General features: G+C 38.0%; 1 pseudogene; it reads right to left on the bottom strand.

The window, feature by feature from the left end:
• Nucleotides 1-47739: 47739 nt before the first annotated feature.
• LOC102906281 (large ribosomal subunit protein eL13 pseudogene) lies at nt 47740-137542 on the bottom strand (annotated as a pseudogene).
• Between the last annotated feature and the right edge of the window lie 6637 nt (nt 137543-144179).

Genomic DNA, 144179 nt, shown 5'->3' with positions numbered 1-144179 from the left:
ACTTTTTTTCTTTTAAGACCAATATGTTAAAGATAAAATTCATTCAAGTATATCACCTTATTATTCACTGGTTCAGTCATAGCTGGCACATTATTTATTGAAAAAAAACTAAAATATATATATATATATATATCCATTTAAAAAATCTTAGCAGGAGATTTTCTTTTCTAATCTACAGTGCTTTTGTACTAATCTGACAATCCAAAGAGTAGCTTCTGTCCGTTCAGAGGTCTCTAGGATATAGGTAAATCTCTGATCAGTGAATCAGAAATGGGGAGATAGCAACAGAGAATCTGTTTATCATGCATTTGCAAGATTCCTCCAGACCTTTTTTAAAGTAAGAGGCTAAGACAAATTGAACATGGTTCAGACGCTTAACACTTCTTAGTCCCCAACATCTGAAAGCACAATCGTGGGAGGAGATGTAGCAGGAAATAAGAGAATGACCAGTGGTCATCTCTTCCTTTTAGGACAATTATCATCCTGAGTTTTGGGTCACATAAACTGTTTTCTAAAACAGACTATACACCAGATTGGTTTTATTTTTGAATATGACTATATGATGTGAAAAGATCTACCCACTGTGGGTGGCACCATTGCCTAGGCAGGAGATCCAGCACTGTATAGGTGTATAAAAGGTATTGAAGATGAGTAAGCATGCATGTATTTGTTTGTTTGTTTATTTATTTATTTATTTATTTATTTATTTTTAATCTTTTTTATTTTATAATTTAATTTAATTTTATGTATCATCCACTGAGTCCCTTGTCCTCCCCCCTCCCGCCCCCTGTCTCTCCCCAGCCCCCTTCCCCGATTTCCATCTCCTCCAGGGCAAAGACTCCCCTGGGGATTGAGTCCAACCTGGTAGACTCAGTCTAGGCAGGTCCAGTCCCCTCCTCCCAGGCTGAGCAAAGTGTCCCTGTATAAGCCCCAGGCTTCAAACAGCCAGCTCATGCAATGAGGACAGGTCCCAGTCCCACTACCTGGATGCCTCCCAAATAGATCAAGCTAATCAACTGTCTCACTTATCCAGAGGGCCTGATCCAGTTGGGGGCTCCTCAGCTAATGGTTCATAGTTCATGTGTTTCCATTCCTTTGGCTATTTGTCCCTGTGCTTTTTCCAATCTTGGTCTCAACAATTCTGGCTCATTCAAACTCTCCTCTTTTTCACCAATTGGACTCCTGAAGCTCCACCTGGGGCCTGGCCATGAATCTCTGCATCCAACTCCCTATTTTTTTAATTAAGATTTTTCTTATTCATTTTACACACCAATTAAAGATCCCCCTCTTCCCTCTTCCCATTCCCCTAGTCTCCCCCTCCCAACCCACTCCCTTCCACAAGAAGGTAAGACCTCCCATGTGGAGGCACACCCAGTAGAGGCAAGTCCAAGCCCTTCCCCCTGCCTCAAGACTGCACAAGGTGTTCCATCATAGGTAGTGGGCTCCAAAAAGCCTGCTCATGCACCAGGGATGGATTGTGATCCTACCACCAGGGGGTCCCCCAAGCAGATTAAGCTACACAACTATCTCATCAGCATGCATGTATTTATTATCTCTCTGCTCTTGACTGTGGATGTGACTAGCTGCTTCATGTTCCAGCCTAGACTTGCCTGCACTGGTAGATAATAATCTGGAATTGGGAGTTGAATAAATGCTTTCTCCCTAAAGTTGCTTTTGTTAGGGTATTTTATCACAGCAATTAGAAATGAAAGTTGAATAGCGGCCCTGCTAAGTCTCATTAACATCAACTTTAACACTTGATCCAGCAGAAGTTTTAGAGTTAACCTTGTGGTCTTTAAATTGGGTATCAGACCATCAGGGATGCATTTGTATTTCTCTGTTTACATTTTTCATTTGCTATTTTTCAAGACTCATTTTCCTATTCTTGGAAAAAAATCATGACTCTTGTTAATTTTTCCTTACATTTAATTTGGAAAAGACAAGTTACAGATTAACATACATCAATATCTAGTAAGCTAGACAAGTAAGTACCAAGGCCAATGTCCACTGAAAGAATTTTTCCCCAAAGGTCCTAAGCATGTGCTGCTTCCTATTACAGTCCTCTGCACTAGAAGTCTTCATTGTATGTACTGGATGAACTGTGAACAGTTGCAGTTTTATAGACATAAAATATTTGAAGAACAGACATTTTCCATGATTCCACAGAAGCCCTTATAAAATACTCACTGGGAAACCTATAAAACTTGTCATATTTGTAATAGAGAATACCACAGTGTATTTAAATGATTTTAAAAATATTAATTCACCTTGGGGTTGGGGATTTAGCTCAGTGGTAGAGCACTTGCCTAGCAAGCACGAGGCCCTGGGTTCAGTCCTCAGCTCTGTTAAGAAAAAAAAAAAATTAATTCACCAATAAGTTTGAGTTTGTCCATTCAGATTTACTGAGTAGGAATTACATACAATTAAAACTTAATATCTGTTAGAGAAATCCAGTATGCCTTTTCAGTCTCCTGAGTTATATATATTTAGGGTCATGGTTTGAAGCATGTGAAATAAGCTCAGAATTTCTTTCGCAGAGTCAGGGTGAAGAAAGTGTAAGCACTTTCTTCAAATGCCAGTTTATATTTAGTTCAGTAAACCTATTTAAGGTGCTGTATTTTATAGTTTTAATGAAATACATAACTAAACACGATGTCATTACAGTTGCTCCTTGCAAATCTTCCTCAGGAAGAGCTAACTTCGTTCACACCATTGAACATCCGTTAGCCTCAATGTGATGAACAATAATGATTTTTTTTGTGTTCTTTTAATTTTACACATAATTGAAATCAACAGCAGCGTGACCTCCAACCTCTCTCTGTAGCTGCATTGATGTACCTTTGAGGTGGCTCTCCTACCCACTCTCCTCTATCTTCTGCAGTAGGAGGTTTGATGGCTTAAATGCAATGCCACATTCTGGATTTTAACATGAACATACTGAGTTCACATTCATCCTTTCTGTTTGGGTGGCATGATGCGTGGTCCTCAACATCTCGGGAGTGTACTAGGAAGAACATCCAATATGAACCAAGGGATTTCAATTGGAAATCTGGTCCAGGATTCTGAGGACAAGAATGAAAACAATGGCTTTGGTTTCCAAAGATCTTTCAAGTTCTAGGTTTTCAGGGTAAAAGACTTGAGTTAGGTTTCCAAGAAATGTTTCTAATCACTGGTAATGCAGTGATGTTGTCCTCTGGGACAAAGTAACGAAAAAGCCAGGTATAAAACAGGTCAAAGGAATGCCCTGTGCCTGAGAACAGAGTGTATTCCACTCTAAAGTCATTATGCAGGTACAACTGCCTTTGTTTGAGTCCTGCAAGTGTAGGAAGGAGAAAAAAAATGTGCACCCAGTGCTGGGTCATAGTGAATTGTGTATTTAAGGGTAGGCAATACTTTTCCCATGTAGTCATGATTATTGGGAAAAGTTTCCATGAGCTGGAAACTTCATGTTTGTGATTTCTGCACCTGTTGCACTTTCTTATTTTAAATTAGGCTAAACGGAATATATAGGATATGCAGCTAATTCTAAACACCAGAAAGGTGTAATGTGTTTTTTTGCTTGCATATCCTGAAATTTCTTCTGTAACTAATTAACATAAAAGTGTATAACATGGTTTAAGCACTTTAGGTCTTCCTTGGTTATGCTGATACATGTGTTACTCTTCATTGTGCTGATGGTAACTGATTGGCCATGCTGTTATAAGAGAATGATAATATTGTCATGTGCATGAAAGGCTGTGACTTGATTTGTGTATTATAAAGGGCAATACCTGGCATATAGTAAGAAGTGTGAGTTATATACATACATGCATATATCTATCTATCTATATCTATCTATATCTATCTATATCTATATCTATCTATATCTATATCTATATCTATATCTATATCTATATCTATATCTATATCTATATCTATATCTATATATATATATATATATATATATATTGTTGTGAGCATAGCACGAAGCTCCTTGTGCCCATAGATCTCCAGAGAAACAAGAATGTTAAGCACACAGGATTGTTTTTCCAGTGGGAAAGATGAAAATCTTGTTCTTCCATCCAGAGAGCTGAAAACTGAAGCAATAAACAGCCTGTTGATCAGTGTTATCTGTTGGACCAGGCCATATCAAGCTCTTACTACCAAGACTGGAAGTGGCTAGTAATCTAAATGATCCTTATAGCCAGAGGCTCCCCCAAGCTCCTACAAGGAGGATCAGAGGTGGCTAATAGTCCAAATGACCTCTACACTATTTGTATGACTGAGGGCAGGCCAGACCCTTAGGCCCTTAAGCTAGTACAGGTAACCTATCTCAAGCAGTCTTCTTCTTGAAAGAAATGACAAGTACCCTGAGCTGAGTTTTGATGTAATTACTCTCCCTTGTGCACCATGGATTGTATTACACCAAGAAACTTTTTTTCCCAAATGGTACTATGTTTTAAATATACTGACAATGAACTCTTGGCATCAGACTCCCAAAGTCTGATCCAGGTTGATGATGTCAATCTGCACTGGGTTTACATTCTTATCTTTTTGTGGGGTTTACTTCCCTGTATGCCATCTACAGGGACCCCATCAAGATTCATATACATGAATAGAATCTTTCTATGGTTAGAAAATAGTCAAAGACATGATCTTTTTGGTCAAAACCCAGATGTGCTATATTTTATTGTGATTGTAAATTATACACACACACACACACACACACACACACACACACACATATTTTTGGATACAATTCCTTCATTAGAAAAGTTTGTGTGAATCCCTGAGATTTACATTCACACAAGATTGTAGTTGTGAAATTTCAGTGTAAAGGTCATCACAGTTCTAGAAGTATAAAAATCTGGTGGTAAATGGACATTTCCTTGATGGTGTTGATAATGAAGCTATGGCAAAGTGACTATCTGTAGTAGGTAGATGAAATGCTGGTGTGGTCCTGGGACCATAGCTATGATCAGCAAGCAACTCATTTTTAGATGGTACTCTAAGACTGAAGCAGCATTCACAGGGCCTGTACAGGTCTGTATCAGATCCTCTGTGTATTTATCATGGCTTCCAGTTAAGTATTTTATGGGATTCCTGAGTATGTGAATGAGTGGGTCTCTGATTCTCGTGCCTTCTCTTGGGGTCTTTACTATCTGCTGATTTGTCCTGGCCAACTTCCATGTCATAGTTTTGGTTTATTGTATTATATTTTACTTTGTTATACTTTAACGTTACCTCTTAGAAGCTTGTTCTTTTCATAGATAGGCAGAAATGGAGTGGACCTGGATAGGAGGGGAGGTGCGGAGAAACTGGGAAGAAAGAGTAGAGAAAGAGGAAAATATAACCAGGATGTATTGTGTGAGAAAAGAATCTATTTTCAATAAATGGAAAAAAGAAAACTGTTTTAAGCCATTGATGTAGCTACACTACAGGCTTGTTGACTTAAAATAAAAAAAAAACAATAAATATAAATTATCTAGGAGCAAACAAAATTAGGAGAGGCAAGTATGTGTGCATCTAGCATGCAGTGTGTGGTGAGACACAATTACGGCTAAGAAAACTGTGTCTTGCAAACACTGGAAGAAGTCCAGATTTCTGCTCCACCAACCACTCACAGCTGGCTCACAGCAGGTTGTGCATTCAAGGATGTAGGGGGTAGCCATTCCAGCTTTGATCTAGAAGTTCCAACCCCCATTGAGGCTTCGGCAACTGTCAGGTCTACAAGGCGGGGCCAAGGGAGGCACCTAGAGACCCGAGAGCTGGATGGGCGAGTGCATGCTCTGTTCTTGGACCCTAGATGGTGGAGGTTGACGGAGCAGAGCTCCAGAGAACACCACTGGACTGCAATACACCTTCCCCAGACCCTGCGACCTACCTACCTATCCCTTCATTTATAAGTTACTCACTAAATAAATCTTCCTTTTAACTACATGGAGTAGCCTTAATAATTTCACCAATATAAGGGTAAATAGGTTTTGTGCCTGAGAGTGATGTTTGTTGACCACGTTTTTCACAGGTTTCAAACTTCATGCTTTTGATTTTGTACTATGTTTTGAATATACTGACAATGATCTCTTGGCATCAGACTCTCAAAGTCTGATCCAGATTGATGACATCAATCTGCACTTGATTTACAATCTTATCTTTTTGTGGGGTTGACACCCTTTGTTATTCAGCTGGACCAAATAGAAAATATAGCTTATGCAGCTAATTCTAAACATCAGAAGGATATAATATATTTTGGCATATGCATGTCCCAAATATAATATGACACAAAGAATAGAAATAAAATAAAATAAAATTACATGTTTTAAAGCTTTAGAGAAAAGTCAACTATGACAAGGCTTACTTTATTTTTATGTATGAAAACAACAAACACTTGTAGTACAGAGAAGGGTGGCCGAATCACAAGTAAAAAGACCACTGATGACCTCCATAACTTAGTTCTTCTTTTTTAATTTAAGGAAAAGTTTTTATTCATTTTACATAACACTCAAAGATCCTGCTCTTCCCTCCTCCCACCCTTCTAGCCTCCCCCTCCCAACCCACCCCCCATTCCCTCCTACAAGAAGGAGATGTCTTTAGAGCAAACACTTCCTTTATCTAATCACCAGTTTCTGCATCTAACAGTCAAAGGGACAGTTAAAAGATGACCCGTGGGCAATTCTGCAGCTCTTATGCCCTATGCTTGTAGCTTGAGTGTTACTATGCTTAACCTGCAAGCAATTATTTTATTCATCATGGCACATAGTGTTCACTATTTGCATTTTCTCACTTTCAAATGTGTAAACTGAGGTTCTGATTCTAAGTAGGTTTTTTTTTCAGAATTGTAAAGTTAATAAATGGGGAATTCAGGATTTAATTCATCCTCTTTCAAACCTCTCCCACCTTGAGTACTTTTAACACTCTTGGGTGTTCCTTGAGTATGCCTTTGGTATGTGAAATTAATTGTTAGTAGACAATGATAAAGTAGATACATGTAAAATGAGATAATATATAATACTTAAAGAACAATTGTTGAGGTGTAATTATAAATTTCAGTAGTTTAGGTACTAATGAAAGGCATTTTTATCCTTTTGCAAAATCATTGATGTTATTCTGCTTTTAAAATGGAGTTTCAAGGTCTTCTAGTTAGGGAGATTGATGGTCAGAATTTCCAATATCCACTTGATTATATGATGGATGACCTGTTCAAGCACTGATATGTACTTTCCAGTAAGTTTATAATCACATTTAGTCCTCATTCCACTGTACATATCACATAGATTTTAGCTGAGATTCTTGCAAAAGTGCTAACCTGTCATTCTTTGCACTTAAGTTGAAGGGGAAAGCTGTAAGTCTCACTAAAGCATGACATTTTCAAGCATATATTCATGATATGTATTTTTTCACACTTTTCCTTGAACACTTAACAGGTCAGTAGGTACGATATTGTGGAGACAGAGGACTTTGGTGTAATGTAAGTGATTTAGAAGGTGGATTGATAGCTGTCCTCATAAATTGAGAAACAGGCAATAACAAAAATGGCAAAGCAGCAGGATTGTGCTTCATATTTTAAAATATTCTTATTTTATTATTCTTATGTTTGTTAACATGCACTTTCCCAAATGAGCATTCCTTTTTTTAGATACACTATTTTTAATCTAAAGATGTTATATAATATATTTTGATAATGTTTTCCCTCCCCTAAACTTTTCCCATCTCCTCCTAACTTCCCTCCCCCCAACTTAATGTCTTCCCTCTCAAAACAAAACAAGAGTGAAAATCAAAACAAAGAAACCAAAAAGATAAGATTAAAAATGCCAACCGAGATGAGACTAAAAGCACCCTAACAAACAAACAAACAAAGAAACAAACACACAACCCCAGCCCCCAAAACACCCCCAGAATACCAAGACACACATGGAGATCATTTTGTGTGGGCCAACTCCTTCTGGGCATGAGATCTGCCCTGGAATGTGGTTGATATACCTCATAACTTTCCATTGGATGGAACTGATTTTCCCTTTCCAAGCAGTTATCGATTGAGTCTTGGTCAGGGATGAGACTTTGGGAACACGTTAGCATTTCAGTCTGAGGATCACATCTGGCTTGAACTTGTGCACATTGTGTGTGTACTGCCACAGTCTCTGTTAGTTCATAAATGCATGAGTCCTGGTGTGTCTGGAAGAACTGTTTCTTGGTGTCATCTACCATGTCTGGCTCTTACCTTCTCTTTTGCCTTTTCTTTCCCATATGTCCCTGAGCCTTGATTAGCAGGGGACAGGGTTTGTGCTGATGAAGACATTCCTTTTGGAACCGAGTGCTCCAAAGTCCCTCACTCTCTGTCCATTGTAGGGTTGTAGATCTTTGTGTATGGATTACCTTCTACTGCAAGATGGAGTTTCTCTGATGAAGGCTGAGGGATTCACTGATCTATGGGTACAGAAATTGCCATGAAGAATAATTTTATTGCTATGTTCCTTTAACAGAATAATAGTTTGCTTCTCTTAGGCCTGTGACATATCTAGTCACAGGTTCTTGGCCAGTTTATCAGTGTCAGGTATGGATTCCATCTCATGGAGTGGGTCTTAAATCCAGTAAAAAAACAGGTTGGTTATTCCCAAAAGATTTATGGTAGGGATGCACCAGTATATATTGCAGGTGGGTGGCTGTTATAGGTCCGAGAGCTTGTAGCTGGTTGACACTGATAATTACATTTTTCCTCATGAGCAGTGCCTTCCGGTACCATGGACACTCTTCTGTAGGGGTGAAGTTTCTTGTTCAACTTTTTCATATTGGATGACATAAGTAAAATTTTAGCCTGTGATGTCTAGCAGGAAATTGGGGCATGGGAACCCTTTGGCAAAAGACTCACGTAGACTGAACCTATTCCTGGCACTGGAGGTTTCACTTGGTGGTAAAAAGATATCTAGTTGGGGCTTTCTCTCTCCTGTTACTTGGCACCATCATTTAGATTTTTTTCATATATGTATATATTTTAGGAAGCTACTACAGTAGTAGGTTTCCATATTGTTTTTCCAGAGGTCTTTAGTGCTCATTGTTCCTCCCCATATTTCTCCCTTTCCCCTGCTCTTCCATCCCCCTCCACATTTAATTAAATGGTGTAGCTCTGTGTGTCACAGATCTGTGAAATACTTGGGTCTAGTTTCCTTTCCAGCTGAAACAGTCTATGCAGGAAAATATCTTGAAAGAGAAAAGAAAGAGCCTTAAAACCCAAGAGAAAGCATTTTCGATTTCCTAGTTAAGTCTTCTCCAACAGCACGAAACAGTCACAGCTCTGTCACCCATGACCTTTCCTGTGCTCCAAGGAGAAGAAGGACCAGAGGCATCCATCAAATGACAGAGGAGTACAGACAGCACCAAGAATCCTGATGATGGTGTTCAGTGAGGTGTATGAAGAAGACACTTGAGCAGGTAGAAGTTGTGTGTGTGTGTGCGGGGGGTACCTGTGTGACTTCTCTTGTGGAGAAATTAAGAAACCTTTATTCTTCCCAGGAGGGCATCAACAACAGATGAAATAAACCAGTCGGGCCATGTTCAGCTTAGTGAACCAGTGAGTTTATTGCGGTTACTAACAGGAGCATGAATGACTCAAAGGCAATGAAGACATGCCCAACATGAATGATGCCTCCCAAATGCTCTGTTCTGGAGCTTCTGGAACACTTGCAGTAGCTCAGTCACTCAGCGTGTCTCCTCTCTTCAGCAGTTACAGCCTCAGGCCACGATCTTCTGTTGCTTGCTCATTTAGGAATAACATTTATGTAATAATAACCAATACTGATTTTAGTGTCAATAATTTAATTGAAGCAGCTACTTACTCTCACTGTCTTGCACATGTCTGGCTGCTTTTAGAGTTTACTAATGGAACTGAGTAATCAGAAAGTTTAGAATGAAGGCTTTACAGAGCAGAAGTCTTGAGTGGATCTGATTGTTGACCTGTGCACAGTCACATCAAGAACCCAAGGCCTCAGATCCATGGAGATGACAAAGCCTTCCCCATAGAGAATAAATCAGGCTTGGAATTGGTAAAGCCTTCCTTGGTCCAAGTACAAATATTGACAGTGTGTGCAAATAGGGGTGTTTATAAAGGATTGATCAATGTGCAAAGAAACAAGCAATTGTAGCTTTCTTCTCCTAGATGTTTACAGTATAGACCTCATCTAAAGATATGTTCTACTTAGACTAGCTAACTCCTCTCCATGTTCTGAACCTGATAACCAAGCTGAGGTTCTGAGGTTATGGGTTGCTGTGTAGTTGGTGCCATTCCATCAGATTGTCCAGGACCAACTCAGCTGACCTCAGATTCTCTCTGCCTGTCTATCTTTTCTTTATTCCTTTCCTGCCTCAGTCATGTTTGCAGGACCAAGCTGGGCTGGATGCAGTATATGACCAAGAAAAATTCAGTCTTTAAAATCTTCAATATTTGCAAACACACACACACACACACACACACACACACACACACACACACACACACACACACAGGAGTACGCAGCAGCAGTTAATTTTTCTTCAAAGACCATGTTTTGAAAGAGAGCAAGGAAGGATGTATATGAAGGTTTGGAGAGGATAAAGGGAAAACGTCCTAATTATATTACAATTTCAAAAAATAAAATCTTCAATACTCTTTATCTGCCTTTTTGTAGAATTATTTTGCAGTTGTCACACTTAATGATTGTTTCAGTGCTTTTCTTGTGATAATTATACATATTGATATATCATGTGCATATCTATTTCTGGCATTGGTATTCTTGAGAGTGCTTGGATGGTGGATAAAGAAGAGATAAATGCCATGAAGTACATTTATATAATTAATTTGTTTGTAAAATGACTATAATTCAGTTGTACAATAGCCAAGAAGCAGAATCTTCCCATCTTAGAAAACTGGGGTAGCCAATAATCTGTCTTAGATGTTCCAAAAGACAACTGGCCCTAGTCATTATAGCCAGGACAAAATTTGGTGGTTTCTAATTAAATATCATCCATGTACTACTAGCAGCCAGGAAACAAACAGATGGCAGACAATTGGTTACCAGGAGTTCTGGTGTCATTTTAACCCCTAACCTCATTCTCGATAAACACTCTTCAAGGTTTGTATGAGAACAATTTTCTGTCACCAGTGTGGTCTGTGACCAAATGTTCCTGAAGCACCCATGCTAATTACATCAGGGATTTGTATTTTGCTCCAGCTAGTGAAAATGAAGGACTGGTATTTGTCCTCATATGTATGTCAGGGTCTGTTCAGTGGCAATATCTGAAATATAACCTTTACTATGCAACAGAATATAGTCTCAGATCTAGAAAGTATTTTTGCTTTCATGCTTTTCAAAATATTATTTATCTTGCTCTTTCTAATACCATCAAGAGATGAATATAAAACGTCATGTTTGTGATGGGGAAGTTAAATGCCTTTGGAAGATTATAGCACACTGAGATTAGTGGTCCTGTTTCTAACCTGAGATTTGTGACCAAAACTTCAGCTCTCTCTTGCCTTGAGTGTGTTTCTGAGTAATTCACACTAGAAGTTCACAGTCTGATATGGAAAAGCTAGTGAGCACACAGGAGTGCCTGGGAAGCACAGTTTAAATAACTGGTGTCACTGTGGGGGGTAGGGTCTGAGAAAAAAAGATAATGAGCTCCGGAACCTTGGTGACTTTGTCACACTTTCCACCTTCCCCCAACCACATTTCTATTTGAAATTGTGCACAACAGCGTGGCCTCTCATTTCCCAGGAGACATCAGCCTTGTCATGTAAGGAAACAAGACATCCTTGTTCAATTCCCACTAAGCTGAAGACATTTCCTTCTCGATCGGAAGGCATGCTTTGCCCAAACAGGAAAAGGGGAACCTTGCAATGCCTTGCAAACTGACATCTTGATATTCCCCTGTCCCCGCTCAGTGCAGAGCCCTACAAATCGTTTTGAATACTACAAATGCAATCTAAGTGAAAACCGCCACTTTCACTCCCCATGGAATTCAAGTGTCCCTGTCTTAATAGGCTAACACTCATTCTGCTACCCGGTGATGCCACATAAATATACAAATAATGAGTTCCTTTGACTCGAGGAGATGCTTGGGTTTTTACTGTTATGGATGTTGAGCACCGTGATTTCCCCGTGGGCGTTGGGCTGGGAACAAGTTGTTCCTTCTTCCTCTCTCCTACAGAGCTCCGCCTTTGTGCTCTCTTTATGCCCCTTTATTCTTGTGCTTTTGCTTTGACACGTTTTTTTGTTTGTTTATTTTTAGACAGGGTCTCATATGTCACAAACTGGCCCTAAACTCGCTGATGACCTTGAACGTCTAAGCCTCCTGCCTCTATCTCCTGAGAGCTGGGTTTGCAGGCATGCACCACCACACCTGGTTTATGCAGGGCTGGGGATAACTTCGTGACTTCTAGAAAGCACACTGCCAACCAGTTACATCCCTGCTCTGTACTCCACCTTTCTCGTGGGCAATTTTTTTTTCTTCATTTGATGTCTAAAATTTCCTTCCTTTATTAGGATATACACATATCAAATTTGATTTGATCAGTTTTGATGTATATCCTAAGACTTTTCTAAATTTTAATTTAAAATGCATACACTAAAGCCCTACCTTTTAAATATTTTTAAAGATTTATTTTGCTTTATGTTTGTAAGTGTTTTGCCTGCATATATGTATGTGTACCACATGTGTCTAGAGGTCAGAAGAGGCCATCCGATCCCCTAGACCTAGAGTTATGAATAGTTTGGAGCCACCATGTAGGTGAACTGAACTCAAGCCCTCTGCGAGAATAGCCAGAGTTCTCATCTGAGCCTAAAGCTTGTCGTTTTAAAATTTACATCTCTGAGTTTCAGGGAATTCTGTGACAGCAGCCTTGTCCTCACAAGCTAGTTTTACAAGGTCAGCATTCACAGATGTTCCTTCCTGCCTTTCTGGAAGCTTCAGTCTAGCCTGTGGGTTGAAAGGAACACTGAAAGGCACTGTAATACTCTGGATTTCCAAAGGTAAATGTGTAAATGACTTACACCAAGCAGGCTCTTGTTCCTGCCCACGTTCATCATCCTCCTGTTTGCAACTTCATGCTCCCCGTGGTGTGTGTTAGATCAGCAGTTTGCTTCTTATATTGTTCTTTTATTGCCGAGAGGTATCACATTGCACGTCTGTAAAGCATTTTTTAAGCCAATTTGTGTTTCACTATCATGGATACAGTTGTCATAGATTGTAGCATACAAGCATGGCGTGGACATATGTTTTCATTTGTCTTAGGTAAACATCTGCCAGTAGAATAGCTGTGATCCATCCGGAGGTACATTTTACATTTGAAGGAACTGTGAAGCTATTTTCCAAAGCTGCCATTTTAAGTTTAAAAGTGTTGCCAGGTGCTGGAGAGATAGCTCAGCAGTTCTTGCTTTGGCAGAGGATATGAACCAGTTCCTCAGCACCCATGTGGGGTGGCTCTAAACTGATTATAGCTGCTATACTAGGAGATTGGAAAACCTCTTCTAACCTCTTGTAGGCACTGTACTCATATGTATCCCTCCATACTTAGACTTAAAATTTGATAAATAAAAAATGTAAAAATGTTACCAGAAAGGTATGTAAATGCTCTAAATTTTTAGCATTTTAATGGGTATGTATTTATGTATTTCTATTGTGTACCCTAATAAACTTTGCTGAAGATAACAAGATTAAACATACAGGCCAGACAGTGGTGGCACACACCTTTAATCCTAGCACTCTTGAGGCAGAGATCCATCTGGATTGAGTTCAAATCCAACCAAAGATCAACTTTGGACTATAAACTGCTCAGGACAATATTGATATGGCTAGCTGAGATGATACAGCCTCACAGACTACTCCAGTCAGGACTTGACCATGATCCTAAATTTTCTTTGTGTCCCCAGTGCCCTCAATCAGCAGGAAGTAGCCTAGAAAACTACACCCACATTCACAAAAATTGGGTTATGGATGTTTGTCTTTGTTTAGGGATTGGTTAAAAATTGTTTTTGATCATAGTCAATCTGTTTTTAAAAGAAGAAATGGGGATATGATACAGAAATGTATTATATAGAAGTGATAGGATAAAAGGGTAAATTATTGAATCTACTCTGAAAATAAAAAAGTAGTGAATATGGATATGCTAAGATAAAAGGTAGATTATTGAATATACTCTGAAAAAAGATATATAAATGATAGGATAAAAGGGTAGATTATTGAATATACTTTTAAAAGGCAACTACTAGTTTTAAGTATTTTGCATTGGATTGTATTCTTGTATATTGTATACAAATTTTATATATTAAGACAAACTTGAGATTATTTTTGTTAGAACATACTATACATACACTTCTAGTCTTGTTCAAGGTATTGTACCTATATAGTTCATTTAATAATGCAAATTGCTAGTCCTTGAAAGTTAATATTACCAACTAATAAGGATATAAAGAAATGCAAGTTAGTAGTTAGTCATTACAATCAAAGTTATGTCATAATAGATATGTTTTCAAGGTCAAACAAATATATATTTAGATAGATGGGTCACCTTAAAATACTTCAGAGATCTACAAACATGGTATTTAAGATGTTTTAATAACATAGGTTCTTTTAGTTTTTTTTAATGACAATGAGACATGTCTGCTCCTGGCAGCACCAATCTACTTCAAAGAAGATGATGGGCATCAAAGAAACTCCATATGAAGTTTACTTTCTTTGTGGCAAGTTAGTCACTGGGCAAGAAAATGCCCTTGCCTCAACTGCTGACAGTATGACATCCAAATGGACAAGCGGGACACAAAAGAAAGGACTATCAAACTTCACCAAGACAAAGTAGGACAGCCCTTCAGAATATCCTGTTTCACAGAAAAGTCTATCAGACTTTTGCTAGGTCTGTAGGAACCTGCATAGGAACCTTGGGTGACTGTCCAGGAAGCCAGCTCTTTCTGTCATTTCTCACATTTTTTGGAAGTCACTTTTTTGTACTTCCTGCTTACTTGGTTAATATTTCCTTCTCAGGTCTCTGAGGGAGTTAAAGATTAGATAATAGTATTCCTTGTTAACAAATTCAGAAAAGAAACTCACTAAAGAGGTGTAAAGTGTATAAGTTTGAAAGACATCAAAAGATAATTTTTAGTTGGTAATACAAGTTAGGATAGAAAGTGAATTAGGTACACATTGGACTCATCAAAATAGGATAAATAATTGAGTATTTTCTCTGAATATGTCAAATGTTTATGAACTGGACATTGTTAATATAATTTTTGACTGTATATATATATATATATATATATATATATTGTACTTATTTTATATACTTTTTCTTATATTAGTTATAACCTTTTATTATTTTAGACAAAAAGAGGAAATATGGTGATATATTGTGTACCCCAATAAATTTGCCTGAAGACCAGAGTACAGAACAAGCCACTAGATTAAACATAGAAGCCAGGCAGTGGTGGCACACACATTTAATCCTAGCACTTGGGAGGCAGAGATCTGTCTGGATCTCTGAGTTCAAAACCACCCTGGACTACATGAGATTGACTCAGTCTAGGAAAGAGACAGAGCCAGGCAGTGGTGGCACACACCTTTAATTCCAGTACTTGGGAATCACGTGCCTTTAATCCCAGCATTAGGAAAGCTGAGACATGGATGGGTGGAGAAAGGTATATAAGGCTTGAGGAGACAGGAACTAAAGTCTTTCAGCTGAGCCTTTCAGGTGAGGAATCCTAGCGGTAAGAGGTGACTTGTTCATTTGTCTCTCTGATCTTTCAGTATTTACCCCAATTTCTGGCTCCAGGTTTTTTATTAAAAGACTTATTGGGATTTATGCTATGTATTTCTGCCTTTAAATATTATTAGTAAATATTAATGAGTGTTTTTATTTGTGCTCTTTTAACATTTGTGTGTTCTTTGGCAGAACATTATTCAAATAATTTGTGCATTTTAGATTATTTTTATTTTGTCTCTGTCTTGATTGCACTTTATTTTCTTATAATTTTTTTTAAATTTTATAATTTAATTTAATTTTACATATTGATAGCACTTTAAATGATCCAGGACACAGGTTGGTAGTCAATGCTTTTAGAAGTATTCTCCAAATCTATATCTTACATGTTAATTTTACAATAGTGCCTCTCCATTTGGTAAAATCAGAATCACCACCTCAAAAATAGCTCTTGGGGAGATGTTCACAATGAAGGACATGATGCAAACACGAGGATCCAGATCGCCAGCACCCACATGAATAAACTAGATTAGATTCGGCGGTACACATTTGTAATCCCAGGGCAAGGAAGGCAGAGAAGGCAGATCCCTAGAGCTCACCAGACAACCCAGCTTCCTTGATGAGCTCCAGGTAAATGAAGGATCATGTCTCAAAGAAGGTAGACAGTGTTTGAGAAAGAACGCCCTAGGATGACCTCTGGCCCCCACATGTGCACATATACATGTATACCTGCACACACACAAACATAAAGACATGCATACACATACATTAGAAAGAAGAATGTGTAGTTCAGCTCTTGCTGTTGTACAAAAACTAATTATGCATAGGTTATAAAGATTCCTTCCCATTTTTTGAGTGGTTGTAATTTGAATATTTTTTTAAAATTTTTTGGTTTGTTGTCAGACTTATAATCTATTTTTATTCATTGTTTGCTAAGGTTGTAAGTAAAGATCCATGTTATTTTCTACATGTGTTCATCTGTTTCACCTTTTGTTGTGAACAGCCATTTCTCCTTGTATCCCTTTCACACTTTCCTTGAACTACGGTTAGTCACATTCCTATGGGCTTATTTCTATTTTCATCTACTGAAACACATATCTGTGTCGATTTGATTTTAATACTATGCTGTAAGTATGATTTTATAATTCATACACTCGAAATTAGGTAAGGTATATTGTAAAATGTTTTCATTGTTCTTTTTCCTGAGTCATTTGCATTTCTTTATTAATTTTGAAATTAATTTGCTGATTTTATCCAAGGGGGGATAATTTGATAGAGTTTACTATCAATTCTGCAGACCTGACATCTCAACAGTCAGATGCCTTTTAATCTGCTTGTGTAGCAATGTCCAAGTTCTTCATTCTTAGCATTGTTTGTAGTTGCGAACTACATTGTCATATTTCACTTGCTGATATACTGTGAAGAGTCCCATGCTTCCACATTGTATTGCTCATTACTACTATATAAAGTAAATCTTGTTTTTTTTAGTAACTGTTTGCTTCATTTGCTTTAGGAAATTTACTTATTGTGATAATTTTTACAAATTATAGAGAATTGATTTCATTGTGTTGTCTTTAGTTTCAAGAGGAACTTACTATGTAGCTCTGTTATATCTCAAACTCACTACAAGCCTGGATCAAACCTATAGTTCTTCTGTCCTAGTGTTTCAAGTTCTGGGATTTAAATTTGACATCTGACTTGTATTATTCTTTTTTTATTTTAATAATTGTGTTTGAAATTAAAATAATTAGTTTTCCTTATGAATCTATGTTTTAATTTCTTTTCCTTGACTTACAGCATTGTCAAGTACCTCCGATACAGTGTTATATAGAAGTTTTCAAGGCAAATATTTCCACGACTAACATTTCTATTATTAAGATCTTGATAATCTTAGGTAGGTAGAAAATGCTCAGGTTATTATCAATTTGAATGAGGTTATTTCAGATTTTTTCAGGATGTCATTTACTCAGTTTGGAGTTATTGACTGCCATCATTTTGCCACATAGTTTTTTCTTCACCTTTCAACATGACATGGTTTTATTCTTTGCTTACATATTGGTGTGTTATGATTTTTAGTTTTCATTGATGGGACAAATCTTTGGTTGTGATATATTTCCCTTTTTATTGTACTTAAAAGCTTTTCTGATCAACACACAAAGTAAATGTATTTAAGGGGTACCACATGCTGTTTGGACACACAGTTAACTCAAATCTGGCTGAGTATGCCCAGTCCTAAAATATTCATCATTTATTTATGATGAAAACACTGAAAAGCATCTATTTATTTTGAAACAAACAACCTGTTAATGGTGGTTCTAGTCATACTATGTGTGACAGGACCTTGGGCATAACTCTTCTTCACCAGTGCTTCTGTGTCTGTTCCCAACAATCCCATCTCTCCAGTCAGTTTCTGCTGATCACTGTTGAACGCTTCAGTGAGATTATAAGTAATCTCAATTTTGACATACACACAAGTATATCATCATTCTATTTTTAAAATTTTTTTTCAACACAGTTTTTTTTTTTCTGTCCTGGAATTCCCTCTGTAGACCAGGCTGGCTTCAGTCTCACAGAGATCTGCCTGCCTCTGCCTCAAGAAGGCTGAGATTAAAGATGTGTGCCGCCACTACCCCGCTGAGTATGTCATGCTTATATAATCTCTTTTATCTTCTATATACTTGGTTATTTATTTAATTTTTTTTAGTCTTAGCTCCTACTGTTATGGCCATCTAGAACACCGAGACTGTATTTTGAAGTCATTGGAACTGTAGGTGTTATGAATGGTCCTGAGACAATTTTGAGCTTCATTCAGAAGACCTGTGCTTCTTCACTGAAGCTGTTTTCCCCCCTTTGCATCCCAGTGAATTATGGCTTCTTCATCAGCGATAGTGGGACCATCTAGAGTACAGAGGGCCATCAAGCTGCTGCTACTGAACTGATGCAGAATAGTTTATGGGAATAACTTTTTAACCAACTATTCATATCCTTTGCTCACTTCCCCACATCTAAAATGGTTTTGAAATATATTTTGTCAATTATTTTCATTGGTTTTCTGTGCATGGAGTCTGCCCAACTTCTTCATTACTCTTTTGCCCGAACTAGTTTCTCATAATCTCTTTCTCCTTTCTCTTGCTATGCCCCATTTGTTATACTTCATGATTTTAACTCTGAACGGGGTAAAATAAATACCCCATTTATTTTAGCTCAGAATTCAAGGTTAAAGCTTGTAACTGCAGAGTAGTCAGGGCAGGGAACTTAAAACAGCTCATTACATCACCTTCAGAGTCAAGGGCAGAGAGAAATGAATACATGGATGCTACTTCTACTCAGTGTCATCTCTACACGTTCATAGTCCAGCACCTCCAAATCCTGGGAATCGCACCACCCAACACAGGTCTTTCCACGTCAATTATAATAATCAAGACATTTCCTTACAGACATGTTCACAGGCCAACCTTATCTAGAGAATCATCTATTGAGATTCTATTCCCAGATGACTCTAGATTGGGCTAAATTAATAATTAAAACTAACCATTATACCTGTTCTTTGACTTTTAATTGTACCCGATAACAAACCTATTGTAAGTAGAAAATGATTAAGCCCATAGTGAGCTTAAGTACCTAACCTAGAGAATAACCCAGTTTAGCAATCCAGTGTACCCTAGCGTCCTGGGTTGAGCATTGCTTGTTCATCATCACAACAGACATGGCTCAATAAGCACTATGGTCCCCTGTAACTCTCCATCATCCCATTAGAGGTTTTTGTTGTTGTTTTGTTTTTACTGTTTATAATTAGTTGCCAACACATCAAAATACATATTCTACTGAAAGTACATCACTGTGGCTTCATGGTTAAATAAAAAAGAAAGAAAAAAAATTTCATTGTAATTGTATGTTTCAACTTTCTGAATCCTTAAACATCACACATTATTAAGTGCATATTAACATTGTCTTCAGCTTACTACACATTAGAAAGAGACCCAGAGGAAGGCAACTTAACTCTGAAGTGTTCTTTTGCAGGGGCAACTCTCAGAAAGGATAGGAAATGTGGTGCCTGAGGCATCGTTCCTAGGGAACTCTGTTCCTGGAAATACTGAGCAAGGTGGCAGGCATTGGTGATCCATGCAGCAAGCTTCAAAGGTTTTGACTCTGTCACCTTCTCCTTTTAGTCTGTTTTTCTTCCCAAGGCAGGGACATTGATTTTCTTTTTCTAAAATCTGTTCCCAATTTATTCATCTTAGCCTTAGGGCCCAAGATGCAGCTTGCTATCAAGTGCTCAGACAGACACAGGTCTTCTCAGCCTGGCTGGTCATTAAGTGGGACTCTGAGACTAATTTTGGAGCAAAGTTTTTTGTAAAGAAGTGAATTTCACTTTGTGGAGATCATGTCCTTCAAGCCAATGCATTTCCCTCTGAGCTCACTCTGTCTAGGTCTCCTACATCTGGTGGAAAGTGGAACAGCCTCCTTCTATTCAGAAGAGAGAGTTGTCCACTGAAACAGCATTTTCTTAGTTAGGCTGATCCTTTTGACCTTCTAGAACCGAGTCTTTATCCAGGATACATCAAAAATGAAAAATTACCTTGTGTTTTGTGATTTTTATCTGGAGGACCAAGTGAAACAGCAATATAGCTAATCAACTTAGAGCAAAATCACACCATCTGCACACCCAGACCAAATACTGCCCAAAACAACAGATATATTATGCTTTGTAATGGAAATTGTAATAGAAAGTGTAGACTTTCCTTTCTTCTCATCATTACTAAAGCATATGAAAGTTCCGATTTTTATACATGATAGTAACTTAACAATAGTAGCTTTTAGATGATTTAAGACCCCAAAGTCAACCACCCCAAAAAACTCTACATACATAGAATAGAATGTGAGTGCTGATTCTGGTACCATAAAATATATGAGAGCTGACTGAGGGTATCCTAGTCTGCAAAGAGAAAGCTGTGTTAGGGAAAGGGATTTTTCTATCATGCCTGGAAAGACAGCCCAGAATTCACCTTTACACCATACTTTCTCATAAACAGTCTAAAACTCAAATTGCAGAGGTATTTCTTTCCTACTGTTAGCCCTCCATGTTTAATGAGATTGCTGTTTTCTCCTGAATAATCACAAAGAGATTAAAAAACATAACAGTTAAACAATTTAAATTAAAACGTTATACAGTTTCAAAATCATATACTTTAAGAAATATTTTCATTGCATGAGCAATTAAAACATCAGAATGAACTTGGTTTTATCTTCATTATTTGACAGCTGAGATTGTTGTATTCAAAGGTAATTGTTTTATATTAGACTTCCTATTATCTGCTCAACAAAGACGCAGAAACTGAAAACTAAAAGGAAAACCATTTGAGTTTGTTCTGACACTATGAGATGAATTAAGGAGCTCTCATTATGAACTGGAGAAAGATAAATATAATAATTACTATATTGAGGTTCTAAATGTTAGTGTTAAAGAATGTAAAAAGAATCAAGGGAGGGAGAAAGCTATCGAAATTTGGCCTGAGTACACCTTTCCTGTCCCATAGAGAAGACACTATCTCTGAGAGCAGATTTCCTGGACCTTGTTCTTACAATCTTCCTACCCCCATTGTGGCATGTTTTCCTGAGACTGATAAGTAGGACTTGTACCGTAAATGTAATGATTGTAATGGGCACCACAGGTCAATTGTTGTTTAGATGTCGGCCAGTTGTAGTTTTCCGTAATGATCTCTATCTACTGCATAACAATGTCTCTCTGATAAGGGTCGAGAGCTGCACTTAGCCATGGGTGTAAGAGTAAGTGTGTTTAGCATGCAGTTAGTGATTATACTAGTTTAGGAAGTGGCAATGCCAATGCCAGTTGATGTACCAATGTGAATGGGGGGGGGTCACCTAACAAGAATCCACATCTAGATGAAGAGCTACAAACAATAGCTGCTAAGAGAGGGAGATTCAATCTTCTCCAGAGGTGAATTCCTGAAAGTGTATCAAATGCTATGCTGTAAACAATGTACATATGAGGAATACTAAATGGACTCAGCATGCTGCCTTTGTGTGTGTGTGTGTGTGTGTGTGTGTGTGTGTTTGTGTAACAATAATGATTAAGAAGTCAGGAACTTCAGAGAGCATGAGGGAGATGTAAGAGGCACTAAGGGAGTAGAGGGGTGGGTGGAAATGATGTGTATATTAGCATTCATGAATAAAATTCTAAGGAAAAGAATTAGTTAAATTTAAAAATCTTGTATTGATGACAGGAAATCTTGATTAGAGATGTAGTAGTAGAGATAGAGATGGGTGATTTACATGAGACAGTTTTCTAGAAAGGAGCATGAAGAGATGCTGTAGAGAGACAGCAGAACAATGGCAAGGGGAGGTCAGATAAAATTTCCAGGCCATATCCTGATGCAATCTTCAGTCGGACACTTCCTCTACCAGGATTCAACATAATCGATTGCGTTCACTTGTCGCCATAGTAATCTCATTCCATGCTTGGTTTGCTGGTTTCAGTTCATATGAGGAGTCTGTCTCTAGTTGACTTATTTACTCATTATATTTAAAGTATGCATGTTTATTGGGGGTTTGTGACAATTTATTATGTGTTAAACCATATCAAGTTTGGATACCTTGATACATCTATTCCTTAAATAATTTTCTAAATTTGGATCAATATCAATAGATATAAACATTTATTTTATATAATGTCATATTCTAACTGTTCTGTGAGTTCTCCTGGGTGAGATATTATATATATATGTATATATATGTATATATATTCTTAATATAGGGTATTGTCAACAGACCACTGAAACAAAAGTAGCAATGGCCATTGACAAATTAGTGAATTTATTTATTGGAGTAGTCTATAAGAATTAGGTGAGAGGTTACCTACTTACAGGATCTTGCATGGCTAACTTAGAGGCAGCTGCATCACTAAAAAAAATCTAGGCTAGTAAAGATGATGACCCACAAAACCTGAAATCCTGCAGCTTCTTCAGTGGTGCTCGGGAGGCAATTGGACAGCTTGGGACACCCGGCAAATGTCACTGCCGATATGACCTTGGGGCTGGGCCTTGTGACTCTTCTAAAATCAGGAATTTCCTGAGACTCATCCTTTGAGGACCTCCTTCTAAATTACGATTAGTTCCTGAGTTTCAAAGTCCCCATGGGCCTCCCTCCGGGATGGAATGTTTCAAATCGGAGGGAGTTGCCACAGAGCTCTTAGGCACGTATACATTGCACACTGACCACTTAGAACAATTAGCATTTTCATTTTTCTTCTTGTTATTTTGTGCTTTGTCTTCTGGAAACAATTGTCTCTTCACTGTTTTTTTTTTTTTTAGAAGACTGTAAATCATTTTTTTCCTGTTTTCTGAGACTCACCTGGTATTTCCACAGTTGAAGGAAAGTACTTTATCCTGATTTTTTTTTCCTGTTTCAACTTCTCCAGTTGACAATGGAATTGATGGAGTGGAGTGTCACAGGGTTTGTAAGGCCTGAATTAGTAAATGATATGTTCCCAGTGTACAGAGGAATGCCTGGCACCTCTTTTGGGAGCATTACCCCTTTGTCTAAGCAGTCAGAAGTCCACCAGTCGTCAGAATGGGACTGTTTGCTAATTGGTGAGGAGGGGAAGTGTAGGTAAGGAAGCTATTCAAGTAGTCAGAGGTCGTTGCACATTTACCTACCACATAGCAGAAACGTAGTGTTCCATCTTTCGATGTAAATTTGTAGCTCTGATTCTTTGAAAGTCCTTTCCTGTTGACTCCCTTCCAGCCACATCTGTAGCTAGAGTTTTCCTGCCTTGCCCACAGTCAGGACAAATCTTTGTCACCCGCCAGTCCCACAGCCGCTCAGACCCAACCAAGTAAACACAGAGACTTATATTGCATACAAACTGTATGGCCGTGGCAGGCTTCTTGCTAACTGTTCTTTTATCTTAAATTAACCATTTCCATAAATCTATACCTTGCCACGTGGCTGGTGGCTTACCAGCGTCTTCACATGCTGCTGGTCATGGCAGCGGCTGCAGTGTCTCTCCGCCTCAGCCTTCCGCTTCCCAGAATTCTCCTCTCTCCTTGTCCCACCTACTTCCTGCCTGGCCACTGGCCAATCAGTGTTTTATTTATTGACCAATCAGAGCAATTTGACATACAGACCGTCCCACAGCACTTCCCCTTTCTTTTTTTTAAAAGGAAGGTTTTAACTTTTACACATCTCCAAAGTCAGCTTGGTATATTTGGGAATTTGGGCGTAGCTTCTCTTACTACTTCCTGCTGGAGGGGGGCGCTGTATCTTATGGGGACACAAAGAAAATTTTAGGATCATGGAGTAGTCCGTGAGACCGTATCGTCTGAGCCAGTTGCCTTGAAACAATTCTGGATGTTGGATCATCTGGGCCATGGTGTCATCGGAGACCTTTCAGGTGGTCTTGGCTGGTCAAACCTGATGTATCTTAATCTGGAACAAATCCATAGCCTCTGGCTTTCTGTGGAAACAAAAGCAGAGCCTCCTTTCCAAAGCAACATATCCTTACATCCAAATTTTGAAGTTAAGGTACCTTTAAAACACACATTTTGGCATAACTCAACAGCTTTTGCAATCAAATATTTCTCTTCAGTTACGAATATCAAAGAGAACATAATCCAGATTCTCTGTGTGGTAGCCATCTTTATGTGGCTTATGTTTTATATTTCCTTGAGCCTATTGCTTTAAACTGCAGCCTTCTAAGCCTGAAACGGCGCTGTGGCTGCTGGCTCCGCCCACTTCAGCTTCCCAACATGGCAGTGGTACGTTTTCCACCAGCTTTGGGAGCCATCAATTCTCAGAAATAGTGGGTCTATGCTTCTTATCAAAGCAGCTTGTAGCCCAGAAACCTCTTTTTGTTTTGTACTAGCAAAGGCTAAATCCACCATGCAGCTTAATGTGCCACTTGCAGAGGCCTCATTCCCGCCATACTGCAGATCGAGCTCGCACGCCAGGAACCCGCCAGTAACTCAAACCGGCAGCTGCTGCTCATTTGAGAGAGACAATTAGGAAGCTGTTTTTAGTTCTGTTTTAGAATCTTTTTCTCAGGTTTTAGGTGGAAACTCTTGCCCCACGTTGGGCGCCATTTGTAGCTAGAGTTTTCCTGCCTTGCCCACAGTCAGGACAAATCTTTGTCACCCGCCAGTCCCACAGCCGCTCAGACCCAACCAAGTAAACACAGAGACTTATATTGCATACAAACTGTATGGCCGTGGCAGGCTTCTTGCTAACTGTTCTTTTATCTTAAATTAACCATTTCCATAAATCTATACCTTGCCACATGGCTGGTGGCTTACCGGCGTCTTCACATGCTGCTGGTCATGGCAGCGGCTGCAGTGTCTCTCCGCCTCAGCCTTCCGCTTCCCAGAATTCTCCTCTCTCCTTGTCCCACCTACTTCCTGCCTGGCCACTGGCCAATCAGTGTTTTATTTATTGACCAATCAGAGCAATTTGACATACAGACCGTCCCACAGAACACATCCTCATACACTATCACACTAACACATCTACTTCATTAACATAATGGTGATGAACACAACATCATATTTTTGCTGGGAATACAGTGACTTTGTAGTAAACTTTAGTTTCCACTAACACCAATAGGGGATTTGTATTTTTAAAGCTCATATTTCCAGTATGGAGGCTTACATGCACACACATCACCACCACCACCTCCATGACTACTACATTGGCAACATAACCTCCTGGGAGATGATACCGAAAGCTGCATCAGTTTGACAATGCAGTCTATTGCCACATTCCTTTCAAAGCCCCACTATGTAGAAGACTCAGTAGTAAGTATGGGACTTTCAGAAGTGATATAATTTTCACTTCAAACAGAAAGTTGATCGACTGCATCATATACTTACTGGGGAGGAAAATAAGGTCCAAATTATGCTATAGTGAATCACACTGTTAAACAGATGTAGAAATAAAGCATAATTAATACAAACTACAGGCACACAATGTCTTTTCACAGGTGGTATTCAACTCTTAAAGAATAATTAATAGAGTATATCAAGGAAGTTGGGGTAAGGGAATGCAAACTCCCTGGAAGCAGGCAGATGTTTATTGACAGCTTAAATCAGCCAGCATTAGTTATGTGACCTGGAGGAAGTTCCTTGACCATTTGTAGCTGGAGTCTTCCAGTATTCTAATTTAAGGGCTCTGCATGCCTTCTAAACACACTGTTTCCTTGGTCATCCTCTGTTTCTACAAATACCTTCCATCACGTCAAGTTCTTTGCTTCCTACTTCTGTTCCTAGCTGCTCATTAGGCCCTGGTGCCACACTTCATCCTCACATGTCAAAGACAAACCATGTAAAACCCTCCTAACAATTCCTTTCCAAGCAGGATTTCCCTGTAGTTTTTTTTTTTTTTTTTTTATCTTACTGTTTGAAACTACCTCCCAATCAGCCACACAAGTAAGAAGAGTGAGAAGAAACCTCTCTCTTCTGTCTTTTCAACTAATTACCAAGGGCAAAAATTTTCAGCTTTCAGTAATCGTTCAACTCCCTATTTCCTCCCCATATTGGCCATCGACTTCCACCCTAGGTTGACTCTTCATCTGTATTATTTGAACATTGTTTTCTAATTTTTTTTTCAAATTAGTTCATTGCATCAGTTTAGTGTCCTCGAAGCCATCCAGTTCTTTCCTAAAGCATCTGATTGTAATGCCAGAGCTTTGCTGAAACTTTTCTGTGGTTTCCCAGGGCCTGTAAACCACACTGCAAGCTCATTTGCATTACACAGACTAGTGGTCTTAGCTGGACCTGTCATTCATCACACCCCTCTTCACTGTCTGCATGAATCATATCTGCTCTACTGAAGTTCGTCCTGTCTCAAAATGTTACATTTTGTAGCTTTCCCTCTTTGCTGGTATTTATGGTCTTTGCATGGAATGAGCTCGTTCTCTCTCTCTCTCTCTCTCTCTCTCTCTCTCTCTCTCTCTCTCTCGTATTATACATTTTTATTCTTCAGATATGACCTTAACTATGTTCAGTTTGACAGTATTTTTTTTGCTGCAGATCTGGGAAGATTTTCAAGTTTTTGTGTTCCAGAAGCATCTTGCAGAAAGGTACTTGTTATCCAGCTATCATCTGTGAGATTCTATTCTGGATTACATAACAAGGTTCTGGAGGACACACTGAATACATCCTGCATCCGATGCTAAGTATGGCATGCAGTGGCTGACCCACAGGTGATCACCAGCAAATCTTCACCAACACCTGGAACATCAGGAAAATCTGCAATGCTTTTCTCCTCTTCATCCTCTGCCCCCTCTCTCTTTATGTGTCTTTCTTTCTTTTGCTCTTTTGAAAGTGTCCTGTTGTAACACAGGCTGGCCTCAAACTCATTGTGCAGCCAAAGCTGCCCTTGGGATTTGATATTCCTGCCTCTACTTCCCAAGTGCAGGTATAACAGGCCATTTCTGGTATGATGGGCCTTTGCCATTGTGCTAGGTTCTCCATCTCCCTGCCCCCTAAAACTCTTGGTACTGAAGGATAAAAGAGGATACATTGTGTTATAGCTTCCTAGGCAACATACAGTCTTATTAAGAAGATGAACCCCATTGATTATACATGCTTAGTGAATTATGAATACCTTTGGAAAAGACTAAATTTTTTTTTCTTTTAGCTCACATGTGATGCAACTGTGGTCGTCTAGTTTGATGAACAAATAACCCCTATTTTTTGAGATAAGGCTGTTGATCAAACCATCTTCAGATGTCTGGTGTTTGCTGAGCATTAGGGTTGTTTCATAAAGCATGCATACCCAGTACCAGCTAGGAATGGGGAGACCAGAGACTACTCCAGAAGTTTCAATGGCATCAGTTGGATTCCTTTGTATAAAGCTTCTTCAGACAGTAGTGAGCCTCTTGTCAGGTTTGGGAGGAACAGTAAGCTCTCAGAGATGCAGTCGGATTGCATCATAACGTTGGCCAGTAGATGATACTGACATTTTTTTTTAATGAATTGTAAAACAGGCAAAGATGAAGGGTCACCTTAAAAGACATCTAATGACTTTTCCAAAGCAGAACCATGTCACTGTAATGACATAATGTTAATGAGTTCACGGATGTAACCACCATTCATGAAGGTTCCCACTGGAGCAGAAAGGCACAGTTTTTAGGCACATAAATTTTACTGTATTTTCTGGATCAGTGCTATGTAGTCATTTTAAATGAGTTTCTGTCTTCTTCAGTGAGTTTTTTTTTAATCTAACAGTGTGAATATAATCCACACTTACAGAAATATTCATATAGCATTACAAAATATATATTAAATAATCATTGGATTTCAGTTACATACCAATCGCTGGTGTGTTTATAGCATATTTACTAAAATTGTAACTGTCATTTTGGCATCTGAAGTTTGTGCCATTGACCGTGGCCTTAAATATGGAATGTCCAGTGTCAGGCTGGCTAAAGATGAGCTGAGGCAGACTTTAGAAATCCTGATTCCCCATCACTTATTATGCTTCTTCTTCTGGTTGATGAAGCTGTTGCCGATTATCATATCAAGTCTGAGAAAATGGGTTGTTGTCAGGCTAGTCGCAGTCAGGCCTTTGACACAGCGTAAGCACAGTGAATTCTACCTTCACATGAGTATTCTTCCTCAGTGGGATATACTTTAATTATAAATCCAATTCTAATTTCACTTTTTTTGTTTAAACTTTATTTTCTACTTCCCATTTTCTCTCAAAATACATAAAACTCTTATATTGTGAGAACTCCAGACACAATACAACCTTTACAAAAAAATCAATACATATTATTTTAGGTAGTATTAAGATCATAGCGCACCCAAGTGTAGATGTAACCAATCGTCTTATTAAAATAAGAAACACAGAGCCAATGTAAAAAAGAAAGCTGAGAGGTCAGAGCTCAGAGCTAAAATCTTACCTACTGCAGTGCTCCTAGCTTCCCCGAGAGAGAGCTTCTTCCTGTTTGTCTGTCTTTCTGTTGTGCCTTCTCATTGGTTGTAAACCCAACCACATGACTGCCTCATCGCTGCCTGTAAGTACTGCCCTCCAGGTCTTAAAGGCATATGTCTCCAATACTGGCTGTATCCCTGAACACACAGAAATCTACCTAGCTCTTCTAACCACCATGCTCTTGCTATGGTTCTAATACCTCTGACCCCAGGACACCTTTATTTATTAACATACAATTAAAATCACATTTCAGTACAAATAAAATATCACCATACCCAAGCATGGAGTAGAGTGTGACCATAGACACCCTCTTCCTAGATGCATATATAAGGTCTCCCTACCCACAGCATGAAACAGAGATATACATCTTCCCATTCATACTGGCGTTGACATTATCACTCAACTCTCATCATTTATATTTGGATTTCCTTTTTGTATGTATACCCTATAGGTTTGGGGTAATATATAATAATATATATCCACCAGTCTGCTATCATCCATAATGATCCCACTCTCCTAACATATTTTATGAATTCTTTCTATTTATCTTTCCTTGTTCTGAGTCCATGAAATGGATTAATCTTTGGGCTCTTTCCATGCTAGCTTTTCCTAGAATGCTATAGTGTTAGAGTTCAGCAACCTCTACTTTTTATTATTATTATTATTATTATTATTATTATTATTATTATTATTATTATTTTACTTATTTATTTTACATCCTGACACAGTTTTCCTTTTCTCTTCCCACTCCCTCCCTCCACCTCCCCTCCACTCCTCCCCAATCCACTCCTCCTTTGTTTCTGTTCAGAAAAGGACAGGCCTCCCATGGGTATCAACAAAATATAGCATGTCAAGTTGCAGTAAGGCTAAGCACCTTCCCTTGTATTACGACTGGGCAAGGCAATCCAGTAAAGGAATAGAGCCAGCCAGGGCATTGGGGGCTACCCCTGCTCCCCTTGTTAGGAGTCCCACAAGCAGACCAAGCTACAGAATTGTCATGCACATATATGGGACCACCTAGGTCAGTCTCATTTCTTTCAGACTTAGTAAAATACTCTTAAGCTTATTGATAATGCATTTTCATATCATGATAGTTCACTCCATTTTAGTAATGAACAATACTTTATTATCTGGAGTTCTCCAGCTATTTTTTTCTGAAGGGGGTCTTGCTTTCTTTAAAGTTTGGGTGTTGATGAAGAATGAATCAATAATTATATCTTTGGTGATTTTTGTGTATATGATTTTCAGTTCTCTTGAGAAACTACTTTGAAGTGGTAATTTTCAATCATGTATTAAGTACACAGCATATATAGGTCATGTGAGACACTGGCAAATGGTTGGCTACAAGGACGCCAACAATTAACTTTCTCATTATCAACCAGGGAGGATGTCTACGCACAGCATCCTAGCAGGCATTGTATCATCAGAGTTGTGGATTCTGCAGATTCTAATAAGCAGGCAAGGTCTTCTTATTCTGTCTTACATTGCTTCCACACAATGGCCTCTGATATTTAATATTATTTAACATGCTTAGCTTGACACTTGTGCATTTTTCTCTGTCCATCTTCCTTGGGAAAATGTCTACTCAAGTCATTTTTCTAAATTTCACCCAGGTGGTTCAATGCTTCTGTGTAATCATGCTTTTGAGACAACTCCTTGAAACAGATCAACCATAGTCATGTCTAAACAATGTATAAATTGCAGAGCCTATGAAGCTGACTATTGAGAAATAGGTAAAGTTCTCTATATACAGAACACTAATTACCATGAAAATTATCCTCTCAGACAGAGTCCAAGACACTAACCAACTGACTGAGAACTGTACTTCCTATGAGGACAGAATCAAATAAAACAATCCTAAAATGTTACTAGCATACGAGCCAGCATCAGGCTGCCATGCTAAAAGGAAAACACCAAAGATTCCTTCTTGGAGTCTTTGTGAATTCGGGAGACTGAGCCTATAATAGAGGAAACTGAGGGAGTGAGATTTATAGTGTGGAATATTCAATAAAAGGAAGCCATGTGTGAGAGAGAGAGAGAGAGCTCCAAAAATATACAGAAGATCCCTGAACCATGGATTTGAACCCTATGGCTGTAATGGAAGTAATTCCAATGAAGAGTGGACCAAAATCTTCAACAAGCACAGATGCAGAGAGGAGCATAGAAATACATCACTGGAAGGTTTCATGATACACATCTGTTGGCATGCTATTATCTGAATATAGCAACATGAATTATCTGGACTTTGACATGTTGAAGATGTGAAGTATAATTCACATACCTTATAGTTATTTAATATAACATTTAAATAGTATATAAAATATATACTATTTTCTCCCCCCCTCCACCTTCCTAATTGTGTGTGCACTTCAGAGCTTTATGCAGATATAAACAATAATGTAGGCGTCAAGGTCATTTGCAGTGCTTATGCATCAAAGGAAATGGTGCAGTGAACTGCTCCCTCAGCACAAGTTTCTTCTTTTGACAGGGCAATCCTTTCCATTGAATGAAAATTCCTTAACAATAGCTAATTTACAGAGGTATCACCTCACCGAGAAGCTAAAAGCTGATTCTGTTTCCAAAGTCCGTTTTATTTTTGCAAGGGTATCTTGCAGTTTTCAGGGTAATGATTAACTGACTTAAGAGACTTCCCCTTTTCCTTTGTAAAAAAATACTGGCCTGTTTTTAAACTACTTATTCTTGTAATTCATTTGAGATTGGTCCATCCTCTTCCTTGTAAAAATTAGACCACTAGTTTTGTGAAACTTGGTTGAATACATTTTAATTAATATCCATATCATGATTAAGCTCATGTTTTATGGCATTGGGATTAATCTGTCATTTTTCAACAGCAGGACATTGAAGATTTTCAAGTGCTTTTTGGTTTTTCCCATGGGGCAAAAGTAATATATATATATACATTGTGTCCAAGGATATGAGGGCACAGACTCTAGAGCCATTATTCCATTGAAAGTCTTTGTTCTAACGACTTCTGCTTGTTTTTCCTTTATCACTCTGTGTCCATTCTTCCCCTAAATGAATAAAAATGCGATCTGATGTGAAGAACTGAGAATTGCATCATGTAATATGCATAAAGGGTATAGAATTCGCATGCACATTTTCAAACAGTAAATGTTTTATTATTGCAATATATGTATGCAAGTGTATACATATATATGTGCATCTACAAATATGTGTTTGTGTATATTTATACATATTTACCACAGATAGAGGAAAATAAGAAAAAAAGTTATTTTGTGTCTTAGAGGGGCACAGTTAATATTTTATTCCTTCAGAATGTTTCTCTGTTAATATTTATATGAATTCATGATGATATATTTATTCATTTTTAGAGGACTGTGGCTCTCACACTTTAACAGCTGTTTAAGCATCTTGAATTGTGGCATTACAGGTTGTACCTCCCACACAACTCTTATTTAAATATTAATGAATACTTTTAGATAGGTATTCTTTTAATCTAAAATCCTATAGGCAATTTTATGTGACCATAAATTCCTCATGGGAAGAAATGAGTTTTCTCCTATGTTAATGTTGGGGAGCTTTGAAACTCTGTGCTTATTCTTTGATTTCTTTTAATATTTTTCCCTTAAGGGTCTTTTCTATTTCTCTACTTTAAGATTTATTCATGTACTTACTGATGATTTGAGTATATATCTCAGGAGTCTCAACATGGATTTCTGCTGCATAATATCCAAATTACAGTCAACACTTTGTCTGTCGGCCCCCTTTGCATTATCCTGACCAAGAAGAACTATTGATTGTTTGATTAGACCAACATTCATGTGGATGTAAAATGCCAACACTTACAAGCCACCCTTCACCTCCCACTTCCCTAATCTTCACATCTAGGTAAAAAACAAACATCAAATCCTTTGACCTCAAAATGTATGCTCCTTCTTCAACATTTCTTTGAAAAAAATATTTATTTTGTGTGTGTGTGTGTGTGTGTGTGTGTGTGTGTGTGTGTGTGTGTGTGTGTGCTTGCGCGCGAGTGCGCGTGCGTGCACGCCTGGGTATATTTATGTGTATCACATGTGTGTAGAAGCCTGGGCAAGGCATTAGATCACCTGGAACTGTAGTGGCATTTGGTTATGAGCTACCATATAGATACTGGAAAATGAACCTGGGTAATCTGCAAGAACAGTAGTGCTCTTTACCACTGAGCCATGTTTCCAAGACCTCTTTTCCACCTTTTTTATTGTCTAAAAGTCAATCACGTGATGTTACTGTTTTCCTTAAATCCTCTTTTAAAATAAAATGGTTTAGTGTCCTGTTGCTGGGTCCATTACATCTTTTGTGACGATGTAATTCGGTTCCATCGTTGATAAAGATTAAGTTCCAGCTCCACTGTTTATCTTTTAACAGCTCCTGACTCAGGGACTTCACATTCTTTATCTACTCAAACTTATAAATTTGGGCATGATGGTATTCATGAAAAACACTCGTACAAGAAATGGCTTATATATAATCACTGTAGAGTTAGGAAGAAACCATATTTGCCATGTTAGGATGATTTTTATGCTTTTATCTTATGTTCCTTTATGTTCACTTTCTCATTTTTTTCAAACAGAATAATATCCCATGAACTTATTTAGTTTTAACCAATGCATTATCAGTATGTACAAGAGTCCGATGCATAAGCAGAAACTTAGTGGTTAATGAATATGCAATGACATGAATAGTCACACCTTATTTTGAACTTACTGGTGTTTAGAGAGAGCATGCTATAAAATGTTATAATAATGAAATCTGCATTTGGACAACATAAGGGTGTATTTTAAATTGTTTCATTGATAGAGTAGATATATTTATATAATACTGTTACATTGCCTTTTTAGTAAAACTAAACTGGAAAAAAATCTTGTTCAGCCCGATGAATGCAAGAGCATGGGACAGAAGCAGGATCCCTGATGTTGTCATGGAAAGAACATAGCAATTACAGGCATTATTTTAAGTTTTATAGTGTACTGTTGAGTACTAAAATATATTTTAAAAAATCTTTCTTGAGTTTTCCTACAGGAATACATTGCTGGCTTAGTTTACTCTGTAATTTTAACTTGTGACAATCAATAGATGAAGCACCTCTATAACATTAATATATTTGATGTTTACTAATGTGTGTGCCCTCTCCAATGCCTTCTTCTCATTTCCCACATACTGGAGACTGAGCCTGTCATGCATTTTGTTTGTATTAGTGTTTCTTATTGTTCATTGTTATCAATAAACGCCATTGGTTTCTGGTCAAATCATAGGGAATACAGCACGCTTCTAAATGAAGTGTGAAAATTCCATCTACGACGGTGGCATGACATTACTGTATCTGCTGAGCTTTATTATGGAAATACTGAAGTGCCAATTTTGTGTAAAGTGGATAAATGCTGTAAAATTAATCAAAACACGGTGGCTCTCAGACTTTCCAAACACAATTATGTTTCAAATACTGTGGAGAGAGTATAGCTTGGCCTCATGCTGATTTCAGAGATTTTATTTTTAATGTACAATTTCAACTATATTTTCCATTTATTCTGGAACGCAATGTTCTATGTAACCAAAGAAAGGACTTTGTCTGTAGGAAAGAAAATCAGAACAAGGAATGATATTTTCTACTATTAAATTTTGATCAATTTGTATAATTTCTTTGAGCTCCAATTACTGTTGTAGAATATAGTTCTTTTTGTTACTTGAAAATGAAGTGAACTAATAAAGAGCAATTAGAATAGAAATGCATGTATACATGTCTATATTTGTGTAATACAGATACATATCATGCATGTATATAATTATTACTGTCATTATTGGACATAATTGTTTTAAAGGACTACTTGGTAACCTTCTCAAGATAATAAAAGATAATTTCTATAAACACATAGAACAGAATAGTTTGAGTCAAATAGGAAATCTTAATCAGATATTTCTGTTTTTAATTATCTTATTAAAGTTAGAGTTTAATTTTTTTCTCCTTAAGTTTATTTTCTTTTGTTTTTTATGATAATGTCCTTTATATGCCATTTACTGCTAAAGACTTATTTTAGGGCATTCTAAAAGTATTTATTAAAAGTATCAACATTCTGTTAGAATCTTTACTTGACACAATAGTTTGTATAACCATTGTTTATTTATTTAATTGTTTTTCATCATATATTTACTTTAAGAATTTTATGAGAGGATAGTTATATGAGAAAAAAGCAAAACTAATGCTCCTATTTCTGTGATATTTATAGTTTATGCAAAGAGACCAAACAAAAACTCACTAGGAACATGTCTTAATCACAAAGTTAGAGAAGATTTTCATGGGACAGTGATGTACATGTGAAAATCTGAATCCAGTGAACAGGATGATTGAGACATATTCCCAACCCATGGTCCTATAGAGAAGTCTGAGTATAATGAGTATCTATTCCCTGGAATAACTATGGTGATAGTCGTTGAATGGGAAGTTTTGACTTGGGAACCAGGATACAATAGATTCTAGATTTCAAATGAATAGTGAGACAGAACAGAATATAATTCTCAAGGGTGATGCTTATTATATTCCCTAGGACCCCCAAACTCTCAAACATTGTAATGATGGACAAAGATGTTTAAAATATTAAAAGTATTACTCTAGGAAAAAGTAGTGTTACCAAAGACATCTTAGAAATTTTCCACAAGAACTTTTCAGAGAGTACTACAAGCTTACTTGTGAAGGAGAAGTATTTTTCTCAGAGTCTGCGTGGAGAGGATGTGTGGGTGTTAGAGGAAGGAGAGAAGAATAGTTCAAGCAATCTTAAGTATAGGAATCCAAGCTATAAATAAAAATGTTAACTTTGCATGTGGCATTAATTACTGTAAGTTTATGGTCATCATTAAGATGCATTCAACCTTATTTCCTTGTCTTTTTTTAAAATTTTGTCTTATTTTCTCTACACAACATCCCAGAATGTGACATCTTCATGTTCCAAGTGAGTATCTGAGAAAACAGGAGAGATATCACATGTAAGAAAGCACTCACCGGTGTTTGCACCAAGAGATGCTGTGTAAGAGCCAGTGAAGACTCTGCCCACCACAACTTGATGATGCCCCCACCAAAAAATTTCAAAATTAGAAAATAGTTTAGCAAATTATAATGAAAGCATGTGATCATACACAGCAACTCTTAGAAGCATTGAAAATTCTCATAATTTATGTAAAAAATGTAAGTGTATATCATGGCATAAATTGATTTCTCTATTAATTTCTTCAATTAATTGCATGCATGGACATGTCACAATATGGAGTTTGGTTAGTTGTTTTGGGGTTTATCCATATGTTCTGTAGTATTTTGCTGATTTTCAGCTATTATAAATTGTGTTTATTGTATGTGATCGCATGTCTATAATTTAGAAATTATAAGTTGTATAAATAAAACATCTCAATGCCTCTGTTATGAAACTCTTCTTCTTTCTCCTTTAATTTCAGGATGGCAGGAACATTGACTGAGAGGCTGATGCACAGGAATCAGCAAGCTTTGCACTTCTGTTTGTCAATGTCAAGAAGAGCAGAGCACTTAGAGGACACTCAGTATACCCTGACAGCTTGCTGCTACTATAGTCAAACCTCCGTGTTGCAGAGAGAAAACTATGAGAAAGACATCTGGTTTCCATAGCAATTAAGGCCATCGGGTACCAAGTGAAACATCTTCCTAAGAAAATCTGCAGGAAGGCTCAGGTAACTACTGACTCCGTGAAGGAAGTCATGTGATTGCTTCTGCCACCAATTTCTTTAATGGCTTCTCTATCTAGTCCACATGCTGAAGCCACACACACGTTGAGTTGGCATAAAGGAGTCCTTACTTTTAAAAGAGAGGAAAACAAATGCCATACAATAATTGCATGTACAAAATTAGGAAGTGGTAATGATTGTAAGAGATAAGAGTTTATTTGGGGGCTTGAGAGAAGGCTCAGTGATAAGAACAATGGCTACTCCAAGATGGCAATCTATTTTCTGATGCCAGCACTCATGCAAAAAATGAGTGAGGCTGCTTACCTGTTAATAAGCTCCATGATGCGAGGCAGGATATAAAGAAAATTGGCTTGCTGGAGCTTGCTGGCCACCAGCCTAGCCCCAGGTTCTGTGACAGACTCTGTACTGAAAGTAATATGGTAGAGACTTAGAGAGGGGGCACTATGTCTACCTCTAACTCTGCATATGCAGATGTGTGCATTCACACACACACATGTGCAGCCACTGCACACACACAAACTACCCTCACTCGCATACACACCCAACAGAAATCAACACAAGTTATTTCAGGGCCAGGAGAAATGGCTCAGTTGTTAAGAACACTTGCTGAACTTGTACAGGACCAGAGTTCAGTTCCCAGAATCCTTGTTTATCTGTTCACACTGCCTATAACTTCCACTCCCAGGCATCAAATGTAGATGAATTTCTAGTCTTATTAAATAAGAAACACAGAGCCAAATACAGGGATGAAAGCTGTAGAGATCAGAAAAAATAGTAATAGCCACCAACCTACCTTAGCTCACCATGCCACTATGGCTTCCCAAGAGAACCAGCTTCTTCCTGTCTAACCTGCATCTTCATTGTCTTGCTGTTCTGCCCTCTTATTGGCTCTTAGCCCAGTCACCTCACTTCCTAGTCACTGCCTGTCTGTATAGACCTCCAGGTCTCTATGGTTGGTACTGGGATTAAAGGCATATATCACCATGCTTGGCTGTGTCCTTGAACACACAGCGACTCTGCCTGCCATGTGATTGAATTATGGGCATGTGCTACCACTGCCTGACTTCTGTTTATGGCTGGATATGACCTCTGATCTCCAGGCAAACTTTATTTATTAACATAACAAATAAAATATCATCACATTTCAGCACAATGAAAATATCACCACAATCAAATGCCTCCTTTTGGATTCTAGGGGCATCTCTACACACACACACACACACACACACACACACACACACACACACACACACACACACACACACACACACACAGCACGCAAGCATGCAGCCTCATACCAGAGATCATTTTAACTATAATTTTAAAACTTGATGTACTAAGCACATGGCAAAGTAAGCTGGTTTTGTAATGGTGTCTAACTCTAATTTACTTAACATTCTAACCCAGTTTGCATGGACCTATAATTTCTAATGTTAAGTTACTTTATAAATAATAAGTCAGATATGCATAAAATATCATACACTGTGACATATAAATTTTAACCCTTGGGATTTAATAATTGGATATTTCCACCATGTTCTTTGAGATATTCTTGTACATAGAGTCACAAAGCACACCATGGCCCTTTAGTGAGATGAGACTGGATACACAGAGCATGGTGTTCCCATATTTATAATAGGGTTGAACAATGTAGAACACTTAGTGACATCATAGCCATATTTACACTGTAGTGAAACTCCCTGGTCACATGTAGATGATGAGAAGCTTATAATTCATTCTGTGGAACCAAATCACATGCAATCAATAATGCACCTATGTAATACTGATTATATATATATATATATATATATTATATATATATATTATATATATATGTATATATGTGTGTTTATGTAATATTGATAATAAATAGGTACATCTGGACTATGGATTTGCTACACTGTAATTTTTGTTGTTATTTCAGCGCATTCATTGTAGTTGTGAGAATCAATTCTCTCTCACACAGCCGGCTGTCCTGGACTGGCAGCAGCCCTGAGCATCTGCTATTTGCTCTGTCTCATGAGTGCATCGAGGGATCAGACTCAGTGATTGACCTTGCGATCTGTGTTTGTGTAAGTAGCCTCTGTGGCATTGACACAACCGGAAGACGCCATAATGATAGATTTCTCAGACATGGTGTAGTCATTAATCTGAGCATGATTCAAAATATTTTTTTATTAACTTACCACACAGAAATTTTAGAAACAGATGAGTGAAAGGGTGAAGGACAAAACCATGCTTTTCCCCAATCATGTGCATAATTTTCTATAAGGTATCAGTCTATCCCCCATCTAACTATGGTCTACCTGTCATCTGTCCACTTGTCATCTACCTATCTATGTACCTATCATCTATTTATAAAACTACTGAATTTGGCATTTGGAGGTAAAATCTCTCTCTCTCTCTTTTTCACTATCTCTTTTGCATACATTACACACACACACACACACACACACACACACACACACACACACACACACACACAAAGAGATACCTCTAAGATTATTGGCACTTAGTTTCATAGTTTAATTTATTCCCTTTTTTCCTCTTAAGGCCTTTCCTCAGATTGAAGAAGTCTTCTTCCCTTTTCCTTTCATGGTAACGAAGGTGGGGATATTGGAAAATAAAAGGTAGCAATATTCTCCTCTTCCATCTGTTCTTATGGGAGGGAAGAAACAACTAAGCTTTAAGTAGGCAGAGCTTGTAAAGAGGTTGTGAAGGCTCAGACTGGGGAACCCCCTTTTTATGAGCTGGACCCATGCTTGCCCTTTGCAGAGTTCAGCGGACTGAATTTGGGGGTGATAGTGTGCTTGGTGACTATTTGAGGTGACAAGAGTTTTACTCAGAGAAATTCTTTCACTACAGTTTGATGTCAAGAATTTATCGTTTTTCTTCTTTGAGATTCACATCAAAAATTAGTGTAAGGAAGTGTTGGTATGTGATTGATAAGAGGAATAATTTCTATTTGACTACCATGCAAAATATTAAAAAACATTCTCAGTAACAACACTGAATTAATCTCTTTGATAAGAGGTATTAGCATTCATGTGGATATTAGTATGTTATTTTCACTTGTACCTGTTATAAAGTATTTGTGACTTTAAATACTATTTAATGGTATAAAGAGTAGGTTTATGATTTCTTGCTTTTATTTTATTTTACTAATTTTGTTTAATTCTTTCTTCACACAATTATTGTGCCTAAAATTCTAATTAAAATGAGCGGATTTATTACTTGAAAAAATTGTTTTTATTATAATTGAGTAATGATTTTTAGTTGTAATATTGCAAAGGACATCATTGAGGAGAGAGATGCAGGAGTGTGTTAAAAATTTGCAAGTGCTTTTAGACTTGGACCCAGATCTGAGAAAAACAGGGTTATGTATTGAGCTGCATGTGACCATGAGGCAAGGTAGGGGATTACTGTGAAAATCTTCCTTTTCCTCAAATTTTTAAAAGGTATTGAAATTGAGTGCAATAGACACTGAAATTTAATAACTAATATTTGCTGAGTGCTTAGGCTGTTCTGAGTATGACTCATCACTACAGCAACCACAAGACTGTTTTATGTAACTGCTATCCAGAAGGAAATGAAAACATTGAGAAACCACATAATAGGAGTCAAATCAGGATCTAGAAAGTCAATGTGTCACTTCCAGACACAAGCTTGCAATTGTCATCTGTAAGACCATACCTAGCAGAAGGTCTTTGATTTTTTAAATGTAATTAGGGTGGAATGAAAGATTATCTGCATTGATGGGGTATGGTTTGTTAAGCCCCTGTATTGTGGTTTTTAGTTAGCCTTTGCCTGTCACTCATACGTGCTCACTGTGAAGCCAAGATATGCTAGAACTTCATAAAACACTGATAGAATTCTATAAATATTTGGAAAGGTTATTCATAAAATTAATTATATTAAAATCTTATATTAAGTATGTGTCTTACTGAATATGAAAAAGTGTATAGTCCTTTTATAGAGGCTTACCTGTCTGCTTCCTGCAAACATTATAAAAGGGAGCAAAAAAAACCCCTGATCAATGGATAGGACATTGCAATGAGGTGATAATGTCAAAATATGAAGAACAAGTCGCTACCAAACAGATAAAAAGTGTCCAATAATACTAGCCATTAAGGAAATGTGAATTAGAACAGTAATGAGAGTCTATCTCACCTCAGTCATAGTAACAGTCACAATGAAAACAACAATAAATGCCAATGATAGGTGGAGCAAAGGGAACCCTTACATATGATTATCAGGAGTGTAAACTAGTCTAGCCCAAAACTAAATATATACCTACAGTATGACCTAGTTATACCACTACTGGGTATTTACCCAGATGACACTAAGCTAAACTCCCAAGATAATTGTACAATTGCATGTATTGTGACATTATTCATGATAACTAGGCTATGGAATTAGCCCTGAAACACAGCAACAGAAAGTCTGAAGTACAATCAAATTTTATTCAGACACGAATAGTAAAATGATACAGTTTGCAAAATGATAGTTGCAACTGAAGACTATCATAATGAATAACATAAGTCAGCATCAGAAAGACAAATGTCATATGTCTCTTTCGATTTGTATCGTGTTTATGGGAATATCATGAAACTATGTGAAAAGATGCATAGTGTGCTGAGGGGACTGACTGTGGTGGGGAGGGGACAAAGAGGAAGACAAGACAGGATGGGGAACCATGGTCAACACATCATATACTTTTACAAAAATGCCCTTATGAACCTCAAGAGCATGTACAATGAATATAGAATGAAAAATGATGCGACAACAATTATTAGTCCTTTTAAACTGCTCACCATTTTTTTACAAGAGAGAGGAGAAGCCAGTCATCGTATTCAGCTGTAAAGCCTAAGTTGTTTAGCTGTATTCAAAAAAGTTATTGTTTGAGAATTTCATAGATGTATATAATATATTTTAATCAATGTTAACCACCCCTCTATCTTCTCCACTTTTCCCCATATCTACCACCACTCCACTTTCCTTTCTCAAGTTTATGTACTTTTTACAACATGCTGAGTCTATTAAATACTCCCAGTATGTGCATAGATGTACAGCCAACCACAGAAACATAACAGCCTATTAGTTTGTGCACAGATGTAGAGTCACCACTAGAACACAAGAGCCTATCAGGAGCTACCGATAAAGAAAACTGTCTCTCCCGCCAGCAGTCGCTGGTTGCCAATATCTCCTCAGCTACGGGTGAAGACACATTACCCTGTCTCCAACTCCTGCTAGAACTTTGGCTGTCTTGATATTGCACAGGTTTTTGTAAGTGAAGCCACAGCCACGTGTGAGTGCATGTAAACATTGCCTGTCACATCTCGAAAACCTGGATTCTGCCAATATTTCCATCTCTTCTTCCAAGGTGATCACTAGTCCTTGATGGAAAGGTGTAGGGGTGGTTGTCTGTGCCTTACCCTGAAGCACCACCCCTAGTGAGGTCGCAGGTAACTGCTAGGGACTTGCCCCCCTCTGACGCATGGCTTGGTGCTAGAGACCACACAGCAGCATGTCCCATTCAGAGAATTCCACACCAGTTCTTCTTTGCATTTGGAATTGTTGTGAATCTCTTCATTAATCTCCATCTATTGCAAAAGGAAACATCTCTGATGAGGTTTGAGAGCTGCTCTACTCTATAGATGCAAAGATGTGTATTTAGAAGGCAGTTTAATACTATGTCCTTTTAGAAGAACAGTGATCTTATAAAGGAAAAGAAGCAGTTACATTTATAGGAAGCCAAACTTAAAATAATCTTAGGTATAGTGGCACTCAAATTTCTCACTTGATTTCTTGTTGAATAAATGAAAGGATCAGCTAAACAGATGGAATTTTATGAAGAAATGCATATAAAGTAGAAACATAGCATATGCCACAGTGTAATTATTAGATTATTAATTTATCCTAGCTAAATGTCTTGTCCATGATCTTATCCACATGAACCTATGTTCTGATACTAATTATAGTAACTGGGTCAGGCTAATAAGGAAAGACATAAAAAACTCTCTGGTAGATTGCACTTTTTAAGAGGACCTTAAAAGTTGTGCAGGAGTGGAATTTGTACATGTATTACAGTGTTATCACATTGGGGAGCTTAGTTGATCTAGGGGACTGGAGAGCAATCACCATAATTTATTGGCTTCTATTCCATATGTCTTTAACTCCTCCATAATAGGGTAACAGAACCCACTGGATATGCTTCCTCTTATCTGGTAGGATATACTCTACCTGCAGAACAAAATGTCTAGATATGTAACTGATGTGATTGCACTCACAATCTCACAGAAGCTTTTGTTATCTGCACAACACGTGTATGAGATCAAACCAGCCAGGATTCTGGCATGGATTGGAGAGGAATTCATGACATCGTCTGAGCAGAACTAACTGGATTTGTGATTATTAAAAAGAGACGGCATGGCGTTTTCAAGAGGATGGGTTGGGGGAGGATCTGGAGAAATTGGAAGGGGAGTATGGGAATGGATATGAGCATATTCATTGTAAACATGTATGAAATACTCAAAAAGAAATAAAATCTAAAACTAAAAATAAAACAAGTGGGGTGAAACTGTCAATAATTACAGAGACTTGTCCATGCAGATGTACAAGTGTCTCAGAAGTTTGACTTAGAAACTTCTGGGTAAATAGCCAGCAGTGATATAGTAAGGACTGATGAATTTTAGTACATAACATGTACAATTAAACTATAATAATTAAGATACATAATTAGCTCCATAATTAAAATATTAAAATTAGAAGAAAATAATATATGTATTATTTCTGAATTTTTATTACATTATATAGTCAATATATAAATATTGAATAAATTAATTATTGAGTTAATTATTAATCACTAATTGCAGAAAACCATGCATCAAAACCATGAGACAGCTATCTAGGGCCCTGTTCTTCATAATTATAAAATATCACACTAAGTGAAGTTTCTATTGTTCCTCACTGAGAGATGAATGTATTTAATAAAAGTGTCTGATGATTAGATTCATGTATTAGATGAAACCCCAATTCACATTGCTTTACTTGACTTTTCCAATAAAAAAATACAGCTACAAATCCTATCCTAGTGATTAATTCTATAGTGTCATTTTGAGAAAAAAAATGAGATAATAATTGTAAAACAGTTTTTAGACATAAAGAAATGTATGTGTTCTTATGTGTGCTTGTGTCTGCTTATGTGCATGTATGTGTATGTGTAAATGTATGTGTATGTGTATTTTGTGTGTGTGTGTGTGTTTGTGTGTATGTGTGTGTGTTTAGGAATTATGTAATGATATACATTGATGTTTTCTTTTCATAGATTTCAAAGCTAAGTAAACATTTCCTTGGGAAGTAAAGATATTCATATTAATCATGATACCATATGAATGCAAAGATGGAAGAAATCATTACATTGGAAAACTTTTTAAATCAATTTAAAACTTTTGAAATTTGTTCCGAATACTTATGAACCCCTATAAAATATCCCTGCGCACTACTTTTAAAAATATACAGTATTCTAGCTTAGGAAAATAAAATCACCAATTAGATAAAACCATCTAAAATTTGACATTACATTGACCTCATTATTTTTTTTTTTTTTTTTTTTTTTTGGTTTTTCGAGACAGTGTTTCTCTGCGTAGCTTTGTGCCTTTCCTGGAGCTCACTTAGTAGCCCAGGCTGGCCTCGAACTCACAGAGATCCGCCTGGCTCTGCCTCCCGAGTGCTGGGATTAAAGGCGTGCGCCACCACTGCCCGGCAATTGACCTTATTATTAAGTGTCAGAAAAACCTGATTGTGGGTCTTTTCTCTTTCTGTATTGAAAAGATACATCCAGTACATGGATACAGGCATTGGTAAGAAAATGAAGCAGCATTATCCTTTGATGGATGAAGAGAAAAATATACAACTACAGATTATGAAATGTAGACCACTTCAGGAAGTCAAATTCTACACCGGGGCAATGACTGGTCTGTAAAACCCATGGGTTTTGTGCATTACAATCAGATGGGAAAATATCTGAGTCATGATTTTACTCCAATTGTAGACTTCGATGTGGATGTTATGCTCATCTGCTGTATGTAACAAACTGATTGAAACATTGACGAAGGGGGATGTCTTTCTGTTCTATTTCTAGAACAAAGCAATATTTTCCTTGGTTACATACTGTGAAAAAAATGTTAAAAATTTCTGATATTTGGCCTATACTCAAACAGATCAGAAAAAAAGGAGGCTATTTCACAAATTAGTATAATATGAACGTCAATTTAAATGAAGAGGTTTATCATATTATCATCATGATTATGTATGGAAACATGGTTAACTATCATGATTTATGTGGCTTTTTTCCCATAATGATTTAGTAATAATGTACCACAAATTTAAGCTGTTGTATGTAGGAAATTTAGGCATAAAGAAGGGTTTGCCATAGCTTGCTAGGTAAGCATGTTATTTATAAAATCAAAATCGAGGTTAAATCCTGTCTATCTATTAGTGTGGATTTAGAGAAATAATTTTACCTTTGTAAAATCATATTCCCGGCTATAAAATGTGAATTGAAATAAAGGTAATACACTTTTAGAGGTGGGCAGCTGTTTTTGTGCCCACCCAATGTTCTTCTTTCATTGCTCCTAACAGTTTATCTAGGATTCAAAATTAGCTCTGCATGATTAAAACAAACATGTATTTTTTTTTTTTTTTTACCATCCTGACTCCTTGTCATTAAGTCCTTTGTTATTCACCGAGAGTTACACTTGTGCAGCAGCCAAACAAGCAGTCTTTGACATGGAGGAACTATGGTGATATTTTAATTGTACTGAAATGTGATTTTACTTGTATGTTAATAAGTAAAGTTGCCTGGGGGTCAGAGCTAATTGCAAGCCATAGCAGAAACTGGGCGGTGGTGGTGCACGCCTTTAATCCCAGCACTTGGGAGGCAGAGCTAGGCGGATCTCTGTGTGTTCAATGATATAGCCAGCATGGAGACACACGCCTTTAATCTCAATACCAACCATAGAAGACCTGGAGGTCTGTATAGATGGGCAGTGACAAGGAGATCATGTGGTTGGGTTTACAACCAATTAGAAGGCAGAATAGAAAGTCAATAAAAAGCACAAACACACAGGAAGTAGGTCTCTTGCAGAGAGGTAGGACAGTAGCGGCAGTGAAGGGTAAGGTTTTTAGTCTCAGATCTTAGCTATTGCTCTGACCTCTTGGCTTTCATTTCTGAATCGGCTCTGTGTTTCTTATTTAAAAAGACGGTTACATCTACAGGGAACAGTCTAGAACACTCTTTCTTCAAGAGAGTCCCAAAGTTCATCACAAAAATATAACAATCATTCACGTGGACAGAAGATTCCTGGAAGTGTAAGATAGTCAAGTTGGTCCACATTTCAAATCATCATGGCAAACACTCTAGTTTGGAACACATTTAGCTATAGGCAGAAAACTATAAGTGGTAATCTTTATGTATGTTCTATAAATTGTGTTTTACCCAGATTTACTTTCACAGATATTTCTCAACTGTGAGACATTCCATAGATACATATTATATAGTTATAGAATGATATAGAGGAGTTTTATCATTCTTGCACTAACATCTATATATTTATCTCTCTCTCTATATATATACTATACATTAGTGTATGTATATGTGTGTGTATACATACAAATTCAATAGAAATTCTACTGAAATATATTGGATTGCATAAAACTGTCAATATACCAAACACAAAAAGCAAAATCATTTTATTCCAAGTAAAAATCTAACTAAAGGAAGTGTATATAATTGCTTATAAATCATTGATGTACTTATTTTCAACTGCAGGTGTGGTTTTGTGTTTTAAAACTATCATTTAACACTATTATAATGAGATTTCCATAGAATCTTAATTCTGTGATATGTGCCAAATTGAAAAAGTGTCTTATTTTCCAGGAAGACTTACACAATTATATACTCTTTAGAAAGGATAGGATCCACTGCAAATTACTCCAAATAAACAAAATCCTGGGGCGATAGAATCTCATCCATAGCATATGGATAATTCCATTTTTTAATGTAGTTAATTTATAAATTTGATTTTAAGGCTTTAGTTTATGAATTTGATTTTAAGGCTACTGTTTATAAGCATTAATTTCATTATGCATGATTATAAAATGCCCTTTGAAATAGAACTGTTTATCTTGGATCGTATTTACATTTATTTTTAATAACCTAATTTCATTTTGACATGTAAAAATATTTAACTGCATGGAGGCTGGACATTTTTGTATTCTTGGCTAAATAACAGCACAATGAAATCATATTTTATTAATGATCACATCCAGGAATATAGGAACCAGGGGACGCTTCTGGATCGATTGTGGTGATCAGATGGTGTAAATGAATGGACTTGCACATCGATATTGGCTGTTCTCCAAAAAGTACTGATTCTGAGAAGCAGTCAGTGGTTTGGGAAGGGAGAAATAAGAATCACATGGAGTGTCTGCCTTGATGACATGTTTATCTTTGAGGAGGTAACTGTGCCTCCCAGTTTGGCTTCTCTGGAGTTTAGCCTTGACAAATCCTGCCCTTGTCCTTGCTCACACCTGACCGTCTCTCCTTTCATCTATCGGCGCATACTGCCTGAGATTTCACCATCTCCACCTTCTGATCTCCCCTCCACAGAGCCCCCGTCACATCTGTATCATGGGCTGCTGTTAGCAAAGGCTGTCTAACAAATCAGCCCAAACACAGTGATGATTGCTGCAGGCATTCCCTTTCAGCTGTCTTTCTCCAAGAAGCTGCTTCTCCCATTCACCCTCTTTGACATCTATCACCTCTCCCAACTCTTCCTCCGTGGGCTGTGTGCATTTCTCTACAATGGATATTTATTGAAAAGTAATTGTTGCCTGTTATCTAGAATCGTATTTTGGATAAATTGATTAGCAGAATAAAGTATTCTAATGGCAATCCTACCAAATTGTCTGCTTTTCTCCTGCTATTGCATAAATGTTCCTTGAGATTAATTACTTACTTTTTTATCTTCAGGGTTCAGCAGAACACTCAGCATATATTTGGTGCTAAGTGATTAAAAGATGAGTGAATAGATGAATGAACAATCTAATACACTTAGAGTTGGGGAAACTTTTATGGCTGAGACTGTTTTGATGTTGGTTCAATGACTTGTCTATACCTGGAGGTACTGGTGCATTTGATAATACAAACAATAATTTTATAGCCTTTTACTTGTGAATGTAATTTTTAATGATAACCATATCAAAATAGTAATATAAATGACTAAATACATATTTTATAGTGTAAAAGTAAACTAATTTATATTTAGCAAAGACAGCATGTTGAGTCTGAATATGGTTGTTTTTCTTTACTGAAAATGCATTGCAATACTCCAATGGTGCATTGCTTTTCCCTTTTTCCTCAAATGCCAAAGAGTAGCATGTTGGCTTGGCATGTGAAAACAGGTAAAATTCTCAAAGTTCTTCTCTTCCTTTGTGATGACACTAGCTTTCTTCATTAGGTAGACATTCCAGATGGGTATCACAGGTCCTATTAGCCATGTGACCAATTTGAGTTCTTAGAGAACTGTCTCTCTTCTTGGGAGCCAAAGGCTTCCAGGGGAAAAGTAGAACCTTGGAGCAATATTCCTTCAGCTGAGTCTATAGTGACTCAGTGGATTTGTTTCTCCACTGTGAGTCCATAGAGATGCTGATGGTGTGGGCCACTTTTTTTTAATGGATATCAACCACAAGCAGTTCTTCTAGGCTGAAGCCTCTGCCAGCTTGGACCTAGGTTTGGTATCTCACTGTGTGGTGAATCACTATGGGCCTGATGGGGACAGATGTGCAGAGAGGGGCAATGCAGAGTGCTTTCACCTGTCTGGCCTTGTTTATTTGCGTCTTGCATGTCAGCTGGTTTAACCAAGTGTCTGCTTGCTGCTGGCACTCCTTGTGGAAGCAAGGCTTCAGGTCTTGTCATTCAGGCTGGGTGCCATGGCTGTTTGCTGGGCATGAGAATGGCCAAGCAGAAAGGGGGAGTGTCATAATATAAACAAGAAGTGCAGATTATGCATTGATTTCATCGTGTTTGGGTGTCTAAGTCTCTCTGACTAATGTACTCCGTTCATGCAGAGCATTCTCAGTACCTTGCAAGTTTACAATATCCCTGTGCTGAGGTAAATGCTAACTGTACAACACACATACACACAAACACACACACACACACACACACACACACACACACACACACACACACAGTGTGCATCCTGCTCCAGTCAGACTGTATAAGACATGATAAAGGATATATAGAATAATGAAAGAAAGTTTCCTCCTGAAAAGAATGCTGACCTGATCAGAGTCTACATAAGGAGAAGAGGAATCTATCAAAGGATAAACTGTTAGGCCCTTATGAGACCAAACATGTCCTGGTGTACTGAAACCAATGTCATCCCCTCCACTTCTTAGAGATGGAAATAGGCATACATGCCTCCTATGAACTTAGTTTTCAAACAATGAATTGACAAAGATTATATTTTAAGATTCACAACAGGATGATTTTTTTTATAGTGAGACATACATTGTGGGGTGATTGTTTAATCATTTAAATACCAAGTATTAGATCATAACTAAGTATCATTTATGCACTCTGTGCTGAACTGTGCAGAAGTCTTTCAGGATGAGTAGGAAAAGGTAGAGCTGAAAGATAAGAGCTGTTTTTCAGTTATAAAAACAAAATGTTTGCACTTGTGTCTGTGTACATGTTTATGTGTGGGTGTCTGTTTGTGTCTGTGTATGTGCTTATGTGTTCATGGAGACCAGAAGTTGCTGTCTTTATCTGTTTCTCTCCACCTTATTTTTGAGATAGCAGCTCTTGTTGAATCTAGGGCTCACCAACTTGGCTAACCCAGGTGTTCAGTGAGCCCCAGGGATCCACACATCTTTCCCCAGCACTGGCTTTACAAGCGTGTTCAGTAGGCTCAGCATTTAAGATGGTTTCTTGGAACCCAAAACACAGGTCCTCACATTTAGGCATCAAGCACTTTAATGATTGAGCCAATGGAATCTCCCTGACTCCAAAATATGTTGATAAGATTACCATGAGTCAGAATAGAGAATTTTTTCCAGCTTAATTGATTGAGATAATCTCTTTTAAGGCTTCTGATTGACTTTGGGACTTCTGGTTGGGCTTGAACACAGAAATGGAATGGGAGGATAAATGAACCAAATTGTTACCATTTGCTGACTCACTTACCTGTTTTCAGAAAATTGAGGCCAAATAGATGGAGTTGCTTTGATTATCTACTTACTCATAACCCAGGTCAATTTGTGATCCCATATGCACAAAGAATTCTTTCCATTAACAAAGGAACAATGACGTCTGTGCATCCTCAGATCCAACCCAAAGATGAAACTGTCTGTCCATGGAGGAAGTCGAGGCCCTGCAGCTGGAAAATTTCTCTCTGGGTCCCGCCAAGCCCCCACAGTCCTGTAGCCCACTTATAAAATAATCACTCAGAAGCTTATATTAATTAAAATTGCTTGGTCATTAGCTTAGGCTTATTATTGACTAGCTCTTACACTTAAATTAACCCATAATTCTTATTTATGTTTAGCCACGTGTCTTGGTACCTTTTCTCAGTTCTGTCTTTACATCTTGATTCCTCTGTGTCTGGTTGGTGACTCCTGACTCAGCCTTCCTCTTCCCAGAATTCTCCTTGTCTGCTTATCCCACCTATGCTTCCTGCCTGGCTACTGGCCAATCAGCATTTTATTTATCAACCAATGGGAACAAGACATTCACAGCATGCAGAGCACCATCACCCATCAAGGCCCCAGGCACAAACATGTCCCTGTTTCAAACATCAGTGCAAATCAGGGTCTCTGGAGCATTAATTCATGCGAATTAGGGACCCATTAGCCTGTTCTTGGATTTGCTTAGTTTGCTGGCACAGTTCATGGACGTTAATAAAATTCTATCTATTCTTGGGTTTACAATGCTATGTTTATCGTTATTTATTTACAAGTTCATTACAAAGTATACTTTAGAGAATGCAAATAACCAGCTATATGAATTTTATTAAATATAAAATATAATGTGTGCGATGACAACATATTTATGGAATATGCTCTCTTGAGTTGGGACCATCTTCTCAGCACAAAACTATGTTCTTAGTCACTTTATTGTATGTCCCCAGGATGCATTGGTTTTTGAAGCCTCCCAATCCCATCCTTATGTTCAAGTGTGGAGACATCGCTGGATGTGCATGAGTGTAGTATAGAAACTGCAAAGAAACATAACTGGACAAATGATAGGACTGGATGTTAGAGAGGGGGTGGAGAAACTCAGCAGGGCCTGTCTGCCTTTGTGGTCAGACTCTATCCATTCCTCTCAGAGCAGAGCAGGATACCTTCTGGAATGGGGGGCTTCTGGTCTACCATCTCTCAAGGAGGGTCAGAGGATTTCTCTGTTCTGCTTAAAGACAGGTGAAGGGAGAGGAGAGTGTATTTGGTTACTCTAAACTGCCACAGGAAAGACAATTTCTGCTTATGTGCCACCAGGTAAAAAGGGAGTCAGCAAAAGAAGGGTCATAGAGAGAGATTTTTCCTTTACTGAGGCCTGAAGCACTTGGCTTTGTAGCAGAAGAATGTCTTTATCCTTTAGCACTCTAAAACAATTCTTAAGCTGCTTTGGGAACTAAAAAACACCAAATAATTTCCCCTTAGTCATTCAGGAAATAAAGGCTATGGGAGTTCTGAATATTAGCCAGCAAGTATGAAAAGGACTCAAACTATATGTGTATATGTATATCTGTGTAGTGATAAATTGTGTACTCTAATAAAATTTGCCTGAATACCAGAGGACAGAACAAGACACTAGGTTAAACATAGAAGCCAGGCAGTGGTGGCCCACACTTTTAATCCTAGTACTCATGAGGCAGAGGTCTGTCTAGATCTCTGTGAGTTCAAAGCCACCCTGGACTACATGAGATTGACTCAGTCTAGGAGAGAAACAGTCAGGCAGTGGTGGCACACACCTTTAATCCTAGCACTAGGGAGGTTGAGACAGGAAGTGATATGGCTGGGTGGAGAAAGGTATATAAAGCGTGAGGAAACAGGAACTAAAGGCTCCTGTTGGCAGAAGTGCCCCTTTCATCTGGAAGCTCTTTAGGATGAAGCCCTTCTGGCTGGAGGTTTTTCAGGCAGAGGAGTTAGTGAAGTCAAAGGTGGTGGCTGTGGCTTGCTCTGATTTTCTGATCTTCAGGCATATTTTATTAGGCTACACAATATATCATCGCATACCTGAGTATGTATGTGTACATGTGTGTATGTTTGTGAGTATGCGTGTGCTTGTGTTTACATGCATATGTGTTTGTATGTATGTGTGTGTGCAAATGAACTCACGTGTAATAACATTAATCTATACATTTTTCTGCATGACTATTTTTGATACTTCAGGACATAAACATCAAAATGACATATTTGTGGTGGTATTGTGTTCCCCAAAATATTGTGTACCTTAATAAACTTATCTGGGGTCAGAGAACAGAAAAGCCACTAGTTAGGGAGTGATAGCACACACCTTTAATCCTAACATTCCAGAGACAGAAATCCCTCTGGATCTCTGTGAGTTCAAGGCCACATTGGAAACAGCCAGGCATGGTGACTCACGCCTTTAATCCCAGGAAGCCAGCCTTTAATCCCAGAGAGTGGTGGTAGAAAGCAGAAAGATATATAAGGCTTGAGGACCAGAAACTAGAAGCATTTGGCTGGTTAAGCATTTGGCTAGTTAAGCTTTCAGGCTTTGGAGCAACACAGTTCAGCTGAGATTCATTCTGGATGAGGACTCAGAGGCTTCCAGTCTGAGGAAACAGGACCAGCTGAGGAACTGGCGAGGTGAGATAGCTGTGACTTGTCCTGTCTCTCTGATCTACCAGCATTGACCCCAATAACTGGCCTCAGGTTTGACTTTATTAATAGGAACTTTTAAGATTTATGCTACACATATTACTACCAGTAAGAGCTTGGTGGCAGAGGAAGACTTCTTTCATATATCACCTTTCTGTATTTTCTATAAAATACCCTGTCTATCACCCAGTGAGAAGCTCTCTTTGACTATCTGAATGCAGCTTATGTGGTGGCAATCAGTGGGTGTATGAGAAGAGATATCTGGATCAAGAATAAGTCTAATCTACCAGAGCAAAACAGTTGCACGTGTGGGATCTTTACTAGAAGAAGGAATGAGGCAAAGATGTAGATTTGAGGGGAACGGGTACCATTTGAAAACCATGAAGAGGCAGATGAATTGGTGTTGCTCTTATGGTTGTTTTTCTGCTTACTTCAGAGATCAGTGTAATGGACCTGAAGTGATGGAGAGAAAGCTGGCTATACAGAAATGTATGAGACACTAAGACTTGTGGCCTTACCCTAAAGCTGCTGGAAACTACTGGCTATTTATGGGTACACACTTAGTATTTGTGGGTTCTGTAGTCAAACGTGACTCCCTAGGCAGAATAATGCTTGCTTGTCTGGTTTACAAGATGGAAAACTGATAATAGAAGGCAAAGGTCAACCACTGGGGTCCTGTTGATTTCTGTCTTTGCAGAGGAAAATGAAGTGTTTCTGATGGTCTTCTACAAAGAACTAAGGGCCTGTCTTTACTCTCTCAGTGGCTGTAAATTTTTATGATTCAACTCTTTAAATTTCAAATTTTCTGCATTGAAATGATTGAGATCTGGCATTTATTGAAATGATTAGTAAGAGGTTTCACATCTCATTTATCTGTGCAGAGCTTTGATAACTCTAAAGTTATCACATCAGTAGTTTGTGATGTCACCTGCGTCAACAAGATCACACAACATTCTCCATGTGGCAAAATTTAATAACTGTTAAATTGGCCACACTTACGGACAATTTACCTCAAGGTGGGTTAGCGGAAGTTCATATATATTGTAATTTTAACAAAAATCATCAGTAAAAATTCAGTTGTGAAGATTTACCTTTTCCATGTATTATAAATACATTTTAAAAAGTTCAAAAATAAGATCTTGAAAGTTTGGCCACAGAAAGAAGATAAATGTTGGAGGAAATAAATACATTTATTTTGAACTAAACATTATACAACATATAACTATATTAAACATTTCATGGGTTCCCTTTTATGTGTGCAATTTAATGTTTTTATGTCAATTAACATATATAAAATAATCAAATACATTTTGATTTCTTCACACTTGATCCTCAATTATATGGTAGTTAATCTTGTCAACTTGAATGGATCAAGAATCAAATAAAAGACATGTCGCTGGGCTTCTTGTTAATGGTATTTACAGAAAGGATAAACTGAGTCAGGAAGACAGTCCCTGAGGATGGGCACCTTCTAGGGATGACCCAGATATAAAGCAGTCTGAGGGCAAAGTAATATTGCCAGCTTGCTTGACTTCATGCTAATGATTGTCCATGCTAGTTGATTGTTGTAGCTGCTTCTGTACATCAGAGCCCAGATTCCTCAGCCGTTCAATATGGACTGAATAATAGTTGCTTTCCAGGAATGCTCCTGGCCTTCAGTACCAGGGGCACATGGCTTCATTCACAGAGAAGCCATCAGATACTCACTCTCTCAGCATGAGAATGACCAATGTTGGACTGTCAAGTCCATTTCATGTATGCCGACCAAATAAAACCCCTTTGTGTGTGTGTGTGTGTGTGTGTGTGTGTGTGTGTGTGTGTGTTTATCAGTTCTATTTCTTTAGGAAAGTCTAATAAAAATGAAAGACTCTTGCATCTGGCATCCTTAGTAGTTAGTCTTTTCTGGCCTTTCTCAATTTTCTGCATCCTATAACTAGTAGGTCAATGTCTTTCTTCCTTTGCCGTCTTAGCAATAAGCTGCTGTGAACTGGTTGTTTTCATTCATCAGGTGGCAAGAGACTATCACAATGCTACAACACTGGTTTCCATCCTTGAACTACTGCATCATTTTCACAGGAGCAGGTTGTTCCTCCTAGAAGGAGCATATGGACAGGTTTTGTTCCAGGCCAAGAGCATTGCATGGATCCCAGAGGTGTGGTTTTCTTTTTCATTAATCCATATGTCCTCATATGATGTCTGAGGTCTACCTCTTACTGACAAGGGCCTTGAACTTGGTGCTGTGCTATTGCTGTGACTCTACATCCAATATCCTGTGGGGCTCTCATCATGACAGAAGTAAGATAGGAACCTCAATCGCATCTATTCCTATTTCTGACATCAGCCAGGGATCTGCTTGTCTTCTGCTATGCTTTCACATGCTGCCTTCAGCTATGGGAGAAACATTTAGGCTTTAGGCTGGCCTTTGCTTCTTGAAGGGCATCAAGAGTCATGAATACCCAACAGATTTTTCCCTACTTTATATAGAATACATTTTCATTGTTTCCTATGTGTCTGAACTATTGCACCATCTATTGACCTATCTATATCCCAATCCAGTTCATCATTGGCTGAAACTTTGCCAGTGATGATGTTACCTCAGAAGTCAAGATTTTTCATTGCTCTTCCCCCACCCCCTGACAGAATCTAAGGGATACTTACTGTTAGCATACTTGAGGGTGATCAAAAATATTACAGAGTATGTTTCTTCAGAAAAAAAGTCTGAAAGAATATTACAGAGTGGGATTCCTTAGTAACAGACGTAGGCAGGACTTTGTGTGATGCGGGTGTACTCATTATGAAGGAGTGAAGAAATGGGGACCAAAGAAGAACATTGCATTGGAATGTTTGGGCAGCATTGTTATAGATTATGCTATTGGGTGGGGGTCATGGAGCCTGGACTGAACCTCAGGATGATCCCATTTTAAGAAACAGACGATTCAGTACACTTCTTCTCCACCATGGACTAGTTGGTGGGTGTATTGCGTCCCAGGAAAAGCGGCTTGCTCTTGGGGATAATGGCGTTTTAGAGGTAGGGTGATACCCATGTAGGGTTTCAATGAAAGCCTCATTGGGGAAATGAGTGACTTGCTTTTGCTATGGAGACTGTGCTGATTTCACTGTAGTATTGTGTGTTGTATAACTAACATTTTACCCACTTAGGCAAATACTGTAGAGAAAGGGAGAGATATTAACTCCGTGAAAATATATTAATAATCACTCTTTTGTCAATTGTTTTCAATAATTTTTTCCATCCTAATGGCTTTTGAAAGAAAATATGTGTCTGAATATTAAGAGAAAAAATGAATATCTGAAGAGAGACAGAGATGCACACTGCCATTGTTCATTCAGATGACGTTACTGGCTTTTCTAGAGAATTGGATTTTTTTCCTTTATTACAGCACTCCAAAAGTAGCTCCCTGTCATCATTAAACTGTTTACAAAGGTATTCATTTTGTCAAAAATTATTGTTCAACAGTGTACATTCATCCTCTAAATTTCATTTGTTTTTATCTAACTTCAAAATGTTATCTGCCTTCCACATTTATTAAACATCATCTATCAGAACAGGGTCCAAGAATGGAGTCATGTGAGGGGAATTCTGAGTGCTTGTGTGAAAACTACAAGAAGCAAAGACAAGAGTCTTGTGACCTCGGTTTCTTCAAAGACACAGAATTGTTCTTGGAATGTTCTTTCCTGCCCTTCCAGGTGTAGCAGATAGGACTGAGTTTACTTCAGATTATTCTTTACAACTGGATATTGTTATTTGTTTACATGCCTCCATGGAAAAACATATGTTTTGCCATGTGCACCTTGTCTTTGTGATTGTATACAGTTTGAACTCATAAGAACTTTGCTCAGGTGACCTTTCTTAACCCTCAGGTTGAGAATTGTCTGATGCTCTAAATAAACTTGGCTATTGCAGGAGATTCATCTGCCACCTTTTAGCCTCCATTCTCCCAGGTTCCACTGCATTTAGAGCACCAAATAGTCATCTTGGCATATGCAACAGCTTCAATAGCTGGTGGAGTTCTAGGTTTTCTACATCCATTTTCTGAGTTTGTCTTTAGCAGTGAAACATTTCATTATGCTGTCTCCATGTTGACAAAACTGTCCCTTCCCATGGGACAGATTGATCTTGACCAGAAAAACCTTCATTTCCTTTAGGCCAGCCTAATATTAGACTTTCTCCTGTATCCAGACCCCAACCTGCACAACTTCATTTCCCTTAGCTCAGCCCAACATTAGACTTTCTCTTGCATTCAGGCCTCAATCTGTACTTTACCCTTGCTGCTAGGAAGTTCACATGGTTTCAGAATGAGGGTCCCTTTTCTTTTGTGATAGTTTAGTTTTAATTGTCAGTTTCACATAATCTAGAATCACCTGGCTGGAGAATGTCAGTATGGGATTTTCTAAATCCAGTTGGCCCATTGGCATGTGTATAGGGAATTTCCTTGGCAACTTTAGTTAAGGTGGGATACTCAGTCCACCACAGACAGCACTATTCTGAGGTTGAATCCTGGACTTTATGAAAGTCGAGAAAATAAGCTGAGTGTGTATGCATTAATGTCTTGCTCTTTGCTCTTGAGTATGAGTGTGATGTGACTAGCTTTTTCAAGGGCCTATGGCCTGGACCTATGTGATCTGATTGGCTGTATTCTGGACTTGTGAGCTAAATCAAGCCCTTCTCCCCTGTGCTGTTTTCAAGAGGAGTACTTTGTTATGACAGCAGAAATGAGACCCCACCCTCCGCTTAGACCATTTACCTTAGCAAACCTCTCATTAGAAACGCTTTCTCTGACTCTTCTATGTGCACATTTTCAACATCTTTTCTCCGAAATTTTATCCCTGAGAACTATCTCCCAAAGCCTTGAGACCCTGCCTATCCCTATAGAAGAAATCAGACTTTGAAGGACACTCAGCTTCCCGGTGAGAAGTAACCTCCTGTCAAGGCAGGCGTGAAAACTTCTCATTTTCTTTGAGGAGAGCCAGTTCGGTGTTGACCACATAATAGCTCTGCTATCCCCATTCTTAAAATCTCCTGGGGCTCTGTTTCAGCAAATCCAGGTCACACAGCGGGCACTATCCTCTCTCTTTCCAACTGTGATAGGCTTAGTCAAAAGTCTCTTTCCTGTTCACCTGTTTTGTTTTGTGCAATGCGGTCTTTGCTTTGACAAGCTACAGAATTTCCTAAGTGTTGCCATAATTTAGTATGGCTTCTCTATATTATCTTTCAGTTTCCCTTTTGTAAGATTCAGAAGAAGCAAGCTGCATCCTTTTGCATTTATAGTTTATGTTTCTAAATTTTCTGTTATAATAATTGCTTTGTGTGTGCTTATGGATGTAGAATGTGTGGGAGAAATTGAAAGAAATGCCAAAGCATACATGAAGAAGTTAGAGGTCAATCTGTAGACTCATTTCTCTCCTTCCATATGTGTGAGGGTTCTGGTCATAAAACTCTGATTTTCATATTTCTGTAGCAGATGCTTTTACTCCCTTAAACTTGGGATAATCCCAAGTTTAATAATTTAGTCATATTTATTTCTTCTTTTACTAAGTAACAACATTCCTAATTGTTTATCCAATGAATTCAGTTATAGATTTTAATGTAATTTTATGAGAGATACTATTATTATTTAAATTAATTTACTTATATTATCCAATTAAGCAATTTATAATTATATTATATGGTAGAGTTCTAATATGACATTTGCCCTGAAATACAAGCATATTGTTTAATATCCCTTTATTTGACATTTTTATCTAGATTATTATCTGAAGCAAAAATTGGGAGTAAATAGAATTGCAAGTTAATTACTAGGAAGTACATTATTAATATACACAATCCTAGACCTCAAAGGCTGACAAATTAGGAAACAATTCAATTCATGGCATTTCAATTTTGAAAGGGCATGAGAAAACTTATTAAATCCTATGTTATTTAATTTGTGCATAGAAAAACTAAAAATTAAGGTCATCTAATCATGATCATTTGAGTGGTGATCGATTAACAATACTGAAGGAAACAAAACCTTAGATCTGAAGATTAAGATCTTAACATCTTTCCTCATTTTTTTTTTGCTCCAAAAACAGATCTTCTGAAGCAATGCAAAAAATAATTTTAAACAGTTACTTGTTTTATAAAACATTCACCTTGTGTTCAATTAGCACCAATAGGAGTATCAAAACACAACATAAATGTTATCCTTGATATTTTGCTATAAAGATCACTTTGTTTCACAGAGGGACTTCAGTATGTGTAAGGGGTAATTGATGAATGCATTGATCATTGATACCTTAAGCAGTGTGTATCTCAATGACATGCTGTTGGTTGCCTTGGAGAATGGGTAAGCTTGAAAGACTTTCATCTATGCCTTTCCTATTTAATATTCTCTTTTTAACAATTACTGATCTTACATTGAATGGCTATTTCTCCTTTTTTTTTCTCATTTCACTGTTCAGCACTAGTTACCTGTAAAGCCTTCTGTGAGTCACTACATCGAGGGAACAGTGAGTTGTATCGAAACGGGTTTTATCTCAAAGATCTCACCATCCCACAGGGTCAATGAACTACATTAGGCATTTTATAAAGAATAATTTTGATGCACTCATAAGACTTGTGAGGTAATAGTGCAAAGCAAAAGTAGCCTTTAATTTACAAACTTGAAGGCTGATGGAAGGCTCCCGAAACCCGTGGAGGGAATGTTGTCACAGAAAGATATGGGGGGTTCTGTGACCCAAGAAGTAAAAATGGCTAGTGTAAGCATTGCAGCTAGGATGAAAGGTATCTTGGTAGTCGGGAGCCAAGGAACACCACAAAGTCACTGTAACTAAGCCTTGCAGGTTACAGCCCTGATTCAGGGAACGGTTTCCCCAGTGCAAGTGTAATAACTCTGCTCCTGTGGGGGGAGAACTTTCCCTAGTGAAGCTCTTACAGCTCTGCCCTGCAGAGCAGAAATGAGACACAACCCTCCGGTTAGACCATTTACCCTAGAAAACCTCTCATTAGAAATGCTTTCTCTGACTCTTCGATATGCACATTTTCAACATCTTTCTCTGAAGTTTTATCCCTGAGAAGTATCTCCCAAAGCCTTGAGACCCTTCCCCAGTGGGAAAGCTTCCCCAATGAATTTGTTACAACTCTGCTTTGGTCCCCTCCACTCTGCTCCAGGTTAAGTTGTTATACCACACACAACAAACCTCACTCATGAGATTTATTAGGAAGGAGGAATCCAGGAGCACGGCTGCCAAAGGTGAGAAGCAGTAGCAAACTGAACAGGTTACAGAGCTTACGTAGGGTTTTTTTGAGGGGTGGGGGAGCTTTCCTTTCCAGGGTGGCTTGGGATTGGTGGATTTTTGTGGCCTGATTCTGGGGCAAGCACAGGGATTGGTGGGATTTCAAGCCCTGGTCCTGGGATCAAGTCAGGGACAGGGTGTTTTTTCCTTGGTTCTTTTCACCTGGAGTCCCAGAGCAGAACAGAAGTGTGACACTTTCCCTGGGGAATCTTTTCCTTAGTGGAGCAGGGCTGTAACACTTCTCTGGAGAAAAGCAGAGCAGACCTGTTACGCTTTGCTGGGGAAACCCTCCCCCTTCAGAGCCGATTTTGTAGAGTTGTTACCTTTGCCTTGGGGAAATCTTTCTCAGGAGCAGAACTGTACCAGGTGCTTTCTCTCCTCTGACTTAGCCAGGCTAAGACCCTGACCCCCGTTGAGTGTGGTGATGACCCACTGAACAGCTCTGTCTTTGTTTGGTCTTCCCTGAGTCCTGGGGATGCCCATGACTGCAATGACATTTTTCCTCTCCTCTCTCAACTACAGGAACAAGGTCTTCCACACCTTTTCATTAACCCTTGGGATGCCTCTTGGAAAATCTCCAGCCTCTCTTTACCTGGTACCCAATCTGAAGGGCCCTAAATGTATTCACTTTTGCAAACAAAATCTGGCCTCAATATCCCTTATAATCAATCCAAATGGCAACCTAATGGCACCCTAGGTCTTAATATTATTCAAGATCTTTATAAATACTGTGAGTGATCTGGGAAATGGAAGAAGATTCCCCCTTCCCTACTTTAAAGCTTTCTCTTTTTTCCACTCCAATCCCAGTCTGTTTTTGTCTGGTCGTTCCCCCAACAGTGTCTTTTAAGTTACCTTGAATGGACCTGTAAACTAGTTGCAATGTGGGAGCTGGAAGCTGGACCTAGTGGGGGAGAAAGCAAAGGAGCATGCCAGCGATCCCCCTTCTCCTTCAAACCACACAATCTGCCACACCTTTTCTCTTACTGGCCTTTCAGGTAGATCCCCGGGTATGGGAAACCCAAAGCCTCTCTATAGCCAAACATCACCCACCTCTCATTATTCAACTATAAAACCCCACCAACTATATAACCCAGGCTCAGTGGCCACTTTTTTGCCAAAGCCTCAGGGAACTTAAGCCTCTCATCTCTGACCTAGGAAAGAATCTTCTGCTCCCCACTTCTCCCTTTAATACCCCCAAAATCGCAGTTATAAAAACCAATGGAACCTACCACTTGGTTCATGATCTCTGACATATCAACTCAGTGGTAGTTTCCCTACAGCCCGTAGCTCCCATGTCTTAACATTTCAAACTGACTCAAGTTGCAGATTTGACTCTTAAGATGTGTGCAGACCATTTGTTTCTGCTGCCCATCATATTTGGTTCCAAATTCTTCAGCTGCTTCTTCTTCTACCTGTTCTAACCATCCAGCTCTCCTTGTCTACTCAATAAATATCTTCTCTGGATCCTGGAGCCTAATACATCCTCTGGGGCTCCACCATGTAGGCAACTCTTCAGTTATTAAGGTATTTTTCCTCTCTCTCTATTGGAACCCTCCCTGTTTTCTGGTCTTCTCACCCCCAGGAGCTGCCTGCTGAGCCCTGCAGCTTCCTTAAGCCCATCTGGGCCTCCGTGACCCTGTCCCTCCTGTCTCCCACCTGGAGCTTGCAGAAGCTCCCTCCAATATCGTTTATTTTTCAATCTTTTCCCTCTTCTTCCATTGACTCCAATTTTATTAAAGCCTCACTGTGGCCTCAGTGCAATTCAAATGGCCCAAACTGGCATGCTCAATTTTTCAATAATGGCAACTTCTGCCATTTCACAAGCAAATGATCCAAAAATCTTTTATATCTAAACTTGCTTTCTCCTCTATTTTTTCTTACCTAACCCTGTCTGGGGTAGCTCTTATGTACTGATGTTTATTTTCCAAGAGATCCTCAACCATCCTAATAGCGACAGGAAACGGCTCTATATCGGCTGTCAAAAGCTGATTCAGTTCCCTATAACTCCCTTATCCATCTCTCCTTCATTGGGACTTACTATTGAGGTCCAGCCCCTAAATAGACTTTTCTCAGGGTTCCAGAGGAGACACTATCAGTGGCAAGAATTAATCTGAGGGATTCTCAAAATGAACCCAAGTACACTGAGCTCTTTAGTCCATTTGCTTTATTCTTCTTAGTCAAAATCTCTCTACACACCTTCAATTCTGTTCTCATCCTTAGCTACTCTCTGTCCTTTCATCTCCTGTCCTCTCACTGTTCTATCTAAATTCCTTCCATCTTCGTCTCTTCTCTCCCCAATCCAGTTTAAACACACATACAATCCACAATTCTCTGGCTCCGCTGCTTTCTGGTTGGGCAGGGCAAGTCTGCTCCATAGCTAGGAAGCCTGTATCATGGCTTGATGTAACTGATATGTGAAAGCCCTTTTGTTCTTAGTTAATTGTTAAGGGAGAGTCTAGGGCTATGAGAGAAAGGAGGGTTAAGTTTAATTTGTGCAAGAAGCAAAGGTTTGTACTTAACATCCCCCTGGCCTTTGGCGGTTGTCTCCATATGGATATTTACCTTAATTTGGGAGATTAGCAGGTAGTCTGGATGCTAGTCTTATCTACAGTCTGTCCTTAGAAAGTCTGGGAGGTATCTCACTCAGATAAAATACTTTTGTCCAGAGATGGCCCTACTCAGATACTTGCTAATAACAGTAATTACAGAAAGGCAGACTTCTGAGTCTAATGCTAAAAAATAAAGGAATAGAAGCCAGAAAAAGGGATCTTGACTGTGTGATTTGTTGTCAACTCAGTTGAGGGAAGTTATCCAAATACCGTAAATATAGGGGAAATTATCCCCAAATAATGATCAACCACACTGTTAGAAGTTCTTAGAAAAAAAGAATCAAATGGGGGAAACCTACCATAGCACACATGAAATTCATTGCAGAAAGCAGATGATGTATTCAAAAGCCAATAACAACAAATATGCCTTGAGCCTTGACTTCCTCTGGAAGAGTCCTTGACTTTTCCAAGTAGTAGCTTTGCTATGGTCAACTGAATTCCTACTTCATATTTCTGTGGCCCGTATGTCTATGTCTGTTTTCTCTATTTTTGTATGATGATTCCTGTCCTGAAAACAAAATCCATAAGGCATGGGACCACAGAAAAGAGGGCAGTGAAGAAAATAGAGTTAACAGAGAGAGAGGCATGGAAGTACACTGAGGGTAAGATGTCCAAGAGGAACAGGACAAGGGGGTTTTAAACGAATGGAAGATGCAACCAGACATGAGGTTATGCTGGCCTGGAGAAGATGTGATGGGACTTTCCTGTGTTAAGCACCATCTCCATGTGGTTTATAGATTAAAACTAAAAAACAACAGCAGCAGCAACAACAACAACAAAACACAAAACTAAAACCCAAACAAACAAAACACAACCAACCTGACAAACAAACAAACAAAACCAGGCTGGAGGGAATGGTACTGTGAGAAATGAGAAAAGGTAGCTTTAAATGGCAAAATCTAGAGAAAACAAGAAAAATTAGAGAAACATGAAAATACTTTTATTTTCATAAGTTTTATGATGTTGGTATTTTAAACTGTAATTTTTGCTACTATTTTTAAATCTTTCCTTATTCTCATAATGTTACTGTATGTGTTTTCCTGAGGTAGTCTGCCTGAACCAACTGAGATCTATGCGTTTGATAATGTGACTAAATAAACACCACAGGCATTATTTCAGTTTGTCTATAATCATGGAATTGACATTTTAAAATGAACGTTTGGTGTTTGATTCTGTTACAACAGGGTCCATGTTGCTCAGACAGGCCTTAAACTTTTTATGCAGTCTAAGCTTGCCCCAAACTCTTGGTCTTCCAGCCTCTACTTTCCAATTGTGAGGATTACAGGTATGTAACGATTCCTGGCTTTAGTGTGTGTGTGTGTGTGTGTGTGTGTGTGTGTGTGTGTGTGTGTTTCTATGATTGTCTCAGAAAGCTTCCTTTCTCTGCTTTTTCAGCACTGTGGCTATAGGGGCATATCACTGTGTTTGGTGTTTTGCATGGGTACTAGATATCAACCTCAGGAATTCATGATTGCATGACAAGCACTTTATCAATGGACTCTTTCCCAATCCCCCTAAAAACTCTTTAAAAGCAACTGTATTCAACTATAGTCTTGATTTCTTTCCTCACTCAAAAGTTGCTTCATCATTCCCCAACTCAGTGAGCGTTCCATTCCATGCTCCCTGTTGATGGCTCTGAATCGCTCAGAGCCAATAACTCCACTATTGCTACTTATGTCCTAAGAGAGGTTACTTCATTGCAATATGCTTCCTAATATTATTCCCCTTAGAATAGATGGATTCATAGGACAATAGAAAAAAAATGTAACAGCTTGATCATCTTCTCTTGCTTTTCAACTATATTTCTTATGATTGAAGTGGTTAACCAATTTGCTTAACACATACACAACACACACACACACACAGAGTTAGTTTCACAGATAAGATGGAAACAGTGTCCTTTAATCTCTTCTATCTGTGTTAACCTTCATCTCTATTATCTGCCTAATTGTTCATGAACATCTTAATGCCTTTACTATGAGAATTAGATGCACAATATTAAAGAGGCCATAGCCTAATGCTTATTTTTCAATACCGTGATCTCAAGGCAGCAAAGAGTTATGATATTCCTCCGTAACTTTTCTTTCACACCTGGCTGCACTGCTCAGCTGGATTAGCAGGGTGATTAGAGTGCTGCCATTTGTTATAAACTTCCGTGCTTCAGACTATTCCTCAACAGCATGCAATCTGTTGTTCTTTAAGATTACAGATTAATATAGGTCAAATTAATGTAGCATGAACATCAGGGAGATGAAATTCAAACTTAAAAAAAATGTTCCCAGACTTCAATAGGAATATTTTTTACCAGCAAATAATTAGGTTTATTTAGGACATAAGAAATGTAATTCTAGAGAACATGACTCCTCTGATAATTTTGGCACAAGAAGGGATTACAGTTGATGATATTGTCTGTCTGGATTTTAGCTATTTGAAATCCCCACGTTCTCTTCAATGAAGACTTTACTGGTGATTTCCAAATAGCTCAAACTTGTGCTTTGTAAGGACAGTGTCAATGAATCACATATTTATAGACTGATTATCAGAAGTTAAAACCACAGATTTTAAATCTGAAAGCTCCTAGATTATTTACACATTTTTGTCCTTTTTTTTGCAAAAATTATCAAATCTTTACTTTCTTTTAAAAAATATGTATATTAGTGTGTGTCTGTGTATGGGTTAGTGCATGTCAGTGCTGGTGGTCACAGAAGCAAGAAGAGGGCATTAGATTCACTGGAGCTGGAGCTACAGGCAACCCTAAGCTTCTCAACATAGATGCCAGACTCAGATGAGTTGTATTTATACATTTTGAAGGTTCCATTTTTTCTGTAGTGAATTCATTTTTTAATTTATGATTGTAAATAAATGACTATAACTCTTCTTTGTAGAAGCCTGCTAGTTAGAGTACACCTTTTCTTTTCCCCCTTTCTTTCTGTTCCCCCTACCAAATGCAGGTTTTTTAAGTATTTTCTCTCTGGTATAGAGTCCTCGTGGCTCACTTTTCACTCTTCAAAACCAAAGTCAGTTTTTGTTTTTCATATTATTATTTTATTTTACAATCAACCAATCTTTGGCTGATGAACTTTTTGGTGTTTATCCACTGTTACAGATGAGATCCAACGTATCTCCAAAAGGCTGTTCATGTCTCCAGCCTGAGGTACTGATGAGAGATAGTGCGGTTTAAATGACGGAACCTTGAATAAGAAAGTGAGATCATGTGGGAATGCCATTGAGAGAGACATGAGGACCCTGTTCCTGTTTATCCATCTTTCCTTCCTAGCTACCATGACAGGAACAGTCCTGTTCCACTACAGATATGCTCCTACCATAAGGTTCTGCCTTGACACAGGTCCACAGTTTTGCCCATCGACTGGCACCTCAAAAACTACAAGCAAAGATAAATCCATCCTTACTATGTCTTTTTGCTTAGCTGATTTTTTTTCCCTCATAAGGAAGTTGACTAACATATATCAGCTAAGTGCCCTGAGAATGAACATGGCATTTTGGAGTCATTTTTCATGTCTGTAATTCAGTTTTACTGGAGGCATCATTGTTAAATTGACCATCTATCTGTGGCCATATTTTATCTGTGTCCCCCAATGAAGTTTATCTGAGGATCAGAGGAAAAAGCTAACCACTACATTAGACATAGAAGTCAGGCAATGGTAGCACACACATTTAATCCCATCACTCCGGAGGCACAGATTTGTCTGGATCTCTGTGAATTCAAGGCCACACTGGAAACAGAGCCAGGTGTGGTGGCACAGGCCTTAAATTCCAACACTAGTTAACCATAAAGGTCTGGAGGTCTGTACAGACAGTGACACAGCTGGGCAGTGGAAGTGATGTAGCTAGGCGGAGAGAGGAAATGAGTTAGCAGAACAGAAAGGAATATAGACGTGGGTATATAGGAAGTAGGTCACTTTGGAGACTGAAGGTCAGTGAGGTGAGGTTGGCTTGTGGCTTGTCCTATTCCTCTGATCTCTCAGCTTTAACCCCCATTTCTGGCTGTCTCTATGTTTTTTATTAAGATCATTTATCATTTTGTGTACATCTACCACCACCTTGTTTCCCCCTTGCCCCCTCTTTTTTTTTTTAACCATGCAGCTACCTCATGCCAGGGTTGGCATTTTAGAAAGGAAGAAATTGAATCTATTTTATATCCACTCATAGTAATACAGACATTTATTTTCACAACGTGTCATGTGATGCTTTGAAAGATGTATACATCGTATAATAATTAATTCAGTTGAAGAACATGCTCCCCAAGTGGTTTTCATTTCACTGGGTGGAAAACATTCTAAAGGTTTTATTCTAGCTTTATGAATTGCACAGTGTATAACTATGATTTCTTGTCCCCTACTAGCAGAGCAGAACTTCTCACTCTGGTCTGACTGTAACATTATACCTGTTGATCAACCACTCTCTATCTCTTGGTCTTTCTCTCCTCAGCCTCTGCTAACCCCCATTCCACTCTCAATCTACCTGATATCCATTTCCTCTGTGTGTCTATTGTAACATACCACACTACGCTGTGTAGTTTTTGAGACCCCACAGATTTGTCATATCTACATCTATATCATTCTCCATGATAATACATGATTGGTTTGGAAAAGAAAGCTCAAAGATTCTTCCTCCTATGGTGGTCCTGAAAATATTTAAACCATCTGAAAGGACTAAAATAAGAGACCATCAGCTCCTTGCTCATACCTGATACCATTTTCAGATGTAAGGTTCTCCCCAAACTTCTCACTAGGTACACCACCAGAACTTGATTAAAGTAATCACAGACATTATGTATTATGTGGAAAGGACTCTGATTAAGATTTTCAAAGAATGAAATTCATGGGAGTAGACAGAATGGAAGCACAAATAGCAGATTTTGTTAACTCCCCTCTGACATTCTGCAGGCATTGATGTTCCAACAAGATGCTCATTTGAGTCCTGGATTCACCATTTTTATTTATTTTTTATTTTTTGTATTTCAAGACAGAGTTTCTCTGTATAGTTTTGGTGCCTGTCCTGGATCTCACTCTGTAGACCAGGCTGGCCTCTCCCCCTTTAATCACTATTATTTTTTAAATCAGAGCTCCATCACATAGGAATTGTTGAAAGGTTGGTCCATGTGATTGATTTCAGCTTTTAGAAAAATTGACAATTTATTATCTAAATCCCCCATCCTAAATCACATTCCAAGTATTTGGAACATTTCCAGTCTTCATCTCAGTAAATGGCCTTGCATTATCAGACTCACTGAAGGTCTCCAAACAACCTCAAGTAACCATGGACAAAGATGAGACCACTCAGACCAAGTGAAATTCTTTACTATGTAAGGTCCCAGGGACCCTTAACTATTCATATGACACAAACTGAAGTCTCCTGAGAAGGAAGTCTCTACTGAGGGGTTGTTCAGATCCTATTGGCCTTTGGGCATGTCTATGGAGGATATCTTGATTAGTGATTGATATACTAGGGCCCAGCCCACAGTAGGTGGAACCATTCTTTAGGCAGGTAATCTTGGGCTATATAGGAAAGCTTTCTAAGCATAATCCCATGAGTGATTCTCTGCAACCTACTTCCATAGATTCTGCTTTGAGCATCTTCCCTATTAGCTGAAATAAACCACTTGGGCTTTTTTGTTGGTTTTGGTCAAAGTATTTATAACAGCAGCAGAATGACACTAGCACGTTAACTTTATATAGTTTGATTAGCATAACTTCTGATGAATGATAGGTTACACACGATACATTATTTTGATTGCTTGATTACGTTGACTCACATTATATTTTAATTGGAATGTTCACAAGGGGAGGAACACTGAAAGGCATTTGTTCCAGAAATCTGGAAGGCAGGTGCTAGCACTCATTATTTGAATGTTTGTTAATATCTACCTATTTTCACTTACCGCTGGTGTAAGTAAGACTGAGATAAAAGATATATGCACTTCAAGTCTCAAAAGTAGTTCCAGACACTGAAATTTCGCCATTCATTTAAAATCCAAGCTGGCCGAACATTTTTCCTTATAGTAATGTTTTAATTTTATGTGAATCAAACAAATTTTTAAAGTTTTTCTTTTAAATAAATTGTCCTGTTACTAAAAGAGAAAAAATACTCAAACTATCTCACCTGAGCTTCCTTGTACCTCTCTTTTAAATGAAGAATGCTTTTCAGATGACCTTTAAGTCGATGCAGCCTCCTCTTCTGCTTCCTGTGTTGTCTAATATTACACGTTTAATGGCAGTGTTCAGCCTTTTTGAAAATTTCTTATTGAAATGCTAAACTTTGGTGATTTTAGGTTACCAGAATGTCTTTCATATCAAATTATATCATTGCAATGAAGTTGGACACATCCATAAAAGATGTTAAGAATATCAACATTTGAAGATGAGTTATGACTTTAAGTGTGTGATTAAATATTATTAGGAGACTCAAAAGATACTTGAGCTTAATAATCCTCAGGCAGACTTTCCAGTAGACAAGTTATCCCTACTGTTGAATGATGACTGGAGTAATCCAAATATAAAATTTAGTTCTGTTCAAGGTCAAACAATTATCAAGTGTATGATTTAGACTGACAGAATCCTAGTCTTTGAAAGTTTCTTCAGTAGAAAAGAATCACTAGGTAGATGGAGTGTTAGTTAGAGGTTAAGAGCACTGATTAATCTTCTAGAGGACCTGAGTTCAATTTCCAACATCCATATAATGCCTAAAAACCATATAAGACCCCAGCCCCAGGAGATCTGCTGCCCCCTTTGGACTGTGAAGGTATTGCATGTACATGGTGCACAGGTGTTAATACACATAAAATAAAAATAAATTAAATCTAAAACATAAACTCTGTTATACGTAGTACTTATAATGTTGTTTTGGGGAACAAGATAAAAGTAATAAATGCTGTCAAATTACTTTGTAAGTATAAAATAATGATAGTTATTTTAATTATTGTCATAAATTTCCTTGGTTTTACAGTGATGGTGTTATAAATAAAAGTGGATTTAAGTGTCGGGGACTGCCTAACTGGTTTAGTTAGAATATAATTCTACAAAACCAGAATAACAAGTGAATATTTATTAAAATATATCATAAATAATCACACATGTATTCTTAAATCAGTACAAGAAATGTTATATTTAAATTTTGCTGCTATAGTGGTTCTTGAACATAAAGGAATATTTCAAAAAATTATTGTGTGTGACATCAATTTTTGCCTTTGTCCCTACATGGCATTGTACTCACTCATTTACAAGATGTGTCTTCCACGACACCTCAGGCACTTCATGTCCTTCCAACTCAACATCATGAGTTCACTCCCACAAGGCCATCCTGTATTCTGAGTTGAGTAGCTCTGTAAATCTTTCCAGTTATTATTCCAAGAGCAATTTATTGATCAGCTAACCTGTGCTAGACTTCAGTGAGTCTGTGGACAGCTGGGCAGACTGATAAATACACCTGCAAGGGTGGCATAGTAGAGGTATGGTATTTGCAAGGTTGCAGAGAATTCACTAATCAGAAAGTCACTCTATTGGCCTTATTTATACCATCCCAAGATCTAGTAAATAGATTCCACTCATATTTTTGGTTAAATAAATTTTCATGTAGTATGTCCAACTTCTTGTCTGTTTGCCATGATGTCTCCATGGTTGTCATTCACTGTCCTCAAGGTTATTGTGACCATTTCTATGTTGATCACCCTGAAGAACCATTAAGTTCTCCGACTATTTCTTTTGTCCTGCTGTTTAAATCATCCATCTGAACAAAAAGCATAACCCTGATGTAAAAAGACCTCAGTACTATCAAATAACTCCTATTAACAGGAGTAGCCATTAAGTCCATTCATTGGATCAAAATAAACAGATAGATAAAGATTCTGCCTATCAAATTTGTTATTTTTAATAACTCATAACAGAGATTTAAAATGAGAATCAGTCTGTTTTGTAGTTTAGAACAAAAAAACTATGTCTCATACACCTTGCATTTTTAGTGAGATTTTTGCTTTTGCTCAGAATTTTGTCTTTGGATTTTCACTGTACAGCTGGGAAAATATTATTTTTACTTTTCATATTTTGGATCTAAAATTTATTTATTTTTTTTTAATTTTGAAGGCTTACCTTTATTTTTTCAAGGCAAATTCCTCTGTTTTTTTTTTTTATGTTGTCAATGTCCTTTCTACCACATCTCTTATGAGAAGTCAGATGGTTCATTGTTTTGTGTACTAAAAAATCTTATCTAATGAACCATTTTATTTTCTTATGCAAACTTACTTCTATATCTGCCCAAAATATATTTGGGGTGACCACATTTCACATCTCTTGAGGTGAAAAATTATACAGTCAATTTTGATTCTCTCATCTCTATGACGGTGTAAGGCACATATCTGTATGGTACAGATAAAACCCTCAAAATGAGCTATAAAAAGATGGAAAAGATAAACACAAAAACACAGAAGAAAGGACTTCTGCTTAAGAGATTCTTTAAGTAAATTTATATCTTTAGAGGAAAAGTCGCTTAACGCTTATCATGTTATTTTTCCTCACTAGCTGTTGAGACTTCAGGTCCCACAACTAATGAACTCATATTCTTATATGAACTTCATAAGTAGCAGAAATAAATGTACAAACTGAATCCACTTGCATGTGTATGTGTGTGGGCATACAAAAAAGAAATACTAAAAACTCAGAGGCACAATATCTTATCTTTGAACAACATATAGTATATTATCAGGATAAAGTTGATGCAGTCAGCTTGAAAGCAGTCTTCTAAAATAATATTCAGTGGTCTGTCCTCCAAACCTCTCTAAGGATGACAGTCCCATGCCTTTCCAATTTGTTTGTTTAGATCATGTTGTCACATAGTGGAGCTGGGAATATAACTCAGTTGGTAAAATGCTTCCCTAGCAAACTCCTGGATTAATCCTTGGCAAAATGTTAGATATGTTGGCATATATTTCAAGCACTAGGGCATTGGAGGAGGAAGGATCAAGAGTTTGATGTTATCCTTGGTTACACTCTATCCTGTCTCAAAACAAAAACAACAAATTTAGCAAGCAACACTGAGAAATAAATTTACTTTCTCTACTCAAAGCCCTGACAGCTTTAATGCCTGCCTGAGGTGGACAGATAGAAAGGTGTTTGTTTTGCAAAACTCTAACCTTGGCAATGAAGGTAGGATCCCTAAATTTTGGTTACTCAGATAAATCAATATTATTTTCAGAAGTCTGTGTTCAAATCTGTACTCTGTATTCAATAAGCCCTGTGTTCGTTTTCAACTCAATGTGAGATAATGAGTGACCAAGTGGGATGTTACCTGAGCCTGCTTACCTTTCCACCCCTATACCCCTAAGTATTATGGGAAATCCTTGACATTTCCACAAGCTTTCACTATCCTCATACCTCATAGGATGGACTTTGGACCCCATTATTTCCAGCAGGCCTGACCCTGTCTCAATGCTGCCTCAAGTTACTAGTTGAAGCAGTCCTGGACCCTCCTTAGCATCATATATTTCTTCTATTTTTTATTTAGTCTCCTTATGCACATAACTCTAAGGTGCCTTTATTTCTTTGACATTGCTTCTTCAGTCAAAGTTCATGCAGATCCTTTAGAATCTATATCTCATCTGAGAGGATGGATGAAACTCAGAATTTGCTTCAACAGAGATGTGAGTTAGGTTCTAGATGCTGCATGCTATGGCTACACGGCCATAGGCAAGTAGGAAGCCATTGCCCACTTTGTTACCTTATCTGCAGAACTGAAAGACTGCCCATGTCCAAACATGGAGAGACCAGATGAATCTAAAGGACTGTTCTGTGCTGGTGGCTTAAGGTTTGTCTCTTTATATGTTCCCTTGGTTCAGCTGTCATTCAGTATTGGCATTTTGCAGAGAGTGGGCCATTGGGATTTGTTTATTTTTGATAAACATGCAATAAAAGACCTGGCCATTAATTATGTTTGTTGAAGGTCACAAAAAACCCAAATCAACTAGTCAACCAACCAGCCAACCAAACACACAAAACTTTGTGGGGCTGGAGAAATGGCTCTGAAGTAAGAAGGTTTACTGCTTCTCTGAAATATGCCAGTTCGTTTCTCTGCCCCTTTCTAACTCCACTTAAAGTATGCAACTCCAGTTCCAAGGACTTGATGCTCTCTTCTGGAATCTGTGGGTAACTCCACATACATGGCATGTATACACTCAGACACACGTACACATAAACCTAAAATAAAGGACGGAAGGCAGAAAATGGACACTGGTTATGATAAGAAGGTCTAAAGAGAATTGTTTTTCTAGCTCTAACTTTGTCAGGACGTTTTTGGTTTTGGTAGTGGGTAAGTGCTTAAAATATATTTAATAGTGAAAGTATAAAATCCAGAGTGAATCTATACAGCTTCTACTCCAAATGGCTATTCTAACTGTTCATTGAACTGGTAGATCTGTTCATTTTAACTGTACATCTGTTAAGAATGGTTAACTGTGATGTGAGACTTTTTTGCTTGCACGATTTTGCAGTAAAATTTAGGAGAAAAATTTTAACAGTTTTTATATTCTTCAACCATCATAACCAAAACATGATAATAACATTGTAGCTATACCATAAATACTCAGAGAAACATACACTGTATTCGATGTCCTTTATTGTATGTTATAAAATTCATTCTATTCATCCAGCCACAACTTACTCATTTTATTTACTGCAAAACTGAATAAATAGATTCCATGTATATATCGACTCTATTTATTTACTGTTGCACATTTTTCAAAATAATTTCACATCTGTCTTCGTAAAGACTCACTAAGACTCACTGGTAGGCAGGGCAGGGATTTATCACTCCAATTTTCTCACAAGGAAACTCACTGACGTATATTACAGTGACTATAGAAACACATGAGGTCAAAGTTGAACTTAGGTGTTCTGTTCTCCGTTCTGAAATTACACAGCGAACCTCTGCTGATGCCGCAGAGATGAGGGTGGGAGTGGGGGGGTGTGAAGGAAGGGAAGAGGAGATATGCAGAATGCAGGTAAGAGCTGGGCTGAGTGTTGTGTCATTTGTGTCCCTGCTTTAAACCAGCTGCTACTTGAGCTGCTTTAGATTTCTGAGGTGACCAGTGTGGCAAAGGTCCAAGAGGGACGAAAGACTTCGTCTTTCACATTTATCATTAATTATATAATCATTTGATTTTAAAATATAAACAGTTGCCACTGGTGTCTGAGAGTTATTTCTAGAGTAACAAATATGTAATGAGAATCACAAGCCAGCAGAATAATTCTAAGACACGTTCAAGTTAATTGGTTTTTCTCAAGGTTACCTCTGATAGTTCATTCAATCTGCAATCTGGGATTCTAAGACTAATTGTTATAACCATGATAATATTTTGATTCTTTAATAAGGCCCTATGTTATTTGGAATTCCATTATATATTGCTAGATTCTCACTCTCTCTCTCTCTACTTCCCTTGCTCACTGTGTGTGTTTGTGTGTTTTACATATGTATATCAGATTGATGGGTACTGTTAAATCCTCTTATTATTCTGTTCCATTTATAGAATGTTCATGAGTCAATCTGAATAACTCTGGTTCATATTTTAAAACTCAAATTAAATTTACATCACATTCTACCCAGTACAATTTGCTTTTTTCTTTTAATATTATTATTGGTGATGCTGTTGTTGTTGTTTGAGAAGGGGTCTCAGTCTCCAGACTTGGGTAGCCTCAAACTCCAAGTCCTCCTATTCTAGACCCTCGACTACGGGTATCACAGTTTGTACCACCACCCATGCCTTTGACATGCTCTGTGCAGTCTAATTTAGAAATGTTTTCTTTGCATTCCTGATGCACACTGGGCTGCATTACTTATCTGATTATTTCTCTTCTTCTCAGTACATGACCCAGTACCCTTGAAGGGAAGACGCATGCTGCTGTTTCCCTGGTCTTCCAATGTCCTCAGAGCCTGGCACTTGCGTTTGCTTGTATTAATGCAGTGGTAAAAATGTGAATGTACTTATTCTCCTTTCCATCACATGCCAGAGACGATGGCTTTTGGTTGCTAGGTGGTGGAGTTGCCCAGACCAGAAGCACATTTTGGATATTCATTTTTGGATTGCTTTAAGAAACAAGCATTCCCACAAAACAAGGACGAGCACAGGAAATGGTTTGTAGGCTTTTGTTGTTCTCGTTTTATTGTGTGTTGTTAAGTATGTATGGTTGTGTTTCTATGGGTGCACATAGAGTTCAGAGACAGATGCCTGCCGGTTATTGTACACTTTGTTTTTGCAACATGGTCTCTCACTGAACCTAGACTTACTGGTTTGACTAACTGGCTGACCTGGGAGCCATACTGACTGAGCCATTTCCTCAGTCCTACCTTAATTTAAGTTCATAATAGGCTTTTTGATATGAGCTTTTAATACACCAGTGATTCCTTACCCTAAATGACTGGAGAATTGACCTTGACAGTGAGACCTCGAAATCCAGGGGCTTGAAAGCTGATGCTGTTCTCTGAACATCTGCAGAGTTGTTCTGGACTGAATGTGATACAATTGTCTACACTCCCACTAGAATTTCCTTTTTCTGAAACCAATTTGTCATCATTTTTAATAAAGAGGTTCTTTTCAGGAAGTTACATTCTAAATTTATATAGTACAAAGTGATTCTATTCATCCATCTCAAGGGGCAATCATGAGACATTAAAAGACTGAAGAACGCACTATTAATCAGGTCAGGCATTGATTGATTGATCATTGTCATTTTGACATTTTCCATTTCTAAGGTTACTGGACAAAAATGCAGAGTTTCTTTATGGGTATAAAACCACACTGGTATATATGCTAAGGTAGCTTGAGTGTTAGCAAATACTTTGCACGTTTTCTTGTTTTGTTACCATAATAATATGAGTACCAAGAAGGGGAGATTAATTTGGGAGGATGAAGAGAAAAACTGTTTTTTAATATTAAGAAGATAACTCTGATAAAGTTAATTGCTCAGTTTTGCTTTCCATGGAAAATTTTTTCTTTAATATTTTGTCTTATGTTTTTATTGTGAATTTTCTACATGCATATGGGGTATTTTGGTCAAATTCATTCCCCATTCTCCTCTAAATCCTCTTCTATTATCCACTTTTGATGCCAACTTCAAAAGCCATTGAGTCCACTTCATGCTGACTGAATGTGCATGGGTGTGAGATTATCGGGGATTCTTGAAAAAAAAAATGCAAAGCCCAAAGCAGTACCTGTGTACCTCTCTACATTGAGACATTTGCAAGACATGACAAGGCCATCACACATAAACTCACAATGTCTGTTACAGCACTCAGCAGACCTGCACAAGATCAAGCCAGCTAAAATCCCAGCATCTATGGCCGAGGGCCTCTAAAAGTCCTATCCCTAGTTGACTAGCTATCGACAGCTGATGGCTGCTGGGGGAGGGAACATGTTTCCATGGAATTTTTGCTACTACTTTTAAATTCATGAAGAAATCACATCTTAGAGAAAGCTAGAAATGTATGCTACTTTTAACTAGTGCTTGCACTTTGGTTCTATTTGTGAATTGCCTTCAAATTTTTTTTCATAGATGAATCCAAGTTTGAAATCATTAGGTTGATTATTATAGATGTCTGTTTTCTGTTATTTTTCATGAAATCCTTTACATATATATCCTGCTTTTTTTTCCTCATTTGACTGTAAGTCTGAATACCCAATTCTCATTGCTTCTAATAATCTATGTAGTGAGGGTGCGGTAGCCTGTGGTAGTGGGATCATTTTGCCATTCACTTAGCCTTGGGGTGAGATGGTGTGTAGAAGGTGATCATGATTAAAAGGAACAGATAAGTATTGCAGTTTCTCTCCTCACTTCTGAGTGCTCCTCCACCTGCTGATCACCTCTCATTTCCAATCCCATCACCATGGCTTCACTAGCTCGCCTGTCACTTCTGCCTCTCATGTCACTTCAGATTGGCTACACGACAATCAGCTTTCTTTGCACGCGACATGCGATTTGTGTGTTAGAGACTCTTAGATTCATTTTTGTATTTTATTTCATAGCTAATACGATTCCTCCATAATCATGTGTACCTAACTGACATTGATGACTTTTCACTTCTACTGGAAAAGAGAAGGAAGGATATTATTAGTAGATGCTTCCGACACATGCCCTGGTATACTTAAACCATTGCATACCTGTGACTTCCACAGAGGGTTTGTTCATGTTGGCTAAGGGAACCCAAATCCATGCAGCATTTCTCTTTCAAAATCAACTAACATGGTGTGTGTGTGTGTGTGTGTGTGTGTGTGTGTGTGTGTGTGTGTGTATGACTTCTAGAATAGGTACCAGCTTGCTCTAATTTAAACAAAAATATGATGTAGGTAGTGAAGCCTCTTAGTGAGCTAGTTTCTTAGTATTCTACAAGAAGCAAGTTAAATTACTTACAGGGGTACTCATTCTATTAGCATAAAAACCTACGAGTCTGACCTACTAATCCATTAAAGACTATTTAGGTATGGTTGGAAAGAAAACATCTTTGTGATTAGCCAATAAGCTCATGCAATTCATTGATTGGTAACACTATTTCAATGTGGACAACTAGAACTGATTTCATCATCCACAATATAGCAACATGGATATTTGTGCTAGGCATCTTTTAGGGTGCTGCTTAGTGTTAGTTCATGAAAATGCTCCTAGTGAATGTTGTCAACTGCAGAGCTTGTCCTAAGTATTCCTCTCTCTGTATTTATTAGAAATGTTTTTGTCTTGATTTGCCTGTGTTAACTATTTGATAGCATAAACTTTTGTTGATTCTATAGATAAGGATTCCCTCAAAATTATCTCCCCCCAAACACCACCTTCCTGATTTCATGTGTCAACAGTTGTATACCTATGGAGAAATGAGATGTTATTAATTGCAAGAGAATTCTTTTCTTAAGTTTCTTTGTTTCTACTCGGTATAAATCAACCTCAAAACTTGCCTCTGCATAGACTGAGGTTTAAATGTAGGTTAACTCCACCACATTTCCATTTTATCATTTGGTATGCAGGGTTTTTTTTAAAACTATCTGTTAGTTTGTGATGAGAATTACATGAAATAACATTTTGCCACAGTAGATAAATAATAAATGGAGTGATAAAGTCTCAAAGTTGTTTTTGTCAAACTTAACTGACATCTAATGTGTCAGTTATAGCAAACAAAAATGGATTATACAAAGCTAAGTTTGAATTTCAGATAAAGAATGGGCAACTTGCAGTATAAAAGTCAGCTATGGCTTGGAATACAGCACTACAAAAAGAATACATGGTTTATTTGAAATTAAACTTTTAAGGTTTCCCCGGTGCATTCCAAGACAACCCTGTTTACCTCTTTCATTCTTTATGAGACCCTCTGGAATCTGTTAAATGAATTAGTCAGTGACAACTTTTTTCTTTCCTTCTTTCAGCTATGTGTGCTGTTAATCAAAACATGCACTACCTTTCACAGTGTGCTTTGTGGTGTTCTTATTTCTGCACCTGCCCATGTCCTCATTATTTCCTCTGTGGACCTGATCCATAATCTTTATGTCTTATTTACACTTATCCTTCCTATGACTGTTCCTTTTCACCCTCAACTAAAACACTGTAGCTTCTCAGAACCATAGTTTTGAAAGAATTAATTATTAGAGTCATTCATTTCCCTTTCCTAAACAAATTATTTAAAAAAAAATAGATTCTGTAATGCTGTGAGTATTTTTTTGAGTACTTACACACTCTGTTAAGCAGTAACTTTAGAAATCTGAATTTAGAAACTTTATCTTATGGATTGCAATTTGTACTACAAAAGGATTCTTTCTATTGACTGTCAAGTAGCAGTAAATATTCAAAAACATGGAAAGACATTTCTGTAAAAAATTGTTCTCTGGTTGATATAAAATAAATGCACTCTCACTTTAAAATTTCAGAGTACAGTGAGCTCCAGCTTGTACCTTTCTTTGTCCAAAGATTTCTTATTCTAGCACCCACAAACATTTTAAGGTGTTTTCCAATTCAACAACAATAACTAAAAAGGTCTTTAATGACTTGAAAAATCACAGAAAAAAAATTAGATGATTGTTTAGTTGAGACATTTGATGATTTTTTTTCCCTTGAAATATCTCTCTTTGAAAGAAAATACAGTGATCCAGAGTAGTTGTCCAACACAAAACAGACTTCATGGTGTATACATGAGTGAGTGAGTGTGTGTGTGTGTGTGTGTGTGTGTGTGTGTGTGTGTGTGTGTGTGTAAACATATGCCAATGTGCATAGCTCCTTATAGAGTCCTTGGATCCCCATGAGCTTGAAGCACAAGTAGTTGGAAGTTGCCCCAAACAGGATCTGGGAATTGAACTCAGGTCATCTGAAAGAGCAGAAATTTCTCTTAACTGCTGAGCCATCTCTCTAGTCCCTGGAAAATACTTTTAAATATTGACATTTGTATAGTTTTATCTATGGCATTAAATGCTTAAATAAATTGTTGGTTTTTTCAATTTCCTTTAAACTAATGGAATGTGGTAAAGAAGGGAAAAAGCTAAAGACTGGAAAAAGCCATATGGATATTGACTTCTGTAGAATCTTCCTAAAATATAGACATATACAAATATTAAGAGTTTAAATTGAAGTACTCAATAAACAAGAAACCACGCCCCAACAAGCCACCACATCGTATCCAATGAAAACCTCAGCACCAGGCTTTGTTTTCTTTGTTGAGTTATTGACTAGCAGGTGCCCATAGTCCAACTCCCCCCAAACATTATAGGCTATTAACATTGCACTAGGTCACCATACAGAACTTGATGGTAAGATATTATTATGGAAGACATTACATAGTAAGTGATAAAAATGGAGAAATCAAGCTGGTCTTGACATAGAAGAAACTCCGTCTCTGGTGGTTAGCTTTCATGTTGGTGCAAGGTACTTAATACACTACCCAAGCAAAAAAGTAATCATTAATTTTACCCATCTGCAAAACTGTCAACTACAATAATGGCTATTGGGAAAAATAAGCCTGATGGTGCATTAGGAGCACACATATTTTCAGAGTAATCAAACATTTTTTAATGTTGGATTTAACTTCTATTGTATTGCACCTCCATGGGATGAAAATCATACTTGTTACCATTGTCAGGGATAAGAACCTGTAGCTAGACAGGTCATGGACCCTAGGGGAAAACCTACTACTATTATTCTGTGAAATGGACAGTAACATGATTTCTAATTATTATACCCATAGATCAGCAAGTTTCTCCACTACCATAACCTTTTAGATCCAGCAGATGGAAATTAACACAGACAACCTCAACTGATAGAAATGCAGAGAATAAGAGACACAGCCCCAAATGAGACTGTCTATAGCATACTATCTGTCCTCAAGGCTCAGATGCCACAGTGAAAGTGGATGTAGAAAGATTTTAATAGCCAGAGGTGTATCATTGCAAGAAAACAGTGTCTTTTGGACTCACAAGGGGAGATGCACATACACACAGTCAGTATGTTTACAGAATGCATACGGTCAGTGCAAGTGCAATCCAGACACGATCCCAGCATGGAAAAGGTGCCATTGGCATTTGACAGCTGCTGGGAGAGGGACAGTCAGTTTTTATTAAGAGTGTCACCTGTGATACGTCAAGCATTGTCTGAGGGCACCATACAAAACCAAGGGTATTTGAGTAAAACAGATTGAGCTGGATGAATTTTCAAAAAACAAAAAAGAACATGAAGTTGGATGGGTAGGGATAGGAGTGGATCTTGGTGTAACTGTAGAGGATCTGATATAATAAATATATATATATATAAATATAATATATATATATATATATATAATAAATAATAAATATGAACAAAATATATTAATAGAAATTCTGAAGTATTAGTAAAATACTATTAAAGCAAAATAATAGGTCTATCAGAGAACTGTTCTTAAAAGTCAGCATACTTAAAAATACAGTTATTAATTTGGGAAATCAAATTTTTGCTTAACAAAATTTAATTCCATTTAATTATTTTCTTTGGTAGAGAGGTTATTCAGTGACTTCTTATTTGAAAAGTGCATTAACAAAATTGTACTTGGATGAAATCATTAAAGATAAACCTTTGGCTCTTAAATTCAATATATTTTTCTTTTCATTTTAAAAAGAATGTTAATTAACCCTGCTTCTCCTTCATTTTTTTAATAAGTAAGAAGTATCTCCTTCTTGAACTCTTAAAAAATCTATTAGTAATTAATTATCTATTTGCATGTGTATGTGTGTGCACTTGAGTATTTATGTGTACCTCATGAGTGCAGAAGAAGCCATGAAGAGCAGAAGAAGGTGTCCAATCCCCTGGAATTATAGTTGATTGTGAGCCACATTGTTGGTGCTGGGGACTAAACCTTGGTCTTGCAAAAGCTATTAATCCCTGAGCAATCTCTCCAGCCCCTTGGGACTCTTTAACCCTCTTGCTCATGTAAGGAATAGAACAAACAAAAATAAAACAATACCAGTGTTTGTTTTTTGTGACTGACATGTTACCCTGCCTTCCTGCCCATCTAACTTCCTGTTTATTGTCTTGTGATGCCCAGCATCTCAAGAAATGACAAACCATATAACCACATTAATTATTTTTATTAATAATAGCTAATCTTTATTCAAACATTGAGTTGTAGTTCTCATAAAAAAATTAATTTTCTTTTCTCATGAATTTGTTCTTTTGTCCATTCAGAATACTTCAATTATGCAATCCTTACAGATGAGATGATTGAATAGCTATTCTGCATTCTGATTTCCTCTAATTTGGAAGCCAGTCCTCTGCTCTTCTCGCATGGCTATGGAACTAGCCTTCCTTTATCCTGGTAGCAGGACAAAATACATTTAGATTGTGGTCTGCTCACGGTCCCTTCTCTCATGTCCATGAAGAGCTTACCTCATCTGTTGTCATCAGTTGTCTTTTACCTCTCCACATCTCCCCAACCTTGGTGTTCGGTGTACAAGAACCTTGGATTTCCTCCTACTGGAAACATCATGACCATCACCACAACCGGTTTATTCCACGTCTCTCTTCATTGTTCTAGTCCTTCGCTACACAAATCCTTAAGTTTCTAGTCAATTCCTCCTGCCAACTGCACTAATGATTTTTCTCAGTTTCAGGCTCACATCTAATTTTCACTCAGTCATTTCACCCGTACATCTCTATTCTTTACAAATCTCATCCAACTGCCTTGATGCCTTGCCTCCCCCCTCTTTCCATTACAAAACCTTCCCTCGAGCCCACCTGTCATTTATTCTACCTATTACTGAGAACAGCTGGATGCAACTCCAGGATCTCAACGTGTTTTTCCTCTGCATCCTCTTCCTCTTCATGTCATTCTGTAATACAATTAATTAAAGTCTATAAAAATGATGGAACATAATTTCTCTTAAGCACGCTGAAGCTTGCATTTGCTTTCTACAGGTCTTAGTTTTACATAAATTAGCATATTCTCTATTACGTTATAAATGGCCAATGGATATCTAATACCTATTTGAATAAAGGAGTATTCATACCAAATGAAATGAATGTACCTTATTTACAGTTCCTTTCTAGTTTTCTTACATGCTAAGTGGTTTATTTCTATAAAATTCCAAAAGGCTGTTAAGTCTTTGTAAGTATTTTTATTAAGCTTCAGTAAAATACTGTAGAGCATACATACTTGTACCTTCCATGGACTGGGGAGTGGAGCCAGTCATGTTTGGTTAGCAGAGTTTCTTCTCTCAAGACTAACCTACAACAGCGCAGTCCACTAATGCTCAGATGCATGGATCTACTGTGCGTCAGAAAGAAATGCTCCCAGGGAGTAAGTGAACCCTTCCTAAAATGAAAGCAGAATGTTCCATATTGGATGGATTAATACTTCACCTGGAAAAGATGCTTACAGAAATACCAAATCCACACCCTCCACAGTAATAAAGGATAAAAACCATAATTTGTTTTGGACATGTACTGAACAACTTGTCTTATAAAATCCCAACTGTTTTATGGATCATTCTAGAAAGAACATTAACTGTTGACTGGATGTTTAGAGACACAAGTAGGTGAGTAAGATAAGATATTGCTGATAAAACTAGGCCACTGAGCTGAGTGGATTTCTCCTCCAGGCAGTAAACAACCCAATCCTAGAGCAACTAAGAGCCACAGATGAACTGGAGCCAGATTCATCTGAAGAAAACACATAAACAAAACCTCTGCAGCCTGAATACTGCTGCCAATTGTATCCTTCTACAGACAATGGAGATAAGAGAGGAAATACTACACCCGCAAAGGAGGAGAAAATCTGAGGCCACTTCAAGCTTGCCTCCTGCTAGATAAAGCCCAGCAGCTGGACCACATAGTCCTGGGGCCTCCAGGAGGCTCTGAAGTCAAACATCTCTACTCCTGCGTTCACACTCTCTCCTGTGTGTAGCCCTGAGTAAGACTGGTCATAGGACTCTTCACCTGTCACCACCAAGGAAACAATTTATATGCATGTATGTTACATACCTTGTAATAAATGTCTAGGGATTTGAACTCCCTAGAGTTTAAAATTCACACAAATTGAGCAAATGTGAGAAATATTTCTGATTAAAAAATCTGTCTTAATTCTGCTAACTATCTCTTTGGATGCAGACTAATATAAATGCAGGAGTGTATGAAATACTCTTTGTGGTTATCTTAGCCTGTAAAGAGGACATTTCTTTGAGTGTTTCCTTTTAAAAACCACTGCTGTTAATCTTTTCATATGTTTTCTTGATATTGGAATGCTTGACTTTTCAAACTGCTTCCCAAAGAGACACACACACTCAAACAATTTAAGTGGATGATATTTATGAGACCAAATGTTCCTTCTCAGTTTTGGAGAGATGTGGGATGTCTAGAGGAAGCCTGGCAAGTCTACACCAGAACTTCAGTGATCCATGACCTAGGGGAGAACATACTGTGATCTCTCAACTGCTTTTGGATCATGTGCATGGTTTATTTTTACTTCATAGTGGCACCATTTTCTAGTTAGTTCTTCCCTCTGACTTATAGATATTGTAAATGACTAAGGTAAAAGGACAGAACACTCCCATATGAAATCCACAGCCTGGGCTTTGTATCTTCTATGTCACAGGTAGAGACAAGGCACAGACTCACTAGAAAGCACCCGGCATGAATAGGTTGGATGTAGAAGATAGCTTTTGAGGAGTAGCAGTGAGAACGTAGCATCATGAATTCAAACATTATAACTTAGAGTGCTGTCTTCTTGTTAGAGATTATGACAAAGAAACTTACATTTTGTTTTTATGAACAAAAAAAGAAACTTCCAGAAAGGGAATAGCTTGTATCACTTCCAAGGAAATTAAAGGCAAGGAGAATGGGTTTTAAAATAACATTTCTATTTTCAAACCTTAGGGCTCCAGTTCATTAATGTTCTCCAGAGAACATTGCATTGGGACAACATGTATGTATCTCTAGCAGAAGCATATGCAAGTGAATGTGGTGGCTAGCAAGTCCAGAATCTTCAGTCAATGTCAAAATCAAGAGCAAAGATGGTAAACTTCTAGAGGCACAGGTGACATTTTCATCCTGAGGGTCACTGGGCAGATAAATTTCACCCATGGCCAGTCAACTTGTTTAATCCAGGGCTTCTGATGATCTCCATATGAGAGATGACAATCTGTCTGCTGATTTAAATGTCATTTTTAAAAAATCCTCTTTAAATTCTTAAGATAACAACAATCTCTCTCGGCAGTCATGTGGTCATCAAGTTGATACCTACAATTAACCATTGTAGAAATGGATAAATAAATCTATTTTCTCCATAATTTTACAAATGCTATGGAAAGGAGACAAGGCTAGAACAAGAATTTAGACTTTTTCATTTGATTCTTTGCAATGCTCAGTACTTCAGGATAAATCTTTGTCTTGGGGGTGGGAGCTTTGATATCCTGTATAAAATGAAGAAAGCCTAGAAGAAAAAATAGAGCTTTAATGTGTCAGGACATTGGTGCTATGGCTTAGTGGGCAACACCATTTGCTCTGCAAGCATAAGGACCTGAATTCAAATCCCCATAACCCAAATAAAAAGTGTGGTGCAGGTGTGCATGCTTGCAATCCCAGCATCAGGTCAGTATGTGTGTGTGTGTGTGTGTGTGTGTGTGTGTGTGTGTGTGTGTGTGTGTGTGTTTATTAAGATGTAAGACAAAAAGATCTCCAGGGCTTTCTGCTGACCAAGCAGCCTAGCAGGAATAGTGATCTAGCTTGCTCCTCAGTGATTGACACTGGCTCACACCAACAGGGTAGAGAGAGGCAGTGGAGAGTACTCCACATCTTTTCCTGACTTCCAATCCATATACTCAAATGCATGCAACACACACACACACACACACACACACACACACACACACACACACACACACACACACATTTAATATGTCAAAGGCATAACAAGAAATTTTATATATGTTCGCATATGCATTCTTCTTCTGAGTGAAATCAAATGTAATAAAATCTTCAAAGTTTTTGGTATGTTTTTTGAATATTACCCAAAAGTGACTTGTTTGATTTGGGGCTGTGGTCTGTTTAAATTGCCAGGAGTCATTTTTACATGTCTGGGAACAATGATTACTGCTAATAAATATATTTAAATATGAGACTTTTAACTTTCTCCAAGTCCAATCATATAAGCAATTACCTAAATGCGGAAGACTCAAAGGAATATGAACCATATCAGAACTGGACCTTGTAAAGATGAAATGGATCATAAAATACTGGAAATTAATGATCAAGAGTATAGAAATACTTTCATTTAGGATTACTACATACTGTGTGTGTTTGTGTAAATAACTGACAGGTCATCCAGTCACTTTTTAATCAAACACTCATAAGACAAAACTAAACATGTTCTTCGTAGGTGCAATGGGGCCAAGCCTCATTCTTTCAAATGATGATAATGGGAACCTTTTCAATACATATATTTTGCTGTCTGCCGTGGCCTACCTCCTGACATTCATTTATACTCAGTTCATTTAGAAAGATTTCAATAGGAAAACCAAATGCCTCAGACACATTTGCTTTCCCTTGAATTGATGTCAGAGAGAAAGTTGAGAGATCAATTTTGCTTCCAAAATGTGTCCTTCTACAAACCCTACAACTGGGAAAAGGACAACAACCCAGCAAATGTTGAAATGCTAAAATGTTGGGAACCTATTCCTTATACTTGGTTGCCTTGCCCAGTCTTCATACAAGGGGAGGTGCTTAGTCTTACTGCAACTTGAAGACTGGATATGCCATGCATGTTGATATGCGTGGGAGGCCTTCTCCTTTTTGAACAGAAACAGAGGAGGAGTGGATTGGGACAGAGGCAAAGTGGAGGTGGAGGGGAGAGGAGATGGGGGAGAGAGGAGGGAAGGAAACTGTGATCAGGATTTAAAATTAAAAAATGGAATAAAATTAATAAAATACAAATTACCTCAAAAAAATAAAGAAGGAAAGAACAGAAACAAAGAACAGAAAGAAATTGGGGGGGAACTAAAATAAATCTGGAAAGGTTTGGAAGAAAATGATTTAGAAGATAGTTAAAAAGAAAAGACAGTGATTTGCCAAAGCTAAGGTTGAGCATTTATAATTAATAATAAATCTCCTACTTAGGAGCTTATTGTCAGTCCAAAGAAAATACCAACTACACCCTTGACTAACAAAAAATAGCACTAGGCCCTGAATTTGAATGAAGACTGTACTGTTGTTGCCTCCATTCAAACAGACACAGTGGTCATTATGCTTTCTCATAGGGCTGGGGCTCATTGGCCACATGGCTGCCATGTCTGGATCAAAGATCATACAGTATCCAGTCTATCTAAGATACCCCTCTTCCACAATGCTCCAGTTAGAGGCACTAATTGTTTAGTGTAATGGTCACAAATCTGTTGCTGTCCGGGTGTGTTCTTTCTTAGCAGAGAGTGTTGAAGTTAACATAAAATATAAAAGGAAGCAGAGTTCTTGTCCCTATCCTTTTGGTCTCTAAAATGGATGGAAATATGAAAGCCTACTACTTAATGTGAGATGTGATACTGTGGGTTTTTGTTTTTATTTTATTTTTTTAATTTTTTTTTTTTTTTTTTTTTTTTGGTTTTTCAAGACAGGGTTTCTCTGTGTAGCTTTGCGCCTTTCCTGGAACTCACTTGGTAGCCCAGGCTGGCCTCGAACTCACAGAGATCCGCCTGCCTCTGCCTCCCGAGTGCTGGGATTAAAGGCGTGGGCCACCACCGCCCGGCATATGTTTTTATTTTTTTAATCTTAGCTAAAATAAGGTATGTCAGAGGCTCCAATGTGACCTTTCTAACTATGAGAGTTCTAATCTCCAAAGCTAAGAAGTGTCTTTAAAATCTGGGCTAATAGGCAGGTGTATGTGTGTATAGAAGGTCACTTTAAATTACCAGGGCATGTTGTGTGAGTCTGACATGGAGCAGGACTTTGTGGGACTCTGCTCCAGTTTGATCTTGTGTTCCACAGTACTGAAAATAATGGACACCCCCATCCAATTTATTTAGAGGCAGCTAATGAAGTAAAATGGTTTCAGGTACCAAAGGGCCAGATACACCATCAGGCTGGTACCCTTTGTGGTCCTTCTGCTTCTTTTCCTAATGAATCTACTGAAGAGCGTGAAAGGGGATTGGGACAGACTAAAAAGACAGGAAAAATTAAGGTGAGGTGGCCGAGGAAAGGAGCTCTTCGACCCAGGGTCTGCACGAAGTCATTTGCAAACTGAGAAACAAGAATTCCAGCAAAAAGTCACACTAGGATGGTTCAGCAGGTAACAGTACTTGAGGTACCAGCCTGGTGATCTAAATTCAATCCTTTGACTCAAACTCCAATACCAGGAAAATGGTGGTGCTCCCATTATTTTCAGTACTGTTGTGTAGCTGGAGTTTTCTCCAGTCCTGCCTGGCCTGCACAGTCAGAACAAATCTCTCTCACCTGCCAGTCCAGCAGCTGCTCAAACCCAACCAAGTGAACACACAGAGACTTATATTGCTTACAAACTGCATGGCCACAGCAGGCTTCTTGCTATCTAGTTCTTCTATCTTAAATTAACCCATTTCTATTAATCTATAAGTTGCCATGTGGCTCATAGCTTACCGGTACCTTACATCTCACTTGTCATGGCGGCAGCTAGCAGCATCTCTCCATCTCTGCCTTCCTGTTTCCAGAATTCTCCTCTCCTTGTCCCACCTATACTTCCTGCTTGGCTACTGGCCAATCAATGTTTTATTTATTAACCAATCAGAGCAACACATTTAACATACAGAACATCCCACAGCACGGTGGGATACAAGGTCAAACTTTACCGAAGTCCCTGCTCAATTGGACACACTGTGTGCTCAGACAACCAAGTCCTGGTCCATGTCAGGCTCACACAACATGCCCAGGTAATTTAAAGTGACCTTCTGTACACATATACACCTGCTTTAAGCCTCTCGATTCTCCATCATTGGTTGTTGGTCATCTGTTCTTGCTTTCTGCCCCTCATTGTCACATTTCTGACCTGCTGCCTCTGTGTTTGAGCACATTCCCTGTCTTCTGTCACTGTGGAGGTCTCATCACACCCGTGGTCAATAAGCAATAGCTCAGTCCGAAGGATCTATTGATTTCACCACAGGGTCGCAGAGCATAGTCTCCCATGAACTAGTAATGTATGTTCTTGTCCCACTATGCTATGTTAGATGCTACACCAGTTTCTAACCTCCATGGAGGCAGTATTTTTTTTTGTTTTACTCTTTTGGCTCTTTGTTCTTTGCTCTTTTGGGGAGCCCAATACCCAACTTTCAAGTAAATACACAGAGGCTTATTATTACTTATGAATGCCCAGCTTTGGCTTGGCTTGTTTCTAGCCAGCCTTTAACTTAAATTATACGATCGACCTTTTGCCTCTGGGATTTTTCCTTTTCTTACTTCTGTATATCTTACTTTCACTCTTACTCCGTGGCTGGTGACTGGCCCTTAGTGTCCTTCTTTCCTTGTTCTCTTGCTCCTTCTATCTGTTCTTCCAAGATTTCTCCTCCTATGTATTCTCTCTGCCTGCAAATCCTGCCTATCCTTTCTCCTGCCTTGCTATTGGCCATTCAGCTCTTTATTAGAGCAATCCGGTGTTTTAGACAGTCAAAGTAACACAGCTTCACAGAGTCAAACAAATGCAACATGAAAGAATGGAACACATCTTTATATCATTAAAGCAAATGTTCCCCAACATAAACCAATGTAACACATTTTAAAACAATATTGCACATTAGCATTCTTAGATTTTCTGGTTACTATACTTGGTCCATTGTAGTATCTCTTCTATAAGCATTCCAATACTATTCTTAACAATAGCAGTTCTGCTGGTTCAGCATATTTCATGTGTACCATTAATTTTTCCTTTTCTTCTAGAAGTACTCCAGTACTTACTCAGTTCTAGAGTGTTACATTCCATATTCTGGAAAGGCATCCTCAAATCAATGACTCTCATAGACATCATATGATCGAGTATCTCAAAAATCCAATAACATGCACACACCTCATACATTTCCTGTACATTCTATAGTCCATAGACCTCTTCTCCTGTAAAGTCCAGTATATCTCAAACTGGGTGATGCTCTAATAATTGAACTGTAGCTACTGGACTCCTGACCTGTAGCTACTGGCCTACTGAACAAGTGATAACAGAGGAACAGGTTCTAAGAACAGTCTACATTTGTTTGTAAAAGAGAGCATTCTGCATTAACTTCAAGCAAGGAATATTCCGCTTCTTCACATTCAGAGGGCTCAAGAGAAGCACAGAAAAGACCTCTTTTGTGGAGGATCCAGTTGATGTCTTCAACCCTTGTATCAAGACCCCACTCCACTCCAAGTATGGCTATGACAGCGGCACACTAGACAAGCCTGCATGAAGAGTCTATGCTGCTGCTGGGCTCAGTTCCTCATAAGCAAATGTCCTAATCCTTAGCTTCCTCTGTCTCATCACTGAGGGAGAAGAGCTTGCTCTGTCTCTCTCAAGACTATAAAAGAAACTCTCTGAATGGCTGTTTCAGCTATGAATGGACAGCCAGTCACAATGTCAGCCTCCACTACTTTGTCCTTTGCAATAGCTGTGTGACTCCGTTGTTCTCACTTAAAGCTTCTTGAATTTTCATTTTTACTGATATGCTCAATTTTTCATCAGTGAGAAAGTATCACCTTGTGGCAGGGCGATATATGATTCACCAGCACCCAGCAGTGGGTTCTCCTTGCAGTTGGGCAGCAGGTATTTATTGGCTGCTATCTCATTACCGTTTTGTTCCAGCCAACAGAGTTGGAGTCCCATCGGAGACAAAATGAGACCTGCAAACTGAGTAAAAGTGATGGGTTTGGGTTCTGGTGAGAGCTCTCTCTGAAGGCATTTTCTTCTTGCTGCTTCTTCACAGGAGAGAAACAGTTATCTCAAGTATCTCTTGCTCTCTGAGAACAATGGTTCTGCCAGTTTTGGGCTTCATCCCCTTCTTCAAGTCACATTGTGTTCCATACAGTTACAAACAACATGAATTGGAGCTTTCAATCTGCAAACATAGGAATCTCTCTTCTGTTGTTCTGCCATTAGAAAAAGCCTGCCTTTGCTGTTCCTACATAATGCTGTCACCAGCTGTGGTCCACCTGGTGTTTGTGATGTTCCTTGGGCCGTGCCTCAGCAAAAGCTTTCTCTCAGGAAAGCTGGCCAAAGCCACGTGCCCCTGGTACTCTGAGCAGCACCTGAGGTAACTACACTCCACTAAGCAGGCTCCCCCACATAAAGGCAGGCCAAATTCTGTGGGAGAACAGGAAGACGGACATACCACGGTTCTGAAAAGCAGTGCTTGAATCACAGAACTCCAGATCCTCATGTACTTTGATTCCCTGTTTCTTTGCCTCAGAAATGCTTTCTGTCAGTATTGCCTCCATTCCTCTGCAGATGTAGAACACTAAAGCACTCCCCAGAAACTTTCAATCCATGACAACCTTAGAGATGGTTCCCAGGGGACAAGCTAGCACTGTAGAAAAGCAGGAGAAGTGTTATGAAAATGTAAAAATTTAAAGTAAGTACTATTTTTTGTATATATCAAATATTAATGTATCAGAACATTCATTAAAATTATAACAAGGGTGGTTATAAGAAGAATAGCTACAAAACATATATAAACTAAGCAATCAAAACTAAAATAAATATATAATTATAATCAATGTTAAACATGCATTATATACTAGTATCATTTATGAAATATGCCTTCTAATGAACCAACAATTTTTAACTTATGTAAACTCAATAAATTGCAGTTCAATGAATTGCAAACTTAATAATTAAAATTCAAAATAAGTGCATTCTTTATTCAGAGTCATTTTTCACTCTGAAAATAATCTCTCTTGTTAGAGAAGAACACTTCAAGAAGACCAGAATGTTTGTAATTGCATATTTTAATGTTATTAATTAAATGTAGATTTGAGTATTTTCACTGTATTTAGTTATAGCAAAGCTACTTTGTGGCAACATATGTAGCCCCCTAAACATGATAAAGGATAGGTTGATGGTTGTGATGGTTTGCTGGAGAAATGGATCAGGTACTGGAATATTTGTTCCCCAGTGGGTGGTGCTGATTGGGATGATTATAGCACATGTCAGAGTCTTTCTGAAAAAACTATATCAGTGGGGGATGGACTTTGAGATTTGATAAATTTGTTCCAATTCTGTTTCACTCGCCCTGCTTTGTGTTTGTAGTTGAAGATGTGCTCTCTCATCTCCCTGCACTAGCCACTTTCTGCAATGTTCCTACCACCATCAAGGATTCTTATCCTCCGGGAACTGTAAGGCAAAATAAACATCCTCATGAGTTGCTTTTCATCACACTGTTTACCATAGCAACAGAAAAGTAACAAACACAATGGTGTTGCAAACTGATTGGATATCAGGATAAAGCTAATCTTCAGATTCTATTTCTAAAATAGCATCATAGGCTATGCACACACTTTTATTCTTTTAAAACTTCATCATACGCAGAACAAAGAACTCAAGTCCCATCAAGGTCCCATCAACTCAGTAACATCTCTCTGAGAAGCCAGTTCTGCTTTAATTTGGTTAGATTCCTAAGGAGGAGTAAGTATGTTAGTTTCTCATAAACTCCTGCTCTGATGTCAGAAACAGATTCGGTAGGCTGGCTTGCCGGTTGTTAGTACCTTCTGTCCACGTAATCTATCTAAATCTCAGTATCTTTATTTCTGAATCAGGATTGATATTAATAATAATGCTGTGGTAAATAGTCTTATGACAAATAGGAACTCATTTCAGAGGGATTTATTTAGGAAATTACGTAGAAAAATGGCCCACCAATGAGGTGAATGGTGCTTATCATTATAAATTAGATTTTATTTGTCTAAGTGATTTGAAAACTCTAAAGCCTGCACGTAACTACAGGCATAGCCCACACTCACATCAGTCATAATCCCATGGATAATAAGAATTAATATTAATTACTGAGCCAAATTTTATATAGTGATATATTAATAATCCTCACAAAAGAACAAAATTACAATTTTCATTTTCTACGGATGAGATATTTGAAGTGAGATGGACAACTTGTTCGAACATCACTCAAAAAGTTGAACCAAGAGCCATAGTTATATCTTTTTTAATTCAAAGTTGTTTCTTTCTATACTACACTAGCATTCTAAAGACAACAGTGAGGATAAGGGGAAATAATTGCAGTATGTATTGTCTAAAGCCTCTTTCTGTGGTATGAGCATCAGGATATTTGGAAAGAAGCAAGAAGGTAGCATGAAGGAAACCAGTTGGCTGAGCAAAGACTGGGAACCATTTCTCACCTGTGTTTCATGTAACAGAGCAGTATGAAATAGCCAGAAACACATAAACACAAGATAAGGAGAGCACTATTATCAATGGTCTTAACATATCTCTATTTCTGTACCTGTTTGTCTCTGAGGTGTTTTTTTTATCCTGCCACACAAGAAGTTGGAAATCTTACCAGCTGATCCTCAGGCTCTGATCTACATGCCAAATACCCCAATGTTAAACACTTTCAACGTCACCATTTAAGGTTCTTTCATTTGTCAAATTATTTGTATTGTTGTGAGAAAACACTGTGACCAAGGCAACTCATATAAAAGAGTGTTTAACTGGGCATAAAGTTCCAGAGGGTTAGAGTCCATCATTGAGGAGCAAATTCATGGTAGCAGGAGTAGCTGAGAGCTCACATCTCGAACCACAAATGCTAATCTTTTGAAACCTCAAACCCTAAGTGAGATTGTAGAAGAATTTCTAAGCAGTCTTTTTAAATAAAAACATGGAGCCAAATATAGGGGTGAAAGCCTTAGAGATCAGGGAAATAGGAATAGCCACCAGCTAACTTTACCTCACCACATCACAGCTTCCAAAAGTGCCATGACTTCCTGTCTACCTAGACTTTTATTGCCTTGCTGGTCTGCCCTCTCATTGGCTCTTAGCTCAGCTACCTCACTTGCTTGTCACTGCCTGTCTGTACAGACCTCTAGGTCCCTATGGTTGGTACTGGGATTAAGGCATGTGTCACCATGCTTGGTTCTGTTCCTTAGTGTGGCCTTGAACACACAGAGACCCTGCCTGCCAAGTGATCAGATTAAGGGCATGTTTTACCACTGTCTGATGTAGTGGGTAGCCATTCCAGCTTGGATCTGGAAGTTCCAACCCCCATTGAGACTCTGGCAACTGTCACGCCTACGAGGCAGGGCCAGGGGAGGCACCTGGAGACCCGAGAGCTGGATGGGCCAGCACTCTCTCTGTGTGCTCTCTCTGTGCCAGGACGCTGAATGGTGAAGGTGGACTGTGCAGAGCTCCAGAGAACACTGCTGGATTGCGATACACCTTCCCCAGACCCTGCGACCTACCTTTCACTTAATTTGTGAGTTATGCCATTAAATAAATATCATTTTAACTACGTGGAGTGGCCAAAATAATTTCTCCAATAGTCTGACTTTTGTGTTTACTCAAAAATGGCTTTCTATTTCCTCTGATCTCCAGGAAAACTTCATTTATTAACATACAAATAAAATATCACCAAATTTCAGCACAAATAAAATATCACCTCATGAGATACTTCTAACAAGGGTGAATATCCTAATCCTCCCAAACAGTTTTGCCAACTGGAGACCAAATATTCAAATGTATGATCCTTTGGAGGTCATTCTCATTTAAACCACCACAGTCAACTTCTTATGTTCTATACTCATAATCAGGAATTATTCACAATGGGAAGTTACAGCTCACTGGCCTTGTAAGATTTCATGAGTCCAATTTACTGTGCTCATGTTCTTACTTTTAAAATTGCTGGCAATTTAATGGCCCATAATAAAATGCTAAACTGTGTATGTACCAAATGTCATAAATGATGGAAATAGAGTATTTGTGGACTCAATAGAGACATAGACCCATTGCAACTTGACATTGTAGTTTGCTGGTAGCATAGCCAAATTGGAAGTACAAAAGCAGTTATCAAGAACATGTCTCATTTTATCTTGTTCCAACTTTGTTTTGAATATAAAATCATTGACTAGAGAGAGGGAAGTGAAAGAATTAACCGAATCTATTTTTATAAAAACAAAGTCTGGGTAGGAATAGATGAAAAATTAGAAATTTGAACATGGTCTAGAGAGATCGCTCAGTGGGTAAGGCACCAGCTGTATAAACATGATGACTTCACATCTTTAGAGCCCACACAGAAGCTGAGGACAACAGATCACATGGACAATACCAGTGCTCCTAAGGTGACCTGGGAGAAAGAGAATCCTCTGACTCATTGACCAATTTAATTAGTCTGGCGTAGGCATCAACAATCAACAAGAGAATGTACCTCAATGAGTGTGTAGGATGAGGACCAACAACTGAAATTGTCCCCAGGTGCAATATGTCTCAGGTACACCCATGCTCACACACACAAATGTACACCTGCATCATAACTATGAGTGTGTCCTTACAGAGGTAAAAACCAAATTTTTGAAGGAAGCTGAACTCATGTTCTCAGGTAGCTTTAGGCAGTGATGATACTTGTCACCAGATTAACTGTTGGAAGCCTTGATCTCACTACTAACTTCAAACCCAAAAGGAGCCACAGATTTGTATTCTGCAAAATTCTAGAACTTCACAAACAGTGAACTATGTTTATAGTATTTTGTTCCTCAAGAAGTCTGTAGACACAAGGGAATTGACCGAAACATTTTTGTAGTCACAAAAATAAGCAGAAGACTAAGAAATAAAATCAATTTTTCCTCATCTTTCTTCCTATAGATTCAGGATATATATCTATGTTCTATAGAAAAAATTTATGATTTTATGAATGTGTCCCTGTGATTGGGTTATCCTAGACTTTTTCTATTTGTATATCAATATTTAATGTTTGAATCAATCCATGAAAGGTCTGAAGCCAATTTTCCATAGATTCCTTAGAATGTCTAACACTTTACATATACTTTATTTATAACTAAATATTGTGGAAAAACTAGTATAGCACTGGAAAAAACTCAATAACTATATGTGCACATGTATGTTCCATATATATATATATATATTCTCAGATCATCACCTAACTCAGCATAAGCTTAAATAAGTTACTCAATCATGATGAGGATAAAGAAAACACTTTCATCAGCTGTTGCTTCCTACACTATCTCTATATCATCTCATTTAAAATATATGGATGATGGTGCATTGTATTTCCTTATCCATATGGCAGCCATTAACAGACTGGAAGTGTTTCTGATGCTTCCCTGGAGCCATTTCTCTCTGATCCTACTGTGGGTGGGCTTTCTCATCACTTCACCATCCCCTGAATTCCCTAGCAATTTTTAAGTGTCCCTGCTTTGGTGGCTTTTCAATATTTTTCAGATCTTAGATTTCATCTGGACTCATATTCATGATCAGAAGACTCATTGTTTGTGTTCACTTTGATAGTGTGCGCAGAGGTAGAAACAATTGTTCTTGGGAGATAATGTCAGAAATAGATCTGTGTGTTTTTCTCCAACGCTTTCATTTTTCTAATCTAACTCATTTATTACATTGGAGCATAGGGAGGTAGGAAAATAAAACTCTAACATCTGTTGAAAAATGATCCAGTCTCAAACTAGAAATAATTTGTTTTAGCTCCAGCCTACTGAACGAGGGAAAGCAACCAAAGGCTTGATGAACTGGGCTCCAAACTTCATTTTCGGTTCTTTACACATTAGTATGTTACCTATATTTTGGTGAGAAGTAATAACTCAAACCCATGACCTGGGATTACAGTCAAATGAGAACAAAACTAACTTGTTCAGTTAGGAAGGTGAGTTTGAATTCCCACTCCTGTGTTTTGGGCCATATAGACACAGCTTCATCCATCAGTCATATTGAATTTTTCATATGTTTAGAAAAAAAGAATATCAGCGTGGTGAGAATGAAAATGAAAAGATGCAATATTTAAGTAAATAAAAAAAGAAATCATTCAGGAAAAGGTTCTGCAAAAGTACTATTATTCTAATAGGTTTATTGAATGCTCTATTTTCTTATATGCAACTGATCTATTTTGTGTTGTCTAAAACTCAATAAGGTTAAAATAAGTTAGAAAGAAAAAAATTACTATATACAAATATACATACAAGATAACAAAAAATGTTAACATATATTATTGTATAGGTCCTGCTACATACCAAGATTTGGGATGCAACTTTCAAAGTGTGGTTAATAAGCCTTTGCTTCAAAAATGAGTTTGGAATATAGTCATTCACTTCTCATTGCCATTAAAGAAATTAATTTGAAAGCAACAGCCATGACCTGATTAGAAGCTGGGTTATCCAAATGACAAAAAATATCCAGTTACAAGGTAATTCTGTGGCATATAATGAATTGATATTATAAAATGACTCTGGTAAATGAGGAGCTGAGGAAAACATGCCAGAACATAGCAAACATACAATAAATCTTGAAAATAAATTTCCCTGACTAAGGAAAGAATGTTTTCTGGTTCCAAGGGCTAATCACATTTTTAAGCAGTTGCATATTAAGGAAGAAACTACTTAATCAAGCAGATAAGGGGAATCGAGCCTAGAGATTAATGGAGTAACAAACCTGTCAGTCACAACTCTGCTGTGTGAGTTATATTCCCAGCTCAGTCACTTCATTCAGCAGCAGCTTTGGCATGTACTTAGTTAGGATGATCTTTCTTTTCCTACGACATTTAATGAAGCAAATAAACTCTGTGCAGCACCTCACTTAGGTTAACTTAAAGCACATGATGAGTTCATGTAAATGTACCTGGTAGATTTAAACATGTGTATTTATAATATTTCAGTTGGTAATTCAGTAACAAAAAAATAGAATATTTAATTACTGTGCTGTTGTGACTGCTAAGGAAGAATTATGTTAGATTCTTGCTTACATCATTAACAAAAGTAAATTTCAGTAGGGTTAAAACAAGCTAACAGAAAGGAAATGTGTACTAAAATTTGGGTATAAAAAAGGGAGATGAGACTATTTATTTTGATCAAGAAATATCAGGGGATCTTACTGAACCACTTACACACACACACACACACACACACACACACACACACACACAAACACACATGCTCACACACACACATCTACAGATATCCACAGATTCCCTCATGTACTCTACTGGTCTCTGAGGAAGCTGTAGATGAGACCTAGTGGGAGAGCAGGCGGGGTAAGCACCCTGGGGGCAGACTACTTCTGGATGTCTTCCCTCTTGTTTTGGGCATTCTATCCTTCATAAGGGGTTCTCAACCTTCCTAATGCTGTGACCCTTTAATACAGTTCGTCATGTTGTGGGTGACCCCAACTATAAGATTATTTGGTTGCTACTTCATAGCTGTCATTGTAATGTAAATATCTGATATGCAGGACATCTGATACAAGACCCCAACAGGTCTCGCCAATAGGTTAAGAACCACTGCTTCCAGATAAGACTCACTGCCATGCATGTCCACAAGGGAGCCTCTCCAGTCACTATAAAGTTACTTTAGAAACATTTGATATTGCCATGTTCTGTCAATATGCCCATAATCTCTGATACAAGAATTACTTACAAAGTCTAATGTCACAAAGGAGTTCTTTGAAATACTTTTAAACTGCATATCTGGAATTGACGCACATTTTAGGTAGTTTGATTACCCCCATAAGCAACAGCAAAACCAAACCCATCATTTTCTCTACTGTTAGTAACAAAATGTTTTCTCATTTTCATTCTCTTTGTATGTATGTCTGGTCAAGGCCATGCTCCGTATGCCATTAAAAAAATGTAATTAGCTGCCATGGATCCAGGACACCTGCGGATAAGACAGGGTTCTTGATTAAGATTCTATGTTTAATCTAATAGAATGGTTATTCGGTTGTTGCAAAGAACATTGAGTCATAGGTAACAGTTGGTACATACCCTCGAGACTCCATTTTTCCAGGCATTTAATAGCAATTGATCTATGAAAACTGAAAATAAAAAAGACAGTCTCTGTACAAAAGGACCTTAGAATTGTCACACACACACACCAGCTAAAAGGCAAATCTGTCTCTGTCATTTCCAATCACAATTCCTAACCCTCCCTACTCAGGTTATGGGAGAAGCAGTTTCCAGGAGTGTTTGCAATTTTCCTTTTCTTTAATTTTTTTAATTGAAAATAGATTCCTTTCTCATATAATACATCCCAACTACAGTTTTCTGTCCCTCTCCAAAAGACAATAGCAAAAAAACAAACAAACAAACAAAAAAAAAAACCCAAAAAACAAGATACAACAATACAAGGCAAAAGCACTCCTATCAAGGTTGGATAAGGCAACCCAATAGAAACAAAAGAGTCTCAAGAGCAGGCAAAAGAGTCAGAGACACAGCCACTCCCACTATTAGTTATCCCATAAAACCACCAAGCTAACAGCCATGACGTATATGCAGAAGACCTGGAATATAGATCCACGCAAGCCTCATGCTTGCCGGCTTCATCTCTGCGAGCCCATGGGGGAGCCCTGCTTAGTTGAGCTGAAACAGAGCTCGCACCCTGTTTTCTGTGTTTTTATCTCCAACTTAGTGTCACAGCCGAGTCCTCACAAGGTCACTCAATGTTCTCACTGCACCAGTTACTGAATGTGTGGCCGGTGCTTCTCCTTGATGAAACGTTAGCCAGCTCTTCCATAAGCCCTTCTCAGTGAGGGTTCAACCTTGGACCCCAGACTTGGTAGGCCAATGTGGTCCACTTTTAGGGAAGGTGCTGAGAGAAGCCAGACTCTTGATGTTTAATGACCCTGGCTCTCCGAGTTGCTCAGTCTTTACTGCTGGTGGGTGACACCTCATCACAGTGACCTCCTTCCATCAAGTGGTCCATTAGCCTCAGTGGGGTTAATATGATCCACCAACTCTTGACCATCTGCTCTGTATAGCTGTTTACTCATCTTCTATCCCATGCCTTGTCTATCAATCCCCACTTTCCCTTGCTTATTCAGACCTCTGCTCTGCTGTCTTCTCCTACTGTAACAGGTTGAGCAGTGTCTTTCTTACTGTTATAATTTGCCCGTTTCTCACAATGTTGAATGAAGTCTGCCTTGCCATACTAATAGGTGTCAGAATATTATTGCTTTTTATGCTAACCTGAAGGTAATTTTTAAAAATATGAATATTATTTTTCCTTAACATTGGTGATGATGAATTTTATGCTTCTTTGCTCTCGACCAGTTGACAGCTTTCTCCTCCTTCTGTTACCTGGAACAGAACTATGAGGAGAGAGCAGGAGAGGCAAGGGCTACAAACTATTCTGTTCTGTGATTTTTCTATCCAGCCCAAATCCTTATCTAAATATCTCATATGCAGAGAACAATTAGGTTGCAGGGTATGGCCAGATACTGTGCATATTTGCAAGTTAGATTTACTTGCTAACATATTTAGCCAGGAGTTCTGATATTCAGCATAGTCTTCAGGACCAGAGGGAGTAAAGACTTAACTGGCTAGAACCAGTTCAGCTTCGGAAGCATCTCTGGAGCCCCCAGTAGAGATATGCAGCTGACACTAATGGGTTTTGCCAGGCTGTTGTTGCTGATTCCAGGATGTGTGAATTCCTCTGTGCTGCATTGTTTTTATGTTTAAACAGGTAACCCGTGCATCTTCTTTCAGAAAGCTAACTCTGCATATTAATTTTCTATTTAAGGAAATACCTACAAATATCCAACTCAAACTCAGCAATTCCTAGTCTTCACTTGTGTGAGCAGCAGTAACAGTTTTGATCCCACTCTGTTTGACTGTATTCTGTAACGTTGACTTTTTGTGACATGGATGTTATCACAGTACTTTAGAAGGCTATAGAACATTTGGCTGCACGAGACAAAAGGAATCTTATGTGTCAAGACGGATTTTAATGGATGAGGTAAAATAAAATATTCAAAAATTAAATAATAAGAGTAGACTAATAGTATACCAAGTAAAATGAATTATAAGAACACCTGATAATCAATATGCACTAGATGTGAATGAAAGTAAAAATGTGCATTAGCACAAACTGAGCTCATTTAAAATTACATTAATTTTATATTTGATTTATATAACAGTATTTAGGGGATAATTTTAAGCTTTTGTTTTATTATAATTTGATACAAAGTAAAATGAAATGGTCCCAAATACAAATGATTTGGGCAAATTATTAATATGCTTCTATTTAATTTTTGACAAATCAAAGATGATAATAGAGATCTGAAAATAAAAGGAGAGAGACTCCAAAACCTCAGGAAAGCACCAAGAGTGTCTTGACATCAAGAGAAAGACACAGGGAAGTGTCCAAGTAGACAGACGGAAACTACAACCTTCTAGAAAAGGATGGAAAATTATACAGAACATTAGACTCCGGACCTAGCAGCAGGCAGAGGTTTTAGAGAGTTTTACACTCTGCCAATCTGTCATTCATGAGTGGAAGGCAGAAAGAAGAAATTCTCTGCTTTCAAAGGGCTTAAAGAATTTCCCCATGTCTGCTTTTTTGGGTGATAGACTGAATTTTTCTCTTTCTCTTTCTGTCTCTCTTACACACACACACATACACACACACACACACACATACACACACACAAACTCAGTAAAATGACATAAAATGGCTTTTTTACTCATTTTATATTTTTGAATTGTAATACTTTGTTTATTGGTATGGAAATTTGATGTTAAAATTCAATTTTAGTGCTGATTCTTAGACTGCATATATATTGACATGTTTTTTAGCAGATACACAATACTTTAAGATAATATTGGTTTATAAATTCGGCAACAGAACAAAAAATACATCATCCACAAAGCATAATTTTTAAGAAACTCTCAAATTGCTAAGGTCTAGCAGTATATCTGTGCAGGAACAGTTTGTGTTTTTGTTCATGATTACAAACAAAGAAATTAAGTAAAAGGCATTTTAAATGTGAGTGATCATCCATCACATCCATCCAGAATCAGTCAATGGGAGACACTATGAATTCCCTCCCCCTCCTCCTTTTTTGGGGAATATACTCAGGGCTTCCTGCTTTACCATTGTGTTCTTTCTACAGATTCCAAACTATTAACATGCCTAATACCTAACTTTAGTTCAGAAACAAGTGTCTACTGACTAGGTACTAGTTTCAAACAACAACAGCTACAATAAAAGCTTCTTTAAGTTTCAGTATTACTGAAAATTAAATTCTACAATCAATATTGTAAAAGAAATACAAAACGACAAGAAACTCTTAATAATTCAACAGTGAGGACTGGGGAGATGGCTCAGAGGTCAAGCACACTTGAAGCTCTTGCAGAGGCCCAAGCTGTCTCCCATGTTAATGCACTCATTTTCATTCCTATCAGTAGTATAGAACATTGGTCATTCTGCACACTCATTTTTTTCAAAACACAGTCTTCTATCTCTTGACAAATGCCCTTCTAACAAGTCATAGTACATAGTGATTTCGTTTCACATCTTTCACTTTTTTTAATGGTATTGGATCCTATTTTTTCATAAACATGTTGACTATTTCAATATCTTGTTTTGAAAAATGTCTATTAGGAATTCTATCCAAGATAATTGAATATTGGTATGAAATTAAAAGCCTTCTAAATTGAAAGGAAAAAATACTTTTTTTCCATTTGTATATAATTAAATCTTACGTAGTATAGGAAACCCTAAAGACCACCATACAAGGTTAGAAACAATAATGGAATTCAGGAGAATTTCAGAATACTAACCAACATTCAAAATTAGTAGTATTTTTGTGTAATAACAATGAAAAGGAATTCAATTAGAAGCTACTTTTTTTGGTAGATGGACGTGTGCCCATCAAAGTGTCTTCTAAATATTTGTGTCTGCCTGGAAAATAGTGTTGCTCTCAGCATTTGTCAGAGGAGCTTCTTACAAAGTGGGGAGCAATTACTACAGTGACTCAAAACTTCCCCAAGTCCTCAGAAATGGCTGTGGAATTCTCAGATCTAAATGTCCCATCCATGCCACCTCCTCCTTGGCTCAGTGGACATTTCTAAAGCAGGGGTATGCTGTGGGATAATGCTCTTGCACACTGTAAAGATTTGTCACTTGAATTGGTTTAATAAAATGCTGATTGGTCAATAGCCAGGCAGGAAGTTCAGGCAGGACAGAAGACTAGGAGAATTTTGGGCAGAGAAATGGTGGAATCCAGAAGTCACCAGCCAGATGCAGAGGAAGCAAGATGAGAATGCCTTATTGAAGAAAAGTACCAAGTCACATGGCTAAACATAGATAAGAATTATGGGTTAATTTAAGTGTAAGAGCTAGTTGGTAAAAAGCCTGAGCTACTGGCCGAGCATTTATCAGTCATATTAAGACTCCAAGTCAATTATTTGGAAGAAGCTGCTGGGTATTTGAGAAGAGGCAGGTGGGAGAGAAACTTCTGCTTACAAGGGTGTGAGCAGGAAAGAATGCTAAAACCCAGGAATGTAACTGAGTGTTGTGGAATACTGTCTTGATGAATATTGATTCTTGAACTCAGAGCAGCTGTGATTCCCCACAGGATGCCTGCACGATGATAGAAAGATCATTCAATCATGGATGAAGAAGATCTCAAGAGGCCTTGACCTTCCCTGACGGTTTGTTTTCAATTACTTTCTGTTGCAGGCATGGGAGAGAGGTTTATTTCTCCAGTGTAGAGGCCACTGGTAAGTGACCTCTGCTCATACAAATATCTCCTTACCCACCCTAGATTGAGCAACTCTAGTTAAACTTATTGGGTCACCAACACAAGCAAGCTAGCAAGGCATGATTGGAAAAGCAGACTGATTGGAAAAGTGAAGGGTATCACAGGAGTGAGAGAGGGACAAGAGGGGGTAATGGGTTGTGAATATGATCAAAATCAATTATATATACACAGAAATGTCATAATGAAAACTTTTATATTGTATAATTAATACCATTGGGAAAATAGTTAGCCTCAGGTAGAAAAATTAAGATGTATTATACTCTCACCCCATGAATAAAAATGTACTCAAAATATGTGAAGATAGAATGGAGAACCTGAAAGTATAATTACTAGAAGAAAATGGACAGTTCTAGGATTTACTGCAGATTTTGGATATGATCCCTAAAGCATGGGCCACTTCAGTCCACAGCACCTCTGTCTTGCAATGTCTGCATATTTTTCATTTGCAGTAATGATGGACTCAGAAAGTTCCTGGAAAGCTGGCATTTCTTTTGGCATAGTATATAAAATTCACCATCACAGCTCACTGGGTTTTGGACAATTACTCTTATGAACATCTTAATTATTGATTCAATTTATTTTATATGTTTAGGGATATACACGTTTTCTATTTCTCTTTAAGTTTTGATATTGTATCTAGACAAAAACAGCATTTTCAGGAGCATTATTGAAGAACAGGGTTATGTTTTCTTTGCTTTATATATTTTTCCTAATGTGCCTTTCATAGAACTTATATTACAATATTTTATGTATAAATTTGCAGAAGGCTACTTTTCAATTTAATTATTTTTATTTCATCAAGTAATTTGCTTGCTCACACTTTACATCCAGTTTATTATTATATATTCAATAATAGTTTTTGCCTGTTTAACATCACCAGTATATGAATCTTGGCTGTTATTTGTTTTTATTTCTGTGGAAGTGGTCTGTGCTTCAATATGCTACTCTTGCACATTTAAATATAATTCCTCCCTTCCACTCTCTCTGAATCCATATCTTCAGATGGAGAAAACTGTATACCCTGACATGGCATAACTGGGTAGCAAAGTCTAAATAAATAAAAAAAACTTCTTCTCTTTCAGTATCTTGGATTTTTAGTGAATTGGCCAGGTTAATTTACAGCTTTCTGCCTGCTCAATTTCTAGATAATAATGCAGATAGAGATAGACAATTTCTGTCCAGTCCCAGATGTGATTCCATATACTAGAATTGGCTCACAGTTAATTTTGCCTATGTGGAGATGACATTTATTTCTTGAAAACTTACAGAAATATATTGAAATTGAAACTGTTTTTTATCAAGAGCCTGAAAATATTCTTCTAAATTTCCTGAAGCAAATCTTCTTTTGAAAATAATGTACACATATTTATTCACATATATGCACATGCACATTAGGAAATAAAGTTAATAAAACTCCAGCATAAGGTAAATGCTGGAAGAAAATAGAATAAGAAAACAAATAGAGCAGAAAGAAAATATTTATAAAGATGACATGTTTACTATATTCATGTCATATTTACATACACCGGAAATAGCTATAATATGAATGATGGCTCATACTATAATTGCATGTCACAAGCTAGATATTACTTTCACAACTAAAATCACTTTAGTCAAATGTAAACTTAATTTTTTGCTACAAAAATGACTTTACAATGTAACTTTACTCCTGAAAGTCTTCTGTTATTATTCTTGCAGAGTCTCTATTTTGACCATTTCATGAGAAGTTAAATATTGCTCTATAAACTCAAAGTTGTTTTTAATTTAAACTCATCTACATTTGACCTCCACACCATAAAAATCAATATTACACATATGTCCACAAAACACAAATATTCTCTTTAAAATTTTATATCCCCAACCCCTCTCAGTGTATGGTGCATGTGTGATAGGTATGGTGAATGTGTGTGTGTGTGTGTGTGTGTGTGTGTGTGTGTGTGTGTGTGTGTGGTGTGCCTCACAGGTCATGGTTGTGGAAGTCAGAGCATTAATTTCAGGAATCTGTTCTCTCTTTCTATCATGTGGGTTCTGTGGCTTGAACTCTCATCATTGGGGCTGGTGGCAAGCGCCTTTACCACTGAGCCATCTGGTCAAACCATGGATGATTAAAGTACATAGCTTTTTATTACACAATAACTGAATTCTTCATGATGAGCATTATGTCTACATCACTGAATATGATGTCTCAGAGTATTACAGCCCTGCATGTAAAAAGACTATTAGCTACTGAATGAAGAAACATTTAATGGTAGAATACTTTGTAAATTCAGCAGAATAAAACCGACATAACTCTTGGCATTTTCCTTTTAGTCGTTGACGATGTTGATAGAATTATGGAAAATTCCAATATGTATTTTCATATGTTATAAAGAGTGACATGCAAATTATTTTGCTTGAAAAGTCTCTAATTGTGTGATTGAGCATATATCATTTGGCCTAAGATTTGAAGCAATCCTTGCTAAATATCAAACAAATTTTATTAAAAATAAGAGGACATTATATTGAATACATCATAAGTTATTGAATAGGTTATTAGAGTATGTATTTTAAAAATTAAAATAATAAATGAACAAATATTAGTTTTAAAACTGGTAACTTCTCATTATATATGTTATCAAACTATCCAAAACTTAAAAATAAGGAAAAACATCAATAACATTACTTTTGCCTGTCATATATTTATTATGGAACTCAGAGTTTAAAATAATATTTTGAATTACCTGTTTGAAATAGTTTCAAAAGCTTGTTTGCATTAAATTAAGTTATAACTGATATTAGTTTGAGCTACTTGTTCAAGGACATGATTCACAGAGCACAAAAGAAGAAGAAATAGCGTTTTACCCTAAGTTGATTTCAACTTTGAAATTGTGTTCCATTTTAAAGTAAAAGCCCAAATTACTGGTAATGACAAATGAAGCCAGAGAACTGATGCCCTTCGAGTTGGTCAATCTTCTTATTGCAGCTTGGGAAAACATCTGTTGGAGGGATGCTTTGTATTATTAAACAGTTTCTATCCAGTGCTTTAAAAATTACTTATCTTAGTACATGTATTTTTAGCATCTTTGTGTGGTGTTATATCTAGATTCTGTCTATTATTCTATACTGGTCTCTGTTTTTTTTTTCCTGTTTCTAATACCAAGGGAGCTGATTATGGTAGCTTTATAATGCTCATTTATGATTTCTTAAGAAATTTAAATGGATGGTAGAATTTCCAGTGTACTCAATTCATTCTTGGTTATTATTTTATGGTAGAGATTTGATTATTGATTAAATGCCTTCATTTTTATTGGTATGCCTGGGTTTTCCAATTCCTTGTGGTTTGACATATATGATATATGCCCAAGTATTTCTTTTCTTTTTTTAAAACTTGTTCCCAGGTTTTTCATCACAGGTATATTCTATTAAGTAAGATAACCTAGGCATAAAAGTCAAGCATTATGACTTTATGGATTCTCAGATGTTTACCACATGAGAGTTGGGAGCTGGATTGTGGTTACAGTAGCTGTCTCCAAGGAAGAAGAAAAGTTATGGGGCAAGTTTGTCCAATGGGTATGAAGCTACACATATATAAGAATAAAAAGTTCTACAGTAGTATTGCATATTAGGATATACATATGTGTATGTGTGTGTGTGTGTGTGTGTGTGTGTGTGTGTGTGTGTTTATGTGTGTAATTTATAGTATATTTTTAAAAGTTAGATAAAATAACTTTAAATGTTTTTTTTGGTTTTTTTTTTTTTTTGGTTTTTCGAGACAGGGTTTCTCTGTGTAGCTTTGCGCCTTTCCTGGAGCTCACTTGGTAGCCCAGGCTGGCCTGGAACTCACAAAGATCCGCCTGCCTCTGCCTCCCGAGTGCTGGGATTAAAGGCGTGCGCCACCACGCCCGGCAACTTTAAATGTTTTAAACTTGAAAAATGTATACTGTTTGATGTGATGAAAGTTGGGTGACCTGTTTAATAACATACATGAATTAAAATGTTTATGTTATTTACATAAAGTTATAATGTTTAAGATACAGATACATTTCACCCAATTTAAGCATTGGACAGTATGTGCATATTCACTATATATTTCACATGTATATATAAATACATACACACACACATATGTATTGCACTGAGCAGACTCCCCCTTGTCATCTGTTCCCTCTTTTCCCCCCTCCTTCCTTCAGTCGTTTTTATTTTCTCAGCACTTTCAGTTCTGCTCTCATCTAACATATACAGACGTACTTATGTGCATCTATAAAATACAGGAAATGCAAGGAAATAAAGCATACAGTAATTGTCTTTCTGGGAATGAATTAATTTGCTTTATATTATTATCTCCAATTTTATTTTCATTGTAACGGAGGCATCTCAACATGATTGATTCAATTTGTTGTGATTAGGTAGACATCAACCACTTGTGGTTTCCTGGCCCATCATGACACGAAAATACCAGAGACCTATGCTCTCTAGATTCATTGAGTTAGTTTGAGATTTCCATGACCTCATTGCCGCTTTGTTCCTTTGAGTATGTTCCTGGATAAATATTCTCTTCAGGAGCATGGAAAAGAATGGAGAACACAGATGGATTTCCATTTAACCATCTTTCCTCTAATCATGTCATAGAATTATTCAGTGAATGATTATTACTATTGGCCATGTTATTTAGGTACAGAACACTTAAATCTCACAGTGAGCTAGGAAAAATATGTGTGTGCTGTTTCCCTATCATTTTTCTTTAGTGAATCATCAGATAGATCTATCCTATATCCTCTTGCCGCTGTGATCTTCTTATTCTGGTGAATCTCCTATCTTTAGCCTTTAATTGCTCATCCTTACCGTCATTGCTTTATTCATGTGGCTATGCCATTGGGAAAACCATACCCCATTGTGGCTATACAAATTTGTATACATATGATGTTTCAGAAATACAGATTTTGCTGCTGTGGTAAAAATAGCAATGAGTAGCTTTTTTGGGACTCCTTCGGGATCAGCTAAACTGATAAGTCAGCGTGCCTAAGGAATGAAAAAGAAAATTTGTCTTCGTGTGTTGTATATGGATGCTCAAAAGCTCCTAAATTTTGTTTCATAAAGGAAAAGATGAAAGCCAGGCAGAGACAAGAACAAAAGATAGAGGATCTGCTGCCCTATAAAGAAGAGAAAGAAGAATTTTATTCTATATCATCCCTATTTACCTTAGAAATAGGGTATATAAAATTTTGAATGTCAAAATAGAGATGTGATAAAATTCATTGGAATTGTGATAGATTTGGCATGATAGTTTTCAACAACATAAAGAAAATACATAAAAAGAAACAAGTAGTAAATGGAACCTTCTTCCTCATCAGATATTTTTTCTTATTGTAGTTTAATCTACTTAAAGGATGACAGGACTGAATTTGAAAGAAATTAACTAAAGAGACTAAAATTCGTGGGTAAGGATGGAGACAGGAATGAGAAGGGAGGGTTGGATTTGGCACTAAATGAGGAAAGGGTCATAATCTACTGACCAGTGAAGAAGATGCATTCCCAAAGGAAATCACCCGAGAAACACGAACCTGACACGGATATAGTCCCTCGTGGTTGTAAAGAAAGGAAAAACGCCATATGGGTTTAAACTGGATAAAAATGTAGATGGATGGCTCAAAAGGAGACAGTGGAAAGAGTGAGAAGTACATTGGAGAATGTGATCCAGAGCTAGATGATGCACTTTGGAGAGATGAACGTCCCACATGTAAGCTCCTCAGAGTGCTGTGCAGCTGCAAAGAGCCCTGATATGGTTCAGTGATGCTTACCAACTAAATAAGAAAAGATGTGAACAAAATCAAGTATACGATTACTTTTCTATTGATGCCTAATATAATTCTGCACATGCAAAGGCTCAAAAAATATACCATAAAACAAGTCACAATCCAAATGGACAGCCATGAGCCTAATGGGAAGTATTCAATTACTCAAGTACCGCTGTAATGTTCATAGCAGAAAGGGAACCATTCTGATTGAGACCTTTGTTCCATTCCCTTGATGATCAGATTGTTGTCACAGTAGAACTTCCCAAATTGAATTTTCCCAGGTATGTGATTCCCAAAGAAGAAGAAAAAAAAAAACAATATGCTGGGAGCCTAGTGCCAGCCTGAGCATCATGTCTCCTGGAAAGATAGTTCAGACAGTTCTCAGAGCTTGACAGACCACCTGGCATAGAGAAGGACAAGGACTATATCTTGATCAGAACTGTATAGTTATCTTTCACTCAGGCCTTCTACTTAAGTCAAATCCTCATGATGGGACAGAATGTGCTGTTTGCTTTTTATCAACTTGATATAAACCTAGACATTCCTGAAAAAAGGAAACAGCAATTGAGAAATGGCCCCATAAAACTGGATTCTAAGTAACACTGTGGGGCATTTTCTTAATTACTGATTGAAATAGGAGGGCTCGGTCCATTGTGGTTCATGCCAATCTTTGGCAGATGGTCTTGGGGTGTATAAGAAATTGGGATGGTTAAGCTACAGGGAGAAAGCCATTAAGCACCATTCCTCCATGGCTTCTACTTCCATTCTTGCCTCCAAGTTCCTGCCCTGATTTCTCTGTGATAGACTGTGACGTGGAAGCATAAGCTAGAAAAAACTTCCCCCCTCACCCCACAAGTTACTTTTGGGCATGATGTTTTATCACAGCAATATAAAACCTAACTAAGACACTGAGCATGAACTTGGGGATCACTGGACCCCTCAGTTTTTCTTTTCGTTGTGGTTACATTGAATAAATCTCATTTTCTGCTTTTCAATGTTTACTTTTTCCCTTTACTTGGCTTCCTGAGGTGTGGTGGTTTACTAGGAGGGTCAGAGCCTAGATTCTGACACAGTCAAGCCCAGTAACACCATGCCCATTGTTAGGACTGAGGTGGGGGGGGCAGAACATTTCACCATCTATCTAATTAAAGTGAGCTACAGTTAGAAATGCACAAGGGACTGACTAGATGCCTGCCCACCACTGAGTCAGAGTCGGCAGGGTTTCAGAGAGCAGCCCCTCGCTTGCTTTTGAGATCCATTTTATGGGGCAGGGTTAGAGTTGACAGAAAACAACTGTTGAGATCATTGGCTATTAGCACCTGGGCAGAAGAGTGTGGGGCACTCAGTGCTTCAGGCTGCCTGTGGGGTAGATAAGTGCAAGAAAATATCATGTGGAAGAGGAGTCATCAAAGTTCCTGGGAAGACACATTTTCATAAGGCCAAATAACAATCTTATATCATAGATTTAGGAGTTTTGCAAGACAAAAGGGATGGTTATACATTACGAGGTTACAAGTTCAGCATAGATTGAAAAACATGGTTTGCAGGATATATTAGGCTTAGGAAGCAGAAACTTATTTTCCTAAGGTATGGAGACTTAATATGCGTATAGTGATATTTTATATGTGCTGAAATGTGATTTTATCTGTATAAATAAAGTTGCCTGGGGATCAGAGCTAAAAGCAAGCCATTTAGCAGAAGTCCGGTGGTGGTGGCACACGCCCTTAATCTGTTCACATGGCAGGCAGAATCTCTTTGTGTTCAAGGTCACAGCCCAGTGGTAACCTGAACCTTTAATCTCAGTACGACCCATAGAGACCTGGAGGTCTGTATAGACAAGCAGTGAGGAGGGAGTCATGTGGTTGGGTTTAGAACCAATGAGAAGGCAGAACAGAAAGGCAATAAAAAGACAGACACACAGGAAGAAGGACTCTCGGGAAGGACAGCAGCGACTGGTAAGATTGGGCAGTCTTAGCTCTTGACTACTGCTCCATCTCTGGCTTTTAACTCTTTATTTGGCTCTGTGTTTCTTATTTAATAAGACTGTTTAGAAGTTTAGAATTACATCTACATATGTGTAACAATGTGGCTCCATAACAGCAAGGTGCTTCCTGTTTTGGTTTCACACTCATCAAGTTACTGGCCCTGATCATCCTTGAGGACTGAAATTTTTGGTGTTACACATAGCAGAGGAGGTCATCATCCCAAAGGCCCCTGAGATCTCTCTATATTGCTAATTGCAAAAGGCAGATAAGTCTGGAGACATATTTCAGCAGTTAAGAGCCTTTATTGCTTTTGCAGAGGACCCAAGTTTGGTTCCTAGTGCCTACATCGGTTAATAATTGCCTGTAATCCCAGGTGCATTGAATAGTATTTTCTCCTAGCCTCCATGGGCACCTGCATTCACATGCATGCACCCACACACAGATTCATACACAGAACTGTAAAGTGATAAAAATAAATCTTTATAAAATGGACAGAGACGACAGATCAAGGAGGGAACTGTGTATTGTAAATGTTATATTGCTACAAAAACAAGTAAAACAGAATCGAAATTTCAGGTTTTAAGTTTGGGGCCCTTTCTCCTCTTTTAAAAAACAGAAGATGAGCCGGGCGGTGGTGGCGCACGCCTTTAATCCCAGCACTCGGGAGGCAGAGGCAGGCGGATCTCTGTGAGTTGGAGGCCAGCCTGGGCTACCAAGTGAGTTCCAGGAAAGGCGCAAAGCTACATAGAGAAACCCTGTCTCGAAAGAAAAAAAAAAAAAACAAGATGAAGAAAACTCAAATATTTAACAGTTAAAAACCTCAATCTTTAGCTTACGGGTTAAAATCCTGATGATAAAACCATGGATTTAGCATATCAGGCAGCAGTCAGCCTCCAGCACTAGTGAATAGTAAGACAGAAGTTTAGCTTTGAGAGCCAATGATGTTTAAGAAGGAAGCACAAATAGCACCATCGCTGGGATTAGAGAGAAACTCAAGCCCAGGGCCAGGAAAAGCCTTCATAACCAACCCTACATCCCAAAGACAGAAATGACCTAAAAAAAGAGAATATTTTCATCTATTCTGTCACATTTTCATACATGCCCAAGAAGATGTATAGTTATCCTTCCCTCAGGCCATCTATTTAAGTCATGTGGTATCTTCAGCAACAATATCTTCCCTTCAAGTTCTGGGAGGTAACTAAGGACAAAGGTAATAACCTATATTGTTTTGGGAGACAATTAGAATATCCTGGCCAAAAACTCAAAGGGATGTCTCTCATGTCTGGAACTGGGTTTTTTGTTAGATAGTTTATTGTTGTAGGGGGAACATTTCACCACAAGTAGTGTAAATTCATTAAAAAATTATATATATAATTTTAAAATGAATATTTAAATGATTATATATAGTATGTGTATGCACTTATATGTTATATGTGTATTTTAAGTAAATATAAAATAATGTTTCTCTATTGTATTTTCAAACATCCTCAGTCTGACTTATTGCTCCTCCCTCTTCCTCCCAATGTATTGACCTCCCCAGAAGGTCCCCCATCATCTCCATTTCTCACTTGATAGTACCTATATCTTACTGTTGTCCTCTCTGCAGCCACATCCACCATGGTCTCTTTTTACTTTACTGGTTCCTGTGGCTATTCTAGGCTATACACTCATGTGTGAATTTTCAGAGCAAGAGTCCACAAATAGAGTTTACAAATGGGTGGGAACATGACACTTTCTTTTCTTTTTTCTTTTTTTCCAAATAGAGACCATTACAGTAATCCACAACTGGACATCATTCAGAGAAATGACCATGGGGTGCTCAACCCCAATCAATACATCTACAATACAACTTCTACAGGGAATATTGCAGAACGGTGAGCAGAACTATTATAAGCACCAAAGGATCAGGGACTCTATAGAAAGATCCTGCCTTGTACATGACAGAGAGTGGCACTCATTAAATCCTAAAAACATGTCATCTAAACAAGATCTGTACAATAACAACACCAGCTGACATGGCAGCCTAGACAGAGGAACTCTAACAAGGCTTCATCCCTAGATGAAGAGCTACAAGTAATTAATAGCTGCTAAGATAGGGAGACTCAGTCTTCTCCAGGGATGAGACATGACAGGTTATCTAATGCCAAGCAATTGCCCCTAAACTCATATGCATAGTAGCAATACTAATGGATTTACAGAGCTGTGTGTACAGAGGTCATGAGATTCAGAAGGAGTTGGAGGGTAGAGAGAGGGGGTGGAAATTACATTAATATAGTAATCATATATTAAATTCTAAAAAGAATTTTGTAACTGAAAAAGGAAATGCTAAAAGTAAAAATGAAAAGGAGGTTTTGAAAACTAAGAAGCGAGATACCTATAGTAATATGATCGGTAGGAAGAGCTGGAAGTCCAGCCTATTCTGTGAGCAACAGGAGAGACTCATAAGAATGGCGCCCTCTGTAGGAGTGGAGTCCCCACAGCAGGGCTCATTGCCGGGAGGCAAAGGCGTAATGAGCACAAGTCTTGACAGTGCTGAACAGACCCTGGGTTCAGCAAACCCATCATGTATTCCTGCAAACGCAAAGAGAGAGAAAGACCTGGGAGTCTTCCTTTCACTTCTCACCAAGTGACAAACAACAGAGGAATATTAAAAAGACCCAAGAACGTGAGGATTTAGAAAGGCGAATGATGTGGAGATTGGCTGATATGAATGATCGTTCTGTGGAGAATGATGTGGAGAAATAAATCTAAGATGGACTGAAGCCCACTAGAGAGAAAAGGGCTTGTCAAAGAAGGTGGAAGTTTTCTATCCCATATAAAACATACCAACCAAAAAGTCTAAGTGATGCAAAAATAAAATGTGACCTGTGCTCACATTTATATGAATGATATGAAGATATGAGGATATGAAGAAGCACTTTTAAGAGAGATTCTCCCAGAAACTTACCTTGTTTTTGTTTGAGTGTTTAAATTTATAAATCTGAAACTCCCTGGGATGGAATTGTTAGGGAAAGTGCATTGATTCCACAATTACCCATTTCATTTTAGCGCATCAATTTAACTTACTAAAGGTATAAATCGTACAGTATAGTCAAAATATCCCATTTGTGTTAAATACTTTGTATTAGTTCATCTGTCATTAAAGCTCACTACAGCACTACCCATCTGGTCATAGTTTATTTTCTCAATTGTGTTGCATTTTAAATTTTTTGTTTAGATCAGCATGCAAAATGAAGCCTGCACATTAAAATAGTTTGATATGAACCCCAGCGGGTCTTTATATCTTCATTTCAAACTTTTGTTTTCAGGATTAGTGGTGAACAGGACCTCTCTCACCCCTGCTCTACCTCTCCCTTCCCCATCTCTTTCTTGGCTAGATTTATTCCATCACCCTACATATAGTTCCTTTCTACTCTTAGCCTACTTCAAATCTAACCTAGTTGCATAGAAAGGATGCTTGAGAGTACAGGCAACTCACTCTTAAGTTATTCCTGTTTTTATTACGTAGTTCATAACTATTCCCTCAACCATCATCAGCTTATATACAGACCTGTGCCTTCTTTGTCATAATCAGCATCCTTGAAAGTGGTTCTTTAATTTCATAAGAGACATGGGCTAAATAAGACATTGTTGATGCTGTTTTTACATTACCTCAACTTATTCTAATATAAACCCCAAATTTCTTGAGTTTTTTATTTTAAGAGAAGTAGAAGTGAGAGATGAAAAAAATGTAGACATCAAATATGTCCACAAAATTAAAAGACAGAGCTCCAGGAGCTGTCTGGGCACTAGCACCATTTTATAGTAAGAGTGCAGAGAATTCAGTCAGGATGCTTTTGGGTTTTGAAATAGGTCTATTTTCATACGGTTGACACTTTAGAAACTGGTCCAGACTGGAGTAATAGATTGCCCAATATCTTCGAAACTGTTGAGTGGCAGAGCTGAAAATAAAATCTAGTTCTGTTGACAGTTGTCCTGATGCACGGGACTCAGGTATCTTCCCTTTGCAGAATGACACAGGACAGTTATGAACGCATCTGAAGGCCAACCTGTCAGCCTGAATCCAGGCTGCTCACTGGCGTCGCTGGGAGAGAGAGTCTAATAGGCTGAAGTGCAGAGGGAAGGTAGACATCCTCAGGCAGCATTGACTTCCTCGGGATCTCTTTGTCCTTTATTGTGACAGACACATTAATGGCAAATCTGAGGCTTTTTTTTTTTTTTTTTTTTTTGTATCAGGTTAGGGCGATGATTGTTCAAAAAGCTCATTAGCAATTTATGAAGAGCAGTGAAACTCATTTTCCCTTAATGTGAAATCACTTCAACTTGTCACCAGAGGAAAAATTGTGGAGAAGCAAATTGACCACATACTGATTCATTCTTTTGTTTAAAAAGAAGAAAAGAAAAATCCACACAAAGTATCTTTCAATAATAAGATACATATAACACTCGGTCAGAATTAAGCCCTGGCTAATGTGATTTTCTAAATTGCACAGTTTTGTTTTTTGTTTTTGTTCTTTTCTCATTTTCCTACTTGGGTGCCACTGAGATGGACTTTTTATTGAAGCTACTGAAGAGCGGTTGGAGGTCTTTGCCTCAGTCTTTCATTAAAGCAATTAAAGACTTTGGGGGAACAAATGAACCCAAGCCCAGGATGGAGAGCACAGATGCTTAGGAAAAAGGATAAAAGGATACATGGGCCTTTCTTACTTGTGGCTTTGAATCTTAGTTGATGTCCTGTTGCCTCAAAAATTAGCGGTTGTTACATGATCAGACCTTCTCTTTAGACTAAGTGTCTGAAGACACGCTATCTCAGTGTGCACTGTGTGAGGTTATTAGATAGATGCCCAGAATGGAGTTGAATTAGCTGTTCCAGATAACTGCCCAGTTCCTGGCCTAAGAAGCAAAAGGTATGAACAGTGTGAGCAGGCATTGTGTTCTGTGTGTGGTCAGCTGCTACTGTCTTACTTGGGGAGATCACATCTGAATCCAAAGCCTTCCAAACTTGCTTTCATAAAACTCTCTCTCTCTCTCTCTCTCTCTCTCTCTCTCTCTGTGTATGTGTATGTGTGTGTGTGTGTGTGTGTGTGTGTGTGTGTGTGTGTGTGTGTGTGTGTTACTTGATCGATTAGCCCAGGGCCAGCTAATTACTTTATCCACTAGGAACACCACAATTTCTGTTCTTATTGAAGGTGAAGATTTAATCACTGGGGGAAAAAAAGGATGTTTTTTTTCCCCATTATCATTCTTCGGCATGTATGGAATAAGTAAATCTTTGGATTGTGTTAAAATGCTTCTTTTAAAAATTATTCCTTAAGTTGTTGATTAATTTCATTTCATTTATTTTTTTAATCATTGAATTTTGGTTTGGAATTAGGATGGAATTTCAACCAATTTCTTATATGGCTCCAAGCATCCTTTCATCATGTTGTTCTGCTTATTTATGTGTAGTAGTGTTCTCAGCTGTGGGGGACCAGCTTCCCCCTTTTACAGGGTTTCTATGAGGAGGAGAGAGGCATAAGGAATTAGTAGACAGAAAGATAGCAGAGAAGAGACAAACAGAAACACAGGATGGCTTCTGGAGGACCTGGATCAAAATCCACAAGGCCCCTATTGTCTCTTCAAAGGGGCTTTTTATAGGAATGCCAAGTGGTGGAGCAAAAGCCCTCCCCTTGCTAGATCAAAGTACACTGCGCATCCAAGTGTAGACCCTTCCAAACACCTGGTAACCATGCACGTGGTCAATCTATCCCCTTATGCATGCCTGCTGGGTAAAGCAAGCTCAGATCTCACTAGGAAACCTCTCTGGGCTCCCACACTCAGCATTATTGATTACAAATCAAACCAATGACCACCTCTGATGAACATTAAATATAATCTGTGTCCTTTTGCAATAAATACTTGGTAAATATTTAATTCTTTATGTAAAGTGAATGAACAAATTCCTCTCATTTGTGTGCTGATTTGTTTTTGCATTTAATAAATGATAAAATAATAGTAATACCAAGTAATTTACAAAATTAAAGTGGTTATAATTCATTATGAGTGAAAGTTTGACTTACCTGCTTTATTGTTTATTTAAAATTTCTTTTAGATGCAACATATTTTGATATCATTCCCCTCCCAAAGTCTTCTCGGATCCCCTCAACTTCCCTACACATGCAACTTCATGTTCTTTCTTTCTCCTCTTAAAATCAAAAAAAAAGCAAAACAAAAAAACAATAGGACAAAAAGTTACCCAAACAAAAGGAAACAAGTACACTAAAAGTAAACCTAGTCTAATTTGTGTTGGCCAACTATTCTTGGGTACGGGGCCTCCCGTAGAGTGTGGTTGATATACCCATTGACGCTCCTCTGGAGAAATCTGGTTTTTGCTTTCCCAGCAGGTATCAATTACCAGCAGATTGCTGGTTAAGGGTGGGAGTTTGTGTCCACTTCCCTTTCTCCATGCTGGGATTTCGTCTGGTTTGCACCTGTGCAGGTCTTGTGTGTGCTGCCACAGTCACGGTGAGTTTGTACGAGCATCAACCCTACTGTGTCTGGAAGACGCTGTTTCCCTGGAGTCAGCCACCACGTCTGATGTTTACAATCTGTCTATCCTCTCTTTCACATAAATTTGTGAGCATTGAGTTGGAGGGTTTGATAAAGAAACCGCATTAAGGGCTGAGTTCTCCAAAACCCTTCTCTGTGCACATTGTCCAGTCGTGGGTTTCCATGTTAATTACCTTATACTGCAAGAAACTTCTCTGATGAGATCTGAGATATGTTATGTTCTACATATCGATATGCCATTAGGAGTAACTTTATTGCTATATTCCTTTATTAATAACAGTAGTAGGTGTTCTCCTGGGACTGGCAAATGGAATATGATGGTCCAAAGAGAGAAGAGGGAAATAAGAATGGGATTAAATAGGACATGGGAGGCCAGGGTAAACTAGAGAATATGAAGGGAGAAAACTAACACTAAGGGCTCTTTGAAAAGTCACAAGTCAACCGACAACTGTAGAAGCTTTCTAACCTATGTAAGAAATTTAAATGGAGTCATCACATAATGGGGGAGAAAATGCTCCCCCTAGACACTTTATGCTGTCAAGTAAAACCTCCAGTGCCAGGAATGGGTTATATCTTCTTGAGACATTGGCCAAAATATTCCCATTGCTCCTTTCCTTCTAATCATCCCAGGCTATTTCCAAAGCTATTGGTAACTTTCCATAGCACAAGGGTAAGCCCCATTGTTGAAGCCACAGCTCACTTTTGCCATAAAGCAGAAAGAAATAGAGCTAGTGCCCAACTAGCATCTTTATTACAACTTAATGGCATTCGTGGTATTCATGAAGGTATTTGACATGTTACCTCAGGGGAAAAGTAATCATTAAAATCACTCAGCTTCAAACTGTGTGACCCCCCAGTGGAGACCTACATGCAAGATATACTAGTGAAATCATAGCACATGTTATAGGAGCACCCAACCACTTTTTACAACTGAATTTAATGCTTACTCCATGAGATAGAACACATCCTGGCACTGATGGTCAAGAACCTGAGGCTAGCTCTCTACCTATTTTAAGTATCTTTGTACACATGGTTATTTAAATTTTTCTCATGCAAAAGTGTGTCATGAGTGAAACAAGTTTAAGAAAACCTAAGCTGGATTGTAGGACAATTATAAGACCCAGGCATTGCTGATGACAGGGTAAAAGGTAGTTGCTATGACAACAGATTGCTGATTTTTCAAACAATCAAATATACCATATGAACCTATCACCCAGTGATTCCATCAAGGGACATGTCCCCTGAAGCTGAATAGGAATTGTAGCAGATGTTTGTACAACAATGTTGATCACAACAATATTCATAATTGCAAAATGTTGAGCCAACTCAATGTACAGCAACAGGAATATAAAATATCACAAACAGATTGTACAATACAAGATGGAATAGTATTCAGCTCTAGAAATGAATAGTGTTTGAACACATACCATGATATGAAGGGGATTTAAAAACATTGCCTTGAAAGATGTGAAGTCAACAGATTAAGGAACATCTTGTAGAATACCACTTACATGAAATATGTAAAATAAGAAACTTTTTGAGACAACCTATGAAAAAATTGCCAAAGACTTGGAGTAAGGAATGAGCACATAATGCTAAATAGGCCCAGGGTTTCTGTCTAGGTGACACAATTTTCCTTTAGAAAAAGACAGTAATAATTATGGCATAGCATTGAGGCTGTAACTAATTCTAATGAATTAGTTCAATTATTTACACTCAGAAATGATTAAAATTAACAAATTCTATGCTATATAAGCTGCAACAGTAAAAAAAACTTTGCATATTTGAATTTAAAAAGTCCATGTTGAATCACCTGGTGTTATCTATTGAATTTATTGTACTCCATGCCTCACTTTCTATGATTTCATTAAACATTCTCAAGAAAGAACTCTTTTTCTAGAATTAGTAGTGTATATCATTGTACATACTTTATGTATATACCATGGGGTATACTCTATGATCAAATACAAGTATGCACAAAAATGTGTATATAATATGCTGACATATTATATGCATGTGTCTGTCAGGTGAGCTCTAGGAATAAATGAAGCATATTTTATCAAGGACAATCAAGGTCAGTTTATGATTCTTGGTGACAGTTCCTGATACAAATCCGTGGTGAGGGGTATCCCTTCTGGTATGTGTTAATATGGAGTTCTGACAGTATTCTAATATTTTTATAGTTACGTTTGCTTCAACACAATTTTAAATAGAATTAAGGAAATAAAATCATACCTGACCATTGCAATGAGTAAAATTACTATTTAACCCATTTCAACCTCATGCCTAAGAGACAAATGTGGTTACATCAGTCAAAAGCAGTCTGAGTGTTTGCTGGGAGTTTAGGGAATGTTAAATTCAGTGAACTTTAAATCTCATCTATAGCATACTTCAAAACATGCTGATGAGAGCAAAATGGGAGAACAGCATGATTATTAAATAACAGGCGTTAATGGCACACTCCAGGCATGGGTGGCTTTAGGTCAACAGGAAGTCATGCCTACGGGTGTGAAATCAAGTTACTAACTCCTTAGTTGTAACACAAGGCACATTTTCTCATCTCTTCCTTTTGAGGTGAACATGGCATTCATAGGTGGGATCCCTTTGTGACTGTTAACTTACACAACTTTTCAGCATAGAAAGGCGGCAGTTTAAGAACAATGCAGAGCTGGGATGATGTCTTGAATTTTATACACTAGAGGTAAATTACACTAGGCATCACAATATCACAATATCAAGAAGATAAACAGTAACAACTAGCAGAATTAACCTCAGGTCCAGTAGTTGATCCTCAGCACTCATGCCAATTGATCAACAATCACCAACAATTTACTATAGTTGACTTGCCCTCTGATATACAACGTAGATTCGGATTTTTTTCCCATAACTGTCTTGTTATACTGTAACCAGATATATCGAGAATTGTGTTTTTCTCCATAATAGCTCTCATTGGAAGAAAGGAAAGAGCAAATAAGCTGCCTCTCCAAGGAGTTGTCTTTAGAGGTAAGAATAAAGAAGCAGATAAATTAAAATTCAGCACCGTTGGCAGTGGAAAATAAATACTCCTTAAGCAAATAACCATTTGCTCCTCAGTAATGTTTGTTGACCCCAGATGACCCACCAAATGAATGGTAAATTAATGTATAAACTAAGAATATTGGCTGTTAAAAGTAGCATCCTGGTTGAATTATGAAAAGATTAGACTGTTGAAGGGACATTAGATCCAAGACCCATACAATTGATTGCCAAGTGAAATGAACAAGTATGGCTTGCTAGTAGTTTTGCCAGTAACTGAGAAGACAGAAGTAGAATTTCACTAGGTTGAAAGGTGAAAGGACATTGGGCATGATGAGGATACTGAAAATGGATGGTTCCCTTGAGAGGTTAGCTTTCAAAGAACATAAAAAAGAAGATCATTTCATAATGATGTGTAGCTATAACAAGATTCTATATATGTTTAAGAACAGCCACAATGGAAAACACATGTGTTGGCCAGTTTCATGTCAATTTGACATGAGCTAGGGTCATTAGGAAGGAGGATACCTCCATAAGATCAGGCTGCCTGCAAGTCTGTAGGGCATTTTCTTTTTCTTTCTTTCTTTCTCTTTTTCTTTTTTCTTTTTTTTTTTTTTTTGGTTTTTCGAGACAGGGTTTCTCTGTGTAGCTTTGCACCTTTCCGGGATCGCGCTCTGTAGACCAGGCTAGCCTCGAACTCTCAAAGATCCACCTGCCTCTGCCTCCCGAGTGCTGGGATTAAAGGCGTGCGCCACCACTGCCCGGCTGGCATTTTCTTTATTAAGGATTGATGGGGGAGGGTCCAGCCCATTGTGGGTGGTGCTATCCCTAGACTGGTAGTTCTGGGCCCTATAGGATAGCAGCTTGAACCAGCCTCGAGGGAAATCCATGGTTGTTGCATCTGCTCCTGCCTCCAGGTTCCTGCCCAGTTTGCGTTTTTGTCCTGACTTCTTAGATGATGAACAGTGATATGGAAGTAAGCCAAGCAAACGTTTTCCTCTAAAAGTTGCTTTTGGTCATGGTGTTTCATCACTGCAAGAGAGCCCTCACTAGGACAAAAATTAGTACTGGGATTGTGGGGTACTTCTGTGACAGACATGATTGTGTGTTCGGGTGAGGAATATGGAAGGGCTTTGGAACGTTGGACTAGAAAAGACATTGTGTGTTAAGAGCGCAGTGGGATGTTCTGTGGGAGCTTGCAAGATAAAAATGTTGATGTCAGTGCAGATAATAGAGGCCTGGCTTGTGAAGTTTGAGAGGGAAGTAAGGACTCAATCAGGCCTTTTGTGTGAAAAATCTGTGGTGTCTGGTCAGTTGGAGCTGAATAATTGGCTGTGATTAACAAGAGACCAGAAACACGAAAGTAGAACCTGTGCTTCCCTGGGACAATGGATGTTGGTCAGCTGGAGCTGAAGAATTGTCTGTGAAGAGAAAGAGACCAGAATCATTGAGGTGAATCTTCTGGGAAGTGCATTTCCCACTCAGCCCACAGAGGCTGCCAAGGTTGTGCTGCATGCTGGCAGTTGAACTTGGCAGGGTAAGAGTTGCCCAGGTGGCACTGGTTTTGAAGGCATGAAGGGGTCATTGGGAGCAGCTGAGGCTTGGCACTGTGTGAGAGGACTGGAGTCCTTGAAGAGAGCCCAGGAGAGGCTTTTGGTGAAAGTGCAGCCTAGTTGCAGTAAAAGACCCAAGAATCATGGAGCTGCCAGTACTGTAGGCTGACCACCAAGGATACTACCAAGCTTGGAGTGGAGCCTGCCAGAGCATGAAAGACAAGCTGTGTGTGCTGCTGAGGGCAGAGCCAGAGAGGTGAAGTGACTCTAGTCCCATGGAGGAGCCCAGAAAACAGTGAGTGAATCCCAGACGTGGAATATTGAGTTGTTTACACAGTTGGCGTTTGGTTTTGCTTTGATTTGACCGTGATTGTGCCCTGGTTCTTCTCTCTTGAAGTAAAGTATTTCATTCATTTTTTATTTTATAGGAGACCACAGTTGAGAGAGGTTAAAACTTTTAAAATATATTAAAAAAAGAGGTTTTGGAGTTTTTAGAGATTTTAGATTTTAAAAGTCTGGACATTTTTAGAGAGACAACTCTTAATGTGTTTGAATTTGGAAGGCGGTGGGACTTTTTTAAATTGGGAAAATGACTTTATATTTTGATGTCTTTATCAATGTGTGACCTTGAGGAAGAACAAGAAAGAAATACTGTGCCTAAAGAATGATATGTGGGTGTGTAAAGTTGACAAGTGGTTTATTTGAACATGATACAAGCTAGAGTCCTCAGAGAGCAGGGAGCCTCAGTTGAGAAAATGCCTCCAAAAGACCCTCTGTATGCATGCCTGTAGGGCATTATCTTAATTAGTGATTAATGAGGAAGGATCCAGCCCATTGTGGGTGGAGCCATCCCTGGGCTGGTGGTCCTGGGTTCTATAAGAAGGCAGTCTGAGCAAGCCATGAGGAACAAGCCAGTAAGCAGCACTCCTCCATGGCCTCTGCATCAGCTCCTGCATCCAGGTTCTTACCCAGTTTGAGTTCCTATCCTGGCTTCCTTCAGTGATGCATCATGATGCATAAGTGTATGATGAACAGCAACATGGAAGTGTAAGACAAACCCTTTCCTCCCCAGGTTGCTTTGGTCATGGTGTTTCATCAAAGCAATAGTAACCCTAAGACACCATCCAAAGAAGATAAACTAATGGGATACTCTGAACATTTGCAAACAAAGGGATCAATTACCCTCATCTCATTTGATATGGGTCGTTTATTGAAACTGTATGAAAATGTCCATATAGGACACAAGACCGCAAGGGTACAATCTGTACGTACCCTACTGCTTGTTTATATCTTTCATTCCTTTTGTTTGTGTTTTTCAAGACAGAGTTTGTCTGTGTAGCTCTGGCTGTCCTGAAACTCACTCTGTAGACCAGGTTGGCCTTGAATTCAAAGAGATCTGCCTGCCTCTGCCTCCAGAGTACTGGAATTAAAGGCATGTGCCACCACCACCTGGCTTTTATTCTTAATATAGACAAATTATGAGTAATTTATTGCAGTAAATTTCACACACCTCAGGTGGTGATAGACCTTGTATTACTTTAAGGGCTATAAATTCAGGCTTTCTGATACTTTGGGTAATTGTAATTAAAAAAGATCCACAAGCATCCTTAGTTCTATACAGTAAAAAGTCTGGATATAGAATGGATAGTATTATATCTTTACCAGGTAATAGTTCTAGCTTAATTCTGGCATAGCGCCAGTGTTTTCAGTACCTTCCCATGTGTTTCCTTTTCTTGGAAACAAATCAAAGTGGACTCTTATCTTCAGAGGTTACCATCATGGTAGACAAAGTGGACAACATGACTAGGCATCACAGAGGGTGCACAAAATTTGCAAAGAGCAGAGTAATGCCACCTTCCTGGGCAATGAACTGAATATGCATATGTGTGCTGTTTGAGCTCTGCAGAATAATCAGAGAGTCTGTGAGGAACAGCAGAAGATCTACTAAATTCTCCAATGATATAACTCTCAAACACCCTGGTCTGATAGCACTGATAAAGGAATTTAACTAGATTGTAAGATGCATAATCAGTTTCATTTCCATGTAAAAACAAGTAATGCAATATCATTTCACGTTCTCTAGATGAGATGGTCACAAAATATGGGGCCATCTACTTTTCAAATATGTGTCCAAGTATGTAGGTTACAGGTGCACAGAGATACATGTATTTAAAACCAGAAAGCTTATTCTGTATCCCTTTATTAACTTATTTTGGCCAACTTATATAGGAACTCCTTATAACTCATGTTAGCAGTGGATTTAAGATTACGTAAAATGTCACTGTATCAACTCATGATAAACTATGTTTGGATATCCATACATAAATTGCAAATCTGCATATTAACTGATCCTGATGAAAAAAAAATGGTTTCTTGCTGTGGAATAATCCCTTTGTATACCTTAAAGATTTGTTATTTGAATTGGTTTAACAAAAAACTGACTGGCCAGTAGCCGGTCAGGAAGTATAGGTGGAACAACCAAACTAAGGATGCTGGGATAAAGAAAGGTAGATCAGAGGAGTCGCCAGTAGATGCAGAGAGATAAGATGGGTTAGTGGCACAGCCATATCTGAATGGAATGGTAGAAGTCATAAAGCCAGCACAGCTGCTTGACAAAGATCCAGCAAAGCTGTGTCACATAATAGCTGCCACGCCACCTTTGGTTTTTATCTCCACTTGTTGCATACTTGAGGGACTTCTAATATTTGTATTGTTTGGGGATATTGGATTGGTGGAAAATTTCTTATGAATCATTTATGCTTTCTCCCAGGAATGCTGCTTCTAAGCTTCTCTAGGACAGTCATGAACATACTATTTCCCCCCAACCCCTGCTTTTAGGCAGATATCCTTATCTACTTGAAGGTCTTCCTTAACACCTTGGAAGTTGTGACACATAAAAAAGCCAGAGGTCTCATGAGGCTGAGACATTCTTGAAACATACATCCTTGTACTTACTCAGGAACAAGATATTCAAAACAAAGTAAACTTAAAAAGATCAACAAGATTCAGTGGGCTAGAGGAGTTGGCCACAGTTCAGGTTACAAGCCTTCCCACTGTATACTCAAACAATTATGTGGCATATGCCTCTGCCCTACACAGAGACATATTGGTGAGCAAAATATGGAGTGGAAAGATGATAAAAGAATAAGATGTCAGGACCTCCCTTTCTTAGAAATGTTAGCATATAGAGGGCCACTGTGATGTTATATGACCAAGGAACAACAGGGTGCCAGGATTAGACTTATAAACAAACTTTATAAGACATAAATGTGAACATTGTATTATGCCAGAATTTGAATAATAGTTGCAGTAGCTTTGGCCAGAGGATTTTTCTGTGACACTCTGATCATTAAGAGTTAATAATACATTGCTTACAACTTGGCAATTTGAGTGGGCTGGCTTAGAGATTTTTTTTTGGTCTAGCTCCCTTGAAGCAACCAAAGCTACCAGCCTAAGAACAAGCTACCATTTGCCTCTAGATTATTAAAAAAATGGACTATGGGGTTTATGAGTAAAAATGATAACTATTTATAAATGATGTCAAAACTTGAGAGAAAATGATTGGAAATGATAACTCTGTTCTGTCATAGTTATTAATGATAACCAAAAGGAAGTGAAACACATGTTCAAAACAAAAAAAATGATATGATTTATGTTTTGGAACAGCATGAATGTATCCCTGATTACCAAATTCTGCATAAATAAAAAAGCACTCTAGCTGCTACTCAGGCTGCAAGAGTCTCCTGACCACCTTGGCCTAGCACACCTCCTTCTCTCACCAACTCCTTACATCCTCTGCTGGCATCTGTCCTGAAGGGAGGGGATGGCCCCCATCAGAGCAGGACAAGCCATACCAAGATGTGCTTCCTCTCTGTCCATGTCAGAGATATAAACTATAAAAATATAAACTAAGAAGTGTCCCATGCCTCATTCAACCCTGCCCTCATGTGGAGCTGGACTCTGGCAGGTTAGTTTAAATGTATGAGTTGGCTAGTAACAAGCCTGAGTTATTGGCCGAACATTTGTAATTAATATAAGCCTTTGTGTGGCTACTTGGAGTTGGTGACCGGGAAAGAAAAGTCCACCTACACTTTCCAAATCTGGAGGCAGGAGAATCTCTGTTTACTGTGTTTCAAGATTGCAAAGGATACTATTGATTCCTTTCATATACAGGCAAGAAGTAACAAACTGACAAGTACCACTAAATGATGTTAACAAAGATGCTTAGAAGCTGATGTATGTTATCATTAATGTCTCCTCTCTGCTGTTCTGTCTAGCAGGCAGGGATGAAAACCTTCTCAAGCTGGCCATCATCTGTCACTCTATGACAAATACAGTCCTCTGTTCTGGTTTTCCGACCCAGAATGGCTCCCACAGATGGTGGCAGTAATTGGCATTATCCTGTAATTCATGCTTCTGTGATGCTTCCCTACATGTTATTAGTAATGAAATAGCAAACATATGCGAGGATACATCACCCTGGTAAGATAGAACAGATTTGGGGAGAAAGTTTTATGTGATGATTAGGACAAAAGCTTCCACCCAAACTTTCTAGGCTTCAAAGTCATTTTAGATATCTAATTTGGGAAATAATATCACTTGTTACAGTTTTGGGGAGTTACATAAAATCAGTATTGCTGTAACAATGTGTGGATTCTGTAGATAAGATAGCATTTAAATTCATGCCTGCTTGTTGTAACCCTATTTCCTCTTTGGGGGAATTTTTGTATTATCTGAGAGCTTTATACATTTATATAATGTATATTGAACTTACCTAATCACCATTGCCTCTCTTCAACTCTCCCTAGTGCCCCACAACTCATCTCCCTCCCTATTCCAACTGATTCTTTGTTATTAATAAGCTGCTGAATCAAATTTGTACTTCCCATATGCACAGGGGTATGTGCCTAGGTATATTTCTCTATTATTATTTTATTACTATATTTCTCTATTGCTTTTGTTTGTTTAATTTTCATTTAAAATTTTTCATTTAATTTCATCATATTCTTTCCCTCAGGAACATAGTGCCTACCTGGAGAATGGTTGATATCTACCCAGTGACATTCCACTGGAGAAAACTTTTTTTCTTTCCCAGCAGGTATCAATTGAATGTAGATTCTTGGTTAGGGGTAGAATTTTTGTAAACTTACTATTGTCAATACTGGAATTTGCTCTGTCTTTAGCCTCTGCAGGTCTTGTATGTGCTATACAGTCTTTGAGTTCACATATGTATCAGCCTTGTTGTGTCTGGAAGATGCTTTTTTTTTTTTTGGTTGTCCACCACATCTGTCTCTCACAGTCTTTCAGCCTCCTATTCCAAGTAGATCCCTGAGCCTTGAGTGGACAGGTTTCATAGAGGCATCATCACTCTTAGGGCTGAGTACTTCAAAGTATCTCACTCTATGAATTTTTTCCAGTTGTGGATATCATGTTAATTACTATATAATGCAAGAAGAAGCTTCTCCGAGAGTTGAACAGGCTCTTCTATATGGGTATAGGAATATGTCATTGGAAATCAATGTATTGCTTTGTTCTTTTAGCCGAATAATAATAGGTTTTCCCCTAGGCTCATGATCTATCTAGTCTGTTTGTTGGTAAGTAACAATAAGTATCAGTGTCATATATGAGTGTGGGCTTTAAATCCTATCAAAGAGTAGTTGATTATTTCCATAACATTTCTGTCACCATGACACCAGTTTATCTTACAGGCAGGTCTCAGTTGTAGGTCACAGGGTTTGTAGCTGAGCAAAATTGATGATTGATTTCTCATCCAGTAGCTTAGAATGTATCTTCTTGAACTTTGAACACTAGTCAGTAAGTGTGCAGCTTCTACTAGGGCACCAGCTCAATTTCTCCATGTTCTATGACATAAATAATAAATAATTGTTCTTCAGCAACAGAACTTTACCAAAAAGACAAAACCCACGTGGTCATCTCATCAGATACACAAAATGTCCTTGATAACATACAAAATCAATATACAAAATCCCTTCTTGATTAGTCATGGAGAAATGAGGGATAAAAGGGACATGCCTCAACATAGTAAAAACAATTGACAGCAAGGCCACAGCCAAAACTATTCTAAACAGAGAGAAATTCAAAGCATTTCCATTAAAATCAGAAGCAAGACAAGGATGTCCATTCTCTTTGTACCTATTCACTATAGTACTTAAGGTCTTAGTAGAGCAATTGGACAATTGAAAGAGTTATCAAATAGGAAAGGAAGAAGTGAAAGTTTCCTTATTTGCAGATGATATAATTTTATACATAAAAGACTCTACCAAAACCCTCTACAGCTCATAAACATCTTCAGCAAAGTAGGATACTATTCATATATATAGTTTTCTTAAACTCTTTTAAATAGCCTTATTTATAAGCATTTGAATGAGATATATAAGAGGCCAAATATTGTTTTGAATCAATGGATAACTGAGTCACCCTGTCAATATATAAAGACATAAAGAGTTTCATTGAACCCCACTAAACTCACTAATATGTCACATATCTGAATTTTGTCTGTGACTAATGATTGAAAAGAGCTCTACCTTTGGGAATCATAATCATATATATGCTTTCATATAACACTCAAACTATGATAAACAACTTTTATTACCATAAAATTGAATTTCGTGGAATAAGGGTTAGGAATTCCATGACCAGGGACTCAAGGATCTTCCCTTACATCTACTTTTGCTGTTTTTTTATGTCTAGTGTGTCTCATGCATCTGTGGTTATGAAAAGAGATTTGTTGAAAAACAGTTGCATTACCAAAGCAAAATAAAAAACATCTTCAGCATCCTGAAGACCGGAGCCTGAGACTCTGAATATCTGTTCTGCTAACTGGTTAGCATTAGCTGCTTCATCACAACTTTATTGCTAAATATTATGAATTATGAATTTGTCTACAGTTTCCTTCTGGAGCAAATAACCTCCATGTATGCACTAAGAGGGTATCGTAAATCACTAAGTGCAGCAACTGACTATTTTCGACTTTCTAATCAACACTACCTAACTACCTGGCCTCATTTTTCTTATACTACCTTCTTAAAATATCATTACTCTTTTTAATTCTTTGTCCATTGCAAGGAAGATTTATGTTTTCCCACCATTCACCTTGATAATGACAATTCTTCCCCAAAGGGGGAAAATACTTTAGTGGTGATATCACGCTTTCTATGACACCATAATGACAGAGCGACTACCTAGAAAATGACAATGTGAGTCACAGCGTAATTTCATTTAAATAAGAGCATTGTAGGCCATGGGGCAGATCAGTATTCATCTACTGGATTCTACTTCAAGCTCCTGCCTTGAGTTCTTACATTGGGTTATTTTGATGAGGGACTGTAACCTGTAAGATGAAATGTACCTTTTCCTCCATAAGTTGCTTTTGGTCAACGTTTTATCACAGCAACAGAAAGAAACCAGAGCAAAGTCCCTGAACTGCCAAAGCCTGGATGCTATTCACACATAGGGTACAGTCTTCCAAAGCCAAGTGGCCCCACTGTCACCCAGAGACACCAGCCATCAACGCTCTTTTGAGTTCTGTCAGGAGTCCTTTTGTTAGTTACATTTCTGCTTACTCTGACAAAATGCCTGACCAAGAAACCTAAGGACCAAGGATTAGAAGGTAGACTCCATCGTGGAAGGAGGTCATCACAGCAGGAGTGTGAGGCAGCTCTTCACTCGGCAGCCACAGCCAGGACACAGATACAGATATGAATGCTGGTACATGGCCTACTTCTCTCTCCATATTAAATCTCATACTCCACCCCTTTCGTGATGCTCCCATTCAGCATAGGATTCTGTCTTCAGATAACCTTTCTATCTCTCTCTCTGCCCCATCCCCCCCCCCAACAGAGGCGCACACAGGCACATTTCCATAGTGACTAAAAATGTCAAACTGACAGTGGAGACTGACTTTCACTCTTTCTTATTTTGACCTCGGCTGGCGTGTTCTTCCCATTGTGGTCTTACATGCAAGCCAGGCCATTGCTCCAGGACCTTTGCTGAGACTCCTGTAACTCATGTTCATGTAGTGCATACGCTTTATGATATTTTATCATACAAAACAGTGACTTCTATTTGCATGTGTTTTTACTATGGGAACTGATTCTCAGAAGCTTTGCATATATTACCAGTACTTTTAACAACTTGGCTCTAAAGACTCCTCTCTCTCTCTCTCTCTCTCTCTCTCTCTCTCTCTCTCTCTCTCTCTCTCTCTGTGTGTGTGTGTGTGTGTGTGTGTGTGTGTGTGTGTGTTTATATAACAGTTAGCTTCTGTTGTCAACCTGACACAAACCTAGACATGCCTGGAAAGAGAGAATCTCAGATGAAGAAGTGCTTCCATCCTATTAACTTACAAACAAGTCTTCAGGACATTTTTTTTTTTTTAATTTTTCAGTAGATGTAGGAGACCCCAGCCCTCTGTGAGTGGTGCCATCCCTAGGCTCCAGGGCTGCATATAAAAGGTGACAGAGAAAACCAATAAGTAGTGTTCCTTCATAATTTCTCCTTCAAGCTCTTGGTTTGAGTTCCTGCTTTGGTTTCCCTAGGTGGCTGACAAGAACCTGTAAGCCAAATAAACACTTTTCTCCATGAGATGTATTTTTTCAGCCTTCCATCACAACAGAGAAATAAGTAAACTAGAAATAGACAGATAGATAGACAAATAGGTCAATAATTATAATTTTCCATTAAACAGGCAAAATATTTAGTAGAGCTTACCAATTTGTTCCGAAGTTCTGTGCTAGTGAGGATTTTGACCAGCTAGTAACTACACTCAATGTTATCACTTTCTTTACTCTAATAATGAAGGAAGGTGCCCATGAGTCTACCACTGAGACAGTTACGAAAACTAGCCATTTTCAGATGAGGCAGGAATACTTCCAAGCATGCACACAACACCTAACCAGTAATACATGCTTTAGTTAACCAGTAATACATGCTTTAGTTAACCAGTAATACATGTTTTAGTATTTATTTTTATTTAATATTTAATTAAATAATATTAGTATTTAATATTTAGTACTCTGGCATGAGCTTGTCCCAATATGAAGCAAAGACAGCATTCTTTTGCTAGCCTTGGCACATGATCTCATCCTTGGCTTTTCCAGCCTCCAGAGGTATCCTTTTCCCTTGCAGCTCTCAAGGGAGTAACACCTAATCAAGTGTCTCTCTGGGATGCTTGATTCTGATGCCAATTCTCCCTTATAAGGCCTGTTCATTCCACTGGGTCCATGCACCATCAATGGTCATGCCTCCATCTCAAGGTCATGAGATAAGCTAACTTCATTGCATCTGCAATAGTCTTTGTTTGCTGTGCAAACGCACTTGGTGCCAAGTCTGGGAGATACAGGAATACATGTCAAGGAGGAGTGTTATTCTACCTGCTGCAGTGTTACCAGGCCAAATCCTTCCTGCAACTCATATTTATAAATTGCCTATCATATGTCAAGATCTGTTGTGTTGTGCAAAGGATTCTGTGAAGACTGGAAGCACAATGTAAGGGAGACACAGATTCCAATGGGGGAAGATTATTAAATCTGAAATAAAATCAGTCTGCAATACACTGGCTGGGGTATTATAAGATAAAAAAGAGAAAGGATTAAAGAGAATGTTTCCAGCTGGTTTGTGTTATTGAGCAGTTTATATGCTAATGACCATTCACATTACATTGCTAAAAGTTAGTTTTCATCCATGTTTAAAACAATTCCAGGAGCCAATTCCCTCCCCCACAACCACCAACAAGTGTCAGAGATTGGGCTGCAATACACATCCCTTCTTAGACGAGAATATCCTCAGATGAGGTGCACAGTATATTTTTCTATAGCTAGGAGCCAAAGATACATTCCTGTGTGAGGATGGGAACTACAAAGTACTCAGAATGCATTGAATAGAACACACCCAGTGGGTAAGGAGGAGACTACAGTGAGAGCAGCATCAATATGGCTGCAGGCACTTAGTGGGTTCCAGCTGTCCCTGGCTGCAGGTGGACAAACTCACAAAGCTTGAGCTGCTGCTCAGGTTTCATCTGGGGAGGTAATGGAGTGCCTGCTGGTCACCCATGTCCCAGTCTTGTGAATACAAAGTATTTATGTAACATAATCCCTGGGAAGTAGGCCAGTGCAGCAGAAAACAAAATAGATTCCTTTAGACTCCACAAGATGGCTAGTTGATACAGCCCGATATGCCTCTGAATCACTCAATGAAGATAATGCAAACACAGCCATGCTTTGTTTTTAGAGTATTTTAGGACATCTTGTTTCCCATTTTATTCATTTGGACCATACTTTCCACATAGATTGCTTTCATCATTTTATGTCCTTTCATTTTTCACCAAATCTCACACACCCACACTGTCAAGGAATCGGGAATATTTTTTTCTTAGAACCTAGGTAATGTTATGTGAGAAGGGTAAAATAAATATGTACTGCATAATGAACATCTTAACAACCAGAATTACAAGCTCAAAATACTTGTAGAGTTTTCTCCAAGTAATAGAGACTCTGTCGTTACATTTTTCCCCTTATGTTGTGTATAAAAAAAATAGATAGACTGCATATAGCAACAAAGTCAAATCAGCCTTTTATCCTTGAATCTCTTTGCATTAAAATAATAAAAATAGGTGAGCAGAATTGCTCAGGAGGTAAAGGCATTTGCTGAGAAAGTCTGGTGACCTAATTTTAACCTGGAACCCATGTATAGTGGGATGGGTTAGGAGACTGCAGGAGATGCCCTCTGACCTTCACATATGTGATATTGCCTGTATAGACACACACACACACACACACACAAACACACACACACACAAACACACAAACATACATATAATTTTTAAATTAAAGGAAATACCTGTTCCTGATTTCCTCAATTGGAAAAAAAATTGGTTTCTAGTATTTCCTTTATTATTTATTAGCTGTGTGTGTGTGTGTGTGTGTGATAAATACACAAACACAAAGTTCACCCCCTGTGACATACTTTCTCCAGCAGGGCTCCACTTCCTAAAGGTTCCATAACCTCCTGAAATAGCGCCACAAATTGGGGACCAAGTGTTCAAACCCATGAGCCAATGGGAGAGGGGGAACATTTACTATTCAGCCCACAACAGTAAGAAAACCTCCATTAACAATACTCAAAATGCTTCATAAAAATAACGCAATTCACTTCACACCTCTAGAGTAATTTTATATCAGCAAAATTGACTAATTTTCCTTTGTAGGTAACATCTCATTCGTGTTCTGGAAAGTTTGGCCTTTCTACAAGCTCTGGGAAAACGCATAGTCATCAGAGGTTTTTGTTTTGAAACAACCTGTAGTATTCGAGAATCTCCCAAGCACTCCCAGGACTCCGAGCTCACACTATTCAAAATCATATATTAGGGTTTTATATGCCTGGCTTCTCTTCTCACATTTTGTGTGTGTGAGTGTGTATGTGTGTGTGTGTGTGTGTGTGTCTTTCTCATGCTAAATCTGGAGAAAAAAATCCATTTGCTTTGCCTGCCTTCACAAGAGGGACAGTTATGCTGAGACAGGGAGTCATCGCTGTCAGTTCTGTACTGATTGGCGACTCCACCAGCCTCCACTGGACCCTCGAATTTCAATAATCACAGAGATGGCTTGGATTAAACTAAATGGGTCAGCAGAGCAAAGCCAAAAGTCATGAATCTGGGGAAGGAACTGGTTGAAATGAAGGTCTGTTAGGTAGGGGAAGGAGATAGAGAGTAAGAGGAGAGCACATTAGACTTTTTAATGAAAACAAGAACAAATTTAACTGAAAATATATTCTTTCTGTAATGTTTTTCTAAACATGGACAGTAGCATTAAGATGTTTACTTGCCTTTCCTCAGGATATATACATACACACTAAATAAAAAACAGACTCACGCACCACTGGTACCACACCAGGCTGAAGACACACACCAAACACAGGTATTGCACCTATGTACATATTATATATCACATATGTATACCCTGTCTATATACACTATATATGCCACACCACACACATGCAAATCCTTGCACATAATTGTCCCACATCCAATCAGTCAATGCAGACATTTCCATCTGTCGCTCTGTCTTGGTACCTTCCGCACTTTTTCCACGGCTTCTCCCAACAATGCTGGGCAGTTATTTTTTTCTTAGTTTCTCTTTTCTTGGGCTATTAAGTTTCTGTTCTCTGTGGGGAACATTTTATAGCTGTCACAAATTCTTTAAGATTTTTGTCTGTCTCATCTTGCCACTAAAGAACAAAATGTTCCACAGACACACACACACACATACATACACAGATGCTAGTGCAGAAAACTCATTCTTCATACCCCCTTCCAGACAAGGGGCAAAAAAGGAACAATAGAAATAAACAATGTTTCTCTGGGGAAGCTCTGCAGAAAGTGCAAGGGATAAGAAAGGAAATATATTTGGAACATAAAATATATATGAACAAAAGGGAAGTATAAGATTCTATTAACACTGAGATAAAACAAATAACTTGTTCATGTCTATGTTAAGCATGGGGAGGGGAGCGCCCTCTCAAAAGGAGTGTAATGATAGAGGCTGAAAGATGTTATAAAAACGAACAAGGTGGAAAGTCAACTGGAGACATTCTTTGAGAAAATGAAACAGACCTGCAGATTCACAAAGGTGCGAAGCTGAAGGTAGTTTTACTGATTCTGACAATATTCAGGACAGTTGACCCAAGCTGGGAACCAAACTAGGGTTGGAGTTAGAGTTCCAAGCAGAAGACCTACCCCAAAGTATCTCCCATTTCAGAACAGAGCCGTTCTTCATCTTTCCACAGAGGTCACTGGGAGTCACATAACGTCATAACGTTCTATTACCCCTTACAGAAAGAAACTCTTTTAGTGCTAATATATTTTTAATTTATTTTCTGACTACTTGTTCATCTTCTTTTCCACAGCTCTCCATCTTCACTTTTGAGCCGTAATAACATTTAGCTTACATTTGGTATCATTCTGGCCAGGATCTTCTGTGTGTTGCTTTGCTAGGATGATACACATTTTCTTCTACCTTTTTAGGATGTAAACTTCTTTCTGATTACTTCAGCATGAACTCCTGTGTAGCACATATGCGTAAAGCTAAAATTAAACACATTGTGCTGCTTAGAAAAATATTTAAAAAGGAAAGAAAATCATAGCTGTTAGAGCCACTCGATTTCACAAACTAGAGTTACTCAGAGACAGGGAAAAAAGGATGGAGGTAATTTAGCTGAAATTGGTGTAGCAGTGATTCATCCTATTTATCTCTGCCAAAGATGCAGAAATCACATGAGGCACCTTAGATTGGCAACAAAATCTTTTTTAGACTGGTGAATCTATTTCTCATTTCTGTAGCTAGATCTAGAATTTTCCAAACAAGCTAGACAAAGATGCCCTAAGAAATGACTTAGGCTCCCCCATAAGTACGCAAGTTAGTCATTTGTGTTATTCTATTATTTCTAACTCGTTTTATTTCATTCCATGCCTGAATGGAAAAGACTGGAAGGAATGCCAGGCAGGTTAGAGGCTGCACAGCATAGCACATAGGAGCACAGGCATTGAGGTCAGGTGTCTGTGTCTGAACTGGGACATTGGTCTTTCCCTTTCCTTTCCTTTGAGCATGGACATTAGCCTTTGCTGGTTCTCAAGTACCCCATTTTCAATGAGAACTTGTATCATTGATTTTTCTCAGCACTCCACCTAGATGAACCTGGGGTGCCACCACTTGATTTTAAAAGCCTTGTGTCTAACAGGCACTTGCTAGGCAGGTTGGCTTGGCTGGCCAGCATGCCTCAGGAGATAAACCTGTCTCTCTCCCCACTTCTGGGGTTGCTGGTATATACATCAGGCATCATTGTGCCCAGCTTTATTCTGTGGTCACTAGGGATTCAACTAAGCACTTTAAGATTGCATGGGAAAGCATTGTCTAAATTGAGTTATCTCTTCAGTTCTTCCTAATTAATCTTTATTACTCATAATCCAAATAAGGAATCCTAAAGAGAATGTAAGAATTTGCTCTCCTGAGTTGGTTACCTGTATTAACCTATAAACAAAACATTGCTCCTTGTTTGGGTCCTGTACTTCCAAATTGCTCTACAAACTCATATTTCTCAGTGATGTCAGATACTGCCAACCCTTTTACAATCAGGGATGGAAATATGAAGAGAGGCACAGTAAAAATGTTCAAATAGTTGGCAAGATGGTTCCCAGCTGAGATCAAGCAAAAAAGCAGGCTTTGTGTTTTAGCTCTCACATTATAAAGGAGTATCCCTGGTGTGCCTAAATAGACCACGTTTTTCATATTTTTGTTCATTTTGAAGGTGATTTCATTGTTGATAATGTTCCAAACATGCTAGTGCGCTGTCTTGCATATCTAGACACAGGAAGGGCACATTACATCTTATGGAGGAAGATGATATGCTCTATAAGCTTAATCAGGCATGTACCACGGTTGACCATGAGTTCAGTGTCAGCACATCTACAGAGAAATAACATACCATAAGGTTCTGTATTGCTCAGACAATAAAACATGGTGAACAAAGATGTGCATGCATATGTGCTCACTATTCACTAGCTTATTATTTTTGATACTGCTTTAGTTGAAATAATTGTTAAAGAAAAATGCTTATTCAGCAGCCCACAACTTACACACTACGAACTTTCTGCTATAAAATAACATTGTTTGTATATCTGAGTGTAAAAATAGATGATAAAGCCAGCCGGGTAGTGGTGGCACATACCTTGAATCCCAGCACTTGGGAAGCAGAGGCAGCCAGATTTGTGTGAGTTCTAGGCCAGCCTGGTCTACAGAGCGAGTTCCAGGACAGGCTCCAAAACTACACAGAGAAACCGCATCTCAAAAAAACAAAAGACAAAAAACAAACAAACAAACAATAGATGCTAAGCCTACTTTCCAGACACAAGGGTTCAGGAAGACTCAGAGAAATGAAAAGTCTTATTGGATGATAATTCAGGCAGTAAGTGACAGAGGCAGGAATAGAGAACCCCCAGGCCTGTGATCAGCCTAAGAGCTATGGCATTCACTCTGCTGGGCTACTGGATGGGTCTGTCCTGTGGGAATGGATTTAGCAGGGAGCCAGAACACCAAGGCAACCAAGAGAGCTCTGCCTGTGAATGAAACTGATGGAGAAGGAAACTGTAACCATACTACAGTTCGGATCACAGTCATGACGGCCTCCAAAGAAGAAACACAACCACCAGTGTACTGAGTAGGTTTTCTCAAAGTGACACAAACTAAAGACACCTGGGAAGACAGGACCTTGATTTAGCAGTTGCTTTAATCAGATTAGCCTCTGGCCACATCTGTGGGGTGCTTTCTTAACTGCTCATTGATGCAGGAAGGTTTCTGATTCAGTTCCTGACCTGGCTTCTCATGGATGGAAGTGTAAGTCATATTAACTCTTTTCTTTATCAAGTTCATTTTGGTCAGTGTCTTACCACGGAATATTACCAGAAGATCTAGGTTTAATGAGTGTATGTTAAAAGAATGTATGCAAATATACTGCATTTATTATTATATTATGGTTGACTTACTCTAAAACATTTCTATTTTATGTACCATAGTCATGAATTTAATATGTGCTCACCAAATATATGATTAAAAATAGACCAATTTCATATTTTATGAGTGTGATAATTATATATTTTCTATACTCAAAACAATGACTTTTTAATTTGTCACAAGTTATTTGAGGTTTTTTTTTTTTTAAGAACTCAGTAGACCTATGTTCTTTTTTATGACTTACTGTCTTGTAAGAACTTGTTGACAATTTCTGTGTGGTGCTCATCTTCTTTTTCTGTTCCATAAAGAGTATCAAAGGATTAGCCTAGATTCTTATTGATCTTTTGGTGTGTAATTGTAACAATACAAGAAGAGTGTGTGTTGGTAATAGTAATGAAGTGTTTCAGAGAAGTATAAGACAAGAAAGGGTTGTTATGTAATGATCAATTGATGAATTGAATGAGGCCTGGAGGAAGGTGTGGGTGGCTGCTGAGTATATTCGGAGAAAATGCACAATAACTTGCAGTAAACCAGAATAGTGCTATGAAGCTTTGTTCTGCAGGGAGGAGGTAGAAGCACTTACTGACCAGGGAGGGAAATCTGAAAGGGACATAATGGTTACCTTAAAATAACCAGATTCTTTTTGAAAGTGGCTACAGTCCCTTTTCTACACCCCACACTATGTGATTTTTTTTTAATACTAAATTCTGTATTTCCGCAGTTCCGGTTTATTCACCTTGTTTACCTGCTACACATCTCGGATGCAGTTCCCCCATTGCGTCGCCTGCATTTCCATCCTGTTGGTCATTTCCTTTGCTATAATAAGTATCTTAGATGAACACAGCTTTATTTATTTTTACTTTTCTTACCTGTACTTTAAAGAAACACCCCCCCCAAAAATCAACACCTGAGTCCACTGTCATAGGATACCCATCCCCATGTTTTGATCTAACAAATGCAGAATTTGGAGGTCATAACCTTTAACTTTATTTCACTTAGACTTAATTTTTGTGAGGGACAATAGACAGGTCTGGTTTTATTCTTCTGCATGTGTATTCCCAGAACAATTAAATGGAGAGAGTGTCTCTTTCCCAATGCATGTTTTTGTTGCCTTTATCCAATATCTGTCGGGTAAAAATGCATGGATGAACTCCGTGCTTTTCTGTGTTTCTGTTGGACTGTATCTGCCTGGAGGTAAACTTTCTGTTGTTTGGCTGCTACTGCTTTTTAGCTCCTTTTAAAGTTAAGGTAGCATAGCATCATCAACTCTGATTTTTTTCTGCTCTATAGAGTTTTAATGGAGAGTGTGTTGTGTGGCATTATGTGATTCAAGAGAGAAAGGCATATTAATGGCAAATAGTTACATAAAAATGCCTAACTTCATTAATCATTGGGGAGATAATTCAAAATCATACTAGTAAGAATAATGGTTATTAATAAAACAACAGCATCCATACAGAGAAAATTAACTCTTTTGTGCTGTTGGAAGGATGGAAAATTTGTTCAACTATGATGCAAATCAGCATAGAAATTCCTCAAAATTTTAAAAGAAGAACTATCATATCATATCTTGTCCTCCTCACTATGGGATTGAAGTCAGCAAGAATCAATATGACAAAGAAGGAGATGCGTGCCACCATGTTTATGCAACACTTTTCACATGTCAGAGGATCTATGTGTCCATCGGTAGATGGGTGACTATAATGATGTAATATGTATACAAAATGAAATACTAATCAACCATAAAGAATTCTTACTATTAACAGCTGCATGTGTTAGCTTGATGGGCACGAGTGAAGTGAGTTAGCACAGGTGAATAACAGCACATGTTCTTGCTCACACATTGAAGATGAAGGGATTTATGTCATGAAAGACTGGGTCAGTATAGTGCTTAGAAAAGTATAAGGAGAGATAGGAAGATGCCAGGGATGGAACGAGGAAGACAAACAGAATAAAGTCATACTTATATATGAATATGGTCTAGTGTTCAGTTGCACACTAAAATGACTGTTTAGCAATGATATATCATTTCTTCCTATTTAGAATTTGTAATGCTCTCCACATTAAAAAACTGTGTTTGAAGTAACAGATATGCTAATTAGCCTAATCTGTTCATTACACATTATTGGAATACCAAATGTTTCATAAAATTGTGATTATAATCAATTGATAATACAAATTATATAGAAAAGAAGAAATTGAAAATGAAATACATTATTGAAAAGAATAAGAAACATCAGTTTAGTAGAACATCTATCATATGCTATGGGATAAGCTAGAGAAGGGGGGAGGGAGTGCAGAGAGACAATGAAAACTTCTCTACCTTCATCTTTGTTTCCTGCATAGTCTACAAAGGGAAGGATGTAGTTCTTAAAGAAGTGGTTCCCAACCTCTGGGTCACGACCCCATTGACAGACAAATGATCCTTTCATAGGGGTTGTAGAAAAATTATAGTTATGGAATATTAAACATATTTTTATTGTTGGGGTGGTCACCACAACATGAGGAACTGTATGAAAGTGTCACACATGAGGAAATTTGAGAATGACTGAAAGGAATATTTTTGTTTATGAAGCAACCTCCTCTCACAGGAATTCTGTAAGGATGACAAAGACCACACCTGAGGAATTCAATTGGATAAACTGATCACAATTAATGGTATCATTTTCTTCCTCAGAGGATTAGGAAGAGCCTGAAACTCAACATTGGCTATAGAAATCCAAGCAAATTTATAATATATGATATTTTTCCTAAAGTGAATCCACTTATCATGATCGCTGCTGTATCTGTTTAGTGATAAGCAGAGTTGCTACATTCTGGACATCAAGGCCAAACACAGAAAACATGAGTTCAAAGGGGTCTTAAGGAAGCACAGAGGAGACTAGACATGGCACACACGGTTATCACTGGTGGCTTATCTCACTGATAAAATACCCATATTCTTACTCTATTTTAAATTGGATCTCTATTACTTATAGTAGAATGTATCAAAGAGAAATGATCAATGAGAGCTTCAGAATAAGGTGGATATGGCAGGCCTATATAAAAAAAATGTCTAATAAATAATTGGTTCAGATGTATGCAGTTTGGTAACATTTTCTGGTACTTGCCTTGTGATCATTATGTTTTCACAATTCTAGAGACTTAATTCTGGTATTTACAGGTAAATATATAATAATCACTACATCCATCTGTTTATGAGGATGTGCTTATTCTGTTAATGTACATGTGGGCTTTCACGGACACAATAAATATTAATTTGTAAGGCTGAGGTGGAGGTTGTTAATGATAATTATTTTCCAAGTCAAGGAGCATCCACTCAAAATCACTGTGTCTGTTCCACATTATGTATGCCTAAGGATACCTGACAGTTTGGTAATGTCTGGAATAATTTTTGGTTATTACAACTGGAGGAAAACAATACTGATGTCTAGTGAGTAGAATGAAGGTCTATTTTTAAGTAACTAGCAATGTATGTGACTGAACAATAAATGATTAGGTTGCACAAAATGTTAGCAGTGCTAGGGTTGATAAATCTCAGCATAAGACTCTACAAATACTCATTTTCCCCCTCTATTCACATATTGATTGTAAAAGTAAAATAGAAGCCAATCATTCTTTAAGTGAAGGGATATTGCTCTAGCTAAAAATAAAATTTGAGTGTGTCCCAGATAATGATGTATTAGCTCTTTATTCTAGACAGATTTTTTGCAAAACAGCCATTAACTCATTGACTAGAACAAGAATATAATGTGTATCTCCCAGGTGATTTCAAGATGAAAGTAGCACTGGATTCAGCTAATTAGTAGACTGCATATATTTTATAACATTTAACTGTGACATAATGAAAATGAACAAAAGTTGAAAGAAAAATGCAAAATTATTTCCTCCACTTTTATCTTTAGGTTATCCTTGAACATATAAGTTATAGACATCAATACTTTAAAGCTTCCAAATTGATGTACAATGTACCATTTTTGCTCAAAGTAAGTAAGCATATACATATGTTCAAATTTTTATTTTCTTTTTTTAAAAATTTTTCTTTGTTTTTTGAGGTGTTTTCAATACATGGTTTCTCTGTGTAGCCCTAGCTGTTATCTAACTTGGTTTGGAGACCAGTCTGGCCTCAAATTCACAGAGATCCACCTGCCTCTGCCTACCGAGTGCTAGTATTAAAGACATGCACTACCACGTCCTTCTGCAAATATTTAATTTTTTATAGTGAAAACTTTCAGTGTTTTTCCTTCTGGTTTCTTGAAATGTAGGTAAAACTATTATCAGCAACTCTTCTCTCTCTCTCTCTCTCTCTCTCTCTCTCTCTCTCTCTCTCTGTGTGTGTGTGTGTGTGTGTGTGTGTGTGTGTGTGTGTGTGTGAGTGAGAATGCCTTGTACTTGTGCCACACATATACCTTCTTGATGTTCACTAACCCACTTTTCACCATGCACACATTGTGGCCTCTTGTAACCAACATTCTAGCCTATGCATCAATCTTAACAATGTTTTCAATTCTGTACAGTCCTGAGGATCTGTGGTGCTTGTCTGTCTTTGACAGTACAAACACCCTTGTATTCTTTTGTTTATGGATATCTTGCTTTAGAGTGAAATCTAAACAATGAGAAAAAATCCTGACTATTCTTCTTTTGGACAAGATTGCAAATACTTACATATTGGTGTGTATGCTTGCATGGAAACCAGGGTTTGCCAACTCATAAGTGTTCATCATGAGGACACTGGAAAGAGCCTATGATGTAGGAATTTGGAAGCCTTGTTAAACTGCTGACCAGTCCCTGCCCTTGGCCCTTCACCATGTTACTAATCCACCAAACATGTGTCCTTGCTCAAATTGGAGGCTGACACTAGCCTCATATCATTAATATCTGTGTGCACATTCGTAGGCATTCAGAGTCTAAGTTAAAATTAAATTAGCAAATGTCCCTGAAAGGTCTAGAATCGGAGGGTGCCTGAAAGGCCAGGACAGTCTTAATGGCTAGGAGTCATTCCTACCTACGAAGACAGGAACATCTTGCAGGTAATTACTTCTGTCTTCTGAGATAACTGCCACTGTTTGGCAGCACAGCAGGGCTCCCAGCAGAAGCAACCTTGCTCTCACTGCATCTGCTCGGGAGAAATCAAGAAATAATTACCTTTTTATTTGGAGACTTGATTGATGGAGCAGCCTTCCCCGTGGCTATAGAGAGATAAACTGGGCCATGGAGAATAACCTGGGTTTTATTCAGACTTGATTACTCCTGTTGCAGGGATAATTTGAGTTCAGGGCACAGAGTATCACAGCTGATTAAAGAGAAGTTTCTGGGCACATTGACTCTCAGACATCTTGATTACAGAAATTGTGGGCTCCCATTCCATGCTCGTGAATACACCGAGAACATGACACCCTGCATTGCCAAGATGGAGTTCTGCTTTCTATGAATATAGGAGAAAGAAAATCAAAAAGTCAAAGGCAGAGTCACAGAAGAGAACCATGAGCGAGGCAAACACTATTCCCCAAGGATATGCCAATTACCACAATATTATGGATCAAAATGAAACATTTCAAAAGTGCTAATTGTGTTGGATAAAGTCTTTTTCTCCCAGTGAGGATATGAACTGTATGACTACCTTAACCATCAATGAGGAATTAGCACTAAACTCTCACTCAAGTCTAAGCCCTAAGGATGGTAAACACTTCAGTCATGAGCTCTTATTAACTTGACTGCATTTTTGTTTTAAAATATACTCAAATATAAACTGAAACGGGGGTTTTTCAAAGCTAGATTGGATAATAGGGGAAGCAGAAGTGAGGAAACCTGTAGGGTGAGGAGCTCGGTGAGTTTCCCAAATGGAAGGCTAATTAGAAGAGGGTGCTGGTATAACCCAGAGCACCCGAGATCCTCTTTGCGCACACTTTCTGGAAATTTCTCAAACCCTTTTATCCCTATGAATTTAAATTTTCTTCTCAAACATCAGGCACGACAGATCTGCCCATTAGAAGTTTCTGGAAATCTGCATGCCATTGCAAATGTAACATGCTATATAGATTACTTGTAAAGGGCTGCCAAAGAATTTGTCATTACCATTAACAATGTTATATAAAATGTAAGTAGTCATTAGGAGAAAGGAACTCAAACTCTAAAATACAGCATGCTATCTATCCCATATTAGCTACTTTGAGTTGCAATGCTGAGAACACTTTGCAGAAAACACTTGAAGGAGAACAGATTCATTTTGGCTTGCATTTTCCCAGCTCACAGTAATGGCAAAAACACTGTGCATTCACTGGGTTAGTACGGTGGAGGGGTTATGGAACCATGGCAGACTAGGAAGCACAGAGTGAGACTGTAACTAGCAGCCCATTATCTCTGAGCAAAGAGCACCCTTAGTGACCCACTCCTCAGATCAACACCCCATCCTAAAAAGTTTCCACAGCCTTCCAAAATGGTTTCATCAGTTGGGGTATAAGCTTTCCATGCAGGGGCATATGGAGGGCTTCTCCTTCTAACAGGGAGAGTTGATTTTCAACAATAGTGACAGAGAAAACAGTGTTCAGTAAGAGTACAAGGAGAACATCATGGACATAGCCAAGTGCCAAGACACTTACATTTTCTAAACCTTATCTCTTGACTGTTGAATAAAGATTAATTAGCATAATGTATATAAACATACTTAATTGGTTAAATGTGCATTCAAAATCAATGAGAGTGGTGACAGCAACACTAGTTTAATGTTAGTATTGATGATAGAAATAGTAATAGATTACAATTATTTTTAAATAAGATCAGTTTCTACTCAGGTTGTCTGAGTTCACTAATTGGAAAGACTCAGTCCAGAAAAAAACTGGTATTTTGTCTGTCAGGCTTTACTAAAATCTCTTTGGTTTGCACACTTATTTAAGTATGCAATTGTACTGGGATATTTCATAAGTTTTAAGAATGAATATTCACACATTATTTTACAAATACATATACACATACATTTTACACACACACACACACACACACACACACACACACACACACACAGTTCCAAGAGAAAATAATCTTATTTTATTCTCTTTGATGTTCTTCAATGGAAGGATAATGAGTTTAGAGTATTTTGTGAACATTTGACAATTTCAATGTATAAAATCACAGTATTATATGTAATGTTTATGGTAACATAAACTAAAAAATGAAAGCCCCAAATTTAAATCTATACAATATTACATAGGATATATTTTATTATCCATAAATATCAATGTATATAAAATATTAAAGTTTAAGACATTATTAGCATGCTAAGTGCTATTTTATGGTTATTAGGCAGCTGCATATTGCTGCTGTGAGGACCAGCCCTTGGCAGCTCAGGAATTGAAGGGGAGCCATGGAATCCAGAACTAATCACTCAATTGGACTTTTCTATCTGAGGGAGTAAAA

The sequence above is a fragment of the Peromyscus maniculatus genome, chromosome 22 (genome assembly GCF_049852395.1).
Source record: "Peromyscus maniculatus bairdii isolate BWxNUB_F1_BW_parent chromosome 22, HU_Pman_BW_mat_3.1, whole genome shotgun sequence".
NCBI classification, from domain to species: domain Eukaryota; kingdom Metazoa; phylum Chordata; class Mammalia; order Rodentia; family Cricetidae; genus Peromyscus; species Peromyscus maniculatus.
The sequence above is the reverse complement of the archived record's forward strand: the minus strand, read 5'-3'. Positions and strand labels throughout refer to the sequence as shown.